This window comes from Podarcis cretensis (assembly GCF_951804945.1).
Source record: "Podarcis cretensis genome assembly, chromosome: 5".
NCBI lineage: Eukaryota > Metazoa > Chordata > Lepidosauria > Squamata > Lacertidae > Podarcis > Podarcis cretensis.
Window position 1 is genome coordinate 6,077,659 of NC_137174.1, and position 144,179 is coordinate 6,221,837.

A 144,179-nucleotide genomic window follows, 5' to 3' on the forward strand; every position below is an offset into this window, starting at 1 on the left:
ATTTTTAATAAAAGCATATAAAAATAAAATAGAAATAAAAATGTGTTGAACCAATATTTGAAATTGTAGGCAACAGTTATGTTCAATGCAATTTCAGAATGTAAAAATACAATGGGTGTGGGTGGGTTGTTCTTTGGGAAAGGGGGGTTATTATAGATTCCCAGGTAGCATTCCTATAAAGGTGTGTTTTCATTTAATCAGCAATGCCATCCATTCTAATACACATGCTAAAATAGCAGGTGTTGAGTTCCTCGGAGAAGCATTAAGCAAGATCAATTTAAAACAGTCCTGATTAATAGACTGCATTGAAGCTTTTCTCATAAAAATAAATAAAAAGCATGTTAGCTGTAGCATATCCCTGCAAAGAAAAGTAAACTTCATTCCACCTGGGTGTGTTAAAAATAGTAATATCCTATGGTATATTTTAATGGAGCAAGAGAAATATACATTGAAATTCTTCCAAGTGAAATTTTGTAGCAATAACAGTAATAATTTCAGGGCACGGAACAAGAAGATTTTGCATTACTCAGGATACAGCCTTGCATTAATCTTTTCAGAATTAAAAACAGCTTTGCTGAATACCCCGCTGCACAATGTTATTTTCAACTGCAGAATGGGAGGTTTGAAACAATTGCATCACTGCAGACAGGACAAATGTGATATGTACACAAACACACACGCACATAATTAGTACTGCAACCAACATTTAAATCAATTACCCTCTTACCCATTGTTCTGGGAAGGGCATTCAAAAGACATAGGAAGAATTGGATTGGGTTAATTCCTGCTGCTCTAAGCAGTTTCTAGCCTCCAGTGTTTGCACTTTTTGAGGTTTGCAGTACAGTTCTTGTCTCAAAAGTGTATAAAAACGTGTATTTCAAGATAAAATGCATACAAAAATGTTTGTAGAAAAAAACTGCATATTTTGTGGGAAAATGCACATAAAAACAATGTGCATATTCATGCCGTTCTTCAAAATTGTAGAGAGATGCAGAAATAGGACCACTAACATCACAGACAATTGCATTTGCTCATTAAAATCTATATTTTCCATCTGTAATCCTTTAAAGAGCCACTTTCATTTATTTCCTGGGGTCAGAGAAGAAGAAGAAGAAGAAGAAGAAGAAGAAGAAGAAGAAGAAGAAGAAGAAGAAGAAGAAGAGGAGGAGGAGGAGGATCCAGTGTCACCTAAAGAAAACTGGCTGGCTGGGTCTCTCCCTCGCTAGCTTTACTAGAAGGCAGGAAATTGCACCTCACTTCTAATTTGCTGTGACATAATCACAAAGTGCCATTTTGTTTATTAACCAGATGTTGACATTTGATTGCAATCTCTGAAAAGGGCTGTAAACTCCAAACAAAGTGATGATTAACAGCTTAGATACAATTTAGAGGCCAGAAATGGCTGCGGTGGAGACAGGTGTAGCCCAAACTCAGGCCCCACCTCAGTCCCCTCGCCCTGCCCAAAAGGGCCGGCCCAAAGCTGCACCAATCTAACAGTGGCAGGTGATCCTTTGAATTCCCAAGTTCTGGTCTCAATTTTAAAAAGTAAAGCCCTTACAAAAGAATTACAAACCGCTTCCAATTATTCTCCCCCTATTTTATCCCTAAGGTAAAGGTAAAGGTACCCCTGCCCGTACGGGCCAGTCTTGACAGACTCTGGGGTTGTGCGCTCATCTCACTCTAGAGGCCGGGGGCCAGCACTGTCCGGAGACACTTCCGGGTCACGTGGCCAGCGTGACATCGCTGCTCTGGCGAGCCAGAGCCGCACACGGAAACGCCGTTTACCTTCCCGCTGGTAAGCGGTCCCTATTTATCTACTTGCACCCGGAGGTGCTTTCGAACTGCTAGGTTGGCAGGCGCTGGGACCGAGCAGCGGGAGCGCACCCCGCCGCAGGGATTCGAACCGCCGACCTTTCGATCGGCAAGCCCTAGGCGCTGAGGCTTTAACCCACAGCGCCACCTGCGTCCCATTTTATCCCTAGGGGTACTTAAGAACTAGTATTTATTGCTACCAATAAGATTGGCCTCGGAAACTTTTGCATCTGAAACCAGCATTTAGTAACAACAGCCCTCCTAATTGATAAGTGACAGTCAAACAAATAAAGACATTAAGAAGGGCAGCGCACAACAGTTGCCTTTGCCTTACCTTTCATGCCAAAGAGAGGTACAAAAGGAACACCTTTATTTGAAATCCTACCCTCACATCACTCCATAATGTATAAAGGTAAAGGTAAAGGGACCCCTGACCATTAGGTCCAGTTGTGACCGACTCTGGGGTTGCGACGCTCATCTCGCTTTATTGGCCGAGGGAGCTGGTGTACAGCTTCCGGGTCGTGTGGCCAGCATAACTAAGCCGCTTCTGGCGAACCAGAGCAGCGCACGGAAATGCCGTTTACCTTCCCGCCGGAGCGGTATCTATTTATCTACTTGCACTTTGACATGCTTTCAAACTGCTAGGTTGGCAGGAGCAGGGACTGAGCAACGGGAGCTCACCCCGTCGCGGGGATTTGAACTGCCGACCTTCTGATCGGCAAGTCCTAGGCTCTGTGGATTAAGCTACAGCGCCACCCGCGTCCCTTTTGTATAGAGCGTCCCATAATGTATAGAGCTACAGAAATTGAACCAAACCTATTAGGATGTGCTCAGCTGTGCATTTTTGGGGTCAATATGCAGGTGGCAGACTTAGCGACCTCAGCTCCTGCAGCCCTGCAACCACAACAATGGTTGTATTGCAGGCATATTCCTATGTCTACTCAGAGGTAAGCCCTATTGTGTTCGGTGGTGATCACTCCAAGCTAAATTGGTTGCCTTAGAGGTAGACAGGGGTGCTAAATATATCAGCACGTGTTTAAAATTTCAGTAAGCGATTTATCTTTTTTATTACATCAGTATTCTTCAAGGAAGGGACGCGGGTGGCTGTGGGTTAAACCACAGAGCCTAGAACTTGCCGATCAGAAGGTTGGCAATTTGAATACCCGCAACAGGGTGAGCTCCCGTTGCTCGGTCCCAGCTCCTGCCAACCTAGCAGCTTGAAAGCATGTCAAGGTGCAAGTAGATAAATAGGTACCACTCTGGCTGGAAGGTAAACGGTGTTTCCATGCACTGCTCTGGTTCGCCAGAAGCAGCTTAGTCATGCTGGCCATATGACCTGGAAAAACCGTCTGCGGACAAACGCCGGCTCCCTCGGCCAGTAAAGCGAGATGAGCACCACAACCCCAGAGTCATTTGTGACTAGACTTAAACTATCAGGGGTCCTTTACCTTTTTTATTCTTCAAGGGGCTCAGGGCTTTATACTATTTTATCCCCAAACTGTCAGATCAGTTATATCTTCTCGCTGTAAAATATACTATAGACAAGGCATCTTAGGATATTTGAGCCTTTTCTCGGCTGTGGAATGGTCTGCTGAACTTTTGGAACAAAATAACGCAACACAGCACCTGCAAGCAGTAAATGGAGAGCAGAAGACAATAAGGGAGAACACATTCAAGCCACAGCATTGATTTGCAGTCACTGAAGTGTGTGCTCAGGATATCATGGCATTGATTCCTCCCACCCCCATTTATGATCTCTCTTGCAGCACTGTGCTATTTTCCACTGAAAAATATATGGAGCAGAAACTGCAAGTTTGGACTAATCCATTTTCAAATTACTGTCCAATTGTGACTGAAGGTCTCACTGAAAAATCAGCTTACCTAACTGTAGCACTCAAAAAGGAAAGAGAAATCAATCTTTATTCACTTTCACTGTGTGCTTTTATTTTAATCTCTTTGTAGTGCCCATTGTAACCTTCCGTGTGGCTGAAGTTCACATGATAAACTTCATAAGCAAAATGAACACTGCTGCAATTTATGTGGTTTGTAGCTGAAAGGTAAAAGGTTTACCTAGAAAGTAGCACTGATACGTGCTGTGTGTAATTCATGATTTTGCATTCTCAGATGGAACCAAAATATGTATCAGAAACACCTTTGCTCCAGCTAAGAGCACCAACCAGGGCCGTCTTTACCTGGGGATGAAAGGGGAGTGGGGCACCTGGGTGCTGAATTCTGGGGGGTGCCAGGTGCCCGCCGCTGGAGCTGCGTAAGCTCTTAACTATCTACCTGTTATGAAATAATAAATAATTTTGATCAAGCTAGAAAAACTATACACACACACACACACACACACACACACACAAAACTAGGTATTACTGAAATGTATATCTACCGTTTCACTAAAGGACTTAGGGCAAATACAAGGCAGAAAGGTTGCCTTGCATCTGAAATTGCTATGCCTGCACAAGATTTCTTTAGCAAGGTGGGCTTGTGATTTGACCACAGCCAGTGTATGAACTTTAGATAGCTCAAAGTTGTAGAATTGCTGATATTTTGCCTAAGGGTTTCAACTGATTATTTACATGATTGCCTGCCTCTTAAACAATTAATTGTTTAATTAAATCTAAATACATCAGCATGCTACAAAAAATTCTATAGCAATGCACTTTTGAAGAAAGTGTGAGTTGCGTTTTCTAAAAATAAAATAAAATAGATAAAGCTAATCATGTATTGTGAGCTTTCTGTTCCCTATTAAATATGAGAATAAAAATACCCTGAGAAAGTGAACAAAGGTGGTATTAAAATCCTGATTAAGATTGGCATCCACAAAATAATCAACAAAACCTATGGCCGATTGACCTATCAGTTAAAGTCCTATTCTTCTTTTCTTTTTAAAATGTATGAATAATAATTTTTAAAGCCATTTGTGGTGGGGGAAGAGCTATTTACTCAGGCTTCCTGCAACCTCCATCTTAAATGCTTGTGCCCTCCTTTTGGCCCTCCTTTACTAAGCAGTACATTACAGTGACCTTCGTAGCAGAATTCTGCAAGATAAGAAGTCTAAGGGGCAAGAGTTTATCCCAGACTTTCCTTCTAATTCACCTGCATCAGATCCAGGTAAGGGTGGGTTAAGAATAGATCCTTGCGCTGCAGTATAATCGTCACTTGAGTGCAAAGTTTTGTATATGTTTCGAAACAAGTGCATGAAACGAAGGCGGAGAATCATGAGAATGTTCAGGAAATAGGATAAAGCGGAGTTTTCTTTTCTTTTCTGTTCCTCGGACAACTTCAGCATTCAATATGGATTCCAAAACATTTGGACCCCTACTGAAATAAATAGCAAGTGTATTAGGAACCAAAAGGCTCTTGTGACCTTGGAACAATTTTTCATTCCCCCAAGTATTATTTTGAGTCATCCAAGTATTTTTAAGTTCTCTTGAGAGTATTGTTTTTTGACATGGGGAAAGAACCCCATGTTTTACCTTCTGATTGAACTGCCTCGTTTTTACAAGCCTAATTGAATTTATTAATTAAGAAAGGTGTCCGTCCTAGAAACCAAATCTGTTTCTTTATCAACATCAAGTAATTCAAAGCTACTTGTTCACTTTGAGAAGAACACGAAACGGTTTGTCGGTGCTATTTACTTCATAACCTTTGGTGTTGTTCCCTAAATTGAGTTTCTACCAACTCTTTGCCCAAATGAAATTCAAAATGAATTTGGGGTTTCCTTTTCATGGGAAATTGGTGGGGCACATTAAAGGAAACGAAAATCCTTAAAGGATTTTGGACATCTCTAGCAAATCACCTGTAAAGGTAAAGGTAAAGGCACCCCTGACCATTAGGTCCAGTCGTGGCCGACTCTGGGGTTGCGGCGCTCATCTCGCTTTATTTTCCGAGGGAGCCAGCGTACAGCTTCTGGGTCATGTGGCCAGCATGACTAAGCCACTTCTGGCGAACCAGAGCAGTGCACGGAAACGCCGTTTACCTTCCCACCGGAGTGGTGCCTATTTATCTACTTGCACTTTGACGTGCTTTCGAACTGCTAGGTTGGCAGGAGCTGGGACCGAGCAACGGGAGCTCACCCCATTGCGGGGATTTGAACTGATGACCTTCTGACCGGCAAGTCCTAGGCTCTGTGGTTTAACCCACAGCACCACCCGTGTGCCCTAATCACCTGATTCATCCTATAAAAAACGTGAATGCTATTCTAGGCTGCACCAACAGAAGTCTAGTGTCCAGATCAAGGAATGTCATAGTACCACTCTATTCTGCCTTGGTCAGACCACTCCTGGAATACTGTGTCTAATTCTGGGCACCACAATTTAAGCAGGGCGTTGACAAGCTTGAAGGTATGCAGAGGAGGGCAACCAAGATGATAAAGCGTCTAGAAATGAAGGCTTACAAGGAATGGTTGAAGGAGGTGGGTTTATTTAGCCTGGGAAAGAGGAAACTGAGAGGAGATATAATAGCCATCTTCAAATATCCCAAGGGTTGTCACATGGAAGAAGGAGCAAACTTGTTTTCTCCTGCTCCAGAGGGTAGGACTTGAAGCAATGGCTTCAGGTGACAAGAAAGGAGATTCTGACTAAACATCAGTCATTCGACAGTGGAACAGTCTCTCTCGGTCAGTTGGGACCTCTCCTTCCTTGGATGCTTTTAAGCAAAGTTTGGATGGCCACTTGTCATGGATGCTTCAGTAGAGACTTCTGCATTGCTGGGGATGGACTACTTGACCCTTGGGTCCCTTCCAACTCTACGATTCTAAGATTCTACAGAAAAAATTCAAGCAAACCTGGGGAGATCCCCTTTGCACAGAACATCTGATAAATGTTTAGAAGAGGCGAAAATAACAATGAATGCAGTTGTTGTAAGAATAGTAAAACTTCTCAGTGTGTTTCTAATCGGAAGATGGATTTCACAAAATCTCCTCATCGGGATAAGAATAAGAAAGCAGCGTTGGTCGTGACACAGTCTCATGGAGATGCTTTCAGCACAGCCTGATGCTTTTTTAGAACATGCGCCACAAAAGCGAGAGAGAGAAAACTGGTTCCCCAGGGGTTGCCAAAGTCCATCCCCCACCAGCTCATCCTTTTCCCTTTTAAATTTATTTTTGGATGAGTATTTGAGATTTTGTTTGTTTTTGTTATATCTATTTTGATTGTATAAGTTGCTTTGGGCCACCTGAGTGCCAAAAATGTGAAGTAATAATACAAGCAAAACCAGAGGAAACACCCTTCATGCAAAAGTCATCTAGCAGGAGCTTGGAGGGGTGGAGTAACAACATCCTCTGGGGGTCACTTTGCTTTTTTAAGGGCTCAGAGTTCAGGAACATACCCTTGGAGGCTACTTTGTGCACTACAGGTGAGTTTAGAATTATACCAGGCTTCCTCAACCTCGGCCCTCCAGGTGTTTTTGGCCTACAACTCCCATGATCCCTAGCTAGCAGGACCAGTGGTCAGAGGCGATGGGAATTGTAGTCTCAAAAGATCTGGAGGGCCAAGATTGAGGAAGCCTGATTTACGCAGTCATTTACTTGAGCAAGCTGTTTTGAGGCCAGTGCAAGCTTATGAAAGATTGTGATCATATGTACAATTATTTCAAGGGAACAGAGAACTCGGTTAACACTTAGCTGAACTGGTATGATTGTCATGTTAATAACCTCATCAGTCTGCAGGGGCAATACTAACTGTTTGCCATTAACTCCCGTGAGTACAATGCGATCATTACATACTAATTTTTCAACATCTGGAAAAGACTTTATAGCACAGCAGCTCCTGATCATTTGGACCTTGATTCACCTTGATTTGTACATAAACAATGCAAACCCCATTGGGGAGTGTTGTTAAGGCTGTATCTTTAAAACAGACATGGGGGCCCAGGCAGAATGGCCAATTCTAGACCTGAAAGGAATAAAACTTCCATTCAAAAAGTAAAGCTGTTTCTTCCTGGGGGATTTCAGAATACAAGATAACAGGCAAGGGTGGCAGAGGTAGTTTATTTATATATTCACACACTGTTCAGAGTCTCTTTACATCTAGTCCCCCTAGCAATAGCCTATGCCAGGGATTTTTCAAGAAGCAAAATTCATTTTTAGGAACATTTATGCTTGTGCATCTATTTATCAGATCCACTTATGCTCCTTTCACAGAAAGGGTGGCATGGCTCTTTTCTGTGGCTGCTTGACTAGAGAACAGCAGCAGGAGTCCTTGGGGCCAAATCCAGCTCTTTGAGCAGTAGCAGCTCTGCACCCACCATCACTGCCAATCGGGAGACCTGAGGAAGAGCTGGCAATCCATTCTGAGGGATGACCCACAATCAAACTTTATCAAACTACCCGTTCCATAAAGCTAGGTTCTCTGTCCCTGATATGAGCATGTTCAAATAGGCTGGTCCCAGTCCAGGGTTCTTGATCCCACACTGTTCTCAAGAGTAGGTTTCCAATGGGATAAGAAGGACACAGCATTTAACCTTATTCTTTATTCCCATGACACCCTGCTACTTGTAAAGCGAGGAACACATGGCTCTTTATTAAAGCCAGTGCCTGCCTCGTTGCACAGGCCAAATGACTTGGCCATACAATAAGATCAGATGTTTCCTTGAGATTTCTGTCTCTGCATGCGACATTCTACAACAGTCTGTTTACCTAACACTCATCACTGTATGATTGTTCTCAGATATATTGCTGTCTGGCATCTGCTTTTTTTATCTTCCAGGTGTATATTTAAGGGTCACGGTGACTACTAATCTGCTGTCCAATTCTCAGGGAAAATGACCACAACCTTCAGTAAATTGGAAAGTACTTTAAGTTAGTGCACAGGAAATTTCCTTCATTAAAATGTGACTCATTTTATTGGAACACAGAGGGCGATTTAGATGGTGCGGTGGGAAACAAATAATAGCAAATCTGTTGTGGTCAAGACATGTAGAAGCAGGTGGTTTATAGGGTTTTTTAAACTATTACACAACTGCATTGAAGAGAACGCCTAGGCCTGGCAGCCAGATGCAACATCCATTGAACAGTATAGTATAACTTTGAGGGCTAGGGCAGGCAAAGGCTATCTTCTTGAGCTTCCTGATCTAAATTGGGTTGGCCACTGTCAGAGACAGAATGCTGGGCTAAACAGGCTTTTGGACTGGTTGACCAGATTAGAGAACTGGGCCAAAACAAACAAGATGAATTTTAACAGGGAGAAATGTAAAGTATTGCACTTGGGCAAAAAAAATGAGAGGCACAAATACAAGATGGGTGACACCTGGCTTGAGAGCAGTACATGCGAAAAGGATCTAGGAGTCTTGGTTGACCACAAACTTGACATGAGCCAACAGTGTGACGCGGCAGCTAAAAAAGCCAATGCAATTCTGGGCTGCAACAATAGGAGTATAGGATCTAGATCAAGGGAAGTAATAGTGCCACTGTATTCTGCTCTGGTCAGACCTCACCTGGAGTACTGTGTCCAGTTCTGGGCACCACAGTTCAAGAAGGACACTGAGAAACTGGAACGTGTCCAGAGGAGGGCAACCAAAATGGTCAAAGGCCTGGAAACGATGTCTTATGAGGAACGGCTAAGGGAGCTGGGCATGTTTAGCCTGGAGAAGAGGAGGTTAAGGGGTGATATGATAGCCATGTTCAAATATATAAAAGGATGTCACATAGAGGAGGGAGAAAGGTTGTTTTCTGCTGCTCCAGAGAAGCGGACACAGAGCAATGGTTCCAAACTACAAGAAAAAAGATTCCACCTAAACATTAGGAAGAACTTCCTGACAGTAAGAGCTGTTCGACAGTGGAATTTGCTGCCAAGGAGTGTGGTGGAGTCTCCTTCTTTGGAGGTCTTTAAGCAGAGGCTTGACAACCATATGTCAGGAGTGCTCTGATGGTGTTTCCTGCTTGGCAGGGGGTTGGACTCGATGGCCCTTGTGGTCTCTTGCAACTCTATGATTCTATGATTCTATGACCATAGGGAGTTCTTACCTTCAGATACTTAGAAAGAAAATTACACAAAGAGCAAGTATTTTGATATCTGAAGCTGCAAGCTTGTGGCAAAAATCATCAGCAACTCTCATTTCCAGTTAACATGAGTACCCAGCATTGGCTACTGAGGTATGACTTGAATAAAATACTGGGGGGGGGGGTAGGTAAGCCCCACCCTTGGCCCCAAGAGTTGGCTCCTGTGGTTCTGCATGTTGGCTCCTGTCCATAAAGTCTTGGCCGCTCAGTGCTGTGAGGGAAAGAGGGTTGACCTTCAGCTGCAAGACTCACTTTCCCCCATAGAAGTTAATGGTGACATAATGGAATACAATGGAAAGCTTTAATTAGAAATGTTGCTGGGTTGGTGGCTAAGCATATTGTACTGCTCCTGGAACCCAAGTGTCTGAGATAATATTGCTTCCATTTAGATCCGTCTGCACCTTGCTCAGCAGCAAGGGAAGCCAGTGGTTGCAGCCCTACGGACATCTCCCAGTGAAATCTATATTTTCAAAAATCAGCACCCAAGTAACCAATGGGAAAGTGCCTTATCTTGCAATAACAGCACACCGGTCACTTTCCCCCCAATCATACAACAAAAGAAATGCTATTGGGTGACAGAGAAAAGGCGGAACTAAACACCTACTTTGCCTGTGTCTTCACCCAAAAGGAAAGTGATGCCCAACCTGGTGATAACAGAATAAATGGTGTAAGGAGAGAGCTGCAGCCCAAGATAGGAAAAGAAGTAGTAAGGGAACACCTAGCTCCTTTTGTTGTTGTTGTTGTTGTTTAGTCGTTTAGTCGTGTCTGACTCTTTGTGACCCCATGGAGCAGGCACTCCTGTCTTCCACTGCCTCCCGCAGTTTGGTCAGACTCATGTTGGTGGCTTCAAGAACACTGTCCAACCATCTCGTCCTCTGTTGTCCCCTTCTCCTTGTGCCCTCCACCTTTTCCAACATCAGGGTCTTTTCCAGGGAGTCTTCTCTTCTCATGAGGTGGCCAAAGTATTGGAGCCTCAGCTTCAGGATCTGTCCTTCCAGTGAGCACTCAGGGCTGATTTCAGGGTGGATAGATTTGATCATCTTGCAGTCCATGGGACTCTCAAGAGTCTCCTCCAGCACCATAATTCAAAAGCATCAGTTCTTCGGCAATCAGCCTCCTTTATTGTCCAGCTAACACTTTCATACATCACTACTGGGAAGCCATAGTTTTAACTATATGGACCTTTGTCGGTAAAGTAATGTCTCTGCTTTTTAAAATGTCGTTTACGTTTGTCATCGCTTTTCTCCCAAGAAGCAGGAGTCTTTTAATTTCATGACTGCTGTCACCATCCAGCTACTTTAAATGAATTAAAATCTCCAGGACCTGATGAGCTGCATCCAAGGTACTAAAGAAGCTTGTGGATGTAATCTCAGAGCCTTTGTCTATCTTTGAGAATTATTGAAGAACAGGTGAGGTCCCTTCAGACTGGAGGCAGGCAAATGTTGTCCCAATCTTCTAAGGGTGCAGGGGAGGGACGAGAGACACAGGTAACTACTGACTGGTGAGCTTGACATTGATACCAGGGAAGGTCCTAGAACAGTCAATGTGGACTTCCGGTCGGCGCCAGCGCTTAATGGCGGTCCTCCCTTCGATCTCCGGAGGAGGACTGCTTCACGAGTTCGGGTCTGACCGCTACGGCGAAGCGGGGACCCCTAAAATCACAGGCGCGGAAGCCTGTGAACAAGGAGACTTGGTGGGCACCATTTGCGCCCCCCTTTACTGTTAAGGAGCCTTTTTAAAGGCTCCGGAGTGGCATCAGGGTGCGTGCGGTGCTGAGAGTCGCTACCCAGCCCGTGGAGTGAAGCCGCGTCGCCATAGGCAGAGAGCGTTGATTCCTTCCTGAAATTTGGACTGAAATTGAATACTTGTAAGTAGGATTGGAAACCTTACTGGGACTATAAAAAATTTCTTGAAATTTGGCCGAAATCGGGGACGGTAAATAAAGGAAGTCTGCCTCCCCCGGATTGCATGATTCTTAAAGCAATGGAATTAGAAAGCTGCAATTGAAGGAAAAGTAACTATGAATTTTTTGAACTGTTTAACTTTGACATTGAACTTTAACTCCCCCCCCCCAGCAAGCAGGAGCAGGGGGGGAAGAAAAGGGAATTTGGCTTAACCTGCATGAGAGAAAATTTAAGGGAAAAATTTCTGCTGTCTCTGACTCTGGGAACAGACTGCCTGGGTGAAGCACTTTGACAGGGGACTGTCAGATAAGACCTGCTGCAAAGCGGAGACTTTATTGGATATAATTTTTGGGACTCTACAGAAACAACATTGTTGCAATTAGAAGATTGAAAGATTGTTGTTAAAAACTTTCTCCCTCTGAGGGCTTTTGGTTTCTTTGTTTCTTCTGCTTATTGGATACACTGAATTGCTCCCTCTAGAGGGTTGAAAGGTAACAGTTGTAACATAGACTGTCAAAAAACAAGTCACTGGATTTTTCCACTTAAGAGCTGTTCCTGTGGGAACGACCTTGGGACATGAGCGGCTCCGCAGAAGAGATAGCAACAAGATCTAAAGCTAAAGCTGCACAAAAGAAAAGGGGCTCAATATCAGGCTTATTGCCAACAGGCGCAGCTGGATAGGAGAAAGGAATAAGTGTATTCATGGATTCAGTGACACAAGCACTACTTAAAATAAATGAATCTTTAGAAAACTTGACAAAGCAGAGCACGGAAAATACCAAACAACTGACAGAACTTACAACAAAATTAGATTTAAATACCAAAAGCATCACATCTAATACAGAAACTATAAATAAATTGGTTCAAGAAAACGCTACAATCCGAAAAATTGCGGAAGAAGCTAAATTTACTGCAGAAATCACACAGGAAAACTTAATACCAGTTTGTAAGAAGCTTGACCAACATGAGGCGGCCTTGTCTTTGTGGGAGATGCAGAGGAAGGAGAGGAATTTAAGACTTAGATTGGTCCCTGAAAGTGAAGGGGACAACCTAGTGGACTTTCTCACAAAAGAACTTTCAGAATTTTGGCAGGTAAACCCAGAGGAAGAAGAATTCAAGATAACAACCGCCTTCAGATTGGGCAGAAGGCAAGGCAGGAAGATTCCAAGGGATTGTCTGATAACTTTGAGATCTAAAGAGGAAAGAGATAAAATACTAAACTTGCATTACCAGAGAACTCTTCAGATTGAAAATGCTTCTGTGCAAATTTACAAGGACATCCCAAAATACATTCTGGAGGTAAGAACCTATTATAAGAATCTGGTCGACCTGCTGAAGAAGAACAACATACCGTATTTTTCGCTCTATAACACGCATCTGACCATAACACGCACATAGTTTTTAGAGAAGGAAAACAAGAAAAAAATATTCTGAACGAAACAATGGGTGCATGATTTTTATGGTTCATGCTGTGGCCACAGACATGTGATCTGATGGTGAGTTTGGGGTAGCCCAGTGCAAAAATCCTGAGGATCCATGTGGATCCGTGCTTTGTAACCATGTTTTAAGTGGGGAGGGAAGGAAAAGCACTCAAGGGACAAGGAGCACGCGTGGAGAAGGAGCTTTTCGGCGAGCTGAGTGGGGAGGAGGGAGGGAAAGAGCACTGTTGCTTTAAAGGTATACTTAAGGTACTTGCCCTGTGCCTGGGTTTTTTTCCATTTAACAGTTTGCAGCCTTTTCCTTCCGCTCCTTGTTTTGAGGCAGAATAGATTTGAGCAAGTGAGGAGGACTTGGATTGCAGGGGATTCACCATTAGCTGTGTAAAAGCGCTCCTCCTTGTAGCCTGAGTGATAAGCAGCCACCAGCAGCAATAGAATGGAGCACAAAAAAGTGGTAGGGGCACTAGGACCCAGACAATGCTCGAATCTATCCTGCCTGAAAACAAGCTGCTCCCTCCCAGCGGATCAGCTGAGATGCGGGGATTTGCAAAGTTTTCCCCTCTCCCTCATCCCCAGCCTTTTTTTTAAAACTTCCTGGTTTTCACTGCGTGGCTCAGAGCTCGAGGTTGGTTTTATTTTGCTGCTGGTTGCTTAAATTTTATCTTTCCTGCTGTCCCTCTGCAGCCTCATTGCTCTGTTTAGAGAGCACACGGACCTTTGCTAGCGTCTGTCCCTCCTCCCATGTAAGCGGCTGCTGCCCGCTTTGCTGCCATGGCTCCTTCCCTCCCTCCTCCCCGGCTCCAGGTCGCTTTAAAGCAAGCAAAGCGAGAGCCTCCTAGAGTGTGTAAGTGGCTCCCGCTTTGCTTGACTGACAGCAGCCATGGCTCCAATCCGTGCATTCGCTCCTTAACACGCACAGGCATTTCCCCTTACTTTCTAGGAGCAAAAAAGTGTGTGTTTTGGAGCGAAAACTACGGTACCTTTTAGGTGGGAATTTCCACAAGGTTTGTCTTTTAACTTCAAAGGAAAGAAAGTTAAAATAAGAACAGTGCAAGATAAAGAACAATTCCTGGACAGAAACGAGGAGGACCTTCTGAAAGGAGCGCTAGAATCGACCTCTGAAACAGATCTTGGAAACCTGACATTTGGACTTAAGTCACCAACGGAAGAAGAACAGCCGCAGGGAGCAGCTGGAGGTAACTAATTAATAATGTCTCTGCAATTTCTAACCTGGAACTGTAATGGACTGAATCTTCCCAGAAAAAGGCGTGAGGTTTTTCACATTTTGAAAAGAGAACAATTGGATTTGATTTGCTTACAAGAAACCCACGTGACAAGGGCACATAGAAGATTGCTTATAAATAAAAGATTAGGACAGGAATTTATTTCATCAGACAAAGTTAAGAAAAGAGGAGTGGTGATCTATGCAAAGGAGAAATTGGCCCCAAAACTGGTTTTTAAAGATGAACATGGAAGAATTTTGGCAATTGAGATACAAATTCAAGGAGAAAAAATTTTGACAGTTGGCATTTATGCACCAAATGAAGGGAAGGCAGAATTTTACAAGAAATTGCATGAGATATTAATGGACTATCTGGATTATAAGGTGATTTTGTTAGGAGATATGAATGGCGTGGTTTCTACTAATATGGACAAAGCACAAAGACAGGTGGTTTCTAAGGACGGGAGACTACCTAAGACTTTCTTTGAAATGACTGAAAATATGGACTTGATTGATATCTGGAGAACAAGAAACCCTCTTGAGAGAGAGGGAACATTCTTCTCAGAGGCACAGATGACATGGACAAGAATAGATCAAATATGGACTACTAGTGGAATGGCTCCAAAGATAAAAAAAGTGGAAATCTGCCCAAAGACATGCTCCGACCACAATGCAGTAAAGATGGAAATGAAATTAACAACAGCTGGTTCCTTCAGATGGAGAATGAATGACACCCTATTCAGAGATGTGGAGATTTACAAAAAGGCCCAAAAAACTTTGAGGGACTATTTTGAGATAAATCTGAGGACAGATGTTGAGAAAAGAGTGATTTGGGACGCAAGCAAGGCTGTGATGCGAGGTTTCCTAATACAACAGAATTCTTTAAAGAGGAAGAAACAAAATGAGAAGAAAGATAAGATTCTGGAAAAAATAAAAGAAGGAGAAAAGAAATTGAGGTCTAAACCAAAGTCTCATGAGATTTTGAGAGAAATTAAGTTTTATCAGATGCAGTACATGGAATTGATGAACCAGGAGATAGAATGGAAAATTAAGCAAATGAGACAGAGGACATTCGAATCAGCGGACAAATGTGGGAAACTTCTAGCATGGCAATTGAAGAAGAGACAGAAATTGAACACAGTCACAAACTTGGAGGTGGATGGAAAGAACATTTTTAAACCAAATGAGATCAGCAACTGTTTTCAGAGCTATTTCAGAAGATTATATGCACAGGGGCCGGAAAACGAAGGAGATATAGAAGATTTTCTTAAGAAATATGGATTACAAAAAATTTCGCAACAAAGTATGTTGGTTTTAAATGAGAAAATAACAGATCAAGAAATAGAGGGTGCTATTCAAAATATGCAACTAGGGAAATCTCCAGGACCAGATGGACTAACCTCCAGATACTATAAAGCATTGAAGGAATGGTTAATAAAGCCGCTTAAGGAGGTTTGTAATGAAATATTAGAGGGGAAAAAGGCACCTGAATCGTGGAAAGAAGCTTTTATTACACTTATACCAAAGACTGAAACTGAAAAAAATCAGATCAAGAACTACCGCCCTATATCATTACTTAATGTGGATTATAAAATATTTGCTGACATTTTAGCAAAAAGACTGAAGAGGGTGTTGGTGGAGGAGATTCACAAGGACCAGGCAGGCTTTCTCCCAGGAAGACATTTATCAGACAATGTAAGGAATATAATTGACATTATGGAACTGTTGACTGTAAATATTAATACAAAGGCAGTTTTAATTTCTGTGGACGCGGAGAAAGCCTTTGATAATATTTCTTGGAACTTCATGAAGAAGAATCTCCATGGGATGGGGTAGGCCAAAGGTTTGAAAATGGTATAGGCGCAATATATTCTGAACAAAAGGCAAAGTTAATTGTAAATAATGTGGTTACTGATTAACTTTCTATAGAAAAAGGGACACGGCAGGGGTGCCCAATATCCCCATTACTTTTTATATCAGTCCTGGAGGTTTTGTTGAATATGATCAGGGGGGACCAGCTGGTAAAAGGAGTACAGGTCGGAGCCAAACATTACAAATTGAAGGCATTTGCAGATGACCTAGTATTGACTTTACAAGAGCCAGACACTAGTACAAAAAGAGTTTTAGAGTTAATTCAAGTTTTTGGTCAGGTGGCAGGATTTAAGTTGAACAAACAAAAAACTAAAGTTTTGGAAAAAAAATTAACAAATGTTGAAAGAGAGAGTTTTCAAAATGAAACTGGGTTAACGGTGGCAAAGAAAGTAAAATATTTGGGGATTAACATGACATCTAAAAATGTGAATTTATTTAAAGACAATTATGACAAATGTTGGACAGAGGTAAAGAAAGTTCTAGAAATATGGTCGAACTTGAAGCTTTCCTTGTTAGGCCGAATCGCAGTGATCAAAATGAATGTATTGCCTAGAATGTTATTTTTGTTTCAGACATTACAAATTGTGGATAAACTAGACTGTTTCAAGAAGTGGCAGAAAGATATATCTAAATTTGTCTGGCAGAATAAAATTTAAGATACTTACTGATGCAAAAGAAAGAGGGGGGTTTGCCCTGCCGGACTTAAGACTGTACTATGAATCGGCAGCTTTCTGCTGGCTGAAAGATTGGCTACTTCTTGAGAATGCAGACATTCTGGACTTGGAAGGATTCGACAATAGGTTTGGTTGGCATGCATATATATGGTATGACAAGGTTAAAGTTCACAAGGGTTTCAAAAACCATATTGTTAGGAAAGCATTATACAATGTTTGGATTCGATATAAGGATTTGTTGGAAAATAAAACTCCTAGGTGGTTATCACCAATGGAGGCTAAGGAGGTGAAGAAACTTAATATGGAATCTAAATGGCCAAAATATTTTGAAATCTTAGAACAAGAAAGTGGCAAATTCAAATTACAGAGTTTTGAGAAAATAAAGTTCAAGGTACGAGACTGGCTCCATTATTACCAAATAATGGAGACTTTTAAACAAGACAGGAAAATTGGCTTCCAGGTGGAGAAATCGAAATTAGAAACAGAATTGTTAGAACCCAATACTAAGAATTTATCAAGAATGTATAATCTGTTGCTGAGGTGGAATACAATAGATGAGACAGTCAAGTCAGCTATGATTAAATGGGCACAGGACATAGGTCATGACATTATGTTTGCTGACTGGGAACAGTTATGGACCACCGGTATTAAATTTACGGCATGTAATGCCCTAAGAGAAAATATTATGAAAATGATTTACAGGTGGTACATGACCCCAGTCAAGCTTGCGAAGATTTATCATCTGCCCAATAATAAATGTTGGAAATGTAATGAGACTGAAGGCACCTTCTTTCACCTTTGGTGGACCTGCCCAAAGATTAAAGCCTTTTGGGAAATGATTTATAATGAAATTAAGAAGGTACTTAAATGTACTTTCCATAAGAAACCAGAGGCATTTCTCTTGGGCATGGTCGGCCAATTGGTGTCAAGGAAGGACAAGACTTTTTTTATGTACGCCACTACAGCAGCAAGGATTCTTCTAGCAAAGTATTGGAAGACACAAGAACTACCCACACTGGAAGAATGGCAGACGAAAGTGATCGACTTTATGGGACTGGCAGAAATGACTGGCAGAATCCGTGACCAAGAGAAAGAGACGGTGGAGGAAGACTGGAAGAAGTATAAAGTATATCTTAAGGACTGTTACAAAATTGAGGAGTGCTAAAATGTCAAGGGGAAGGAAGACGCAGAATTACAGCTGAAATTGTTTGATGATTTAAGGTGAAATTGAGAAAGATAATAAGTTTAAATTTAATTGGCAAAAAAGCAGTTCGAAAGCACCTCCGGGTGCAAGTAGATAAATAGGGACCGCTTACCAGTGGGAAGGTAAACGGCGTTTCCGTGTGCAGCTCTGGCTCGCCAGAGCAGCGATGTCACGCTGGCCACGTGACCCGGAAGTGTCTCCGGACAGCGCTGGCCCCTGGCCTCTTAAGTGAGATAGGCGCACAACCCCAGAGTCTGTCAAGACTGGCCCGTACGGGCAGGGGTACCTTTACCTTTACCTATGGGGAAGTCCGAGAAAGGAGGTTTATGAAAATGAGGTTAAGAAATTATATTTGTATGTTTGTTTGTATTTGTTGACGTTTGCATGTTGTTGTTGACTTGTCTTAAAATTGGAAAACTAATAAAAATTAAAAATAAATAAATAAATAGAACAGTCAATGTGTGAGCATTTAGAAAAGGATGCTGTGATTACTAAGACCCAGCATGGGTTTCTCAAAAATAAGTCGTGCCAGACCAATCTGATTTCTTTTTTTTGATTGAATTACAAACTTGGTGGGTCAGGGAAATGCTGTGTATCTTGATTTCAGTAAGGCTTTTGACAAAGTCCCCCATGATATTCTCACGAGGGAGCTGGCAAAATGTGGGTTGAACAAGGTAACTGTTGGGTGGATTTGTAGCTGGTTGACTGACTGAACCCAAGGAGTACTCATTAGTGGTTCCTCATCATCCTGGAAAAAAGTGGCAAGTGGAGTGCCACAGGGTTCTATCCTGGGCCCGTTGTTGTTCAGCCTCTTTATAAATGACTTGGATGAAGGAATTGAAGGTATGCTCATCAAATCTGCAGATGACACCAAACTGGGAGGGGTAGATAATGCTGCAGAGGTTAGATTCAGAATTCAAAATGGATTGGAGAACTGGGCACAAGCTAACAAAATGTATTTCAATAGGGACAAATGTAAGGTTCTGCACCTAGGCAAGAAGAACCAGATGCACAAATATAGGAAGAGGGACTCCTAACATACTAGGCGTACATGTGAAAAGGATCTAGGGGTCTTGGTGGACCACAAACTTAACATGAGTCCACAGTGTGATGCAGCAGCAAAAAAAGAGGCTATTCTAGGCTGCATCAACAGAAGTATAGTGTCCAGATCAAGGGAAGTAATAGTCCCACTCTGTTCTGCCTTGGTCAGATCACACGTGGAATATAGTACTGTGTCCAATTCTGGGCACCACAATTGAAGAAGGATGTTGACAAGCTGTAACATGTGTAGAGGAGGGCAACCAAGATGATCAAGGGTCTGGAAAGCCTTATTATGAGTGCTTAGAATCATAGAATCATAGAGTTGGAAGAGACCACAAGGGCCATCGAGTCCAACCCCCTGCCAAGCAGGAAACACCATCAGAGCACTCCTGACATATGGTTGTCAAGCCTCTGCTTAAAGACCTCCAAAGAAGGAGACTCCACCACACTCCTTGGCAGCAAATTCCACTGTCGAACAGCTCTTACTGTCAGGAAGTTCTTCCTAATGTTTAGGTGGAATCTTCTTTCTTGTAGTTTGGAACCATTGCTCCGTGTCCGCTTCTCTGGAGCAGCAGAAAACAACCCTTCTCCCTCCTCTATGTGACATCCTTTTATATATTTGAACATGGCTATCATATCACCCCTTAACCTCCTCTTCTCCAGGCTAAACATGCCCAGCTCCCTTAGCCGTTCCTCATAAGGCATCGTTTCCAGGCCTTTGACCATTTTGGTTGCCCTCCTCTGGACACGTTCCAGTTTGTCAGTGTAGGAGCTGGGTATGTTTAGTGTGGAAAAGGAACAACTGAGAAGAGATATGATAGCCATCTTCAAATATCTTAAGGGCTGTCACATGGAGGAGGAAGCATGTTTGTATTCTCCTGCTCTGGAGGGTAGAACTTGAACCAACATCTTCAAGTTGCAAAAAAGGAGTTTCCGACTAAACATTCAGAAAAACTTTCTGACAGTAAGAGCTGTTTGACAGTGAAACAGACTCCCATGAGAGGTGGTGGACTCTCCTTCCTCGGAGGTTTTTAAACAGAGGTTGGGTGGCCATCTGTCATGGATGCTTTAGCTGAGATTCCTGCCTTGCAGGAGGTTGGACTAGATGACCCCTGGGGTCCCCTCCAACTCTAAGATTCTGTGAGTAATGTGTGATTTTATGCTGGATTTTTATGGGTAAAAGACACACAATCAGTAATATCACACGCAAATTCATTAGCGTAGATATTTATAAACTCAGGTTTCAAAGTGGAACATGGGTAGTTGCCATGGAGATAAGTTGTTTCTCTCTGAACCTTCCTAAGTGTCAGGAATCACTTGTCAGTGCCACTTGGCACAGTGAAATTCATATATATATATATATATATATATATATATATATATATATATATTCCCATTCTCCCCCCCCCCCGGTAGGACTCAATGTGGTTAATGGGGGGGGGGAGAGACTAATAAAAGCATAGAAAAAAGGAATCATAAAAATTAAACATTACACACACACACACACACACACACACACACAATGCTTTCAGACACAACGCTCCATTAACCCAAGTCAACAGTGACTTAGAGCAGGGGTGGTCATAAGGTAAATGTGGATCTAATAATAATACCTTTATTGTCAATGTACAACCTGTGTACAATGAAATTAACTGAGCCTCCCTCCCCACTCCAAACACTCAATCTCATTGCACTCTGTGTGCTTGTCGCACAACACACCAAAACCCGAAAGTCAGTTGCACTATATTATTTTCCGTTCAGCAGCCAAACAGCCCACGGATAGAAACTGTTTTTTAGCCTGTTGGTACAACTGATTATACTTCTATATCTCCTGCCCGAGGGTAGAAGATTAAAGAGGTGCTGGCCGGGGTGTGAATCATCCCTGAGAATTTTTCATAGAATCATAGAATAGAATCATAGAATAATAGAGTTGGAAGAGACCACAAGGGCCATCGAGTCCAATTTCCTGCCAAGCAGGAAACACCATCAGAGCACTCCTGACATATGGTTGTCAAGCCTCTGCTTAAAGACCTCCAAAGAAGGAGACTCCACCACACTCCTTGGCAGCAAATTCCACTGTCGAACAGCTCTTACTGTCAGGAAGTTCTTCCTAATGTTTAGGTGGAATCTTCTTTCTTGTAGTTTGGAACCATTGCTCCATGTCCGCTTCTCTGGAGCAGCAGAAAACAACCTTTCTCCCTCCTCTATGTGACATCCTTTTATATATTTGAACATGGCTATCATATCACCCCTAAGGCAAGGATCCCTTGCTCTCCTAAGGCAAGGATCCCTTGCGATGTCATCTAGCGGGTTCAGGGGACAGCCCGTGATATCATGTGTTGTGTTCACCACCCTCTGCAAAGACTTTCTGTCCATGGCTGTCAAGCCAATGTACCACACTGTGATACAATACAAGAGGACACTTTCTATTGTGGACCAGTAGAAGGAGGTCATCAATTGTTGTTTAACATTGTTCTTTCGCATGACGCTGAGAAAATGGAGTCTCTGTTGGGCCTTCCTAACCACCTGAGTTCTATTGTTTTTCCAAGTGAGGTCTTCACTAAGGTAAACTCCCAGGTATTTAAAGGAAGAGACTTTCGACTCTCTCCACACACACCCCCCCCGATATACAACAGGCTAGTTCCCCTCTCTTCCTCCGAAAGTCCAACACCATCTCCTTTGTCTTGCTAATATTTAGGTGCAAGTTATTCTCTAAGCAAGTTATTCTACTAATCTCTGGTGATTTGTGATTGATCAACGAAGATCTCTGAGTCCCATTTTTTAAAGAATTGCAGCAACAGAGAGAGAGAGAGAGAGAGAGAGAGAGAGAGAGAGAGAGAGAGAGAAATATGTGGAAGAACTGTTGAGCTCTTCTCAGTTCTGATATTCAAAACAAATTCCTGAGCTCAGGGTTATTCAGTTCTCAGTGATTGACTTTTGCACCAGGCTCTGGTTGGTAGATCTTCGGGTTCTAGTAAAAAGCAAACACAGACAACTAAAGTCTGTGCAGCCCTGACTTACAGCACTGCAGAATTTTCTGGCCACGCACCTGCACTTTTACAAAACAGACAGAAAATGAACAGGTAAGGGTTCCTCATCACTGCTTTCCTATACAAGGAACGTATTATCTTTATCTGACTTGTTAAATGGGCTGGAGCCCAACCGTAAAGGACACCTCAAACTAAACCACAGAAAAGAAATTTATTATTAATTATACTGATTTAAGGTTATTATTATTAGATTATATTTAAATATTACTGACCTCTGGTATTTAAGATGCCTGTACTATATCTGGTGCAATATATGTTAATTTAAGAAAAGCAATGCAGTACACACAGAGAAAAGGAAGCAATCCTACATTGCAGAGTTCTCTCTCTCTCTCTCTCTCTCTCTCTCTCTCTCTCTCTCTTAATGATCTGTATGAATGAATAAGTGGATGAATGGGTCTTTGAGATTTTGTATATTCATGTCAGTTTGCTTAGGGCAGAAGGCAGCCATGTAGCATTTATAAATAGTATTATCCCCAATTATGAAATTAGACTACTGTCCCTTTGTACGTTGCATAACTGCAATAATAAAGAAATCAAGGCTCAGTATCCCCAGACATCATCTAGAATTTATTAGGATTGACTCAGGAATAGGAAACACATTGCAAAAGACAGGAAAGGATTTTGATCCAATTCCTTTAACCAAACATCTGCTTAAGAAATGGGAGAAGCAGGGAATGACCATTACTCACAACTGGTTACAATGTGTACTGGGAAGCAGTACTGGGGGGGGGGGGAATTAATTATTATTAATGGACTACTGTCAAAGTGAGAGGAAGATAAAATAGGTCTCTGCTTTGTCCTTGGCCCATTCTAGTTCATCATTTTAATTAATAACTCAAATGAAGGCTGGGAGAGACAGCTGCTTAAATTAGCAAATGATACAAAAACTAGGAAGGACTGAAACCGCTTCTGAGGTCAGGCTGGGAACTTTAAGTGATGTTGCTGATTCAAAGAATATTAATTAAATAATAATAATTAATAATTTTCTGGGCATTGGAGAACAAGCTGTTAAGTTACAAACTGAAGTATGGACACCAGAAAAGAGGGGCACTATTCAGAAAAAAAAACAGGGTGGGAAGGGCACAAAATGCACAAAACGACAAATGGACCACCAGGCATCCATATACTGCTGCTGCTGCAAAAATAGACAATTGTGGGTGGACTCACAAAACTATCTTGATTAAATGGATTCCAGCCAAGGAAAGTCTCTGCCACAGTTTGATTGCTAGAAATTTAGGTGCCACAGGATTCCGATATTATCTAGAGTTCACGGTTTCAGCAAATTTTGGTGCTTTTAAGCAGATGTCGTCATTAGTATAGTCGTTGTGGACATGCCCATTCAGCTCATCTTCTGAAGTCTTTTCAGGGCCACTAATTCTTATGAAACCCCTGCACCAAGCTCTACCATCGCCATCGATCCCCGGCATTGAATGTGTTGGCCTAGTGTGGGGCTCCGAGGTGAGCTTGGCTGTCTGGCTGGTGTACCGGCCACCTAGCGCACCAGCAGCCACCCTGTCAGGCCTGCTGGAGGCGGTGGCCGGCTGGGCCTTGGAGTTCCCTAACCTATTGGTATTGGGGGACTTCAACATCCATGCTGATGCCACTCCTTCCTCACAGGCTCTGGACCTGGTGTCTTCCATGGCGACACTAGGGCTCTCCCAGTTTGTTTCGGGCCCCACACATCAAGCAGGCCACACGCTGGATTTGATCTTTGGCGTCGGTATAGATGTGATCATGTTTCCTTCGATGAAGGTGCCATGGTCTGATCACTATGCTCTGAAAGCCAGGATTGACGTTCCACCCCCACCCTGCTTGGGTGGCGAGCCAATTTGGGCTCGCCCGCAGAGGCTGATGGACCCTGATAGATTCCGTCAAGCCTTGCGGGACCTTTCTCCCCCTGGCGACTCATTGACTGAGCTTGTTGAGGCCTGGAATACCCAGCTCCTGGCAGCCATCAATGAGATCGCACCTAAGCGCCCTCTGCGACCCCGCAGAAACCGGGCTCCCTGGTTTACCGAGGAGCTCCGGAAAATGAAGCGGGACCTCAGACGGCTAGAGCGAGTATGGCGGGGTGCCCGTGACGGAGCCTCAAGAACATCTTATAGGGTTTTTATGAAAACCTATGAGATGGCAGTGAAGGCCGCTAAAAAGTCCTACTTCTCAGCCTCCATTGCATCCGCTAGCTCTCGCCCGGCACAATTATTTAGTATAATTCGGTCTTTAACGTCCCTCGAAGGACAGCCAAATTTAAATAACAATTTGACACACAGCTGTGAGGCATTTGCGAGCTTTTTTGCGGAGAAGGTCTTGTTGCTCCGCCATGACCTCCCTGCCAATTTGGATACAATAAAGGAACTGGAGGCCCCTCGACTGTCCTCGGGTTCAGTATTGGACCACTTTGACTGGATATCCCCAGCTGATGTAGACAGATTCCTCCGAGCAGGGAAGCCCACCACCTGTCCTCTCGACCCGTGCCCGTCCTGGCTGATTAGAGCGTGTCCAGAAGAGGTGCGGGCCCCCCTGGGGGATATCATCAATCCGTCCCTTGGCACCGGGACATTCCCAGGGGAACTGAAGGAGGCAGTGGTGCGCCCGCTCTTAAAGAAAACATCATTAGATCCCTTAGATCTATCCAATTACCGCCCGGTTTCGAATCTTCCATTCCTGGGTAAGGTGATTGAGAGAGCGGTTGCTGAACAGCTTGGTAGGTTTCTGGATGAAACATCAGCTCTGGATCCATTCCAGTCCGGCTTCCGCGCTGGTCATGGGACCGAGACGGCTCTGGTCGCCCTAACAGATGATCTCCGCAGGCAGCTGGATCGAGGCGGGTCGGGGCTGCTGATTCTTCTAGACCTGTCAGCAGCCTTCGACATGGTCGATCACGAACTCCTGGACCACCGCCTTGCCGACGTGGGGATCCAGGGCACAGTCCTTCAATGGCTGCGCTCGTTTCTCTCTGGTCGGGGACAGAGGGTGGCGCTTGGGGGGGAATTGTCATCCCGCCACTCCTTGGTGTGTGGTGTGCCTCAGAGTGCAATACTCTCCCCGATGCTTTTTAACATCTTTATGCGCCCCCTCGCCCAGCTTGTCCGGAGTTTTGGGCTGGGCTGCCATCAGTATGCTGATGACACCCAACTCTATTTGTTGATGGATGGCCACCCGGACTCGGCCCCAGACACACTGATCAGATGCTTGGAGGCTGTGGCTGGATGGTTACGTGGGAGCCGGCTGAAGTTAAATCCTTCGAAGACAGAGGTCCTCTGGCTGGGACGGGACGACATGGGACTGAGGGGGCAACTCCCATCTCTTGCGGGGGTGCAATTAGTGCCAGCACCGTCCGTTAAGAGTTTGGGTGTAATCTTCGATACCTCCCTCTCCATGGAGGCGCAGATTGCAGCTACAACAAAGGCGGCATTTTTTCATCTCCGCCAAGCTAAGCAGTTGGCTCCTTACCTCTCTCGCCCTGACCTAGCCACTGTGATCCACGCGACGGTCACCTCCAGACTGGATTATTGTAACTCGCTCTACGTGGGGCTGCCCTTGAGACTGACCCAGAAACTCCAGCGGGTGCAGAATGCCGCAGCGAGACTCCTTACGGGGTCCTCGCTTAGAGATCACATTCATCCGGTGCTATACCAGCTGCACTGGCTCCCGGTGGAGTACAGGATCAGGTTTAAGGTGCTGGTTTTAACCTTCAAAGCCCTATACGGCCTAGGGCCCTCGTACCTACGGGACCGCCTCTCCTGGTATGCCCCACAGAGGAACTTACGATCTTCAAATAAAAACACCTTGAGGGTCCCAGGCCTCAGAGAGGTTAGGCTGGCCTCAACTAGAGCCAGGGCTTTTTCGGCTGCGGCTCCAACCTGGTGGAACGCTCTGTCACAAGAGACAAGGGCCCTGCAGGACTTGACATCTTTCCGCAGGGCCTGCAAGACAGAGCTGTTCCACCTGGCATTTGGTCAGGGCGCAGCCTGACCCCCTCCTCTGGCAATCTTTACAAAGCTTTAGTTTATGATTGCCATCAATTTTGATTTTAATTCATTTTTATAATGTTTTATAATGTCACATTGTTTTAATGTTGCTAGCCGCCCTGAGCCCGGCTTCGGCTGGGGAGGGCGGGATATAAATAAAATTTATTATTATTATTATTATTATTATTATGTATCCACATTATTCCACGTCGTCACTAGAGTGTCAAGTGGCTTCTGTGGCTAGGAGAGGTTACGCCTAGCTGGGGCTGATTTGCCAGCTATGGCCTTGGTTGTCCTCTTGCTTGGACTATTGTAATTCTATGTAGAACAGAATTTCAGGAAGAGCTGGGGCTGAGGGATGTTCAATTCATCTCTAGCCATATAAGAAAGAAACAAGTCATATTTACACAGCTACAAGGTGAAAAAATTACATTGCAATATAGAATTCAGTTGAATGTACAGTACTGTGAAATCTTTCTGGCATTCTGCAATGGGAAAAATATTCTCCCAAGGTAAATAAATATTCCGTATTTCGTCTTGTTACAGGAGAAAATCTACATTAGTTGACAGGGATTCAATACCACAAATCCCCCATTAAGTCTTTCTAATTCTTATATCCCTAAATGCATATCCATTAGTATCTCAGCATCTTTCACCAGTCGTACAAAAAATAAAATAAAATGGAACATCTCACAGAGATGAAGCAAGTTCACATCAGGTCACAAGCCTTACCAAACTAGTTGCAATTCATGTAATGGTTCCCATAAAGAATAAATCATCAACAATCAGGTATAATGACAGAGATTCTCATGGGGGAACGTGGGTAACCAAACTTGTGGGAGGGCTTTGATTAGATTTCCCAATATTGTTAAACAAATCTAAAAAGCAGCTGGAAGGGCAAAGGGATTCGATTCAGGCAGCGGGTGTTTCAACACTTCCTATCAGTTTCCCATTCCCTGGGCAAATCAGGTGTTAAGGAATGTGGGTGTATGTGAAGTAACACGGAAGGTATGCAACTGGAGTGAGGTAACTTGTTTGCATGTAAGTTACAGCTTCCTGCCTCTGGGAGGAAATGAGTTGTGCTTGAGGATCTATCACTTTTAATGAAGTGATAGAGACCCGCTTTTCAAAAGGAAATTGCATTTGCAGTTCATGCCTAAAACTGTCTGCAGAGAGAAAGTCTCGCTTTAGAACAGAGCAGTCAATTAGTAATATTGACAGTCATGGCCGTGCTGTGTGGTGACATTTAATGGCACTGCTCTTTGGCCAAGCTGTTGCAAATCCAGAAGGCCATTCTGCTGGAGTCATTTGCTGCCTATTATGTGGCATGTCGAATTCCCATTGCCAGGATGGGTGAGGTGTGGGGAGTGGGAGGGCCGAGATCTTGCAAGAGCTGTGGGGTGGAGAAGGCATTGAATCTCTGAAATATACTCGGAGTCGAGAGTGGATTTCATGCTCTTTATTCAGCTCATAGTGGTGAGGAGGAATGGAAGTTCCCCCACAATATCTGCTTTATATACATTATTTACACAATGGGCTGCACGTGATTGACTAATTCTGGGATTCTCCTGTAGGCCAATCAGGTTGTGGATTCACTTCCACCTGGAGCTGGACTGGGTGGCTCCTGCAGACCAATCATACTGCTGCATTCTGAATCCAATTTTTCTAGGACCAATCAGGCTGCTGCATTTTGGATCCTATTGTACTCAGTACATAACAATCTCTGTGGGCGATATGAACGGAGAAACATCGTACCACCCCAAAGAATCCCTATCAGCAGGGGCCTGGGCAAAGCTGAAGGGAAACTAATTTCCTTCACAATGGATGTGTCATAGTTTTGTTGTTGTTTAGTCATTTAGTCGTGTCCGACTCTTCGTGACCCCATGAACCAGAGCACGCCAGGCACTCTTGTCTTCCACTGCCTCCTGCAGTTTGGTCAGACTCATGTTTGTGGCTTCGAGAACACCATCCAACCATCTCGTCCTCTGATGTCATAGTTTACTTGCCCCCTGATGTGTTCCCAGAGCCATGGCTGGCCCAACACATTTTTGCTGTCTGAGGGGAAGGACAAGCTGGCCACATTGGCCACTGACTCTTCACTCAACACCAGCAAAGGGAGAGCAGTTTCCTTCACCGGAAGGCAGCAGTCTAGCTATGGGGGCAGAAGGCAAGCCACATGGCATGCACATTGCCCTGCCCTCCAACATCTTATCACCATCCCTAGCACCTGACGGGCCTGCCTCATGCTTCAGCCAGCTCTGAACTATCCACAATACTGGGTGGGAAACATCAATACTGGTATCAGAGGCAAAAAAAGATGTAGAGTGCTTATGGGTGGACAAATGCACACATAAAAAACATGTATCTGTATGTGACTCATGTGCATACTAATGCCCCCAGTAGGTACACAGTCTCACTATTGCACAGCATTTCCATGTATATATATGCACATTTTTATTTTTTTAAAAAAGCTTTAAAAAGCCATGCTATTGTGAACATTATTGCATCACGTCATGATCACATAAATGCTGGAGTTTTTGCAATGTTTAAAATATTGGGATATAAATATGTTAAATTGTATAAACAGATAAAATGATCCATGGAATAAGCGTTGACTCATTTTTCAGGGTAGGTTTGTTGAATTCTGGACACCATGAGTCAAGGATTTTAAAATTACAGGGTATGAATAATGTTTTTAAACCTTAACATGTCAGCTTGGCTTGTAGCAAGGGATGTGGGTAATCTCTAGGGTGGCTCCTCACCAAAGACAAATCTTTGGGAAGAGGAAAATAGATCAGGGATACTGATCTGACCAGGGCCATTACAGTTAGTCATAGCTGGCATGAAGATATGATCAGCATGAGGTTACTCAATATTTCTATTAGATACAGCTCGGATTTGACATTAGTCACGGTTATAAAATAAATTCAGAGCCTCCTTTGGAATTCAGTTATCTGCCAGATCCAATGAACTTAGAAAAACAAGAGCCTGTTATACTGCAGAAACTATGGAACATATGGCTGAAACAGAGGACGAGAAAAGCATGGCTGTGTAGTCTCTATAACAAAGCACCCAGCATTCCCCAACATTTGTTAATTTACTAAATTAAATTTCTTTCCCAGGAAAGCATATATAATTACTGTTTGGTCTGCAATTACAACACCAGTTCATATAGTTTGCAGAGGTGCAATCTGATATCTCTTAATGAAGTCATAATGCATCACTAACACAGGCCACAAGTTAGCTGTTGTGTCTGAGATCACAGGCCGCCAACGTGGGCAGGAAGAGCTTAGGAGAAAGAGATATCTGTTTCATCATGCAAATGGTCGTTTCTGAAGTTGGAGACTTCAGCTGCCTGGGCAAGAAGCTTTTGCATACTTTGCTGCTTTTAAACACACAGTTGCATTCTTTGGTGGTACAATCCCATTTATCTTGTGTCTTTGGCACAGCCTATCTGGCCATCCTGCTAAAGAGAAATGCAAATATTTTGGGGGTGAAGTCGGAAGGGAGGATCTGAATGAATGGCAGCCCAGGCATGGCAGTGCACATACAAGCTTTTGGATTCTAGCATGAACTAACTCTACACCCATGCATGTCTTTAAGTCCCACTGGATTCAACAGGATTTATTACCAGGATTTACAGGATTGCAGATTTAACATTAGTTTCCCTTCTTCAGCTCAGTTTCATATTAATCCCCAGGCCTCCTTATGGATTGGAGAACTTTCATTAAAACTGTATCCCTTCATAGAAAATGACATCACAAAGGTATAGGAATGTAATGCACCATATACCCTAGGGTGTTCTTCACCTGATTTCTGATACTTGTTCCTGGTGAACAACAACATTATTCTATTTTGTCCTCGTTTTGCCTTTAGGGGAGAAGTTCGCTGGTGCTTATTGCCAAATGTGTAAAAGTTTGCAGCTGCTGTTACTCCTCCCAGGATGAGAGAGAGGCCAAGACAATACCTTTTATTTAAGCAGCAGCTGCAATCCTGTGCACACTTCAAACATGCATAGGATGAGACAGCAAACATCTATTAAACATTATTGTTACATGTTTTGCTAACACATCTTGCTTGTGAAGCCACTGTAGGATATTCATGTAGTGCACAACAAACAAACAGATTCTGCAATGTGGGACAGGGATGCTCCTTGATACAAGGAGAGGAGTGTTAAGTAGTAAAGGTAAAGGGACCCCTGACCATTAGATACAGTCGTGGCCAACTCTGGGGTTGCGGCACTCATCTCGCTTTACTGGCCAAGGGAGCCGACATTTGTCTGCAGACAGCTTCCAGGTCATGTGGCCAGCATAACTAAGCCACTTCTGGCAAACCAGAGCAGCACACGGAAACGCTGTTTACCTTCCCGCCGGAGTGGTACCTATTTATCTACTTGCACTTTGACGTGCTTTCAAACTGCTAGGTTGGCAGGAGCAGGGACCGAGCAACGGGAGCTCACCCCGTCGTGGGGATTCGAACCGCCGACCTTCTGATCAGCAAGTCCTAGGCTCTGTGGTTTAACCCACAGAGCCACCCGTGTTAAGTACCTGGCAGGTATTTCCAGCCATGAAATGTTGGAGAACTTGGGTTTTCCTTATTAGCTGGCTTGCACAGGGGTGCCATTTGGCTCCTATGGCTGCACAGGACTACAGAACTGGAAGGCATACCTGTGCAAAGTGTTGCTTGTTGCAGGTGCAGGCACAGCAACTGAAGTGAGAAGAGGTGGGAAAATGAACCATTCTCTCTCCCCCGACTTTTCTGCTTGTCTTACATGTTGGATACTGTTTCCTGCTACTTGCTAAGCACCTTGAACCTAGCCTGGTAGGTGATTGGTAGCCGGTACAATTCTTTCAGCAGTGGCATAACATGATGGTGCTATTCTGCCCCAGTGAGCAGTCAAGATGTCACAATTAGTACCAGCTGCATCTTCCAAATCTGCCTCAAGGGAAACTTGCAGTAATCCACCCTGAAGGTTACCAGTGCATGGATGGCAGTGGACAGCTAGCCTGGTCCAGAAATGGCCACAGCTCTCTTACCAGCCAAAGCTGGTGGAGATGCTCCCATCTGGAATAGATGCCGTGAGCCCTCTGTCTCAACTCAAAAGGCCACTGGGTTTGGCATTTTACATTTTTACGAAGTTTTAAAGATTTTATTTTATACCACCTTGATATTTTTTTATGAGCTGATGGTTTATAAATACTCTTATAAATAAATATTATTTAAAACAAAATAAAAAATTCCTTCCAGTAGCACCTTAAAGTACAACTAAGTTAGTTCTTGGTATGAGCTTTCGTGTGCATGCACACTTCTTCACACATCTGAAGAAGTGTGCATGCACACGAAAGCTCATACCAAGAACTAACTTAGTTGGTCTTTAAGGTGCTACTGGAAGGAATTTTTTATTTTGTTTTGACTATGGCAGACCAACACGGCTACCTATCTGTAACTAAATATTGTTTGACAAGTTCAGTTCATCTAATTTAAGGTTTGGCCATTTATAGCAGCGACATGTGAAGTTCTGTAATTGCTTCATATTTAAGTGTCACAGCAGACATTACCTCAAGGGCAAAAGGGCAGGCGGGGTCTGTGTTCTTCCTGCACTACTCTAGTGAGGTCAGAAACCAAAGATCACACATAATGGGTCTCTTTCATACACCAGTTACTACCCTTCCCAGAGACAGGGGCAGTTTTGACACGGGAAGGAGTTCTATTATGGCTCTTCCCTCGTGATCTTCAACCTGTTGCATTAACAGCAAAGCACAGAAAGGATGGAATGTGATACCACGGGCTTCATGCCACTAAAGGTAACATCATTTCTGAATAGGTGAGGGTAGAACTGGACATTCCTATCTTTACTTTTCCAATTTAGGTTTTGGAGTAGCTGTATGTGGCCGACACATGATGCTTGTGATGGCTTGGGCTCGGACTCGGAACCAGAGGAGACTCAGTCTGCACTGGATCCTTTGACTCAGGCATCATGTGAACTGAGTCTGGGGCCTGATCCTGAAGAGTCCCAGTCTGCACAGGTTCCCCTGCAACAAACATCAGGTGCGCTGAGTCAGGGGCCCAAGCCTGCCCTGGCTCCAGATGTGGATATTACCTCGTTGCCTTCAGCTGGGCCATCACCTACAGCTACTCCACTACCAGTTTAGTCAGGGGAGGCTGAGGCAGCCCCTGGGTCTAGTAACTGACCGACGTCTCCCAAGCTGCAGAGACTAAGGTCTGAGAGAAGGAGAGATCTGAGTACTCACAGGAGGAGTGCTTGCCTTCGGGCGAAACAGGGAGGTTAGTCACTGGGGGATCAGGACCAGCCTCTACCCTGTCAAAGGGCTCTCGGACCCCACCCCAGGTTGCAGGAGCAACATTGCTGTATGCTAGATCCTGCCCGAGATCCTGTACCTGTCCTTGCCTGGTTTCCTGCCTCGTGTCCTGCCTTGGCCCTGTCGGACTGTCTCCCAGCAGAACCTTCGGATTCTGGACCGGTCCTGGACCACATATCATGGGTTACCCCTGGGCCCAGCATAATGCTGTTAACAGAAGGAGTGGCTGAAATGGCTCCCAAGACTATTAGATTCTATACAAATATAACATCTAAGAGAGGAGATGTTAAGCAGTAAAGCTCACCATAGCGTGCCAATACATGATATATACAATATGGTTAAGTTTACTCCCAGTCGTAAAGGACTATTCAATAATTAAACTGCGCTTTCATTGCTCTTTCTTGTGTTAAAGACGTTCCTCTCCTCAGTCTGTGCTGAATGAACTGGCCTCGTGTTTTTACCACTCTCTTTCAGCATTTAATGGCAGAGTTTCCAGGCCTTCTATAATACTGTTGCCTCTAACTTATATTGCAATCTATTTTTCATGAGCTTACAAAATAGATGTGGGCATTTACTTGTAAAGCTGAAGACATTGTGGCATTTATTCCCCCATCAAAGCTATTTGTTTCTGCATTTATCCACTTGGAGATGAGTTTAGAAGGAAAGATTAGTTTGATTTCTGTGAATGAAATAAACATTTTAGCACTCAGGGGCTTTGGGAAAAAGACACAAATCTCTAGAAACTGCACACTGTAGCATATCAGAACTTGATACAAGTTACTCCAATTTCGGTAACGGTCAAGTTCTTAACGTGCACTCATTGGAAAGCACTTATAGGCTTAGATGTAATGCATTTCAGAATATTATTGAAGAAAATGAAGTTAGTTGGGTTTACCCTCTTGTGTGTATGTCCTGGTTTGTAGTGGAGATCTTTTATAAATGAGGACACAAGCTCTTAACTGCTAACTGTGAGGGGGGCAAGGCAAGCCGTGAGCCCATTTGACTTTAGCTGGAAGTTCCTTCTCCCCCAAGAAGCTGATCTCCTTCTTTGTCCTGCTGGCCAAAGGACCCAGAAAGCTGTCTGTGGACAAACGCTGGCTCCCTTGGCCTGAAAGCGAGATGAGTGCCGCAGCCCCATAGTCACCTTTGACTGAATTTAACCATCCAGGGGTCCGTTACTTTTTTTTTACTTGCACATAGTCATCAAAGCGGAAATGCATTGTGCCTCATCTGCAAAGTATAGGGAACATGGCTGCCCTTTCCCATTTACAATTTTGGAAAAATCACAGAGCCCCTTCCAACTTGGCCTTGCCCTTCTTCTCCCTTTTATATGTCGCTCTTTGACAAGGTTATTTCCTGCCTTCCATGCCTCACTTTTTAATAGACTCTTTCTCAAAATTAATAATAATAATAATAATAATAATAATAATAATAATAATAATAATATAGACTCTTTTCTCACAAGCAGGCTTTTACAAATAAACAGGCCTCACTCCCTGTTAGGCCAATGGTTCCCAAGTAGATAAGGACTGCACCCACTCCCCCCATTTTTCAAAAGCCAAGCCATGGACCCCCCAATTCTGAAAGAAGAAGATATCTCTAGGGTAGCTTTTGTTATGTGAATGGGGTCACAGACCCCCCTGGTCCACCAACTAGAAACCACGGCCATAGGCCAGCCCTTGACTTTTGAGTAGGTTGTGTTTGTAGGCCTTGCTCCAGGTCAAGGAAATCATTCCAGGTTGGTCAATGGGAAGGTCAACTGCTCACTTCAGGCTGCCATATTTTGAAGAGCAAGAAAGAGGACACAATTACCAACTTCTACTTTTAACTATGGATCGCTATGACGATTTACATACACATTAAAGGTTAAAAGTCTCCTTTTTATTAGCACTCGCAACACTGAGTGATTCTGTGGAAGCAGTGGAGGGCAGAGATGCAAGAGGCCAATAAAAGAAAATATATTAACCTAAATATGTGCTTGTCAGACATTACCTGTCTTTGTAACTGGTAACACTAACTCTCATCGCAAAATGTTCATTTCAGCAATTAAATGAGGCGCGTTTGTATGAGGAATGTGCCATGTGGAATCTCCATGGATGCCCAACTACAGCAGTTCATTTCTTTCAACCTCTGCAAGAGTGGGACTTGTCTCGTGGAAGGGAACAGGTCGATTTTAGGGGATGGGAAAATATTTTTTAAATTGGGTTAACGATAATAATTTTAAAATTTGGGGTAAGAATTTGCTGAATCTATTTGAAAGAATTGGAATATAAGAGGGGGTGGGGAGGGGGAAGTCCTGGAAAGATGATATTGAAAATAAGGCCTTAAATTTGGATGCTTTTCTTTTTTTGTTATATTTGAAAATCTTTAATAAATATTATTAAAAAAAAAAAAAAGAGTGGGACTTGTCTCTCCCCCCCCCATGGCCCAAAGCAACAGCTGTATATTTAGAAAGTATGGGTCAGATGGCACATTCTCCAAATGACTACATTCTCAGAGCAAAGCATGCAGACCACATGAACTGTGTGATAAAATCTCCGTGGAAGTATTTCTTTGCTGAGAGGAGCAGAATTCCCGGCAAAGGTCTGACATCAACAAAGCATTGCCAAAGTTTCCTGCAAAGGAAGCCACTTATCATCATCATCATCATCAACAACAACAACAAATGGCTAAACCGTGAGTGTCAGAGGCTGGTCTTGTTACCTGATCACCATATTTCAGAACTTCAGTGTTTCTGGAGAACAGCTCACAGTAATATAGCCAACATATGTTTGCGTGTTTGCAGGTTTAGTTTCTGTTCCAAGAACAGATTGCAATCTTATTCAGCCCCATTAGCAGCAGGAAGAGGAAATTGCCCCTGCATGTGGCTATAGATACCTTCCCAGGATTATGACATAAGCAAAAGAAAAAAAAAGAAAAGAAGAAAAAAACAATCAATATTTCCGTAACAATTGAAGAATGTAATATAGGACTGCAGTGCATGTCCATTTTGAATTTGGTGTGTAAGTGTGTGTGAAACCAGCAGAACTTCCACAGCAGGTTGTGATGTGCAACTATTACAAGTTTTCTCAGTCCTGATAAATAGATCTGGCTCAGATACAAAGAATCACCGAAGCTCCTTTTTTCTGCCTGTGTGTGTGTGTACGCATGTGTAGACAGACACATAGAAGAAAACAGCCCTTCTCCTGTTTTGTATGGATGCAGCCCTCCTCCCAAAGGGGTGCAGTCAGGCTACTGCAATGCGCTCTACGTGGGGCTACCTTTGAAGGTGACCCGGAAACTGCAATTAATCCAGAATGTGGCAGATAGACTGGTGACTGGGAGTGGCCGCCAGGACCACATAACACCGGTGCTGAGAGATCTGCATTGGCTCCCTGTACGTTTCTGAGCACAATTCAAAGTGTTGGTGCTGACCTTTACAGCCCTAAACGACCTTGAAGGAATGTCTCCACCCCCATCGTTCAGCCCGGACATTGAGATCCAGCACCAAGGGCCTTCTGGCGGTTCCCTCAATGCGAGAAGTGAGGTTACAGGGAACCAGACAGAGGGCCTTCTCGGTAGTGGCGCCCACCCTGTGGAACACCCTCCCTTCAGATGTCAAGGAAATAAGCAGCTATCCTATCTTTAAAAGACATCTGAAGGCAGCCCTGTTCAGGGAAGTTTTTAATATTTAACGCTGTATTGTTTTTAACACTTGATTGGGAGCCGCCCAGAGTGGCTGGGGAAACTCAGCCAGATGGGCAGGGTATAAATAATAAATTGTTGTTGTTGTTGTTGTTGTTGTTACTATTGGCTAAAAAGGAAATAACTTTCTGAAAAGGATCTAATATTCTTAACTGGAAGACACTTTTTTAAAAAACAATGTGCTGATGCAAAAATGCATGTGCATTACAAAGCCTTATGGCTTTCTAAGGGCTCATCCAACACTTACATGTCTGAGCTTTTTGGCTTTTTTTTTTGCCCTGGACCATTCTCTGCAAAAACCCAAGCCCAAAAAAAAAAAAAAAATGGAGCAAAAGTCAATCTTGGTTTTCTATGGACAGCTGTTTGCTCCAACTGAGCTTTAAAGAGCGGATTTTCACAGGGAAAACTCCGGAGCAAAAAATGGGTACTGGGACACAGAGCTTTAAAGTGCAGATCATGCCTAGGAAGAATGGAGGAAAGGTAAGTGTGGACAAGACCTAAGTCTTTGCCTACCTCAAACCTGTACCATGACTAGAAATCTATAATGTTATTGCATGAAATGGACAGCAAAGCAATGCTTCGCGGCATCTCTGAAATATTCAGTGTGCGTGCGTATTCCCCAAACATCGGTGCACACTTTAAAAAGGTCACTGCACATCTTTGCATCACTGTATTTTTAATAGGCTCTGATCTGTGCCATTGTAATCCTGAAGGAAAACCAGTGGCCCAGTTGACTTCTCTTACATTTTAGCATGTGTGACAAATCGGAATGTGTATGTGTGGTTTATTTTGTGAGGAAGGTTATGAATTGTCAAGTGGCTAATTGGATGCAGCCAACTAATACAAGATGTATTCCATGAGAGACATTTTTAAAAGGAAAGTAAGCTGCCTTATATACATAAATAGATATTTTCAAGACAGGTCTGGTTATGGAAATGGGGAGCACCCTGGAGATTTCACTGATATGCAAAGGGGTTTAGAATGCAACCCCCACTTATATGGGGAGTCGCCTGTATTCAAAACAGTATCATTGCGCTTCAAGACCACCAAGCCACCCCCAGGGGAATAAAGTCACAAGGACACAGAATTTAGGTTAATGTTAATGGGCAAAATTTAGGCCACACCTTTATGGGTTACAGAATGTGAGTGGTATTGGCTTAGGCATTGGCATCAACAGACTATATCTGACTCCTGCCTGCCTTGCAGGAAGTCTGGAAGGGTAAACCACCAGTAGGGGGAGCCCCACTGATGCCAAACAAAGGGGGCTGGCGCTACATGGAGGGAGGTGAAGAGGAAGGACTCCACAGTGGCTATAGCTGCAGATCCGTGGCGCGAGGCTGAAAGAGGAGCTGCCGGAGTCGCGCCGTGGTTTACATTGGCCCTGACCACACCCCCACAGTGCCCTGATTGGCTGCCTGGCAAATGGCATGGCTGGGTCACCCATCAGCGTGATGTGGGACGCTATCCCGCACCACACTGAGACGGGGGTGGGGCCTAGCGTCCGGAGTGAAACCTGGTCCAACTCGGAAGCAGAACCAATTTCTCATGTCACTTCCCCATTGTCAGTATTTTGCAGGAAGCACTCACGTCCTAGCTATTTAGGTTTGCACAACTGAAGTTGATTAAAGTGCTCTGTTGTCCCAATGCAAGAAATCTGCTTTACTTATTATTATTATTTAAAAAGATGTTTTGGAAAGTGACAGGAAAAGACACTGAAATGGGTAGGCATAACAAATGATTCAAGAAAAGATGTATAACCACCACAAAAGCAACGTATGAATTCTGGGTGAATGTTCATTGTTGTATAACCTCCTCACAAACAAATTAGAATGGACAAATGTTCAATAATGTTCAGTGTAAGCTTCCCACAAAAAAACGGTGAATGCTAAAAACAACAACCAGGTTGTCTGGAGGAGCTCCCAGACTGATAGTTGAGAATACGGGTGACCAGAGCTTTTTTCCCCCTGCCAGAATGCAACAGAACACAGCTCAGGCACCTCTCTGGTGGGCGCCATTGATAATGATAGCGCTACAAAAACCACAGCCTCCGAGTGGTCGACAAGACCAAAGGGGCAACACGTGCTGCTGCCGCTGCTGCTGCCACAGCAATGGCCTCATGATGCAGAGGAGCAACAGTTGAGACTTGCCCCTCCAAGGGTGCCTGTCCACCTCCAGTCTGCAAGGACCTCCCCTATTCTCCAAGAATTCTCAAAGATTATAGGCAGAGGCTCGGCTGTGCATGGGTTAATAATAATAATAATAATAATAATAATAATAATAATAATACCCCACGTGGATGGCAACATTTTTTCTACATAAGGACCTAAACTTGGAGGATGAGTTCACCGTTTGTATATATAATATATGATCAGATTTAAAAGAGATAAAGCTAAGAATCAAACTCTGTGATACGGAAGCTTGATTCTCTGCCACTGCTTATGTCAATCTATGGGCGCTTTCCAAGAAATCTGCTTTTCCATTCTCTTCTGTTTCTTATGCATTTGCCCTTTGTTTCCTCCCAAGAACAGAAGTCAGGAATTGCTCTGGGCCTCTCAGGAAGCAACCAGCCAATCTGAAGTTTCCTTTGTAAAGCAGAAATGAAGTTTGCTTGACCTAAATGCAGCTGGTAATTCTGGTAAAGGAAGCCAGAATCACAGCAGATGTTAACTGATTGTTACAGCAGTGATACTCATCCAGGTCTACCTGTTTGGGAGCATAGATCAGTCAGTTGCAAACTATCTGCTGGTTTGGCAGTAGCATCTGTAAGATGTACTCTTTCCACTAAGGATAGTGTCCAAAGCACTTTCTTTAGAACAAACTATAAGAATGTGTTCTTCAGAGAATCAGACCACATACAGACATTTTATTCTAGAATCGATGGAATCTGTGTACTTGGTTCCCCCTGCAACATAGTCCGCACACAATCTAGATTTACTGCAAGTTTTTTGTCCCTGAAGAGTGCATCTTAAGAAACTGGTTTCATTCCAAAATTAAAAGCTCATGGAAAACTGATTCTGCATTACCCCTCTGTATTAGTTTGAAAACAGTTTAAGTGGCCTTGGCAATGCAGGTGTAGAGTCAGCTGCCCAATGACACTGTGGGCACATGAACACAAAGATCATAATCACCACTCCTCCATTCATCTGGGGCATGCACAGGGTGGGAAAGGTGTGGATTACATAATAAGGGCAGGGTTTCCAAACACATAGTAAAGGTAAAGGGACCCCTGACCATTAGGTCCAGTCATGACCGACTCTGGGGTTGCGGCGCTCATCTCGCTTTATTGGCCAAGGGAGCTGGCGTTTGTCCGCAGACAGCTTCCGGGTCATGTAACCAGCATGACTAAGCCGCTTCTGGCGAACCAGAGCAGTGCACAGAAACGCCGTTTACCTTCTCACCAGAGCAGTACCTATTTATCTACTTGCACTTTGATGTGCTTTCGAACTGCTAGGTTGGCAGGAGCAGGGACCAAGCAACAGGCGCTCACCCCGTCGCGGGGATTCGAACTGCCGACCTTCTGATTGGCAATTCCTAGGCTCTGTGGTTTTAACCTACAGCACCACCCGCGTCCCTAACACATATCAAGCAACTAAATCTACCCTTGTGGATGACAGAATCTAGATTGAAAGCAGCATGTTGAGGAGGAGCACAAAAACCACATTTTTGTGCTACAGATCAGCTAGTGTGTACCCAGCCTAACACACACCTTAGGCGTGAGAAAAAGTCCAGCAGAAACTGCCTCAGGGTCTAGAGCTTTGTGTAAAACTGAAACTAGTCCAGACTCTGGTGAACTAGAACAAAATACAAACTGGTTTCCCTCAGCATGAGAACATCCTCTGATGATGACTAATTCCTAGGCTTATGCACTTTAACCATGAAAATTTGGGGGATAAGAGGGAAGTGGGCTTCCATCCCTCAGTTGTCAGAAGTTCAATACAGAATAGTGATGACAAACCTGCAGCTATCCAGGTGTTCTTTGACTTCTCCACCAGCCCCAGTTTGCACAGCTAGTGTGATGGGGAGTTGGACTCAAGCAACAACTGGAACACACAGGTTCCCCTCCATTGGTAGAGAAGCCTGGCAAGAGGGAGGGCATCCCAAAGCATGTTCCCAGAACTCTTTTCCCAGAGTTGTGTGGCGTGGAATGACTAGAGATGAATGCAAGGGTGCTCTCCTGGTTAGGAAGCTTGGTTCCCCTCAGAGCAATTAAGAGGCAGCCAGCATATTCAGAGTTAGCAATTGCATTGTTGCAAGCCTTGGATCTCAGCCATGCGCTACTCCATCCATCTTGCAAAGCCAACGAAGCTCTGCTGTTTATAATGAGGCAGCTGATTCGCTTTCTCACTTCAGGTTGCCAGCAAGGAAAGCTGGACAAAGCGATTCTTCAATCTCCAATTCCGCTGGGGCACACTATTACAAGGGTATGTAAAGGTTAGTACAATAACCCACTGAAAGGCAATTTCCCCCAATTTATTTCTCTTAGGAGAGTTTTGAACTCTACTTTTTCTGATCTCAACTAAGTGGATGACTTTGTTTTAATTACTGCACTGTCAGAAAGGCCTGGCTTTTCTCATTCAGATTTTTAGCTCTCCACAGCAACATTCCTAGGAGTGTGTGGCAGTCGCTATGCTATAATAAGATTAGTTGTTAGCCAAATAAGAGTTGGCTGGTTTAATTTAATTGAGAAAGGCAGTGTATAACAGCTTACCCGCATCACATTTTGTTAGCACACTGGAGGGTAGGGTGACACACGCATATACCACAGCATATAACAAGCCATGTGACATTTAGCTAAACATAATATAAAAGAACAGCAGGAAGTCATAAGCCTAAAATGGCAACCACTGTGCTCTTGTGTTCTTCCCTTTTCACTTGGGCCCAATTATTTTAGTGAGAAGACACACACTATTAACTCAGTGCTGTGGGAGTCTATGGATCTAAGGGGAAGAGCAGTAGACTGGATGTTTCTACCAACCATTGAACTGATGCATCCCAGTGCAAGGCGCAGCCTGGTGCCATTTTGAGAAAAATCCACTAGGCTCCTCCCTATACTGCTGGAAGCTGTCCCTGTGTCAGAATGCATGGGTGGTTTTCACTACTGGCCATCAGAATTAAACTTTTAGCTCCCACTGCCAATCTGGTGACTATATTTGTGAACCTCTTATACTCCCCTCCCCATGGAGAATTCACCTATTGCGTTTGTGGCTGAAGCTTGGCTCCGTGGGAGCAGGGCTGGGGCGGGAGAGTGCTAGAGCTCTGTCTGGTCAAGTTGCATGGAATCAATTTCAATCCGTTACCCCCCGAGGATGTGGACAGGCTGCTTGGACGCGTGAAACCAACCACCTGTCTCCTTGATCCTTGCCCATCCTGGCTAATAAAAGCAAGCCGGGAAGGGCTGGGCGATGGGCTCTGCGGGGTGGTGAATGCTTCCCTCTGTGAGGGAACATTCCCAGATCCGCTGAAAGAGGCGGTCATTAAACCACTTCTTAAAAAACCATCTTTAGACCCGGCCAGTATGGCCAACTATCGCCCAGTCTCAAATCTTCCATTCTTGGGCAAGGTGATTGAGCGCGTGGTTGCTGAACAACTCCAGGCATGCCTGGAGGATGCGGACCATTTGGATCCCTTCCAATCAGGATTCAGGCCTCACCATGGGACTGAAACTGCCTTGGTCGCGCTGGTTGATGATCTCCGGCGAGCTAGGGACAAAGGTGAGAGTTGTTTCCTGGTTCTGCTGGATCTCTCAGCAGCCTTTGATACAATCGACCATAACATCCTTCTGGACCGTCTAGAGGGGCTGGGAGCTGGGGGCACTGTTATACAGTGTTTTCGCTCCTTCCTCCTGGGCCGTGTTCAGAAAGTGGTGGTGGGGGATGAGTGTTCAGACCCCTGGGCCCTCATTTGTGGGGTGCCTCAGGGTTCCGTCCTCTCCCCCATGCTTTTTAACATCTATATGAAGCCGCTGGGAGAGATCATCAGGGGGTTTGGACTGGGTGTCCATCAATATGCAGATGATACCCTGCTCTACCTCTCTTTCAAATCAGAACCAGTGAAGGCGGTGAAGGTCCTGTGTGAGTGCCTGGAGGCGATTGGAGGATGGATGGCGGCTAATGGATTGAAGTTGAATCTTGACAAGACAGAAGTACTGTTTTTGGGGGACAGGGGGCGGGCTGGTGTGGAGGACTCCCTGGTCCTGATTAGGGTAACTGTGCCCCTGAAGGACCAGGTGTGCAGCCTGGGAGTCATTTTGGACTCACAGCTGTCCATGGAGGCGCAGGTCAATTCTGTATCCAGGGCAGCTGTCTACCAACTCCACCTGGTACGCAGGCTGAGACCCTACCTGCCAGCGGACCGTCTCGCCAGAGTGGTGCATGCTCTAGTTATCTCCCACTTTTTTTTTTTGGAAAGCCAGGCAGCGCCCGCGGGTTTCAAACCGCTGGAAGTGATTAGGGGATCTAAGCTAATGCTCTGCTCAATGGAACCGCTGGGCTGAGCTGGCTCTCTAGTTATCCCCCACTTGGACTACTGCAATGCGCTCTACGTGGGGCTACCTTTGAAGGTGACTCGGAAACTACAACTAATCCAGAATGCGGCAGCTAGACTGCTACATTGGCTCCCAGTACGTTTCCGAGCACAATTCGAAGTGCTGGTGTTGACCTTTAAAGCCCTAAACGGCCTCGGCCCAGTATACCTGAAGGAGCGTCTCCACCCCCATCGTTCTGCCCGGACGCTGAGGTCCAGCGCCGAGGGCCTTCTGGCAGTTCCCTCATTATGAGAAGCAAAGCTACAGGGAACCAGGCAGAGGGCCTTCTCGGTAGTGGTGCCCGCCCTGTGGAACGCCCTCCCATCAGATGTCAAAGTGATAAATAACTACCTGACATTCAGAAGACATCTTAAGGCAGCCCTGCTCATGGAAGTTTATAATCTGTGATATTTTACTGTATTTTTGGTTTCTATGGAAGCCGCCCAGAGTGGCTGGGGAAACCCAGCCAGATGGGCGGGGTACAAATAATAAATTATTATTATTATTATTGTACCAGAAACCTTTTGGGTCTCCACCTTGGCTCTTTCCTGCAGGAATTTATTTGCTCTTAGCCAATCCCCTAGAATCCTGCCAAATAGTAGTAAGTAATATTATTAAGAATAATAGTCAGATCATATCACATCAAATGCAGGCATGTAGATTAATGTGTGGTAGAATCTGTGGTGAAACAGTCATTTGTATGAGTTCTCCCTGGAGTCAACAGATGACAATTTCAACATAAAATTCCACCTTGATGTCAGTGGTACAGCTAGGTAATTTTAGACTCTGGACGTAGTGTTCTTACAAGGCACCTGCTTTAGATGGTTGTGTGAATTGACATTTCGCTGTCTCTCCCCCCCCCATTCCATGTTTTATAGCTGCTTCTACATTCCTGATATGCAAGAACAAAATCCAGACCAAATACAGTTTGCCAACTGTGGTAAAAAAGAAATACTCTGAGCACCTGCAGTTTTGCATTTTGAAACTTACTTAAATCATCATGGCTACAGGAATAGAGCAGAGTTTGCTTCTGCTGCGGCAGATACTAAAGGCATTTACTTGGAAATAAGCTCTCATCCACACCTCTACTTGCCCTGTCACTTTTCCCTGGGAAAATCTGCCATTTAGCATTCAATTGGAACAACTAGAACATTTGGGGCCACAGGTGTGCCAAGGTCTGGCCCCGGCTGCACCACTGCCTAACATGTGGTGAGAATCTCCTGTAAGCTAAGTGATGCAGAGGACTAAGCAAAAGCGGAGAGGATTGTTTTTCGGTTCTCTTGTCATTCAACCAAGTGGCAAGGAAAACCACAAGGAGGGTGTTTCTGCCCTTGAAGTAAGGCACTTCATACACTGAAAGTGCATTAAAGGTAAAGAGACCCCTGACCATTAGGTCCAGTCGTGGCCGACTCTGGGGTTGCGGCACTCATCTCACTTTCTTGGCCGAGGGAGCCGGCGTACAGCTTCTGGGTCATGTGGTCAGCATGACTAAGCTGCTTCTGGCGAACCAGAGCAGCGCACAGAAACGCCATTTACCTTCCCGCCAGAGCGGTACCTATTTATCTACTTGCACTTTGATGTGCTTTCGAACTGCTAGGTTGGCAGGAGCAGGGACCGAGCAACGGGAGCTCACCCCATCACGGGGATTCGAACCGCTGACCTTCTGATCGGCGAGTCCTAGGCTCTGTGGTTTAACCCACAGCGCCACCCGTAAGTGCATTAGAATATAACAATACATTTAAAAAAACCTGAATATAACAATACATTAAAAAAACACCTGTTGACAGATATTGTGATGAAAGGGTTCCCCCCCCCATTAATATAAATATTATGCCTAAGGTAAAGATAAAGGTACCCCTGCCCGTACGGGCCAGTCTTGACAGACTCTGGGGTTGTGCGCCCATCTCACTTAAGAGGCCAGGGGCCAGCGCTGTCCGGAGACACTTCCGGGTCACGTGGCCAGCGTGACAAAGCTGCATCTGGCGAGCCAGAGCCGCACACGGAAACGCTGTTTACCTTCCCGCTGGTAAGCAGTCCCTATTTATCTACTTGCACCCGGAGGTGCTTTCGAACTGCTAGGTTGGCAGGCGTTGGGACCGAGCAGCGGGAGCGCACCCCGCCGCAGGGATTCGAACCGCCGACCTTTCGATCAGCAAGTCCTAGGCGCTGAGGCTTTAACCCACAGCGCCACCAAGAAGGATTCAGCTTAGGACAAAGAAAGGTGGAGAATGCTCAGGAAAAAAATATCCCCTATTTATTTATTTTTTAACTGTAGCTGCCCTCTAGCATGAGTAGCCACTAAGCCAGTTTCCCTGGGGGCTGGTACTACATTTCCCATTATTCTAGGCCCAAGAAAGAAGAAGCAGGAAGGAAAAAATGAGGAAAAGGATGAAGTGTGTGGGGTGTGGGGAGAGAGTGACCCTGATCTCCATTCCTCTCAGCCGTTGCCAGAAGAGGAGCAGCTGGTGATGATTTCAGGACCAACATAAGTAAATGTAGTTTTTGAGAACAGAAAGGAGCCAGTTATTTTCCAGTCTTCAGACTGAGCTGCAGAAGAAGTTGGCAGGGCAAGGTAATGCTCACCTCACCTTTATAGCAAAGCCTTACAAGTTGCCGACAGTCCTTTTCCATGTCAGGAAATGACAATGCTCAGCAACCTCTTTATTTATATCAAGGTTAGCGGCATGTTGCTTTTCTCCAGTGGTCACATGACCACAGACATATGTTACCCACATCCATAACATTCCTTACAACATTCTGTCAAATCCTAAGAGCAATAGCATGCTATTAAACATGGGCATAACATCTGTTTGCCATTTATTAACCTTTGAAAAACCATGGAACCTCAATATCAAGTGTGTCCTTATTTATAAATCAATGCTTTGCTTTTTGTGATTAGGCAAATAATGACCAATGGGGTAGAAATAAAAGTGATTTATTCATAAGAAAAGTAAGAGCCATATAAGTAAAATGAAGCCACGGAAAATGCAGTACAGTAGTTCTGTAACATATCCCCTACCCACAAAAGGAATGGGGTGAATTTTGGGGGTGGACACTGAAATGGAGGAACATCACTGCTATTGACTGATTCTCATAGCAGGAACAGTATGTAAAATATTGCAAGTTCTTACATGGCGTACATAAGGAACAGGAGTTGCTTTCATGCATAACTCATGGAGCAAAATCATTATCATGTTTTCACTGTATCACACTGGCTAAGTTTCTGAGGCTGCCATCCTGTATGCTATTCATTTATTTATTGCACTTATATGCTACCCTTTATCACTTTTATGATTCTGTAATGGGCTGCCTAAACACACACACACACGGAAAATAACAAGCATTCAAAATATAAGAAGAATACAATAAAAGCAAGTGTGCAATAAGTAGTGTGCAATGAACGGTGAGATCACCAGTCCCCAACAAAAGCCTGAGAGAACAGAAGCATTTTTAATTGGCATCAACATATTGGTAATGTTGACATCAGTGGTGCCTCAGGAGGGAGGGAGTTCCATATCTAAAGCACCATCCCCAAAAGGGATATCCTGGGTCAACACACACATGGGAGGACCACCAGAAGGGTTTCTGCTGCAGATCTGAATATATCGACAGGCTGGTGTGAGGAGAGATGCTTCTTCACATTCTCGACTTTCTATGTTAAAGTCAACACCCTGAGTTTGGTTCAGTAACATACAGCAGCCAGTGTGAATCCTCCTAGACTGTTGTTATGTGATTCTGTCTCCCTGCCCTGACTCTAGTGGTGGCAAGTTGCACCAGTTGCAGTTACTGGCCCATCTTTAAGGACAGACCCATCAAAAGCTTGTTATGATAAACTGAGAGTTAGTTTCATGGAAAACGATGAGACTTCCTCCTGAATAGATATGCACAGAGCTGTATGGGCAGCAATAGATACCCTTTCACTATATACTGCAGAAACATTTGGCACACGGCAATCACATGGATTGGACATGGATGCAACACTACAATCATGGGCAGAGTAACTTTGGTTAATGTAATCAGTTCACTAAAATGAAATTTTTCCCGTTCTGAAGGACATGGGCTGCTCTGTATGTTGTGATGTAGAAGCTGCTGCAACAAAGGGACTTCCCATTTAAGCATATTATGGGTAGGAAGCCCATAGGAACTTCCAAGACTATAGCTCCTTTCCATTCCAGCATCATGGAACTTGAGCAATGCCAAAGTCATAGATCCTAGCCTGACTACACTGGCTGCCAAGTAGTTTCTGGGCCCAATTCAAAGTGCTGGTGCTGACGAGAGCCAGTGTGGTGTAGTGGTTATGAGCGATAGACTCGTAATCTGGGGAACCGGGTTCGCGTCTCCACTCCTCCACATGCAGCTGCTGGGTGACCTTGGGCTAGTCACACTTCTTTGAAGTCTCTCAGCCCCACTCACCTCACAGAGTGTTTGTTGTGGGGGAGGAAGAGAAAGGAGAATGTTAGCCGCTTTGAGACTCCTTCGGGTAGTGATAAAGCGGGATATCAAATCCAAACTCCTCCCCTTCTTCTTCTTCTTCTTCTTCTTCTTCTTCTTCTTCTTCTTCTTCTTCTTCTTCTATAAAGCCTTCCACTTGTATGGACCTCAATACCTTAAAGACTGCCTCTTCCTGTACAAACCAGCCGAGACCCTGGGCTTGTCATCCAGGGCCCTTCTCTACGTCTCTGCTCCCAGAGAGGTTCGGAAGGAGTGAGAAGGGTTGTCTCTGCAGTGGCTCCCTATCTGTGGAACACTCTTCCCAGAGAGGCTCTTTTAGGCACCAGGTGAAAACATTCCTCCTTGCTCAGGCCTCCAGCCGTTAAGGTGGAGGGAGGGGAACCTGTTACTATGATTATTTAATATTATGCTGTGTATTATTATGCTGTGTATTATGTTTTTATTATTATGCTGCATAAATTATGTGCTTAATATTGTACACCGCCTTGGAATCTTTGGATAAATGTTGGTATAATAATAATAATAATAATAATAATAATAATAATAGATTAACAATGCCTGAAGAATATAGTCTTCATAGATTTCAGCATTATTATTGTTATTATTATTTATTAAATTTGTATACACGCAGGTCTCAGGGTGGTTCACAGCATAACACAGTAAAAAATTCTTCCTAGATTAATGTGCAGATCAGAACTAGGATGGTCGGGTGCAAAAAGCCAAAAACAAAAGTAAAACCCCCAAGTTGTATGAAAGAAGGGATTTCCTCTAGCTGCTCCTGATTCCATTCCCTCTTCTGCACAACTGGTAGATGTGCAGGAGGCAGAAGCCTTGTCTTCTTTCCCATCCGGTCAGCCTAATCAGAATGTAAATATCCACTGGATTTCTTGCCTCCAGAATGCTCTGACATGGTTCTCGGCTAGGAACAAAATACCAATGCATATACTGAAGTCTTTTATTAAAAATAATAATAGCGGATTAATGTCGAAATGTGACAGAATGGATTCATGAGTGGACACAAATGAAGATGGCAAAGTTTGCAAATGGACTGATTCATCCTCGCCTCATGTGGAATGGATTTGTATGTAAGACTGGCAAGGTTTGTTGAATATGTGATTGATTTGGAACAACTACTGGAATTTTCGAATCATCTGGATTATAGAATTCACAGGCCAGAATGTGCAGCTTACTGCTACTGCTGCTAATTATTTATTATATTTATATTCCATCCTTTGTCCCAAAGGAACCCAGGGCACCAAACACACTAGCATGAAAAAAAAATATCAATTGAAAATAAAACAGCAACACACATATTCATATACTCTCACAGCCAATAATGTCAAGGATGCCAGGACCAGAAAGTACCATCCTTCAAAAAGCCCGGGTAAACAAGCGTTTAAAGTGCTCCTGAAAGTTAATAAAGATGAGAACAGACACACCACAATGGGGAGAGCATTCCACACACAGGGAGCCACCACCAAGAAGGCTTTGTCTTGGGTCAACACCAACTGAGCCACATCTAACAGCACCACCAGCAGTAGAATCTTCTGCTACCACTTGTAGTGCCAAGATGGTTGATACTGGGAAAGGCGCTGTTCTAAGTATTTGGCTCCTAAGCCGTCTAGGGCTTTCTATGCTTATAATAACAACTTGAATGGGATCTGTTAGCTCACTGGCAGCCAGTGGAGTGTTTCCAGGACTGATGGCACATGTTCTCATCAGGCTGCCCCACTTATCAATCTTGCTGTCACATTCTGCACCAACAGTCTTCAAGGGCAGTCCTGCATGGAGACCATTACAGTAGTCGCCAGAACATGAGCAACTACAGCCAGGTGTCTAGGGGTGTCTACTAAAGCCACTATCACAAACTAGCAATCCCTAGGTCAACAAATAATTGATCAGTGCACTCAATCAGTGATGTAAGATGAATCAATTAATCCTTTAGACATACCTCTAAGTGTATGTGCCTATATTCACAAACACTGGAGTGACTGACTCTTTTATTTCTGATTTATATTAAATTGCAACCCACACATACAGTTCATGGCTATGGGTAGCATCTTCAGGACTCCTGGAGCTCCGCCGACAATCTGCTGTGATTTGTGAATCGTTAAATGTTTAAATCCAATTCCAAAAACACATCTCCCCTTAAAAGGGATATTGTGATTATGGAAATGCGCCATAAAGGTTCTGTCCATAGCAGGCAGTGTTTATATGATCATCAGGAGTGTGCGCATGTGTTGCATGAGACACATAAATGTGCTTGGAACGTCCAGGTTTTTGTCAGCAAAATGTTATGGAAGGGTCACTTCGAGGTTATAAGGTTGGAGCCAAGACTTGTCCCCCCTCCAGAGGAGATTGGCAGTAAGTCTCCTTGGCTACCCCAGAGCCACTCACTCTACATGCCTCTCTGATCCGTCAACTGAGGAGTTGTCTGGAACTTCTCACTGGGCTGGATTTGGACCTGCTGGAGTTTCCAGCTCCTGACCTTTAAGCTATAATTGGTTTCACTTGTGTGCAAAAAGCTGAAATACCAAGCTGAATATTTTAATTTGAAATTTCAGACGGCTTGGTGCATCAGAAAAATGTTGCATTTTTCCCCGATCAGCTCAGCAAAGTTGAATTCCTGCTTCACCATTAAGATCCCCCTTGCCCCTCAAGGTACTTGTCTGATGGCAAGCCAGAAAGCCTTCTCAGTTTGGATGATAAGAATATCTTGGGTTGAGTGGGGTAACAGCTGTTTCACACGGTTAGGGAGCTAGCACAGGAAGAAGAATAAGTGCAGAGCAATAACATACCTTGCTGAAGTGCAAGGCAAATTTAAACCAGGAAAATTTAATTCTTTGAGCCAATAGGCTGAAATCAGGAAATCTTTAGAAAGGTGTTTTTTTTTGTTTTTAAGCAGGATCTTTATTTTATTTTTTGCTGATATTTCCAAAGGGCAAGAATCCAACCTAGCAGCTGGGTTCCAAATGAAAAGAACTTTTATTCTACTGCCACCCCTACTTTTAAAGTCTTTTTCTGTAATTTTAGGGATTGATGCCTGATGTTCTTTCATCAGCTCTGAAAAACTTTGGAAATAATTCTATAGCCTGTCTCAACTTATCTGTCTCTTCCAAGTCCCCCCACCTTTTTTGGCTAGAAAGACTGGAAATGAATGCTTCAGTCAAAAGTCAATGTTCTGTCTAGCGTAATGACCACTTAGAGCACAAAGGGGAAACTGTCAGTTCATTCATCCTGCATTGTTTCAGCATAAACACCTTCACTAAAACCAGTATTATTTAGCCTCCTGATCTGGAATGCTCTGTCTGAAGGACAGGGTGAGAAATCAGTGGGAATAATGATTTTGAACCACTCCTTCAGATAGTTCATTCCACATGTTAAACAAGCGCAAAACCGTTTTATATAGGCATTGTTATTCCCGCTGGACTGGAAAACAAAATATAATGGAAAAAGTCTTTTTGCAAGCATATTAGCACAAATATGGTCTGAAGCTCAACATCAAAAAAACTAAGATCATGGCCATTGGTCCCATCACCTCCTGAAAAATAGAAGGGGAAGAAATAGAGGCAGTGAGAGATTTTACTTTCTTGGGCTCCATGATCACTGCAGATGGCGATAACAGTCACGAAATTAAAAGACATCTGCGTCTTGGGAGAAAAGCGATGACAAACCTAGACAGTATCTTAAAAAGCAGAGGCATCACCTTGCCAACAAAGGTCCATATAGTTAAAGCTATGGTTTCCCCAGTAGTCATGTATGGAAGTGAGAGCTGGACCATAAAGAAGGCTGATCGCCAAAGAATTGATGCTTTTGAATTATGATGCTGGAGGAGACTCTTGAGAGTCCCATGGACTGCAAGAAGATCAAACCTATCCATTCTGAAGGAAATCAGCCCTGAGTGCTCACTGGAAGGACAGATTGTGAAGCTGAGGCTCCAATACTTTGGCCACCTTATGAGAAGAAAAGACTCCCTGGAAAAGACTCTGATGTTGGGAAAGATGGAGGGCACAAGGAGAAGGGGATGACAGAGGACGAGATGGTTGGTCATTTTTCTTGAAGCTACCAACACGAGTTTGACTAAACTGTGGGAGGCAGTCACAGGAGTGTCTGGTGTGCTCTGGTCCAAGGGGTCACAAAGAGTCGGACATGACTAAATGACTAGACAACAAACAGCAACAACATACTGAATAAACAGTGAGGCAACAGAATCATGCACAGGGACCCTATTTGTGGACCCAGCTTGCATAGGCTCATTGGGCAGAGCATGTAAGCACAAACCCCAACTTCCATAGGCTGCTAAATCTCTCTGTTTCCTCTCCCCACAATTATGCTAACTAATGACTGCACATTATCAGTAGTGGCAAGTGGCCTTTGCTCATTTTGGAATTGGCTCAGAATTTGCATACTTTCTTGACAGGTGTTTGAGAAAACATTGCCTATTTTCTGTGAGTTTTCTCCTAGCTCATAATATTGGCATATGTGTAGCTATGGAGCTGTATACACACACACTATCACATTTCCCTCATGGAATTATAATTTGGGTTGGTACTATATGTCTGGCTTAGATAGGGTTTACTCATGTCTTTTACTCATTTTGAGACTTTATTGCTCTGTTCTTAATTTTGTTTCATGGTTTAAATTTGTTCTGTTTAAAACTATTTTACAGCATAATCCTATGCATGTCTATTCATAAATTAGTTCTGTTGAGCTCCATCAAGTATTTTCAGTACTCTTTGAGGGCTTTGTGGCCAAAAGGTAGTTCAAATAATTAAAAATTACCTTTCTGCTTGTGATATATATTAAGGGATATGTAATGTGAGTAGTTAGGGATATGGGTGGTGCTGTGGTCTAAACCACAGAGCCTAGGGCTTGCTGATCAGAAGGTTGGCGGTTTGAATCCCCATGATGGGGTGAGCTCCTGTTGTTTGGTCCCAGCTCCTGCCAACCTAGCAGTTCGAAAGCATGTCAAAGTGCAAGTAGATAAATAGGTACCACTCCAGCGGGAAGGTAAACGGCATTTCCGTGCCACATGACCCAGAAGCTGTCCGTGGACAAATGCTGGCTCCTTCGGCCTGTAAAGCGAGATGAGCGCCACAAGCCCAGAGACATCCATGACTGGACCTAATGGTCAGGGGTACCTTTACCTTTTAAGGTGAATAGTTAATGTACATAACACCCGGCCATAGTGCACATTCACTAGGCCTCGTGCAGAACATGTACATCATCCATCCAGGAAGAAGAAAGTGTGCTAAATTTGCTGACCATTAGGCATAAACTGCGACACATCTTGGGGAATGTGCATATACTGACTGCATTTTGTACAAATTTTTAAATCCAGCATATTGCCCAGATAATGTATAAAATGCCCTTGAGATATGCAATTTCCCCAAGTCCTGTTGAAGATTTTTTATAGCCTGACAGAGCCCAAGTAGGAAAATTTGTTGGTATGTCTGTTTACATTCTTCAGTTTTGGAAGTACTTAAGAGCATTGTCTTAAAGTTCCTTGCTTCATTTGGAAGTTCTAACTATTGACATGGATATTTTTAAAACATTGCCAAGCGACAATCCACTGTTGATTGTCTATGATAAGCAATTTAAACCAATTAGAGTCTCCTTAAATGATTCCTATTAGAAGACTCATAGTGATCCAAAGAATGAAACAAAATATTCCTGATTTGTTAAGTAGCTCAGTTGGTAGAGCACAAGACTTTTAATCTCAGGGTGGTGGTAATAAATTCAACAAAACAAGGGGTCTAGTTTGGGGGCAGGGGCTGATTTGCTGGATGTTGATCAGACAAGCACAGGGCCTTAGACCTATTCTTGTGTTACTTGTATGTAAGGCATATCCTTACATACTGGAATCCTCCGTTTGTCTGTTTCTGCCCTGTCCCATCCGTGGCCGGTCTGTCTTTGGGCTGGCAGAGAAGGACCATGGAAGCACAGCAGTCTCATGACTCCTCTCTGACTACATTTTGGCATGCTTCCTCTGCAGGGGCATTTCTCTCATGTCTATAGTTTTCAGACCACAAAACAGTCAAGGAGATTAAATTATTCTTTTTTAATCCACCCCAAAACATTAATGGCTTCCCCCTGCGGGAAAACCCTATAGCAATCCTTCTGACAGTTGGCATGATTCATCCTGTCAGAAAGGGGCAGTCATGTCTCCAATTTCATCCAATTCCACCCAAAGCTTATGAAGATTTGCATGCATTTAACTAAGGGTACGGTTTAGGAAAACTTCAGTCGCATAGATCTGGCTGACATAAACAGTGTTTAGGTCACACGCAAACACATATATTGGGGTGGGTGCACCAATGAGAATGCTTCTAAGACTGGAAAATCAATCTGCTCCAAATCCACAGAAACCAATGTGGAAGGCATTAAACTGTGCATGTTGATGAGCTTGGCAAGGGGAAAGGGGGGTCCAATTGGCAAGTGTTGCGCAGAAGTGGTGCCTTAAGAATTCACAAGGTCATTTCTCAAGCCTCTTGTCGGAAATAATTTGAACTGATTTTTAAAAACATACATTTAAATCCTGTAAATGTGTTAGCTCTTATTGCCAATTCCCTGTTTTCATAGGAGGAGTGGTTTGCTTATATGAATTGCGTGGAAGCAGAAAATCGAACAGTTTTGCCCCTAAGACACTTTACTACCATATCCCAGTTTAAATGCAACATCTAGGAAACCACATGTGGGCACTGTCCTTTGTATTGTCTCTGTGTGAAGAAAACTTCACCGAGTCTCAAATTACGTGCAGTTTGTGCACCCAGTTTTGCCTGTTTTTATGACCACCTCATATGTTTTATCATTAAAAAAACACGTTAAAAAACAACAACAACCAATCATTAAATCAGAGAAAATGTCTCACATGGACTTGCATTGTATTTATGCTTATTCCAATAAATGAAACTGGTATTTGTGTGTGTGTAAATCTTCCTTCCTTCCTGCTCTGATATGAACCAGATTTGTTAGTTTAAATATGGAAACGCTATCTCAGATCTAAAAGTCTCTGTTTTGCTTTGATTGGGAACATTCCTTTCTTCAGTGCATTGGCATCTCAGCTGTTATAAGGAAGCTCATTACCATTTTGTGATCTTTATAATAGCTCAAAAGGATATTACAGGTTTTCTTAGTAGGCAACAGCCAGTCATATCCTGAATATAGATTCAAAATTTCTATAATTCAACACATATTAACCATGCCAGCTAATTACATCTCTTTGGGTGAGGATTAGCTAGTGCTTAAAAGTATTTCCCCCCCAATACAGTACATTGTCTTGGCCATACAGTTGCATGAATCTTGCCTTCACATGTGGACTATGAACCATATGCACTCATGCAATTTGAATTCTCTGAAGCAACAAGACCAATAATGCAAAATAGATATAGGATTCATATTAATATCCTGAGTAGCTTATATTTACATATTTCACCAAGGATCAAAGTGGCCAATTGCTCCAACATCTGTGGTGCAAAGCTATCATTTATAGACTGATATGCTGAAATGTGTTTGTCAATGAATTCACCTCTCCTACACGTTTGCTCAGAAATAAGTACGACTGTATTTGGCTTACTTCCAGGTAAGTGTGGGTAGGCTTGCAGGCTTCATATCCTGGCATCTGGATGTACCCAAGTAAGTTATGTTCACAGCAGACTCATTGCAGCCCTGTGTTTCTCAGCGTGCCTCATCACAAGGAAGCGTCCCAGTGGACGATACTTAGAAGGTGGTACTCAACTAAGTTTCACTCAGAATAGACCCAATGAAATTAATAAACATAAAGTTAGGCTTACAGCCGTGTTGGTCTGCCATAGTCAAAACAAAATAAAAAAATTCCTTCCAGTAGCACCTTAAAGACCAACTAAGTTAGTTCTTGGTATGAGCTTTCGTGTGCATGCACACTTCTTCAGAGACAAGCTAGCCAGGTGTATCTGAAGAAGTGTGCATGCACACGAAAGCTCATACCAAGAACTAACTTAGTTGGTCTTTAAGGTGCTACTGGAAGGAATTTTTTTTATAAAGTTAGGCCTTTCTGTAGGTCTGCTCTGAGTAAACCGACCCACCTGCCCCTTCTGCGAGCACACACAAAAATCTCTCAGCACCAGCACTGGAGCAGGCCTGTGCTACTGCAAACCCCCACTCCCCCCATCTCTGCCCATGCAAAAACTCTCCCCCCCTCCCGTCTCTCTAATAGACAGAAGGGAGCCAGAGAGCCACTGCCAGCCAGTGCACTCCATATTGGGCTAGATGACTTGTTGTAAGGTAGCTTCTTGTATTCATACCAGAATCTGCAGCCATGAGTGCTGTGTTCCTTTCTCATTTCCCTGTCCAGGGGCTTCTGTTTGTCATTATATGCTAACCCAAGATAAAGCCAGGGCGCCAGGAAGCCAAAGATGCAGAGTTCTAAGGCAATATGTTTAAGAAATGTTAAAGAATACGTTAAGGAAGTGAGGAAATATGACTAGATAAAGCCGATGGCCTGAAGGTGACTTTTGCTGCAGCTTTTCAGAAGAGCTTTGTGAGGGTGATGTAAGATATCAAGAGGCCGGGAAGAGAGAGAGGGGCTGATGTGTTGGGAGGCAGGAGGGAGCAGATGCTGGAGATGTCATAAAGGAAGAACTGACGGCAGCCGATGACAGCCTGGACCTGAGAGGAGCAAGAAAATAAACAGAAAAGCTGCCTCAATAGGTGGAGGGGAAATAGCATCATGGGCAGAAAGCAGTGGAGGGTGAAAGGAGTGAGGAACACTGCAAGAAAGGAAGTTTTGTGGAATAAATTATCATTATGGAAGAACTACCGCCAAAAACAACCACATTTTCGCCACGTGTGTGAAAAGCAAAACACGGCATGTTTGCCTCACAATGTGTGCGTTTTTCTTCTCTGTTGAAAGGCGGGTCTCTGAAGGTGGAAAAGGCCTAACATTTCCTTGAAAAACTAACTTGTGTTACTGCCAGAATGAAAACTGGAGAGGTAGTAAGTCCAACAAAAATGCATGTGAGAAATATTTATTAAACCCAAGAAACTCAGAAGTCAACAAGACATTTCACTAGAAAAATATGTGGACTTGACCAACCTTTTGCATGGAACAAAATGCTGCACAAATCCAAAATGTTATTAATGAGTCTTGTGAGAAAGCAAAAGCCATCGTTTTCTACTAGGTTTCCAATAAAATTCTAAGATTGCTGAAATAAATCCCTACTATCTTAGACCTATTCCCTGCATTTTCCTGAGTTCCCTAACACTTGTAGTGTTCATTTCACCTAAAATTAGAGAATACATATTCTTGTGTTTGTCTCTAGGCAAAACAAGAGTCCAGTTGTTTTATAGGCTATTTGTTGTTCTGTTTAATAAAACCCAAAGCATAAAATTGTTTATTGTAATTATAGGTTAGAAAATGAATATCCTATTTGTATTTCATGTTCGATGAGCTGAACACTGCACAGTGTGGTTGACTCATCCTACAACAATTGCTTTGCCAAAGACAAAAATATAGCCCAAGGCCTCTTCTCTCTTTCTTCATTCATTTGTTCTTAATTATGTAATGATTGTTGTGTAATTATGATGAGCATGGCCCCAGGCCCCCGACCTCAGTACATGCACCTCATCCAAATCCATTTGTTGAGTGCTTGGAGCATCAAAAAGTGAATAAACGATCATGAGATATGTCTTAGCAAAATATTTTCTCTATTGTAGCTTCTGCGGGTATAAAGTTAATGCAACATGAGCATGCAAGACTCCATTCCTTGCCATGCTACAGTGACCAAGGCAAACAGAAAGCAATGAGCATAGGATTTCCTCTCTGCCATTTGATGCTTCTGCCTTTGTGTGCCCTGTTGTAATACATGAGGCACTGATTAATGACAGGTTTTTAGGATAGTGCAAGCAGAAGCCAACATCAAAACCACAAATGTAGCAGTGGAATAATTATATAATACTTGAGTGGTAGGGACAGTTCATAATCCCAAAGGAATGGGACATACACTTCATAATGAATTTTTTTGATAACGTGGATCATTTAATATTTATAAAACACTAAACACTGGACTGGTAGGCAACTTCCCTTCCCACATGCTTGCAATCTATAGGAAACGATAAACAAAGGCCAAAGGCATGGCATCATGGGATGTAGAAACTCGAATAAAACAAAGATGAAAGAGCTGTCTGGTCTGGGAAAACTTAAGCAAAGAAAGGGAGTCTTTTCAACAAAACTATAAAGAATAGCCAAGTGGAGTGAGATGAATATCAGGGGAACGGAATTCTTGAGTTGAAGATCAAGAAGAGAAAAAGAATAAGCTCAAGAGAAAAGGGCAGAAGGGAGATTTCGTGAGGTGCTATGCTAGGTCTGGCTTTCGGGGGGTTGGGAGCTTGAGAAAGACCCCCTCCATGGCCCTCCTCTCTCTACCACATCACCACCCATTCCCTCCCCTCCAACATTTCTCCGAGGAAAATAGGGACATCCTACAGTACACCAGGAAGCTTCCTCTACACACATAGACATCCCATATACATCTACATTTGCCACCTTGAGCCAATTACAAACTACATTTTCAGATCTTCTGCAGACAAATTCCAGAGAGAGAGAGATGCATAAAAAGTAATCTCTGATTCAGTTAAACTCTTTAGGGCTACAGGGAGAACACTCCTGTCCCCATTTCCACTCCCTCCTCAGACAACAAAAATCCAAAAGGATTTTTTAAAAAAACTTTTGTTTTAAGCTACACACTGTGTGCATATTAGCAACATAAAACATATTGAAGTCATTTTTCTCCACTGAGTTTCAAGTCACATTTTCATGTTGCACACCAGAAAGTGACGGGAATGTCTCCACATGATTCGTATTAATTGTTTGGTCTCTCTACCCCTGCAATGCCCCACCCCCAAAAGAAAATCCATACTCCAATATTCCACCATTTATAGCAGACCCAGAGCAGGTCTACTCAAGTGAAAGTTTCTGTGCAAGCAGAGGAAGCTCCTTTGGTTTTTTTTTTTTTGGTTTTTTTAAAATAATATTTATTCCAGTTTTAAAGATTACAAAAAGAAAACACTAAATTAAGCAAGAAAAAACAAGAGAATACATCACCATGAATACAGACAAGCAAAAAATAAAAAACCCAGAAAAATACAAACAATTAAAAAAAAAACAAATCAAACCTTCCCATAACTTATTTTTCATTTGCTTGTTTCCTTGACTTCCTCACACCTCCCTTTTTTGTATTCTAGTTCAATTAGATATTTCAGCAAATCCTTTCCATCTTTGTTTTTATCCTAATAATTTATCTTAGCATACTGTAATTTTACACTCTCTTCTTTCACCAATTAACAATCCATTTTTACTTAATCCTTTATATCATTTCTGCTAAAACCACATAACTTCATTCCAACATCCTTCTAACATTCCTTAATTTTACAATGTTTCTGTAAATAAACTTTAAATTTCTTCCAATCTTCTTCCACCAACTCTTCTCCTTGGTCTCGGAGAAAGCTCCTTTGTTAAGTGGCTTCCTTAAGTTCTGTGCAGCACAGCAGATGAGCTCTTCAACACGGCTGAGAGGGCACCAAACACTGCACCTTGCAGCAATGCATGACAATTATTCAGACATAATTTTAATTTGGAAGCTTAAACATGGGTTGCTGCTGTTTTTTTTTGGAAGATGGATCTGGAAATGGGAAATATTGTAAAAATGTAATATAATAAAAGTCAACCCAAAATCATGCCTACTTGTGGTTCCCACATGGTAAGAAGAAAAGACATTAGGATCTGCTGCTAGGTTCTAACATATCATAAAGAAGAACTTTCACCAGTAGTTTTCATTGATGTTGCAAGTTCCTCTCTGATATCCCATTATTCATATACTGACATTGCACGGCTTTAATGAGATCCATTGGGAAAAAAATCACACTTTTACTCAAATCAGATGTAGAGGTCAGTGTTGGTTACCAGGCCTTTGGGCATTTTCAGAGAATCATTCTAGGAGGCAAAATAGGAACAGAATGCTGTAAAACCACCACGTCTACTTCATAGTGAGTGCCAACGCCATGTGTGGGCAAGACATTGCAAAGGTCTTTCACTGTCTGCATATTTCTTGCTCAGTGAGCTAAAGAGAACCTTCTCAGATACAGGTGACATTAAAAAAACAACAACAAATTGTGCCTTCAAAGTTGGTGTTTTATAAATCATTCCTAGGCCAGAATATTCAGTAGTCTGTTGTGCATATGAAGACCAGCTGTTTGCCTAGGGAGTTTGGCATTTACAAACCTTACTGGAACTTACTGGAAATTAACTTACAAACCTTACTGGAACTTACTGGAAATTAACCCAGAACTTACTGGGTTAATTTTTGTTCTGAGTGTGCCTCCCATTCTCTGACGTTTGGAAGGAGGGAGGAGCTCTACTTGTTGTTCTCTCTGTGTCTCTGAGAGAGACGGACGGAAGCCATGAATGCTAGCAGTCCAGGAGATTTTGGGAAATGCTGAGCTGTAAATATTTGCTGCAATAAAGAACTGTTGAATTTGGACATACACAATGCTTGGTGTGTTTGTCTGGATCTGAAGCAGACTGCGACAGTTTTGATCCGCTGTGTTTTTACTCTGCAAGGCGAAACCGGAGAAGAAGAAGGTCTGCGCAGCTTGGCTGGGAGCGTGCCGGACCACTGGGGCTAATTGGGGCCATAAAGCAATTAGCTGGCCAGTGCAATTAAGATCTTATCAGATCTTCACAGGTTATGGATGACCTAATTACCGCTAATAAAACTGTTGCTAAGAGTCTGCCGGTGAGCTTTGAAGTTTTGAAGTCAGCTTGGCAATAGCTGGAAGACGCTACCGAAGCGGCAGAGGTCTGCGTTCTGTGTTTTGCCTGCTTCTTAGAGGCAAGAGTTGCTGAGGCAGAGAGCTGGGAAAGCAGCTGTGAAGAATCGGGTGCCGGAGAGCTGACTGGTGAAACGTGAGTACAGCAGCTGGGGCCCCGGGAAAGAGGAGAGAATGGCAGACAGCCAGGTCTTTGAGGACGTTCCGCTTGAGAAGCTCACTTTAAGAAGTTGGGCAACCTGGTCCAGAAGAGTAAGGGGTTGGTTTCTGGTTACTGGGCTTTGGGATGTAAGCCAGAGAGAACCACTTCCCTTGAATCCAGGTCCTGAAGGGACAGACGTTGCAGGCTTTGAGGCTGCGTTGCCTGAAGAAAGCCAGCAGAGAATGCAAAGAGAGCTTGCTATGCTAAAAGCATGCGTACACGCTTCACTTTTGCCCAGTTTGGAGGGCGTAAAGTCAGCAAGGGCTGCCTGGGAGGTGCTGAGAAGTTTGTGTGAAACTTCAGCAGGATGCCAGAGCCCTGGAGGAGTCATGCAGAGCCTGGAAATGGCTGAAGCCCCAGTCCCTGAGGTGCAAGTCGGGGGGGCTGAGAATTCCAAAGGCAAGTTTCAAAAGTTTTCCACTGTGAGTGCTGAAGTGAAACGCAGTTTCAGCGAGGGCAGGGCTGGCACAGAGTGCTCTTCCGGAAGAAGGGGGGCCAGGCCAGCTGAAAGGAGCCCTGGGCAGTATTTTTCCACTGGGGATTGTCGTCAGCCAAAGGCTGGGAAGCTCCAGAGAGCTAGACGCTTCAAGGTCGGCCACCTGGACAAAGTGAAGATAAGGCCTAAAGAGTCGCGTGGGAACGCAGAGGCCAGGCCGGTCTCCAAGGCAACGGAGGAGGCTACTTCTACGGAAGCTGCCAAGGTCCTGAGCAAGGGGGAGTTGGTTGCCAAGACAACCAGACAGAACTGCTGCAAAAGCCCAAAGAGTGGGGGCAGCGGGACGTTTGTTGCCAGTATGGCTTTGTTTGAGGACAGCTCTGAGGGACACACTGATTTTCGCTTTGTAATCGACTCAGCAGCTAACTGCAACCTGATCCCAGAGACCCCTGCAGTCGAGATGTGGAATTGCAAGGCAATTCCGGCTGGGAAAACTGTTCAGTTTGCAAGTGGGGAAAAGAAAAATGTGAATACCATTGCAAATGTATTGTTTTCTGTTTTGCAGGAGCAGATGGAAGTTTGCATTGTGCCAGGAGTGCAACACTGTATTTTATCTGTGCCTTATTTGTTGAAAAAGGGGTTTAAGGTTTGCTTTGAACACGATGTTTGTACAATCTCCAAAGGAGGGAAGCAACTGGTCAGAGTTGCAAAGGGGCAGAATGATCTCTTCATTCTTAAAACGTCTCTGGAGGGTGAGGGGAAGGTTGAGAAAGCACAAGCCCTGCGTGCTACAGTTCCCACTCATGTTTCATGTTGTTGTGTGTGGCATAAGAAGACAGCGCATGCCTGTCTTGAAGAACTACAGGTGCTACCTGAGGTTTCCAAAGGCTGTAGAATTGAAGAATGTGCAAGAGTCCTAGATTGTCAGGCTTGCAGACAGGCAAAGGTAAGAGGGTGCAGTTACCCCAGGGTGGAGAGGGTAACCACAAAACCTTTTGATCTTGTGCACATAGATCTGTTGGGTCCCATGAAGGAACCAAGTTTGGGAGGGGCCAGGTTTCTGCTGACACTGCAGGATGATTTTTCGCAGAACACCTGGACACATGGTCTCAAATCCAAGGAAGATGCAGCACAGCTGATTAGTCGTTGGATTGAGGAGGTGGAACTAATGTTCTCCACCAGAGTCAGGGAAATTGCTAGTGACAGAGGTTCACAGTTTACTGGGTCTGCTTTGCAGAAGTTCTTTCACAAGAAAGGGATAAGTCATACAGTGACTTCTCCTCAACAGAGGGGGGTGGCAGAGCTCAGAAGTGAGGCTCTGGTTAAGGCTGCACAGGTGATGCTGTCAGATTCTGGGTTACCTCCAAAGTTTTGGATGGAGGCAGTTAAATATGTGAGCTTCACCTGGAATAGGTCCTACAATTCAGTGGTAGGAGACACACCGTTTTTCATGCTTCACGGGAGGAAACCGCAGGTACACTTCCTCCGTGAGTTCGGATCAACGGCCTTGCTGCCGGTGCCTGAAGCTTTGCGAGGGCCAGGTGAACCCAAGTTCCAGAAAATGATCTTCTGTGGGTATGAGCCAACGGCTCGTGCATGGAGGTTTGCGTACCCGTCAGGTGATCAGAGTAAGCTGCTGATCAGTAAACACGCTGAGTTCTGTAAGCAGGAGGTAAGGTCAAAGACCCCTGCCAGACGCGATATTCTTTCAGAATGTCTTTCTGATTCAGAGCAGGAAGGTTCTGATGAGGAGGAAGGAGAGCCAGGGGCTGAGTCTGCTGATGACGATCAGCTCACTGACCAAAGTCAGGAGCTGGATGGGGCATCTCCGCAAGTTGTAAAAAGGGAGCCCAAGAGTGAGCCTAGTTCTCCTGTGAGGGTAATTCCAAGGGTTCGAAGACGCGTTAAGTCAGAGGGGGAATCCCAGGATGCAGAGGACACACCTGCTGACCACAGTGAGTCAGAGGAAGTGCCTGAGTTTGTGCCCAGGAGGTCCAGTCGCACAACGAAGGGAATTCCACCTGAGAGGTATCAGGCCACAGGTGCGTGGGTAAGTTTCGCACAGTGCGAATCTGAGAGTTGTGAGGATGTTCCACAGATGCCTGACAGGAACGCCAGGAGAGGGCGCAAGGCATTGGGGAAGGGATTGATCTCACAGAGGTCTACAAAGGTACATCCACAGGTCTTGTCAGGAATGGAGGCAAGAGGGGGTGTTGGGGTTCAGAACTTACTGGGTTAATTTTTGTTCTGAGTGTGCCTCCCATTCTCTGACGTTTGGAAGGAGGGAGGAGCTCTACTTGTTGTTCTCTCTGTGTCTCTGAGAGAGACGGACGGAAGCCATGAATGCTAGCAGTCCAGGAGATTTTGGGAAATGCTGAGCTGTAAATATTTGCTGCAATAAAGAACTGTTGAATTTGGACATACACAATGCTTGGTGTGTTTGTCTGGATCTGAAGCAGACTGCGACAGTTTTGATCCGCTGTGTTTTTACTCTGCAAGGCGAAACCGGAGAAGAAGAAGGTCTGCGCAGCTTGGCTGGGAGCGTGCCGGACCACTGGGGCTAATTGGGGCCATAAAGCAATTAGCTGGCCAGTGCAATTAAGATCTTATCAGATCTTCACACTTTCACTGTCTGCATATTTCTTGCTCAGTGAGCTAAAGAGAACCTTCTCAGATACAGGTGACATTAAAAAAACAACAACAAATTGTGCCTTCAAAGTTGGTGTTTTATAAATCATTCCTAGGCCAGAATATTCAGTAGTCTGTTGTGCATATGAAGACCAGCTGTTTGCCTAGGGAGTTTGGCATTTACAAACCTTTTTATGTGGGAAAAAAAATGCATATTATTTGAAAGAAAACTGGGCAAGTACAATATGTTCTGTAACATTAATCACATGTTGTCATGTCCTGATCAGCCAAGGCTGTCACCTGGGTACGGAAAATAAGGCATTCTGCAAGCTGCAAGATAAGAGAGCACATCCCGTATGAAGAATCACACAGGCTTGAAATGTATCAAATAACCATGAAAGATTCATTAAATAGATTTTGTTGCATCTTGGACACTTTTGTTTTCTGTGATATTATTTGAGCAACATTTTCCATGAATGATCTAAGAGGATTTTCAAAAGCACACTGATATTGGCATGATTTATAAACTAAAAAATGCAAACGAAGAACTAGCCATGAAATGAAGATTGATATCCCACTCTGCCAGCTAAAAATTCCAAACATACAATAGGCTTTTATGATAATGTGCATAAGAAATAGCATGTGATAAAGCATACATGCATAGGTCTAGTTCTCTTTATCCTTCCCCCCGTGAACCGCTGCATATACAGATGGATGGGCCAGTCGACCATCCCTCAGATTAACCTGCTTCAGAGTTTCTGTGAGGATCAGAGAGGAAGGAGGGGCATGCATACCAATTTGTTCTCTAGCTGCGATGCATGGGGTGATTTAATATGTTACACAAATAATAATAATAATTTTTATTTATACCCCGCCCTCCCCAGCCAAGGCCGGGCTCAGGGCGGCTAACAACCAATAATAAAAACAAGTTGAATGAATACAACTTAAAAACAAGATTAAAATACAACATTAAAACATTAAGATGCAGCCTCTTCAAAGGAGGAGAAAGGAAAAAGAAAGGGGGGGGGTGTCAAACTGATTCTAAGCCAAAGGCCAGGCAGAACAACTCTGTCTTATAGGCCCTGCAAAAAGAAATCAGATTCTGCAGGGCCCTGGTCTCATGAGACAGACAGTTCCACCAAGCCTAATCTAACTTCCTTAGGCTAATCTGACTTCCTTAGGGCCCGGGACCTCTAGGGTGTTGCTATTTGTGGACCTTGAGGCTCTCCGTGGGGCATACCAGGAGAGGCGGTCCCGTAGGTACGAGGGTCCTAGCCGTGAAGGGCTTTAAAGGTCAAAAGCAGCACCTTAAATCTGACCCTGTACTCCACCGGGAGCCAGTGCAGCTTGAAAAGCACTGGGTGAATATGCTCCCATGGCAGAGACCCCGTGAGGAGCCTCGCTGCAGCATTCTGCACCCGCTGGGGTTTCTGGGACAGCTTCAAGGGCAGCCCCACGTAGAGTGAATTACAGTAGTCAAGCCTGGAGGTGACTATCGCATGGATCACTGTGGCCAGGTCCGGGTGGGAAAGAATGGGCCAGATTTGTGAAAAACAGAAGTGTAACTTTTCTTTGGCTTTAAAGGAACATATCTAGAACACATGTATTTGTTATCATCTGGGTGGGGTGGGGGTGGTAAAATGAAATTTAATACCAATTTTAGTGTTTATGAAGGCAACCAGTCTGCAAATGGCATGTTCAACATTAGTTCAGAGGGCTTTTGTCTGTTTGTTTGCTTTTGTTCCGTCTTCAAATGCAGCTCCCATGGCCAAACTTGTGTTTGCAATTAATACTGACATCATACATTTAGACCTCTTGTGTCAACTTCTGTTGTGTGCTTTTAATTTTATGGTTATTGCTCACAGTTTCTCAGCAGGTTCTGTCATCATCATTGGTACATGAACTTTGAAACACTGCACAATTCTCTGAATGGAATTAATGCCAAAGAACTATAAAGCAATGACACAGTTGGTTGACATAAATGTCATAAATATTTTCAGTGATTGACTGTATGTCAATGCAGAGCATCTTAGCCAATGTAAGAAAATGATAATTCTCATACATGTTTGGCCCTTGGCTGTATCTTCCAGGTAAAAGGAAAAGATGCTCAAGTCAGGAGAATGAAAAACAGGTTGTCATTACCATCAGCATATATGAAGCAATAACTGCCTGTTCCTAATTCTTAATGGGCTCAAGTTTCTCTTTTAGGTTTAAGAAAATAAAAAACACTTGTGTGTAGAAAACTTGTGATCATTCCAAACAAACTTTGTGGATTTTTTTGATATTATTTTTTTTTAACTGAGCTGAAATTTCCCAGAAGTGATTTTTATGAGAACATTTCTGAGATTTATATTTTTATCACCCGCTGTCCAGGAAAAAAAACCAAAGAAATTTCTCCAAATATTCTTCTGCTTTGTTTTCCTGGCAGTTTCTAAGACTGGGGCATTGTGGAGGATGCAAAATGGTGCCAGGATTCCAACATGGGCAGACTTTCAGATCCTTGGAAACCTGTATGTGCAGAGACTCGGTCCTTCACATCAGAGGTTTCCTGAGGTAACCTCAGGAAGGTAAAGGTAAAGGAACCCCTGACCATTTGGTCCAGTCGTGGACAACTCTGGGGTTGCGGCGCTCATCTTGCTTTATTGGCCGAGGGAGCCGGCGTACAGCTTCCGGGTCATGTGGCCAGCATGACTAAGCCGCTTCTGGCGAACCAAAGCAGCGCACGGAAATGCCGTTTACCTTCCCGCTGGAGCGGTACCTATTTATCTACTTGCACTTGACATGCTTTCAAACTGCTAGGTTGGCAGGAGCAGGGACCGAGCGACGGGAGCTCACCCTGTCACGGGGATGCGAACCGCTGACCTTCTGATCGACAAGCCATGGCCTTACTTTCTGCTCACATCTTCTCCTTAACCATGAGTAGAACACCAGAATATGGCTTTAGCCTCTACTTCAACATGTACGGAAGCCACAACATACACATACGTATGTACACACAAATACACACAAAAATATGGATATGAAAAATATTTCTGTAGCTGGTCTGAAGCTAGGGTTAAATACTGCTGTCCAGCTTTTGATAGAAGAAAGGCACATAAAGCAAATTATAATGATTTCAGTTTGGCTGCTGCTAATGCAAGTTTTTAAAATCCATGTATTGCTCCCTGCTCCGAGAGGTCTGCTGTGGATATTGTTTAGGTGCCAGTTTTGGCTTGCAATATCCTGTGCACTTTTTCCTGAGGGCCCTGTTGGAAATAGTAGGGCTTACTTGTGAAACCATGTTTTTGGGGTTGCACTGTTAAGTCAGACAAAATGTGTACAAAGTCTTTCTCTATTGTAGAATCCAACCTCTGAAACTTGCTTCCAATTAAGAGACGTGAGAACTCTTCTTGTTCGCATTGAAAATGCCTGGTATAATTTCTGAAGCCATCAGAATTGCCCAACCTTTGATAACCATTCTACTCAGACCAATGGAAATAACTGTGTATTTACTGCTAGATGCACTTCATAGAAAAGATTCCTATTTTGGCAAAAACCAAGTAGTTTTTAAAGAAAACTACAGCAAAACATTTCACATGCCTTCATCAAGTTTATGTAAAAGAAGTGATTTTACACCACTTTAATATATATAGAGAGATGTTTGTCTCTCAGTGATTCACATTTAAAGGTGAATCTAAAAAGTTTGAGCTTTTCAAAACAATAGAAGAACTTGAAACACTGCCATCCTCTGAAATCCTCAGCTATCTGAATTTTGTGATGCTGTTCTCCAGCCAACCAGTGTATACAAAAATGCATATATTAGTGAAAATATAATACAAAATTGCTTTCAAAAGTATGTACATTTGTCAAAACTACCTACCGAAATTAGTTTATTAGGAGAAATTCACATTAATATGCTGATTGATTCTCATTAGAATTTTTTTGCGCGTCGAGGTCCCCAAGACACGCCCCCCCAAAGAATAACACAATTGACACTTAATTTTTGTTTAAGGTTTTTGGCATAATTTTGGCCACAACTTTATTCAAATTACAGCAATGTGAATGGTTGCTTAGGCATTGGTAGCACTAACTGACCCCGCACGGGGACAGCTCTGACATTCGCACCCCCCGCGAAGTCAGGAAGGGTAAGTCACCTGGGGAGAGAGATGGGACTGGGAACCATGCCTCACCTCTCCCCAGAATGCTCCAGGGGCTTGCGTGGCCATAGCCCCTTGCCAGGGGGTTTCAGACAAAAGCATGGGGAGCCCCTGGGTTCCTTTAACGGAAAACCCTTGAAGCAGCAGCAGCAGCAGCATTTTGGAGGGGCAGGCACAGCCGAATCCATACCCCTCCACCAACCAATTCCAAGACCAATGCCTAACTGCAAACCTTACAAGTTGTGACGATTTGCTACGCAGTAGGCAAAAAACCAAGTGGCACACACTAATCAGCCAAATGGACAAAATTCCTACTGGGCCCCTGCCCCAAAGCAGACGACCCCATGACAGGCATAGCAAGGTCAGGCAAACAGCCTAAAATTAGGGAAGGGAGGGCGGGTGATCCGAATCACGCAGCGAAAAGAGGAAGTTCGTCGCTGCGTGAATTGTATTTGCGTGTTGAGATCCACAGTGCCACCCCCCAAAATAATACACACTTCACACATCAATTTTGTTTAAGGTTTTTGGCATAGTTTTTGGCCACAACTTTTTATTCAAAATACAAAAATTGTGAGTGGTTGCTTAGGCATTGGTTATGACTATCTGTCCTGGCCCTCAAGGACAGAGCTGGTCCTTCCGGACTCCACCGGAAGCCAGCGTGGGAAACAAGTATTGGATGAGAAGTGAGGCTGGGAAACAGACCCTCGCTTCACACCCTCATGTTCCGGTGGGGCTTGCATGGCCCAAGTCCGGCTCCACGGACAAGGACGAAAGAATGGCAAGCCCCTGGATTCCTTTAACGGAATTCCCTTTCCGCATCATTTGGAGGGATAGGCACTTACCCCTCCAAGCACCAATTAACCAATGCCTAACCGCCAACCTTACAAGTTGTGACGATTTGCTACGCAGTAGGCAAAAACCAAATGGCACCAGCCAATCTGCCAAATGGCCAAATTCCTACCGGGCCCCCGCTCCAAGGCGAACGACCCCATGACAGGCATAGCAAGGTCAAGCAATCAACTTAAATAAAAACCCCCCTATTAAAGGGAGGGAGGGCGGGTGATCCGATGCAAAAACGGCCAAGAAGGACGTCCCCACGTCCGGCACATCTATTTATAGCTTCTGACTCCTCCTCCAAATTGGTAACAATCAAATTCCCCCAGCAACCCAATTAACCCTTAAAGCCAGGGTTGCTGACAATTTGCCTAGTCATGGGAGGGCGGCCTGTTCTCCAACCGCAACACGTGCTCTCTGCTAGGGAGAACACGCTTTGCGTGTTGAGATCCACAGTGCCACCCCCCAAAATAATACACACTTCACACATCAATTTTGTTTAAGGTTTTTGGCATAGTTTTTGGCCACAACTTTTTATTCAAAATACAAAAATTGTGAGTGGTTGCTTAGGCATTGGTTATGACTATCTGTCCTGGCCCTCAAGGACAGAGCTGGTCCTTCCGGACTCCACCGGAAGCCAGCGTGGGAAACAAGTATTGGATGAGAAGTGAGGCTGGGAAACAGACCCTCGCTTCACACCCTCATGTTCCGGTGGGGCTTGCACGGCCCAAGTCCGGCTCCACGGACAAGGACGAAAGAATGGCAAGCCCCTGGATTCCTTTAACGGAATTCCCTTTCCGCATCATTTGGAGGGATAGGCACTTACCCCTCCAAGCACCAATTAACCAATGCCTAACCGCCATGGAGCCTCCAGCTCACCGCCAAACCACTCACAAACCCAACCAAGACCTCAGCTTGGCCACCACCGCACCTATCCAAGCCTCATTCCCTGAAGCAGAAAGGTGCACACCATCATCTCGGAAAAAGGATGGCATCTTAAAAAGAATCGCAGGGTGAGAGATCCCCTCACCACCCAGCTCACCAATCCGAACGGCCACAGCCGAATTGATGCGTTTCCTGGCCCTTTCAATGGCCACTGGGCAACGACTGCCCCTCCACACGCATCGTTGCAAAAGCTGAGACCAAAATATTTTTGCCGTAGGCACCATTGCCCGCAATGTGTCCAAGTCCATCAAAATTGCAGCACGCAGGGAAAAACAGCTCCTATCCACCAGGTCATTCTCTCCCAACTGTATTACAATGGCTGATGGCGGCCCCTCACGGAGCAATTGGCTCCGGATCCGTGGCAGGAGCTCTGACCACAGCATTCCACGTCTGGACAGCCAGGACAACCGCACATGGGGAGGAAGGCCAAGACCTGGACCGACACCAGCCTGCCGTGCTGCGACACCAGCCCAATGGACGATGCTGTGCCCCACCATCCACACGTGGACAGGCGTCGGACCTGGTATAACAGAAACAGACAGAATACATCATGTTAGCGAACATAGCCCCTGAACGCATTTGATTTCCAATGGCCCAATTCCTTTATCCTGGCAACTGACAAACCCCAATGGGCTGCCGTCGTGGCAGCCCCGATCCGAAATGAATGGGGGGCAAAGTCTCCGGCTGTGCCGCCACAAGCCCGAATCACTTTTCGCATCACCCTTGCAAATTGTTGCCTTGACAGTGGCAACCCATCCTCGTGCCGGAGCAGAGGCCCATCCCCTTGGGTGCGCACAGCCAGGTATTTCCTAACGTCTTTTACAGGGCAAGGGCCCGCCTCTCCCGTGGCAGGAAGACGAATGAGCGCACCCTTACCCATCTGATCCGTCTTAGAATGCCTAACTGTGATCCTCAATTCGGTAGGGGATAACTGCATGTCTTGGAGGAAGAGGCCCCATGAGCGACCATCCCTGTGATCCTCCACCACAATTTCACCCACTCTTAACGCACCAAAAAAGGCTAAGGAAAAGGCAGCCGAGAATAGGCATGCCTCATACCCCGACCAACACACCACCCGCAGCTTTTTACGCATATTGCTCAGCATGTCAAATGAGATGGGGCGCCTAGATACCGGCCGGGGAGGACACAACCTACCCCAGCCTTCAAGGGCCTTGCGGACAATAAACTTCGCGCAAGGATCCTTATCATAAAATGTTTTGCTGAAAAATGCAATGGCAGCTGCTTGCATCCTAATTGTCTTCGCTGCCCGCCCCAATTGAAACAAATGTGCTAGATACTCTAAAACCTGCGAAGAAGTGGGTGGGGCCCCCTGTATTTCCTGGCAGACTGACGCAAAAATATCATAAAATCATCCCAAACTTTTGTATAAGATCGCAGGGTAGAAGGGGAAACCGATGCCGCTACTCCCTGCAAAACTAATTGTTGCCAAGGTTCCAGAGATGATCCGGGAAATATTCCGGAAGTATCCGTGCCTCTGGAACCAGGAGTCTGAATTGCTCCATCTGAAAACGGGACAGAGCATCAGCAATTTCGTTAGACACCCCAGGAATAAAAGGAGCAGAAAAAACTATATTACAACGCAAACAATGCAGCACAAAAACTCGCAAGAGGGCCGACACCCGAGGGGAGCGTGACGACAGCTTGGCTAGGACCGTCACCACTGCCTGGTTGTCAGTCCAGAAGCAGACACGTCGGTTCCTGAACTCCTCGACCCACAAATGCACTGCCACTGCAATGGGAAAAAACTCGAGAAAAGTTAGGTCCCGCGTAATCTCTCCTCCCCTCCATTCATATGGCCAATGCTTCGCACACCAGCGGCCCTTCCAATAAAGACCAAAGCCCAAGGAACCAGCAGCATCAGACTGCACCTGAAAGTCATTGTGCAAATTTAACGTGTCTTGCCATAATGAAACCCCATTGAATTCCTCCAGGAATTCCAACCACATGGACAAATCCGCCCTCACCTCACTGGAAAGGCGCACCCGATGATGAGGCGCCTTCAAACCTGCTGTAAGGCGAGCCAGGCGAGAACAGAAAGGGCGCCCAGGAGCCACCACTTTACAAGCGAAATTAAGATGTCCTAAAAGCGACTGGAGTTGTCTAAGAGACACCTTCCGCAAAGGTACCACTTCCTCTATAATCTTTTTTAAGGCAACCAGCTTGTCACTCGGCAAACTAGATGTTTGTGCCACCGTATCTAAAAGAATACCCAGGTAAGTAAGCTGGGTCGAAGGACCCTCAGTCTTGTCTGCGGCAAGGGGAACCCCAAGTTCCTGTGTCATGTCGGCAAACGCACTCAATAGCAATAGGCAGTCACCTGTGTCAGCAGAAGAGGCCAATAAAAAATCATCCAAATAATGAGTGACTCCGCCCTTTCCTGTCTTAGACTTAAGGGCCCATTCTAAAAATGTGCTAAAAGATTCAAAAGCAGCACATGCGATTGAACATCCCATGGGCATAGCTTTATCAAAGTAATAGTTGCCCTCAAACTGAAAACCCAGCAGCCAAAAATCCTCCGGATGAATTGGCAAAAGGCGAAAAGCCGATTCAATATCGCATTTTGCCAATAAAGCGGCTTGTCCAAATTTCCGAATCATCTTGATCGCCTGATCAAGAGAAGCATACTTTACGGAGCATAGCTCCGAAGGAATCACATCATTAACTGACGTACCCTTGGGGTGTGACAAATTATGAATTAGACGAAATTCACCAGGGGCCTTTTTTGGCACGATACCCAATGGGGATACGTGCAAATTATGAAACGGAGGGTCACTAAAAGGACCAGCCATGCGTCGCATGGCCACTTCCTTTTCAATCTTTTTGCGGGCAACCTGAGGTAGCTCGCGAACTGATTTCTGGTTAGCAGGATTACGTGCCACGGGAGACGTGGCTACTGGAATCCGAAAACCAAACGAAAAACCATTACTCAAATAACATGCAGCCTCCCTATTGGGGTAAAATCTCAACCAATTTTGCAGTACCTGCCGGCGAACCGGTGTAAAAGCCAATGAAGTCAACACATTATTTTCCTGTTCCCGGGGTCGAGGCGGGGGGGGTTTGCCTTGGGGGTCTGCTGAGAACCCCCTTTTCCCCCGCGAAAGGGCCGCCGACCAGCATAACAAGAGGAAGCGGGGTGCAAGCCATTACACCTTTCACACATGTGAGCAAATTTGCACCCCTGGCGTTGACATGAACCCTTATTAAATTCCCAGCATAACAGGCGACGGTTGGTTTTAAAGGCCCCTGATCTCATCTTCTGTTGTTCCGGCACCTTTTTATCAATGGATGGGGCCACATAAGTGGTCCATACGTCAAGATCTTTACTGAAAATCCCTAAGCGGGTTCAAGGTATCCTGCCATGGCGAACTACTATTGCATACATTCAGGAATTGCTACCATCGCCTGATATCTGCCTTCACCACAATTGGTAGGCATACACAAAGGTAAGGGGACCTCAGGCCGCAGGCAACCTGGCCTAGTGGGAAGATTAATTAAGTGACCCAGCAAGATCGGATCTGATGAAGCATCACTTGCTACAGAGGAAGTATTACAAAATAACTTCCTTTAAGGCAGACAGGTTCTCCATAGGCGAGTGGTTTGTTTTAGCAACGATATCCACTGGATCCCTAAATAAAATGGGAATATGGGCAAAAGGTATTGAGCTATTGCTTGCCAGCTTCCAGCTTCCAGCGCTTGGGCAGGGGGCATCTTGTGCTGCCATCATGATATGTAAATTTACAGGGCCGACGCTGGCCAGAACCCCTAAAGAAGTCCTGACAAAGCTGCCGCCAAGCCAGCTTCCTTTTCCGACACACACTCCGTGCAATGCAATGCAAAAAAAAAAAAAAAAAAAAAAAAACACGCTCTGTGCAATGCAACTATGCACTCTGTGCAACGCACACACAAACCCTCTGTGCAATGCAACTACATACTCCGTTTAATGCAACTACACACTCCGTGCAATGCAACTACACACTCCCTGCAATGCAAAAAACACGCTCTGTGCAATGCACACACAAACCCTCCATGCAATGCAACTACATACTCCGTTCAATGCTACTACACACTCCGTGCAATGCAACTACACTCCCTGCAATGCAAAAACACGCTCTGTGCAATGCACACACAAACCCTCCATGCAATGCAACTACATACTCCGTTCAATGCAACTACACACTCCGTGCCATGCAACTACACACTCCCTGCAATGCAAAAAACACGCTCTGTGCAATGCAAATACACCCTCCGTGCAATGCACACACAAACCCTCCGTGCAATGCAACTACGCACTCCGTTCAATGGAACTACACTCCATGCAATGCAACTACACACTCTGTGCACTGCACACACCCTCCGTTCAATGCAACTACACACTCCGTGCAATGCACACACACTCCTTGCAATGCAAAAACAGACTCTGTGCAATGCAACTACACCCTCCATGCGATGCACACACATTCCGTGCAATGCAACTACACACTCCGTGCAATGCAACACACTCCGTGCAATGTAACAATACACTCCATGCAATGCAAACACACCCTCCGTGCAATGCAACTGCAAATCTCACACGCAATGCAATGCAATTGCAGCCCGTACAGCGCCGTGCCCTGCAATGCACAGAGCAAACTACAATGCGGGCACGCAAAGGTACTTTCTCCCACTTGCATATTGCAAATGTGGCGCCCATTACATCCCTCGCAGTGAGGTAACCACCAAAAGGACCTAAGTGTCCAGGTAGAGCAATGGGGGAGCATGCAGCTGTCCCATACAGGGACCAATCCTGCAACCTAGGCATTACCGGCACTATGCACTGACCCAGTGAAACCAATGCTTATAGACCACATGGGGACACTATTCAGGCCGGAAACGCTTCCAGGCCATCAAATTCTAGGGCAAAGCCCTAGGATCACCTGCTAGGCCAGGCGTAAATTCCAGTGAAATAGGAGAGTTGAGGTAGCCCACAGCTTGTCCAGGTACCCCTGCTTGCCCTTTTAGAGGGAAGCACCCCTTCAAGAAAACCCAAAGTTCTTTTATCACAAATGGGCAGAACTACCCAGTATCAGAATAGCCTAAAAGGAGCAGTTAGTTTTGTTTTGTTATAACAATGGCTAAGAGGGGGATATGAACCCTGTCTCCCAGGTCTTACACTTTAGCCAGTAAGCCACAATGGCTCATCTCTAAAATGGCATTCGCCACTATCAGGGCAAAACAAACTTAAAGAAAATAAACTTGTTCAGAAATGGCATAGTTCAAGAGCATATACAGAGTGCTCATAGTCTTTGGAGGCACAGAGAGCCTCTGGGGCCCTTTGTCTGCCTCAGATATACATTAGGAGCAACTGGGCCTGCAAGCAGATACATTCCTATAGCGAGAATGAGTCACGTGGCAGAGACTTAACAAGTAACTGCTACCTGTAGCAGACTTAGGCTTGGAAGTTAATGTGCAGGCCGAATAGGCCTCCCTGCCTCTGCTCTTGAGAATCTTAGTCTCATAGCAATATTAAAGGAAGCCAAATTAGTGCTCCCACCCAAGGCTAGCTTAAAATTTGGCCAACAGCGCTGCACACACTCAAATTAAAGCCAACCTTCGGGGATACTATAAACGAAAGTGATTCCAGCTAGGCTGGGAACAGCCCTGACTAGCCCCACAATTAAACAGACAAAATGGGGAAAACCTTTTGCGAAAGAAAGCCCCTAACGGGGGCTCTTTCCCTATTGGGAAAGGCAAGGCACGGCTATAGGGAGAATCTTCTCACAGGGCAGGGTAAGGGGTGGGGTGGGAAATCGAACAGGAAAAAGGGGGGGAATTAAATTATTTAAGGGACTAGAGAGGATTAAAAAGAAAGGGGAAATGAAGAAATAAAGAAATGTAACCAGACAATGAGAAGATTGTCCAAGTGCTCCATGTGATCCGATGCAAAAACGGCCAAGAAGGACGTCCCCACGTCCGGCACATCTATTTATAGCTTCTGACTCCTCCTCCAAATTGGTAACAATCAAATTCCCCCAGCAACCCAATTAACCCTTAAAGCCAGGGTTGCTGACAATTTGCCTAGTCATGGGAGGGCGGCCTGTTCTCCAACCGCAACACGTGCTCTCTGCTAGGGAGAACACGCTTTAACAAATAGGGCTGTCAATCAACAAATGGCAACATCTAGATTTCCCCAGTAACAGCTCGCCCCTGCTTAAAGGATGGCCAAACCATTTGCCTAGCAACAGTGAGGTGTCTCGTCAGCCCCGCCCGCAACCCGTGCTCTCCATGAGGGAGAACACACTTTCTTAAGTGCTGCCGTTTTCAGCATAAAGATGAAGGATTAAATTTAAGGTTGGAAAAATGAGAAAGCGAGAGAACCAAAATTGGCAAGTCCTTGCATTCCTGATCTCTGCATTGAATTTATCTGCAAAGAATAATCTGTGTGGCTCATCTTGTACAAGTGAACCATAAAGTGTTTCAGTTAGGACTGTGCTGCGAGTTAGGCGGAGACTGGTTTTTTGCTTCAGTGAAAGACACAAGTGAGCATACAGGCAACGAGGAAAAAGGATTAACTGTGTTCTCGATTAAATAAACATATTCCATTTGGGTCGCAAATGGACTTCAAAGCTTTGGCTTTTATTATTCTGTTGTGCTGTAGACCAAAGGACAAAGCGTAAAAAATGAATTGAGGAAAAATGGCATCTAGAAAATGAGCTATTAAAAGCCATACACTCGATTTGGCATTATGTTCCTGGCTAGTTTGGTTCAAAAGCTTACTGTAAACAGGGACATTAGCTAAAGAATCTGCTTCTTAACCCAAAATCACGCCACGTGCTCTGAACTCATTCTGAACTGATTGGCTCCAGCTCCTTTGATTTTCATAAAAGAGCAAACTATTGAAAACTTCTAGCAGAATTTACAAATATATTTCAGTCATCAATACTGAGCTTAGAAACAAAAATATTAATGATTAAAAAATCTGTACCTTTTAAATAGATGGCTTCTTATTGTTAATATATATTATATATATATATGTTTAGTGGCACCCGCCCTGTGGAACACCCTCCCACCAGATGTCAAAGAGAAGAACAACTACCAGACTTTTAGAAGACATCTGAAGGCAGCCCTGTTTAGGGAAGCTTTTAATGTTTAACAGACCACTGTATTTTAATATTTTGATGGAAGCCGCCCAGAGTGGCTGGGGAAACCCAGCCAAGTGGGTGGGATATAAATAAATAAATTATTATTATTATTATTATTATTATTATTATTATTATTAAAAACAATTGTATTGAATAGTAGCTTTGCAGTAACAGATAGTGCTTACAGTGGCACAACTGCAGTCTTCAGATGTTAATGTTCCAGATGATTTCCTTACCCTCAGGGACGTATTTTCATAGTAGGAGTGCAAAGGTGAGCAACAAAAACTGGGCTTTCCACTAGCACCATGATATACAGGATTCCGTACTTGGGGATTTTCAGACTGTGTTGTGGGTTAGCTTAGTATACCTTGGAAGGTTACTAGAGATTTCTCCAAATGAAGATCAGTAATCTCAGACATGCTGCTGTCAAAATTACATTTACAAAATTACATCTTCCCTTTGCAATGAATCATGGAATCATAGAATTGTAGATAGAACCAGGGGTTCTCTAGTCCAACTCCTTGCAATGCAAGAATCTCAACTAAATCATACATGATCAGAGTAACTCAAATACAACTAAAACATTTTATTACTTGTATGTCACCCTGGGCTGCCCCAGCCGCTCTGGGTAGTTTCCAATAAAATGTAAAAACTATCAGACTCAACTATCAGACTTATCCGTCTCCCCAAGGTGCAGCTGGACTGCTGCTTTTGCTCCCCAGAAATGCTGCTTTCATTCATTAGTTAATTAGTGTGCAATGCTCCACATTAGAGTAACTCAATGAGGGTTACCTTTATCAATTTTAAATTAACATATTTTTAAAAATATCTACATATAATTCCTTTGTGAAGGAAGTGTCATTACAAGGAGCCAACCAACCGGCAGCATATGCAGACTGCTTCTGCTTCAAATTTGCAGAACTATTTCCCCTCAAAAGCTTACTGCTGGCCAGGAATCACAAGCTTTGGATTTACAGAGTAATTGTGGCCACGATCCAGAAAGTCACTTTATAAACTTCCAAGCAGATACCACATAAAGCTGTTTTTTCATCCCTCCTTGTCTCAATCAACATGGGATGCTTTTTAAAAGAATTGTGATACAGTAAGAGATAATGCTGTAGCTGAACTGAAACCTGTCCTTCAAGATCTCAAAGGTTTTCTTGCCTGCTAAATAGGTTTCTTCACCTGGCTTGAGAGCAGTACATGTGAAAAGGATCTAGGAGTCTTGGTTGACCACAAACTTGACATGAGCCAACAGTGTGACGTGGCAGCTAAAAAAGCCAATGCAATTCTAGGCTGCATCAATAGGAGTATAGCATCTAGATCAAGGGAAGTAATAGTGCCACTGTATTCTGCTCTGGTCAGACCTCACCTGGAGTACTGTGTCCAGTTCTGGGCACCACAGTTCAAGAAGGACACTGACAAACTGGAACGTGTCCAGAGGAGGGCAACCAAAATGGTCAAAGGCCTGGAAACGATGCCTTAAGAGGAACGGCTAAGGGAGCTGGGCATGTTTAGCCTGGAGAAGAGGAGGTTAAGGGGTGATATGATAGCCATGTTCAAATATATAAAAAGATGTCACATAGAGGAGGGAGAAAGGTTGTTTTCTGCTGCTCCAGAGAAGCGGACACGGAGCAATGGATCCAAACTACAAGAAAGAAGATTCCACCTAAGCATTAGGAAGAACTTCCTGACAGTAAGAGCTGTTCGACAGTGGAATTTGCTGCCAAGGAGTGTGGTGGAGTCTCCTTCTTTGGAGGTCTTTAAGCAGAGGCTTGACAACCATATGTCAGGAGTGCTCTGATGGTGTTTCCTGCTTGGCAGGGGGTTGGACTCGATGGCCCTTGTGGTCTCTTCCAACTCTATGATTCTATGATTCTATGATTCCTCTTCGTCCTTTGGGTGCTATAGAATTTCTTTTAGAATTCCATATAATTTCAGTGGGTTCTGGGTTGAGTTTATGTTATGGCTGTGAGATGGCCGTGGGTGATGTCTTTTCTTATTCTTTTTATGAAACATTTATCATGCACCTTGCTGCATTCCCAGCTGCCTAGACTTCCAGATCTGACAAAGTCTCCTAAGAGCAGTTAATTTATTGTGTCTTTGTCTGAACCACAGAAAGCCATGGAGGCTGAGATTCCTATGAGCATTGTTGCTATTATTATTATTATTATTATTATTATTATTATTATTCCCGTGGATCTCAGGGTGGTTCACAACATAAAAGTACAATTTAAAGAAACACAAATAATAATAATAATAATAATAATAATAATAATAATTTAAATAAAATTTTATTTGTACCTCGCCCTTCCCGGTTCAAAAAACCAGGCTCAGGGCAGCTAACAACAAATTTAAAACACTTAATTGGTGCAACAAAAAACAGCATAAAATACAGTATAAAACATGAATAACAATAAATTCAGAATTCAAAAATCAGTTTGGGGGGGGGGGAATCCACCCAATAGACATTAGATGATCACCAGGGCAAGCTGACTAAATTAGTCCTATTTGGGCCAGCGAGGAGACCAGGGGAGAATTACCAATAGCTGTGGGATCCCAGAACAAAAACAACACATTTAAAAGGGCATCAGATGCCAGTCAGCGAAAGGCCTGGTTGAAGAGGAACATCTTCACCTGGCACCCAAAGGTGTATAATAAAGGCACCAGCTGAACCTCCCTGGGGAATTTACAAAGACTTGTATTCCTCAGGCATCTTTAATCTGTTTTTGTGGTGGTGGTGGCGGTTAATAATTTATTTGATTTATATACTACTCTTTATCCAAAGATCCCTGGGCGGTGTACAACATTAAGAACAAAATTTATTCAGCATAATGATAAAAACATAATATACAGCATAATCATACACAGCATAAAATTAAATAATCATAACAGTCCTCCCCCCCACCCCACATTTAACAGGCTGTATATTATTTAATTGGGACGCAGGTGGCGCTGTGGGTTAAAGCCTCAGCGCCTAGGGCTTGCCGATCGAAAGGTCGGCGGTTCGAATCCCTGCGGCGGGGTGCGCTCCCGCTGCTCGGTCCCAGCGCCTGCCAACCTAGCAGTTCGAAAGCACCTCCGGGTGCAAGTAGATAAATAGGGACCGCTTACCAGCAGGAAGGTAAACGGTGTTTCCGTGTGCGGCTCTGGCTCTGGCTCTGGCTCTGGCCAGAGCAGCGATGTCACGCTGGCCACGTGACCCGGAAGTGTCTCCGGACAGCGCTGGCCCCTGGCCTCTTAAGTGAGATGGGCGCACAACCCCAGAGTCTGTCAAGACTGGCCCGTACGGGCAGGGGTACCTTTACCTTTACCTTTATATTATTTAATGGCTGAAGGCCTGGATAAAGAGGAATATTTTCATTCATAAAGATATGTAACGAAGATGCCAGGTAAATCTCCCTGAGGAGAGCATCCCAGAAATGAGGAGCCACCACAGAGAAGGCCCATTCTGGTGTTGCCACCCTATGGACCTCTCGCGGAGGAGGCACACAAAGAAGGGCCTCAGATGATGATCTCAGGGTGCAGGTAGGTTCATATGGAGAAAGGCAGTCCTTGAGGCATTGTGGTCCTGAGCTGCGGTCTAAACCACTGAATCTCTTGGGCTTGCCTATCAGAAGGTCGGCAGTTCAAATCCCCATGACAGGGTGGGCTCCAATTGCTTAGTCCCAGCTCCTGCCAACCTAGCAGTTTGAAAGCATGCCCCCAAAGTGCAAGTAGATAAATAGGTACCACTCTGGAGGGAAGGTAAACGGTGTTTCCGTGCACTGCTCTGGTTTGCCAGAAGTGGCTTCATCATGCTGGCCACATGACCTGGAAAAACTCTCTGCAGACAAACGCCGGCTCCCTTGGCCTGTAAAGTGAGATGAGTGCTGCAACCCCAGAGTCGTCTGCGACTGGTCTTAACTGCTAGGGGTCTTTTACTTTTTTTTTTTTTAGTTTAAAACCAACACTTTGAATTAGGCCCAGAAACTAATTGGTAGCCCATGCAGTGAGGGCAGGATCAGTGTGATATGTTCAAACTGTCTTGCCCCGGTGAGCAACCTGGCCACTGAATTCTGCATTAGCTGAAGTTTTCGAACCATCTTCAGAAGCAGCCCTACGTATAACGCATTGCAGTAATCTAACCATGAGGTTACCAGACCATAGACAACAGAAGTTAGCCTGTCCCTGTCCAGCTAAGGGCAAAGCTGAGCTACCAGCAGAAGCTGATGGAAGGCACTCTGCACCACTGAGGCCCATGAGCAAAGGATCCAGGAGCTGTGTGCCTGTGGTGTAGTGGTTAAGAGCAGTGGACTCGTAATCTGGTGAACTGGGTTCGCTTCCCTGCTCCTCCACATGCAGCTGCTGGGTGACCTTGGGCTAGTCACACTTCTCTGAAGTCTCTCAGCCCCACTCACCTCACAGAGTGTTTGTTGTGGGGGAAGAAGGGAAAGGAGAATGTTAGCCGCTTTGAGACTCCTTCGGGTAGCGATAAAGCAGGATATCAAATCCAAACTCTTATTCTTCTTCTCCTTCAGAGGAAGCATAACCGCAACAAGAGCAGGCAGCCTCCCAGCCACCAGGAGGTTAAAGCGAAGTTCTTCCTTTTACCCCCCTTTTTAATAGAAAAAACTTTCTGCATTGATTTATTTAAAAGTAAACAACAACAACAACAACAACAAAACAGCTGTCAGGAGGCTTTCCCCAGTCCTACCTGACAACATCCAGGGATTGAATCTGGTACTAGGGGTGGCCTATTCCATTTTGCCACCTGAGACAAAGCAGGAATCGCTACATCTTGGCCCCACTTCTGCTGCTGCTGCACCCGGGTTCTCGCCAAACTTGACAGGAGGTGGGGTGCTCCTCCTCCAAGCATTGCTTCTCACTTGGTGTCTCTGCATGGGGGAGGGAAGGCAAGCGGCAAGGCCAGGTGCCGCAATAGCTCCCTCTAGGCAGAAGAAGCGATGGGGCAGGCAGATGGAGCACTGCCTCTTGTACTTCTGCCACCTGACTTGGGCACTTCACCCTGCATCATGGGTGGGCCGGCTCTGACTGGTACTTTCTACATGCAAAGCAGATGCTGTAACTGTTAAGTTGTGGGTGAACATATCAGACGACACAGTGATTCTTCAAACAGCTCTTCTTTATTCAGATGCCAGAACAGAACTAAACTGAAGGGTTCAGTCAGCCTGCTTATATAGAGCTCCAGTACCTTGTTACTGTAACAACTTTCTAAAACTATCCAATCACTGAATGTCACTTTCGATCCTTCATTTGCATAACTATCTACAGTATCCCCCTGCTGGCCCAGGGTGAGAACTTCAGTACATAACAATAACCACTAACTTTGGTCCCATCCTAATATGTGTATTCTTGGAAGCAAATTCCACTTCTCAATTCAACTCACTCCCAAGTAATAATTGGGTTGCTTGTTTATTAAAGCCCAGTACTATTTTCTAAAAAAAATGTTTAGGGGTACTCTCATTTTCCTACTCATAATGAAATAGGTAAAGGTAAAGGGACCCCTGACCATTAGCTCCAGTCGTGACAGACTCTGGGGTTGCGACGCTCATCTCGCTTTATTGGCCAAGGGAGCCGGCGTACAGCTTCCAGGCCATGTGGCCAGCATGACTAAGCCCCTTCTGGCGAACCAGAGCAGCGCACGGAAATGCTGTTTACCTTCCCACTGGAGTGGTACCTATTTATCTACTTGCACTTTGATGTGCTTTTGAACTGCTAGGTTGGCAGGAGCAGGGACTGAGCAACGGGAGCTCACCCCGCCACGGGGATTCGAACCGCCGACCTTCTGATCGGCAAGTCCTAGGCTCAGTGGTTTAACCCACAGCGCCACCCGCGTCCCCATATTAAAATACTACCCCTCAATGAGGCCAAACTCAGTTTCACAAAAGGTTTAGGGGTATGCGTACCCCTGCGTCCCCCCAGAAAAAAGGCACTGTTGAAGCCTATGTTCTCAAGCACTTTGTTGTGAAAGGCTTCTATATCTTAGCTTTGGAAACAGGGAAAATTATTCAAAATTATTCAAATTGAAGCAATCAATCAGCTAAAAGGCAGAATATTAATAAACTAAAGTGACTTAACTGCTTGAGTTTCTGCATCTCATCTCCCTGCCTTTTATAGTGTGATCCTTTTTCCTTGACTGATTTGATTCCCAGGCCCTGTGTGTTTACATATCTTCTGTACTCACTTGTTCTGCTTGCCTTGCCAAACTATGCTGGGCTTCATACAGTCCTGACAATATTAATAAAAATGACAGTAATAAATATTTATCAGGCAAAGCAAAAAGCAGTAAAACAACAACGCATCTCAAAACCAAATCTCTTATAAAAGTCTCTTTTAAATTGCCGTAATCCTTACAGAGCTTCCCCTCCTGTTTTTTTGGCCGCTGGCAGGGGAAAGAGCATTTTGAAAAATAACACACACACCCCAAAAAAAGAGAAAGGCGCAGTATTTTCATCTTCTGCTTCATATCAAAGACTAAAAAATAGGAAAAAGTAAGACCAGCACAACTATGACACCCAACAAAAGGCAAGAGGTGAAGGGGGGGGCACTGGATTTTGGTGTTACACAGGGTGCCACTGAAATTTGAGACAGCAAGTTCCACCACTGTCTTCAGTCTACCTACCTACCTGCCAATTTCTAGTCAGCTGGTGAGGTTGATGATGAGATGAGGCACTCTCAGTATATGGACACAGCAAACACCTTTGCAACAGTGGGCTGGAGCTGCCACAAGCCTTGGCTTGAACTATGGTTTGTTAATTATGTTTAACATCAACCATGGCTTAGTGTTATATATGAACCAGGCCATTAAGTCTTGCTTTTAGCAGATGCTTGTTTGCAGCATTTTCTTTTGAGATTGGGATTGGCAGGGTACTACAAAGAAACTTTAAGGGTCCCTGCTTCTATTTGTGGCACATCATACGGATCCCATTGTGCCTCTGACAAGCCAACCCCCCCCCCCCCGCTTGATGCATCCCACTTTGGTTTGGGAGTCATCTGAATTCAATGCATACCCCTACTCACAACACAAGGGGCAGGAGATTCTCTCTAAGGATACTAAATTCTAAGGAAGGTTGGAAGCTTGTAGCTCATAGATAAGGGGACGCGCGTGGGGCTGTGGTCTAAACCACAGAGCCTAGGGCTTGCCGATCACAAGGTCAGTGGTTCAAATCCCCACGATGGGGTGAGCTCCCGTTGCTCGGTCCCAGCTCCTGCCAACCTAGCAGTTCGAAAGCATGTCAAAGTGCAAGTAGATAAATAGGTACCGCTTTGGAAGGAAGGTAAATGGTGTTTCTGTGCGCTGCTCTGGTTCGCCAGAAGCGGCTTAGTCATGCTGGCCACATGACCCGGAAGCTGTCTGCGGACAAACGTCAGCTCCCTCAGCCAGTAAAGCGAGATGAGCGCCGCAACACCGGAGTCATTCGCAACTTGACCTGTCAGGGGTCACGTTAGATAAGCATTAACTGGATTCTTGTGAGTTAAAAATAAAGAGAATCACAATGCACTCTGCAAACTTCAGTATCAAATATATTTCACTATGCTATTTTTAACAGCTTATATGCTGCTCTCATACATATGTGAGTGCATGTGTGCTGGGGGGCGGAGGTAAAATTCTATGTTGGAAATGGAAGGCGAAAGCAGAAAGTTCTGGTGCTAGAAGGACAAGGAAAATCTTCCTTGGGAAAAGAAAAAACCAGCTAAGAGGAACTTCCGAAGGGGGGTGGGACTCAGAGAAGGGCCTCTGATGATAATTGTAAAAGCTGGGCAGATTTTTGTGGGAGAATCCATCACAAGCTCAGTGTCCTAGACTGAAAATATGAATTGGCGCAGAGCCACTATCCTTTAATCCAACTCTGAAAATAACAATAATAATAACAACAAATAACAACAAATAATAATAACAATAATACTTTATTATAATAACAGTTGTAATGCATGTGCAGGAAGAGAATAAATTATCCATTTTTGTAAGCCACTCTGCATTTTATAAACATACACACACACACACACACACACACACACACACACACACACACATATATATATATATATATATATATATATATATATATATATAAAACAAGCACCCTAACCTCCATTATCTAAATCCTACCCATCTCATAAACCTTCTCCTAATATTTGCTCACCACCTGATACATATGCAAAGCTGAACCCTAACCATTTATTCTGCTAAATTTTTATTAAGCCATCTTCAGTAAAGGATATGTACACAGCCCCCCACCCCACCCTGGCCATGTCACTTTGTGCGGCAAAGTAAACAATCATTGGGAGGCCGGCAATTATGCTTAAAAGGAGAGCAACGTTTCTAGATGAGACCAAAAGGCCATCAGATGTATACATGTGTATAAATATTACAAACACACAGCAGCTGCCAAGATTTGTATATTTCTCTACCTCAGCTGGCTTGTCGGAATATTTTCTCCAAGTGACACTTGATGCAACCCACAGTCGCTCGGCTTGTTTCAAATGGTGAACTGTGGGGGGACTGATGTGGCGAGCGTTGCTCTAATCAAAGAAAACAAGGACAGACATTGAATCCGATCGTGCAGTCTGGCTATTTTATAGCTGTCCGGGCTCTGAAGGAAAGTGATCTTTTCACAAACAGAACTCAGACATTTCTGTCTGCATTTGTTTGATCTTAACCAACAATCCAAATGTATCTGGGCTGAAAGAAAGCACACATCTGCCACAACAGGCATGTATACAATCAGTTTAATGACACCATTACACGTTGCTTGCCAGGGCTCGCTCATTTGAGCCTTGTGCGTGTATATATTTATATATGTAGCTGGGAGAGGGAAATAGATTTGCCACCTGTGCACAATGGAAGCAGCCCGTTTTAATAATTCCAATACCATGCTGCACAATGGATTGTTTTCCTAAGGTTGATTACAGGCATGCAATTACATTAGCTTTGGGAACAGCATCTTTTTTTGTGTGCATTTCAGCAAAAAACTTCTTGGGGGGAAAGCTTGTGGCTAGACTTAGAATTAATACAAATAGATATGAAAAACGCTTTCAAAACAAGCACCTTTTAAAGCTCAGCCACTCTGGGAAAGTTTGCAAGTTGACAGGTGGGCTTAAGGGCTTGGATGGGATTTCTGGATTTAAAAGCCCTTCAAAAATGGATACTTGCTAGGATAAGCTTCTGAGGACGCTTTAATGTTGGCGTTTGCAAGTGTCTGATCAGGTTTCGGCTGAAGTCACACTGCGCCAAATCTCTCAAAGATGTACAAAACTGACCTTACATAACAGATGCATCTGAAAAGACTGTACATACAAGAGCATTATTGCAGCTAGGATAAAAGCCTACAGAGGGGCCTTGAAGATACTTTAATGTTAATCTTTGTAGAGTGTCCACTGAAATCCATGGAAAATCTTCCAGAGATACACACATTCTCATTTAAGTGCAGGCACAAACTAACAGATCTCTTACATGTATTTGTTTAATTTGAAAAGATTTCTGAACAGCTCACAAATTCAATATAAAAGGAAAGGATAAACCCAATAAAATCTATAGGCAGGGAATTCCATAGCTGAGGTACCATAACGGAGAAGTTTCCAGATATTACAGCCAACTGAACTTCAGATGGTGAAGGGAGACACAGAAGAGTCTCCTCAGATTCTCTCATTGCACATGTGGTGAGTGGGGCAGACAGAGATGAGAGAAAACATTTCTTAATGTAGAACTTTAATGTTCATGAACAGCACTTGAATCAAGCTGACACAGAGCGAGGGTCAATCTTTGGGCATATGGAAGGCTAATTTATCTTGTCAGATCACTGCTCTATCTAGCTCAGCATCATCAACAGTGTCTGGAATTGGCTCTCTGGTGTTTCAGATGGGGTCCATGGCTTGGCTTTTGAAAAACAGAAGGTCCACAGAAATATACTCGGAGACGAGTGTGAATTTCATGCTCTTTATTCAGCTCATAGTAGCAATGAACGAATCTTTCCCAAAACATCTAGCTATATATCCATTATTTACACATGATTGGCTAATTCCGGGCTGCTCCTGTAGGCCAATCAGGTTGTGGATTCACCTCCTCCAGAAGCCTGATTGGCTGCTCCTGCAGGCCAATCAGGTTGCTGATTCACTTCATCCAGGAGCCTGATTGGCTGCTCCTGAAGGCCAACCAGGTCGCTGATTCACTTCCACCTGGAGCTGGATTGGGTGGCTCCTGAGGACCAATCAGACTGCTGCATTCTGGATCTTATTGTTCTAGGATTCAGCTCAGTACATAACACCCACAGTACTTAGTTAACTGGGAACCACTTCGCTGGAGTGTGACAAGGAATGAATTATGGAAGCAGGTCTTGGGGATCAAGGAAAAGGAGGAGCTGGTGCACAACATGAAGCTGGAAAAAGGCAGTACTTGCCTCCACTGTTGGAATCCAGGAGCAGGACTAGATCCAGGAGAATGTTCAAGTAGACACACCCCAAGGAGAGGACACCCTTGCCTGTCAAGGAATTCGTCTGTTCACCATGGGGTTGCTTCAGAAACTTCAACTGATCCAACAGGAAGTAGTTGGAATTTAGGTTGCAGGGACCACAAAACGCTGGTTCATGATAGTGCTCTAGGTCAAGGGTAGGAGTGGTCTGAGCCCTAGGTGTATATCCTGCTTGCAGGTCAATGAATGCAATGGACTAAAACTAGTCTAGGAGGTTTACAAGATGCAACTCAAGCAGCAACAGAAGGGGGTAATGTTTGATCCCAAAAACTCACCTGGGGGAAGACTCATTTTAGTCTGTGCATGAAAGCAAGATCTGAGGTCCTTCCTTAGTTCACATCTTGGGAAAGGGGAGCAGAAACAAGATGTGAACTGCACAGTGGCCAACAGTTAACTGGAGCAAGGCAATATGCTTTCCATTGACTTCCATTGACTTTCCATTGCTTTCCATTTGATAGCTTAAATATTTCCATTCCCCAGACAGGCAAAAAATTAAAATCAAATCAAATTGCATTCAGTTTTCCTGAGAGAGAGTGAAAGATGGAAAGACTGAATGGAGACCTACATGCAACTGATAAGAGCTCCGAGGCTTCTTCCATTCATCCAGATACAAATATGGTACAATAGAAAAGAAGGCTTAGTGCAGTGTTTCTCAAACTTGGGTCCCCAGCTATTGTTGGACCACAATTGCCATCACCCCTGACCACTGGTCCTGCTAGCTAGGGATGATAGCCACAAACGCACTTTGGTTTCTGAGGCTGAATCCTGTATATGGTGGTGATCAGCTCATAACTGGCAGGGAGCAAGTGTCCATATTCTTTTCAAGTGGTTTTCACAGGGGCACTGTATGCTTGATGATGAAGCACATTGGCTCTCAGGGTTCCCAGAAGTCTTGCATCACCAATGTACCTAGTTTTTACACCTATAGATTAGTAAGATCCCTCATCCAGCAGATATCCATGGCCATTATTCAAAAGTGTTTTCACCAAAATCATCAATTCCAGCGAGTTGTCCATCACCAAATAACTGTGGTCCATGCTCCCACATCCAGTGCCACCCAGCCAGTATTGTTTGCCCACCAACTTATTTTTACTTTGTGCTACCTGGAGTTTGACTGGGATGCGGGTGGCGCTGTGGGTTAAACCACAGAGCCTAGGACTTGCCAATCAGAAGGCCGGTGGTTCAAATCCCCGCAATCGGGTGAGCTCCGGTTGCTCGGTCCCAGCTCCCGCCAACCTAGCAGTTCAAAAGCACGTCAAAGTGCAAAGAGATAAATAGGTACCGCTCTGGTGGGAAGGTAAATGGTGTTTCCGTGCGCTGCTCTGGTTCGCCAGAAGTGGCTTAGTCATGCTGGCCACATGACCCGGAAGCTGTACGCCGGCTCCCTCGGCCAATAAAGTGAGATGAGCGCCGCAACCCCAGAGTCGGCCACTAATGGACCTAATGGTCAGGGGTCCCTTTACCCTTTACCTTTACCTGGAGTTTATCTTTGTGATTTTCCTCTACAAATGGCAAACGTTTCAATAATTTGTGTGGAGGGTTATGGCTGTATCAGGAACTGCTTAAGGAACTATTCTTGACACCACCTGAGTTATACAAATGTCACCATGAAGGCGTTTTTGCTTTGAAGAGACTGCAATGGAAAACACAACCTTCACAATCTGGCTATGTGGAAGTATGCAGTCTGATAGTCCTCTCACACATTGCACATTTGTAGTGGCTAATAAGAACTTTGGGAAAGAATCTATGGTTGTTCTGGCTAAACATTACACAGATGTACTCATTATATCAATTGGTGCCATCTGAGTATGAAATGTATCATGATGTTTCAGGAACATGAACATGTGTGTCTGGAGGAGTCTAGCCAAGACCACTAGAACATCGTAAATCTCTTCCTCTCTATATATTACTCTATAAGTCTCTTAACACATTTTGGCATTGCAGGAGGGAAGGGGAACAGACACGACGTTTCTAATTTAAATGAAAAAAGCAAAGATTTCTGACCTTACTGGCCACAGTCCAGAGAAGGTTGTCATGCTTAAGTCCCACTGCAATCAATGGCACAAGCTAGTTTCAATCCACTTAGGTCCCATTAACAGTGATATGGATATTGGCTATACAGTGGTACTTCTAGTTGCAGACACAATCCATTCTGGGGTGTCGTTCGCACCCCAAAAAGTCCGCAACTAGAGCAGCGCTTCTGCACATGCGCATGCACATGCGCATGCAGTGAAACCCAGAAGTATACACTCCGGGTTTGCCCCGTTCACAAGCCAAAAAGACGCAACATGAACCTAACGCAACACGAGGTATGACTGTACTGGCTGGAGCTGATGGAAGAAAAGACTTTGACAACACCTTGATGCCAGGTGGCCATGAGTGCCCCTTCCTTGTTGTAGAACATTGAGAGGGATCCAGGCTTAGCCATGCTTAAATCAATATGGTTTAAGTTAGTCATGACTAAAGTAAGTCTCCCTCATTTCAGTGGGCCTGCACTAAGAATGGTTAATACTGAACTCAACCTATCGTCACTAGCAGATGTAATAATAAGGCATGATCTGCCAATTCATTCCTTCTCCGTGGTGATGTAGTTAAGAATCCAATGCCACAACCACAGCCTTGCCTGCAGAGTATCCCAAAGTACTTTAGGATGAACAGCACTCACTAATATGGAAACACATTCCATATGAATACCTTGAATTGCCGAACAATTTAGGTTTTGGAACAGTTTGCAATTGGGTTTACTGAAGAGGTGATTCTCACTTAACATTTCGGTACTTAGGGGAAGACACTCAGTTACCAACCATGAACAGATCTCTCCCCAAGACTGAATATTGCTTCTATCTATCTATCTATCTATCTATCTATCATCTATCATCTATCTATATCTATCTATCTATATCTATCTATCTATCTATCTATCTATCTATCTATCTATCTATCTATCTATCATCTATCTATCTCTATCTATCTATCTATCTATCTATCTATCTATCTATCTATCTATCATCTATCATCTATCTATATCTATCTATCTATATCTATCTATCTATCTATCTATCTATCTATCTATCTATCTATCATCTATCTATCTCTATCTATCTATCTATCTATCTATCTATCTATCTATCTATCTATCATCTATCTATCTATCTATCTATCATCTTCCCACCCTTCCTCCCAAAGGACCCCAGGACAGCAAACATCAAACTGATAACTATTAAAAATAAAATAAGAATGTATGTAATTTAAAAAAAAAACAATTAAAAACCTCTAAAAGCATTAAAAAGCATTGCAAGCCTGTAAAAAGGTGTAAAGCACCTTAGAGCTTCATATAAAGAGCTTCAGATACATTACAGTGGTACCTCTGGTTGCGAACAGGATCCGTTCCGGAGCCCCGTTTGCAACCAGACCAGAACGCAACCCATGTCTGCGTAGGTCACGATTCGCCATGTGATGTCATTTTGAGTGTCTGTGCATGCGCGAGTGGCGAAACCCGGAATTAACCCTTTCTGGTATTTCTGGGTTGCCGCAGGACACAACCTGAAAAGATTTAACCTGAAGTGTCTTTAACCCGAGGTATGACTATACTGAAGTAATTCTCACAACTGCAAGGTAAGGTCAGCCGCATTGTTGAGGAAACTAGGAAACTAAGACTGTGGATTGTTATCCTGCCTGTTACCATGAAGGCTGAGGTGATGTACAGCTTAGCCCCTCCCTTGCTATTTGCACTAGTCTGCCACATCCCTTTTGTGAATATTGCCAATGAAGAGTGGGGACCCCAAAGAATTTCTGATGGGGTGGGGAAAAGAGGGGTTAGATAGAGCCGTGGAGTTTTCCCTCTTCCCTGCCTTCGTTGAATCCCCTCACCCAGCCCAGACATTGGGCTTGGCTGAAGGGCTACTGCAATAGGCTACTGGCTTCCCCTGTCCCACCTAATCTGCCAGCCTTGAGCAAAATCTTTGTACGTTGCCATTCTCTGAAGCCTGTGCTATACCTTGGGGACCTTAGGATGGTGTGCACACATAACTCTTCACCTGTAGCAACATTTCCGCTCTTAATTAGCAAGAGAGGTTGTTATGGGGTCGAGGGCGGTGGTGGGGCATTACAATGCATAGAAGCACTCACTGACGCTGAAGAATTTCCCCAGCTCCATGACCCACCTCTGCATATTCAGTTGGAAGGTTGCAAATAGGTCGCATATAATTGTGATTCAATCTCAAAATGGTATTGGTTTTTCTGTATTACAAAATCCAGGATTGTTTTTACCTGGTGCAAATCATTCCCAACCAACTGGCTCCCATATATGGCCTATCTACCAACACTGTTCAGGAATTTATTCATAGAGAGGTGTTCACCCATGTACTTCTACACTTGTTTACATTCTGTTGCAGCCAATGGAATGTGGAACATTTGGAATTAGTTCAATGCACCTTAAATAGGTTCTAAAGTCAGCACTTTGCTAAAGCAAGATCTGACCTTCTCCTTTGTCTTTTTTAAAAGCAATCAATAAACTACTTTCAGTATCTCTGCATCTTCTTTGATATCTCACCTAGGGGCTGTTAACTCAAATAGATTTTTATACCAAGCTGTGTTCCATTGCCTTTATAGGGTCCTTTAATGTGCCCTTCACCCAGTAGGCTCAGTCAGCTGAGCCACAGCTCATGCTGTGTCATTGGCTCCCTCTAGGCAACCCTTTCCTTTATTAGGCTGCTTAGAGATTCATTAAGAAGCTGGAGAACCCATCATAAAACACATAACACTCCAATTTGTAGAAAGATTTATGGGTCACCAATAGAAATGGTATAATTCCCTCCTTGCACTGCCAGCAGCTTTTACCAGTGGAAGAACAACCACCACCACAAAAATGCCCATTTAGGTCCTGATGACTGGTTGCATTTGCAATTTAAAAGGAGCTCGGATAAGATGTTTGGAAAAATCTGTGGCAAACCTTCCCTTGTAACAAAAGTGAAATGGCAACCTGCTTGGCAACAACAGGGGAAGAGGGCGACTGCCTTGAGAACCTCCTCCTGGGCTCCCTGGGGGCATCTATCTGGCCACTGTGGAAATAGCATGCTGCAGGGAACATTGGAACATTGCAATGGCTTGAACCAGGGAGGCTCCTGAGCCTTCTCCTCATTATTCATTACTGATTGTATCCTGCTCTTCTGTCTGCAGGAGCCCAGGGTGGCTAACAGCAAAAATAAAAATACATAATTAAAAACAACATCAGCAGTAAAAGGCAGTGCAGCAGCCAGGGGTACTTGGTCTAAACAGACAAATGTGTTTTCTCATCTAAACGACTGGGATGTTTTTTCTGGGCTCAATTAAAAGAAATGGTTTAAACCCTATACAGCCTAGGACCCTCGTACCTACGGGACCGCCTCTCCTGCTATGTCCCACAGAGGACCTTACGGTCTTCAAATAAAACATCTTGGAGATCCTGGGCCACAGAGAGGTTAGGCTGTCCTCAACCAGAGCCAGGGCTTTTTTGGCCGTGGCCCCGATCTGGCGGAACGTTCTGTCACAAGAGACTAGGGCCCTGTGGGACTTGACATCTTTCCACAGGGCCTGCAAGACAGAGCTGTTCCACCAGGCCTTTGGCCAAGGCACAGCCTGACCCCCTCCTTTGGTAATCATCACAGAACTCTAGCCCAATGGTTGCCATTAATTTGATTCTGAATTGATTTTAGAATGCATTTCAATTAATTGATTGTGATTTTATGTAAACTGTGTTACTTTTATTGTTGTTAGCCGCTCTGAGCCTGGCTTCGGCTGGGGAGGGCGGGATATAAATAAATTATTATTATTATTATTATTATTAAACCTGTAAAGTCCTTTACAACTCAGGTTCTCAAAATGTTTCAGAGTGCCTTTCTCAATATGAAGCTACCTGGACCCTTTGGTCTTCACCTGAGGCCCTTTGACAGAGATCCCTGTGTAACTGCCCTATGGGCCATACGCACTGGGAGGACCATGAGCAGGACTTCCTCTGCTGAAGGAACTGGGGAATGCACCCATTCAAGTAATTTGGTCCTCAGCCATTTGAGGCTTTGTACCCTGACATAAACACAATGAACTGGGCCTGGTCACTTACAGGCAGCTAGCGCAATGTTTCAAGGATGGATAACGCATGATTCCATCTTGCATTCTGCACCACCTGGTAACTCCACGTAGAGTTCGTGCAAATAGTCCAATTGGAAAGTTATTAGCATTAATTACTACAGATGGTTCAAAAACAAGTGTAGTTGACCATAAATATACCTCATCCCTGAGGCCACCTCAGGTACAAGTGATAGCTTGGATTCAAGGCCAAAGTTATAATAATAAATTATAATAATTTATTATTTATACCCCGCCCATCTGGCTGGGTTTCTCTGAACTTTTCTTTGAACTACTGGACTACCAACTTTAAGCTGCAAAGTCCATTTTAGCTCACAAGCAAACATACACCCACAAAATGGATATACCCACAATTTTTTCAGCCTGCCACTCATAAATATTGATAAAGATCCACCCATGGGATTGCCAGGCCTGCCATATGCAATTTAAAAGGAGCTCTGTCCTCTTTATGTTATCCAACAAGCCCGAAATGGAACCAGTAAGGTCTAAGGGAGGGTAGCAGGAGAGTCAGAAGAACCAGGGCAGCAGTCCCTCTCTTAGGCAGCTGTAAGATAAGCCCTTGTGAATTGCACATGGGAACAAATGCACAGCCACGTAGTACCAAAGTCCCCCTTAGATCCGATTCCTGTGATGAGTCTGGCTGCAGCATTCTGAACCATTTATAAATGGTCTCCAAAGAGCAGGTTGCCACAATGAAGAGGAAAGTGTGCATGGGATTGCAGTTGCAAAGCTGGACCCCATATATGTTCATGAAGTACCTATGAAACGAGTACTCAGTGGGAGATATTTCCCAGTAAAACCGCAATCCTTATGCCACTTATGTGAGAGAGTCATTCTGAACTCAGCCAGGGTTGCTTAAGTCAAGGTACATAAAGTAGGGCTGCTTATGAGTTTAGGACTGCAGATATAGCGCAATCTCTAAGCATGCTTACTCAACATTAAGTTTTATTGAGTTCACACATGCTTCCTCTCAACAAGACTGCAACTTCTTTGGATTAATTCGCCTGCAAACCAGACACAGCCACCCTATGAAACCTCGCAGTCTAAAGTTTCCTCCTATGCTCCCCCATACCTAGTTTAGCGCATCCCTTCAAATGCAGAATAATATTTTTCCATACTTCTCATATTCCACAAAATCTGCACTGTTTTACCTTGAATAATTTTCTTCTCCCTTCTAAGTGATCATAATGGCCTTCCCACTCAACCCTCACCCCCTTTAAACCGTGCCTGGCATATGTTGAAAGGCATCTTCTAAGATTTCATTTGCGATAGGCCAAAAATGCATGTCTCACTAAAACTACAAAGGGAGTTAATGGTTTTAAAAGCACAGTGATGAAAAGCGCGGCAGGCAGGAGGCTGCACTAACTACATGTATGGACCACAGACGAATGCTAAAAGGTCAAAACTTCTTTTCTGCCCCCAAACAGACAGGATCAGTCGAGGTCGCATTGGCTTCAGCCAATTCCATTCCTTGCAGTTCACTCTAAGCTGGGGCCCCTAATTACAACACAACTGGATCTTGGAGGGCTAAGTCGAGAGCTCTGTGTTGTTCCTTGGCTAGCGCTTAACTAAAAAGGCAGGAATCTGATACTATGCCACAGTTTCCAAACAATGTAGCTGAAACCACCTGGGGTGGGTGGGGGGGAGAGAGGAAGAGCCACATTTTTACATTCTGAGACAATTTATTCAGAACAATGCCTGTCACTTAGAAATCCCCCTAAAGCTCCTTACATGTACTCTGAAAGGGCATTTGAAGGGAGATTTTGCTCGCAGGTGGTTTAAAGAAGCAGCAAATAAAATGAGAGGGCCGTTGCCACTCAGCCACAAAGCTCCACATCTTTGCCCTTCTTCCCCTTTGTGAGCTGCTTGCTTGAGCTTCTCCGTCTGAGTGAAAAGGTTTCCCAGCAAAAACGCAAGTCTGGGATTTTTTTAAAGAGGCAAGAAAACCAATGCATATTGATTTAAAGCACAGTAAGGCTGCAATCCTACACACACACTTAGGAAGAGGGATGGAGGAGAAATTCAACCCAGTATGCCTCTAACGTCAAATCCATCAAATCTGCACTTTCTGAAACAAGATATGAACCAAAACACAGCCATCATTTAAAATTTGCATTCATCTGAACTTTGTGGTGCATTTCTTCAGCCAAACAATATTTACAAATATACAGAAATGCAGGAAAGCATGCATAAAGATGAAGATATTAGTGAAAATGACATGCAAAAATGCATTATATGAGGGAAAACTGCTTATAACTTTTTATTAAAACAAAATGTCATGCTAAAATGATGGTGAATTTTCATGAGGATCTTATTTACTTATTTATTTATGCAAATTTCTGCAACATGCGGAGAACTCAATTTAAGACTGGACAAATGAAAAACTGGGGGAACCTGCCATCCCTACTTGAGAGTAAACCCCACTGAACCTCGTGGGCTCCACCTCAACCATATTCCAGTGCTGGAAGAGGTTATAACTGGGGTGGGGATGGGGGACACCGATTTGGAGTATGGACTATAGGAAGGTCTGCCTATCATGGGAAGATAGATTTACATTTAATACCCCTTCCCTGCCTGCTCCTTTTGTTCTTATGCCTAGACTATGGATGCTTAAGGGACACAGGTGGTGCTGTGGTCTAAACCACAGAGCCTAGGGCTTGCCGATCAGAAGGTCGCCGGTTCATAGAATCATAGAATCATAGAGTTGGAAGAGACCACAAGGGCCATCGAGTCCATCCCCCTGCCAAGCAGGAAACACCATCAGAGCACTCCTGACATATGGTTGTCAAGCCTCTGCTTAAAGACCTCCAAAGAAGGAGACTCCACCACACTCCTTGGCAGCAAATTCCATTGTCAAACAGCTCTTACTGTCAGGAAGTTCTTCCTAATGTTTAGGTGGAATCTTCTTTCTTGTAGTTTGGATCCATTGCTCCGTGTCCGCTTCTCTGGAGCAGCAGAAAACAACCTTTCTCCCTCCTCTATGTGACATCCTTTTATATATTTGAACATGGCTATCATATCACCCCTTAACCTCCTCTTCTCCAGGCTAAACATGCCCAGCTCCCTTAGCCGTTCCTCATAAGTCATCGTTTCCGGGCCTTTGACCATTTTGGTTGCCCTCCTCTGGACACGTTCCAGTTTGTCAGTGTCCTTCTTGAACTGTGGTGCCCAGAACTGGACACAGTACTCCAGGTGAGGTCTGACCAGAGCAGAATACAGTGGCACTATTATTTCCCTTGATCTAGATGCTATACTCCTATTGATGCAGCCCAGAATTGCATTGGCTTTTTTAGCTGCCGCATCACACTATTGGCTCAGGTTCAAATCCCCGCAACAGGGTAAGCTCCCGTTGTTCAGTCCCAGCTCCTGCCAACCTAGCAGTTCGAAAGTATGTCAAGTACAAGAAGATAAATAGGTACCGCTCCAGCGGGAAGGTAAACGGCGTTTCCGTGTGCTGCTCTGGTTCGCCACAAGCAGCTTAGTCATGCTGGTCACATGACCCAGAAGCTGTCTGTGGACAAACACGGCTCCCTCAACCTGTAGAGTGAAATGAGCACCGCAACCCCAGAGTCTTCTGTGACTGGACCTAATTGTCAGGGGTACCTTTACCTCTTTACCTATGGATGCTTAAAGAATTTGACCTTTGCCATTTGTGACATGAACTGACCAGATCTGCCCTTACTGTGTAGCTCTCCCTTAACTTCTGCAGTTTTGAAAGCTTTTGCCTATTGAGATATCACCAAATTCAGTTCCTGAGGTTTGTGGCAGCAGTCTTTATTGATGTTTGGAGGTCAGGTGCCATCTTAAATCAAGATGGCAGACCATGACTTTGGATTGACTTGAATTGATTTTTGGTGTGATGAGCCCATACTTACAAGTTTCACTATCCATTCAAAAATCACAATATGTTTCTAAAAACACCTGGGTGGTACTGGGCACTCCCCACTAGTAGTGTGTAGATCAGCTAACTTCATACATGTTAAGGCTCTGAAAAATAAGGCCTAGAGGGACTGGGTAATAATGGAATATTCGTATTTATGTTCATGTATTTGGATGATGAAAAATGAGATTCCAAAGGCAGGGAGACTTAATTCCCAGCAAACACATATGGGATTGTGCAGCATATGTGATAAAAAAAGAATGGAAAGCTCACTTTTCAACATTCAAACACTGAAATGTAAATGCGAACACACTGTTATTATCCCAGTCCTTTCAATGTATTATAAATAATATTCTCTGTCACAGTTTTGGTTTTACTTTACAAAGCGAATGTTATTCGCCAATTTTCTGCAATGCCTTTACTTACTCGTTGTGCTAGAAACACACTGTTTCCCTCTCCATCTACATAAGGAAATCATATTAGAAAAATGCAAGATTAAATATTTTCAGACTCCAGCAGGTATGCCATTCAGTCTGTATCAAGTAAGGAAATGAAACTTCTTCCCCATCTTCGATTAAACAAAACTCTTATTACCTGAATGATATAATCATACATCGTCATCCAAAAGCCACTGGCTTGGATCCAAATAATCATGCAATGGATTCTGCATGTCAAAGAGATCTTTGAGTATAATATTTCCAAACATCAGTATGTCAATACTTAAGCTGCTTTGCAAACCACTTTTGAAAGTAGGGCAGATTCAAAAGCAATTGTTGATACATCTGCTATTTAAATGGTGAGTCATGCCCAAATTATGCCTGATTGTGTTGAATTACAGATGGACCCTGAGATCTTTCTTTACGTCTACATTATTTTATCTACTTTCAACATTGTTGCAAATGTTTTTGCAAGCCCCCTAAATTTGTCTCAAATTTGATTTTACTTAGGTGTTGTTTTGATTGTGACAGATTTCTGAGATCATTGGGGGGGGGGAGGATGACATATTCCCACATTATAAATAAAAAGGGGGAAGTTATATGATCAAAATGCTAATTTAACAACGTAATTGCTACATATGCTAATGCAGAAGTTGTTTATATGTAGATACTAGCTATGTAAGGTAAAGGTAAAGGGACCCCTGACCATTAGGTCCAGTTGCGGACGACTCTGGGGTTGCGGCACTCATCACGCTTTACTGGCCGAGGGAGCCGGCATACAGCTTTCGGGTCATGTGGCCAGCATGACTAAGCCACTTCTGGCGAACCAGAGCAGTTCACGGAAACATCATTTACCTTCCTGCTGGAGCCGTACATATTTATCTACTTGCACTTTGACGTTCCTTCGAACTGCTAGGTTGGCAGGAGCTGAGACCGAGCAATGGGAGCTCAACTCGTTGCGGGGATACGAATCACCAACCTTCTGATCAGCAAACCCTAGGCTCTGTGGTTTAACCCACAGCACCATCTGCGTCCCTTACTAGCTATGTTGCTGCGGTCTAAACCATTGAGCCTCTTGGGCTTGCTGATCGGAAGGTCAGCGGTTCGAATCCCTGTGACAGGGTGAGCTCCTGTTGCTCAGTCCCAGCTCCTGCCAACCTAGCAGTTCGAAAGCACGTCAAAGTGCAAGTAGATAAATAGGTACCACTCCGGTGGGAAGGTAAACAGTGTTTCCATGCACTGCTCTGGTGTGCCAGAAGCGGCTTAGTCATGCTGGCCACATGACCCAGAAAAACTCTGTGCGGACAAATGTCGGCTCCCTCAGCCAGTAAAGTGAGATGAGCGCCTTTGCCTTTACCCTTTTACTAGCTAGTTACTATTGTTTATTCATACTTGGGGTCCAGGAGGTATTGTTGAAGGAAAAAGTTCATTAGTGTGAGATCAGGGATATGTGCGATCACACAGTAATCCATCTTGGGAGACTTCCCTCTCAGCCTCATTGATGTGGTCCAAAGGAAAACAGACCAAGATGTTTGTTGTGGTAACGCTCCGCTTTGTGAAGGCAAACCTTGCAGCAGACATGCAACATTATGTCAAGGAGCGTTGCACCTGCTTTCCCTGAACGTTTGCCTTCTTGGCTAGAAAACAGGGTTTTCCCCCTGACCTTTTGTCCTCTCATCATTTGTTTGTTCGACATATCACTTGGCTGAAGCATGACCGGGGACGCAGACGTGATCAAGTATTGGGGGAACATCTGAAGGAAACACCTGCTAACACATGTATTTGCTAATGCTGGAAATGTGCTTAGATGGAAATACGTTAAGTTCAGGGTGGTTTCACTGCTGTTTCCAATTGTTGACTTCTGCTAATAAAAGGAGCCTCGGCAGAGCTAGTCGGCAGCTTGCTTGGAGAACGCTTGCCAGCGTGCTTCTGTACAGCTCACCTGCATCCAACCTCCTGTCGTCTCTGCTATTCCTACAGTTTGGCACCAGATTGGTGGCAGGAGTTGCCAGAAGGAGGAATACACCTGAACTTTCTAGGGATTCCACTCTTGATTTGTGTAAGATTTACTCTTTAGCCTTTTCTTCTCCTGAAGATGTTCTGCAGGGCAGTGGGTACATATTTTTCCTTGGGGTTTACTGCAGATAAGTTTGTTGCATACAAATATTCCAGTGCTACAAACAGCAATATTTACATTACATTCACCATCATCATTTTTTATTTGTATGCCGCCTTTCCACAGTTAAAAACAATGCTCAAGGCGGCTTACAACATGGCAAGATTTACATAATTGCAAAAGTCATAAACAATAAATAAACCACATAAAAAATATACAACCAAATGGAAAACAATTTCCACATAAATCAAAATCTAAAACTAAGAATGCAGCATTAATATCACAGTTTAAAATGACATAGGTAAAAAATAACAGCAATTTAAACAAAAAAATAAAAACAAAACAAAACGGAGCCCTCTCTGCCCAGCACTGGCACGGCAGAGCCCATCAGGCCCTGCCCTAGGCCAGGTGGTGAGTGACAGGACTGGGGCCCTCATTAAGCTGGAGTGATTGTGAATTATATCTCCCAGTGTGACACTGGGATTGCAGTTGAATATTCAAAAAGGATCCAAAGGGAAGCTAGGCAACCATCTCTGTGTCTGACCGCTGGTGGCTTGCCGAAACCAGATCAGGTCCACTATTGTAACAGGGAAGCCTGGAACCTATGATCCTCGCAGATGCAGTCAGAAGCCTATCCAGTTAAACACTGGAAACACTGGAAATGGCCAAATGGAGCAATCGATTCCTTGTCCCTTTGTCCATAAATGCAAGACATGGCATTCTTTGCATGGTACCAAGAAAAGGCCAAGTGGGAATTGACTATATAAACTTCCTTCACTATATTTTTTAACAAAGGGTTTTCTCCTCCATCCTGTTTACAAATAATGGTTAGTCACTGTACATTCTTCAAACCCAATGACAACAGAAGTAAATAATTGAGCCCCTCCGAAGCGAGACTTTCCTTTTGCCGCAGATCCTGTAAACACACTGCTCCACTCTGCCTTAATAAAAGGTCTTTTCATTGCGGGCTTTAGATGGCTTTTTATTATTGAAGAAGAAACAAATATGCCAAAGGAGAGCTGGCTCCAGATGTTGAAGGTAGAAGAGAGTCCAATGCAAGCTGTTGTGGGCACAGTGGATTATTCTTGTCACAGTGTCTGGGGCCCCTTTCGGGTTTTTACAGATAGCTAACTGAGGCCAAGAGATAGTAAAACGATTGAGGAGCCCACAGGCATTCAAAGCAGGTATAGAGGAACATGGTGAGTGTACAGTTGTGTTATCTCCTGATAACCACAGTTTCAAAGCCTTAACATGTGTTCCTCCACTTTTAAACTGCGATCAAATGTGAATTTCATTCCAGCATTAACATCACAAACAATCAATTCTGTATGGGAAAAAGCATGCTAATCTTTCAGGAGGAGAGAATCCTTCCAGGATTGTTATTTTCTCTCTTAAACCAAATAAAAAAGCTAAGAAGAAGACTAGCGTGGTGAGGCTTACACCAAACTGTTTCGTCAATCGAGAAGCCAGTTAGGAACCTTAGTTGCAGTGCATAAATAATATACCATTATATTTGCTTTTCATGTGGCAACTTCACATCTTGAAATAGTTCCTCTGGAAGCTCTTTAACCTCCAGTAGCCAAAGCGGGATTGCATGTAAATTCAGATCATTTCCCTGTCTTGAAGATTAATGTATTGCCAGATATTCATATTTTCTCTTTTCTAATTAAAAACTGGAAGATAAACTTTCTTTAAGTGGGATGCTGCATCATAATTAAACTACTCTGGATAAATTAAATATAGATGTGAAGGATGGTGGCTTTTGCGGAGGGAGGGGGGGCTGTAAATAAGAGGAAAGAAATGTGGCAATAGAATAAAAGGCAGTTATGAGCCAGTACAAAAGAAACACATTTTTTATGTGAGGGAAAACCTATATTCCAGTTTGACAGAGAAATAAATCATGTATTCCTGAGTGAGTGTTTGGATACAGAATATTATGTGCAATAACTCAGTTGTGTGTGTACTGCATATCTGTTGATAAGCAAGCATGAGCCAACTGCATCTTAAAATTAAATGACTCTGATGTGGAGCTGAAAAGCTATTTATTTATTTATATTGTAACAAAATGAATTGGTCCTTCCAAATACCCTCTGCAAATGCTGAGGTTGAATATTCAAACTTGAGATGGATAATTCGTATTTCATTTTGGATAGTAAAAAAACAAACTAAAAACCTTCCAAAGCTGCAAATTGGGGGCAGGGAACCGGGGTTGGGGTTGGGGAGCAGCTGCAGGCAGGTGGCAAATTGGGTGGAGCTTCAAAAAAGGTAAGGAAGGGAGTCTGTGAATGTGTTCGCTCCTCTGTTCTTGTTGCCATCCGACTGTCTCGAGAGACAATTGAGTGCACTTCTGGGAGTGAATTCAAACCATGGGAGAATCACAGCACCTGCTGTGGCTGAAGAGACCAGTAATTTGTAACTGCTGCCTCCTGTATTGTTTTGCTGCATTAGCAACACCAAAGTGACCTCTCCTGGGCAGCGTGTATGGAGGTCTTGGGTTGCCCAGATGGCAGCCTAGTTGATGTAGTCCAAAGAAAAGCGAAGCAATACATTTGGCACCAGCTTGGCTTTACACACTGAAAATTATAATGAGTGAAAAATTGGGGAAGCCATAACTATTTTTCGTCTGCAAGCACAACTTTTTCTAGTGGGATCCAAGACCAGTTCACAGAGCAAAGCTATTGACAGAGGCTTCTCTATCTAACTAAAACCGTCTTGAAGCCAAAGAATAAAACATTAAACGTTACAACATAATTGTAGTACTTGATTCTCTGTGTTTCATGGAAACGTCTATAAAAGTTTTTTTAGTGCTCTACGATTTCTCATCTATGCTGTTTGTTGACCTATAAAGCATTAAGTAACAGAAGAATTGTCAGGATTTAGTGAAGATGCTAAAAATAAGACTGGCTTGCGATTTATACATGTCAGGGATGGGTGACTTAAAATAGCTCAGGAAAAAAAATATCTAAAGAATGCTGGAATTAGTTAAACTGCTTCCTTTGAGTGCATTGTCTTGCTTCTCCCTTTTAGGCAATGCACAGTAGCAAGACATCTCTCCTGGACTTGATGAATGCAGAGTTCATTTGACAGTGACCGAGGGCGCCGTTTTTCTTTTCCCTTTTGTAGCGTGTCTGAGCTGAGAACAGCAGGTCACTCGTCACCCTCTGTGGCCATTTGCACCAGGAAACAAGGGCCATGATTTGGGAAGTAAATCTTTACAAACCATCACCCACTTCCCCTTCTCCTGTTTGTGTAAGCTCTGGAACATGGAGAACCACTATATCATGTTAACATGGCCACACAGCTGGAACGGCAAGACTGCTGGCTGTAAGCTGGGAATTACTCATACCACTTCAAAAGTGTGGGGACTGCAGACAGGGTTTTGTTTTCCAGCTAAGCACAGTGAAATAGCTTGATCTCAAGAATGAAACAGCTCACACAGGCATAACAGTGAACACCTGCTGCTACCAAAAATGCTGTATTGTGGGGAGCTATTGAAACCTGGGAGAACTGCTGTTCACAAAAGTATGTTTACTTTTAAGCTACCCAGGCTTCCCTGTGTTTATCTACACACACACACACACACACACACTTGTACCCCATTCATGTTCCAATGAGTCCAGCATTGCAGACACAGGTCCATTCCAACAGGAAGGGATATAGCTCAGCAGCAGAGTACAATATTTCAACCCCCAGATTCTACAGGTCAAGCTAGAAAAGACTCCTCTCTCAAACCCTGGAGAGCTGTTGCCAGTCAGCATTGACAATATTGAACTCGACTGACCAAGGATGTGAATCATAGAATTGTAGAGCTGGAAGGAACCCTGAGGGTCATCTAGTCCAACCTCCTGTAATGCAGGAAATCTAAAGCATCCATGACAGATGGCCGTAAAGGTAAAGGGACCCCTGACCATTAGGTCCAGTCGTGACCGACTCTGGGGTTGCGGCGCTCATCTCGCTTTATTGGCTTTATTGGTTCCGGGTCACGTGGCCAGCATGACTAAGCTGCTTCTGGCAAACCAGAGCAGCACACGGAAACACTGTTTACCTTCCCACCGGATCGGTACCTATTTATCTACTTGCACTTTGACGTGCTTTTGAACTGCTAGGTTGGCAGGAGCAGGGACCGAGCAAAGGGAGCCCACCCCGTTGCAGGGATTCGAACCGCTGACCTTCTGATCGGCAAGTCCTAGGCTTCTGTGGTTTAACCCACAGCACCACTCGCGTCCCGATGGCCATCAAACGTCTGCTTAAAAACCTCAAAGGAAGGATAGTCCACAACCCGCCGTGGGAGACCGTTCCAATGTCAAACAGCTCTTACTGTCAGAAAGTTATTCCTGATGTTTAGTCAGAATCACCTTTCTTCTAACTTGAAGCCATTGGTTCAGATCCTAGGCTCCGGAGCAGGGGAAAACAAGCTTGCTCCATCTTCCATGTGACAGAGCTTGAGATGTTTGAAGATGGCTATCATATCTCCTCTAAGTCTCCTCTTTTTTACAGGAACCATTAATGAGTATTCTTTGGGTTCGGCCAGCCTGCCAGGTACAAATCCACCTAACAGTTACCTTGTTCAAACCAGCTTCCTACAAGAATATCTTGGGGGACTTTGTCTCAGTCTTTGTCTCCTCTTTTTTCCTCTTTCTCCTCTTTTCCAGGCTAAACATACCCAGTTTCTTCAAGCCCTCCTTGTAAAGCTTTGTTTCCAAACCCTAAATCATCTTGGTTGCTCTCCTCTGCACACGTCCCACCTTGTCAACATCCTTCTTAAATTGTGGTGCCCAGAATTGGACCCAGGACTCCAGGTGTGGTCTAACCAAGGCAGAACACAGCAGGACTATTACTTCCCTTGATCTGGACACTATACTTCTGTTGATTAGCCGTTTTTGCTTCTGCATCACACTGTGGACTCTTGTTAAGTTTGTGGTCCACCAAGACCCCTAGATCCTTTTCACATGTACTGCTAGTACGGCAGGAGTACCTCTTCCTATATTTGTGCATCTGATTCTTCCTGCCTAAGTGCAAAACCTTACACCTGTCCCTATTGAAATTCATTTTGTTGGTTTGAGCCCAGCTCTCCAATCTGTTAAGGTCATTTTGAATTCTGATTCTGTCTTCTGCAGCATTAGCTACCCCTCCCAGTTTGGTGCCATCTGCAAATTTGATGAGTATCTCCCCCAATCCTTCATCAAAGTCATTTATAAAGACCCTGAACAACAATGGGCCCGGGACAGAACCCTGCAGCACTCCACTTATCACTTTTTTTCTGTGATGAATATCAATCTGGGATCACACATTTGTTTAAGGCTTTTCCATGTACTGATGTAATGATCCATCAGTGAGAAAGCTGTACATCAAACAACAGCCTCACACAGTATTCTGTGTATCTTCAGCTGCTACAGAACGTCTCTGTCCAAATAAGTTCATCTGCAACAGACAGCTGCTGCTTCCTTCTGGCTTCTTTCCAACATGTCCCAATATGTTTGGATCCAGAAACCACAGAGAAGGCTTGAAGACAGGCCTTTTTATCACATGATGGTCACCCAGCTAGGAAGTAGGGTAGCATTTGAACAGTTAAGGAATCAAGTACGTAGCTTGGCCCCGACAGTTTCTCAATCCAAATGTTACCAAAGCATCACAAAAGGAAGGCAAGGGAAAGATGGTCCAGTGGCACTGCACTCTTCCTTTTGATCAACTACAATAGCTTGGTCTCTGTCCTGTTCATAGTTATCCATGATGCCTATGCTAATTCTTCCCAACATTGGACTCCTCAAGCTGAACATGGTCCACTTGCAGTGAACTGTGCCCAACCAGATGCTTGATAAACTTTATAGGGCAGGCAGCAGAATTGCAGCTGGTCAACCAGACCCTTCTATCACTTTTATTATTTCTGAAGTTTCAGAGTGGTGTCAAAACAGCAACAGTATATGTGCAATTGGCAAAATGAAGGACCACATTGTTCTTTAAAGCAGCAGGTCTTTTGTAACAGGAACATGGAAAATGTAATATAAAAGTAAACAAATCATAACACAAAGGCCCAAAATAGATATGTGAATAAAAATTTGAGTGGAGGCTCACATGGTCTCCTGTTTCTTTATTCCTTTCAGATGTGTTTTGCCTTAAAAAAAAAAGAATTCTCACCATGATGTTATTTTTTCAGTAGTGCAACCCAGTTATCTGACACGGGCATCATTTTGGTTCTCATTAGTCTAAGCAAAAACAGAGAGTGAATCTGCTTCATCGTTGTTTTCCCAGAGAAAGTCCTTTGTTATTTAATTAGCTGACTAGCTAATATTTAAAAAGCATTTCCTTATGCATAAATGTTTTTACACAGAGACATGATAAACAGAAACAAATTTATAAATGCAAATTTATAAATGCAAATTATAAATTCCAACTAGCATTTTTTGATGTGCAAAGATAGTACTTTGGAGATACATGCAGACTGTAACCAAAACTGCTTTCAATTTTTCAAATTGCATTTGCACTTTTGGGGGGGGGAGGGGAGCCACTTACCCCTTGTTTTGTTTTTTCTTTAGTGTCCTTTCTCATAACTTAAACTGTCCAAAATAATACAATGAATTTGGTCCGCTTAAAAGCCTGGATGCCCTAAATCACCACACTTAAAGCACTATCAATTCCGGCCAACCCATTAACAACTATTTGCACACCTGAAGGTTGGAAAGCATCCACTCAAAGGTATATGCAAGAACATTATCTTTCAGTATTCATTCCCACCCAAATTAATTCCTAGTCATCCATCTGAGCTTTACTTTTCTTTGTCATGCAGGGGAGAAACCCTCTGGATATGTTTTGAACTATAACATTTTGGTCCCAACCCTGAAGATTCCCTGCTAGGGTACAGGCTGGACTGCTCCAGACTCACGGAGTTAAGTCTTGGGTGTTCTCTCAATGGTCCCATTTTGTGAGTTCTGGAGGATGACTGCTTCCTGGGACACTCATGCTACTTTTATCAGTTAGCTTGGCCCCCTTCCTTCCTTCCACACTTCCTGACCTTCCTTTCTTTTTTGGAGGGTTTAAATTTGGTTTAGCCAGGATCCTTTGGGAATGCAGCGCCTCATGACAGCCAATTCCATCTAGACTCAACCCTGCCTCCTTTTACCAGACCTCGGAGAGGCATTATTAGTGCTTCTCTTTTTCCCCAATGCAGCTTCCCCCCTTCCTGTTTCTAAGTTTATCTATGCTGTTGCTCAAAGTCTGTACTTATTTCTCTCCTTATATAAAACAGGTATAAATAGACTTTGCCTGTTTGCTAGTTATCTATCACTACCTCTTTCTTTGCATCTTTCTAACTCACCTTGCTCCAGCTGCAACCAATCTGCTGGTCCATCTTTAATTTTCATTCTGAAACTACCTGCATATGAATCATATTTCTATTTTTGCAACACAATTGTACATTCTCTTATGCTAAGCTCTGGTCTGCTGTCTGAGGACTCTTCTCTCCAGCATTTGGTGGTGCACCATGACTCCGAACCAAATAACTTAGTACATGTGTCAATTATGTATTATACACATGTGTAAATATAATTGCGCATAAATATAGAGAACTATAGGTAAAGGTAAAGGTACCCCTGCCCGTACGGGCCAGTCTTGACAGACTCTGGGGTTGTGCGCCCATCTCACTTAAGAGGCCAGCGCTGTCCGGAGACACTTCCAGGTCACGTGGCCAGCATGACATCGCTGCTCTGGCGAGCCAGAGCCGCACACGGAAACGCCGTTTACCTTCCCGCTGGTAAGCGGTCCCTATTTATCTACTTGCACCTGGAGGTGCTTTCGAACTGCTAGGTTGGCAGGCGCTGGGACCAAGCAGCGGGAGCGCACCCTGCCACAGGGATTCGAACCGCCGACCTTTCAATCGGCAAGTCCTAGGCGCTGAGGCTTTAACCCACAACGCCACCTGCATCCCATATAGAGAACTATACACACTTATAAATATCTGTTCTTGTTCAATGAGCAACCAAGGACACATAGCAACAACAGGGGATACAGTAGATATCCCCCACACTCTAAAACCAAACCAAACTCTGTGGGTGTATGAATGTCTCCTATTTTAAAATGGGGCGGGGGGAAATTCCTTTGTTATCAGAAGCTTGGAGTTCAGCATCCCAACACAGTTGCAGAGAAAAAAAACTTAAGAACCTTTGTCATCAAACAAGAACTAATCACTCATCTTGCTCCAGCAAGATGGAGCCATCGCCACCAACATAGCAACCCATCAACAAGCCTTTCAGAAATTCATAATGGTGTCATCACAGGTTGACTCTGTGCTACCTTTCAGCGGTGGGCTGAAATGAACACACGGAACTGTGAAGAGCCCTTTTGTATTTGCCCGCTGAGTAGAACTAATGAGCTGCAAAGGCCACAAAGCGGTCAGGCTTCTGTTCAACAACCAACCCAAGAGTATGTTCATTCTTCCCACTGACCAATATAAATGGGCAAAGAGAAAGTAAGGTTCTCTGCCTATCTGATTCCAAGAGCACTCAGCCCAAACCAACAGCAATGTAAAGTGGTCTGCCTGAAGGTATAACAGATTTTGGATAACACTGGAAGCAAATATAATGATCTAGCTTATTGTCTCGTGGTTTGCTAAGCAGAGGGGAGGGTGGCTGCCTCCATGCCCTGTTTGTGATCTTCTCAGAGACAAATGTCTGGCCAATGCTGGAAGTAGAATGATAGATGAGGAGTGTTTTATTTGAACCATCAGGGATCTTTTTATATCTTTTTATATGGAGCTACTTATTTGCAAAGAACAGGGAAAAGAAAATTGCGTATGGTTTTCTTGGGTAGTTAGTCATTGCCATTCCTCCAGACTCCAGAGAGTGGAGTAACACAAGCAAAGCAAAGCACTCAAACACATCCACACACCAAAAATCCCATACAACCAGCAGACACTGGTTGGTAGGAACTTTCCACTTGGTTATTGCAATCCACGTAGCAAGCAAGTGTGCAACGTGCAGAAGCTGCTTCAAGCTGCCTTGTGGTGATCAAATTCAGAGATGTTTTGAAGTGTGGGACTGATAAGGGCTGCAGATGACACAAGCAGCCATAGCTCAGTAATAGAGTGTGTGCGTTCCATACGGGAAGTCCCAGGGTCAACACATTAGCATCTCCAGGAGGTGCTCAGGGGGGTACTGTCAGAGAGAGTGTGTGCTACTTTAGAGTAGATGGACCAAGAGCAGAACTCCATAGAAGGCAGCATCCTATGTTTATGTATTTGAATGTTGCTCCATGAAGAAAAGCGGGGATAAGGATCCTGAGAACAAGGCTGAGCTCTTCTCTTAGATACACCTATTTCCACATACAAAATTGGGGGTGGGGAACAGTGGACATCACAGGACCAACCATTAGGAGTGGTAAGGCCTCCACACCAGGGTGCTGTTTGGGGGTATCATGAAAGGGCAGCAAGTTGTTATTGGCCAGTCTTGTGTACTGTGCATCTTGAAGTTTGGGTGCATGTGTCTACTCTTTGTTCAAAATGTCTTACAGTGGCCTTTCATTAGCACATACAGTTTCTAACCTGAATCATGAAATGATATGAACCATAAATAAAAATAGATAGAAAAAACAGTGACAATGACTGGTGGGGATTTCAAATATATTTGTGGATTGATTTTTTTGGTACCCCATTGTCTCTCTTATGTGCTAAAATTTGCGCCTGTGTTTTCTAGGTATGAATACACTGCTCAGAATATCTCACAAACCTACAAAAAGTACTTTTAGACTGATTATTTGTAATTTATCCAGATGTAAAATTTGACTTATTCCAGATTATCGTTTCCCCTAATTTTCCAATATGTATATGAATATAAAAGACTAAGTGCATGCAGATACAGTCCCAGTTTAAAGTCCCAGTTTATATTAAAAACAGCCTCCAGATCTATTAATCACCTCACTTGAAACAATGATACTGTGTACTGTTGAAACCACGACAGCATATACAAGAACGAAAAGGGAAACTGTGTTTCATTTGCTTGCTGTGCAAGGAATAGAAGGAAGTTATTGGAAGGGTAACCTAAAGACATATTTTCACAAATTGGATTATGATCTGTTTCAAAACAGCAAGCTCATAAAGTCCTGCCAACCCCAGTACATGATACCATTTATAAAATTCATCAGGATGGAGGGCTAATTAATTCCCAATGTTTACGATGGCTGCAGGATGCTCCACTGCTTCCATCATTCTAATCTCTCAGTCTCTCCTCTTGACTCAAATCCACTGAACTCTCAGCCACAGGAACAATAGCTGGATCAATGCGGATTTCAAGAAGATTCCCCTGCCTCAGCAATACTACTATTCTAACCAAGCCAGAGTGCTTGCTCGGTAAGGAATTCATCTGATACTGTTGACCAGGCTGAACTTTTCTGAATTCCACAGGTATTTATTTCTCTAAGCCTTTTTCTTCTGCTTGCGTAACTCCCAATGACAAAGTGCTAGGGCTGATCCCTGTTTCCCTCCATAAAAAATAATAATGCTTAAAGGCCTTCATGTTGATCTCTCCAAACAGTAGAAGATAGAGGGAAAGTAGCAGCTGATAAGCAGTAAACTAGGATTGGAATCAACCACTAGGGATCTCTGCTGTTTTTGTAGTGGGGGGGGGGCTCCTCTGGATTTGTCACATATTTGGTGCCATGAAGAACAGCATTCCTGACATCAAGATGGCATAAAGATAGGGGAGAAGAGACAGCAAGGCTGTCAAGTCAGAAACATGCCTCCAAGGAAAGTAAGAACGAGAGAGCCAACCACGTAATTCAGTTTTACTGGTTGACCAGTGGTATAAAAGGGAAAAGGAAACCATCTGCCACTTTCCCTAGCACTGTCCTAGAAATACACCCCACCCAATCTATCCACATTCTGACTGTGTGCCCCTGCAGTGTTTTCCCCAAATAATAACTCTGAAGTTCCTGAAGCTCTGTATCCTTGTTACTATAGGGCAGGCTTCCTCAACCTCGGCCCTCCAGATGTTTTTGGCCTACAACTCCCATGATCCCTAGGTAGCAGGACCAGTGGTCAGGGATGATGGTAACTGTAGTCTCAAAACATCTGGAGGGCCGAGGAAGCCTGCTATAGGAAAAGTTCTCATTAGAAGTACATATAATGAATAAAACCTGGAGGAAATGGGCAAATACTTAATTCCATTAGCATATGATGCTGTTTTCCAACTTAAATGGGCAATGCCAAACTTTTCCTAAGTTAACACTCGCCTTCATTTTACGCGGCCATCTAGTTTCTTTGCTCCCTTAATCAATTTCTAATAGGCTCTAAGTTTGAGGTCAGCATGTTTTCTTATATATAAGGTTGAGTGATGTAATATTACTTCCTATCGCTCTAGAGACCTTTGCTCCTGTTAGTGTGGCTCTAGCATTCGACTCTAACCCTGTATAATCTTGAAGGAATGTTTTTCGTCATAGACCTTTCACCTTGACGTGATTTCATCCAGATACAATTTCCACCAGCTTTACTGGTTTCGATAGAATAAAGGACGGGACCATCTGAATAAAATAAAATGTCACCATTAAATTGGGTTTTTGTAGCTTAAGGTATAATGTAATGATATTTTTTTCTTCCTCCAACAGCTGCTTTCAGTTGGATTTGAAGTTTGGAAAACCCCAGTGTGTCTGATCCAAAGTAATAAAACACAGGTTGCCTCACTTCCTCCTTCTGTGTCGTATACAATAAGCAAGACCCAGACACTTTACATGGCAACTGATGGCTATTAAGAATTTTTACTGTTTGTTAACATTGATCACTGTGCTCGGCAATGGATAAATGAAGCACAGATGAGAATAAACCTTTTTTTAAAAGCCACAGCTCCAGTCCTGCAAACAAAAAACACAAGGCTAAGAACGCAAGGCAAACTGAAATGAGCATTTTCCGGGGTGAGCTACTCTGTAGCTAGTTGATGGGGAAACTGAGTTTGGGTTCTGATTCTGCTTCAACCTACTGTGTTGGTTCATGAGCATCAAGGGCAGAAGCAGTTTCCTGGGTGGGGCTGAGGTGCTACACTAGCTGACCTGCAGATGGCTCCCTGTGGGTGGAGGGAAGGCTGCTGGGTGGAAACGCACCCTGTCCCAGCCTAAAAATGGCCCAGAATGTGTCCTAGATGCAAAATGTACTGTAGTGACTCAGCAGTCCATTCTCATTAGTATTCATTGTTGGCCGGAAGGTTCCAGGCTGAGCCCTCCTTATATAGCTGCATGCAGCTGTGAGAGTCAGTCAGTTAGTCAGTCTTTCTTTTTCAACCCATGCAGTTTACTGGCATCTCTCTGTAAGTGTTTTTTGAAGCTATTCACCCTGCCAGGGATCTGGCTGAGGACTTGTGACCACTATGTTTATTGAAATGATTCAGTAAAGCTATTTGCTGATGGAGCGAGCTGTTCGTGCAATTCATTTGTTGCCAACACTCTTCTGAGTTACTTTGCTGAACTCTTTACATGCCCTGGGGTCTGAGAAATGAGGCATGCATGCCAGGAAAGTCCTGGGGGCGTCAGGACACTAATCCTGACACTCCCGACCCGGTGACGCACTTCTGACAAGGAATGGGGAGAAGGAATTAAGTGGGCGATAGACAGTTGCTGAGGTGCCCAAGCAGGAGTGGACTAAGTCAATGTGGGGGAGATAGGTAAAGTATTGAAAGGACAGCTAGCTAGAGGACTTGTTGGCAAAGCCCATGACGCAGGGGAAAGCATCTGCTTCAGGCCGTGGAAGTGCAAGAGGTGATGTTCCACCCATCCGCCCCAGTGGAAACAGAGAGGGAGGCGTTCTGGCACGCGGTGTTGCCACTGGTCTTCCCTGTCCGGGCGGGGGGTGGGGTGGAGGAGGCAAGCAAGCAGCAACACTTTGAGGAGCGCTGAGCTCCTTCCATGTGCAGCAAAAGCTGGAGCATCCCTGTGCACTAGTTGTGGGCTGGCTCCCCTCGCACAGGGCGGGGGGGGGGGGACTGATCGGTAACACTTTGAGGTGTTCCCTGCCTCCCACTGAATTTGTTGATATGCGATTCATTGCAGGGGCAGGGGGTGGCAATTAACATTTCACCTCAAGTGATGGGCTGTCCCGGCTTGAAGGGTAAACATCTGCCATTCCCTCCATGGCTTCCTCTGTCCAACTGCATATATCAAAATGATAGCTCAATGAACACCACAGAAATGGTACGGTGCTTTTCAAAGTCACATTGTCCAGCAGTGGCAAACTGTTCGTAATTACCGTACAATATTTGCATGCTATGGAGGCCAAATCAAAGGATGGTCCTCACAGAGTGATCCAGTTTGGGGAAATAGCTTATAGTGGCCCAAGTTGAAAATCATGGTTGATTCATTAACAGCTTTGGGCAATTTAGGCATATTTAAAGCAACGTCTTTAAAAATGAGAAATATTTAACTTTAGTTTAAGGGGAAATAAAAATCAGATGAGAATAAAAACATTAGGTAATGAGCATGAAATTCATGCTGCTTGGATACTAAAGTCATTCCAGAGCCTTTATTCCCCCTTTTCAAGAAATGCACACTATGGGCAATGCCAAAGGGTAACTGGAATGGAATTTATGCTAATGTACTTGACACTGGACTCCCATCTATGTGCATTTATAATCCACAATTATCATGACAGATAAAGGAGGAGAAGGGAAGGGAGCAAGGTCATGGTAACCACTTCTGAAATCTCCTACTAATAATATACTAATGTGGCTTTCTAGTGGTTGGTTGGAGGAGAATGCTATTTCCTCATTTTGTGGGCCTTTGCTTGTCACACGAAATAAATCACTTTTTTGTGTACGATCGATCGTTCTGCCTGTTTGTTGAATATAGGGCTATATAAATGTTTCTCACATGTTCCGAACAGGGAAGAGATTACAGGAAAGAACTTTTGACTTGGTATCTATCTATTGCTTCTTCCATCCCTGAGGAGATTTCTCGATTTCAGACTAGCGGGGGGGGGGGGGGGAGACACACAGGACCCTATGTACAAAGGGATCGCTTCATTAGTCATCTCCAGGGAAGAAGATATTGGAAACTGCCTATCAGGGCATAAAATATTACATGGGAGTATAAGATAGACCATGAAAAATACCATATCCAATTGAAATGACAGAGGGAATTTCTTGAGGTTCTGTATAAATACAGAGATGAAATTAACACCCTGCTTCGAAGATACTCTCAATGGGACTCAGTTTTGTATCTCATTTGAAAGATGAAACTTCCTCAAGCAAAAATACCTTCTTTTTCTTTATTATATTACTATTAGTTACTGTGTCAGAGAAGATTGCATCTTATTACGGCTACTACATTATCTCTGCAGCAGCCATTCTCTGAAGACCAGCTGTAATACATTCCCAATTTTTCCTTTCTGTTTCAAATTGCAGGATCAAAACAGCTTCCTGCGAATCCAATGCACATTACAGATGGCCATGCAGCAAAATGGTCCCCGTGCAATTCTGCCATTCATACAGGCCAATCTTAGGTTTATTTCACAATAAAGAGTTTTAAGAATCCATTGGGAGGCCATGAGAAAAGGCAAAGCAAATGGGAGTGATGTTTCTGACGTGTGTGTGTGTGTGTGTGTGTGTGTGTGTGTGCTGGTGATGCTGCAGCCCTCACTGTAAGCCTGGCATGCTATCCCATAAGGCCCTCCTACATGATTTGAGCATCTACTCTTCAATCACTTTATGTTAAGTAACCAGCTGCACTGAAACCATAATCTAGTGTACATAGCAAATACGAAAAGAGACCTCCGCCGCTCTGCGCCCACCCCATACAAACAGCGGAAAATACATGCCCCGCTGTAAGTTTGTTTTCTAAGCTGGCTCATAGAAGAACAGTTGAATAACATTAAAGTTATGTGGTTGGAAAATGACTTGGTGTTGGTAATGAAGAGTGTGAATCCGTAAGGGAGGAAAAGGTGAGAATGCAATGAACATTCACACTTTAATGCAAAACAACCCATGGCCTGCTCCCCACAGAGGTGTAGCTAGGCTCCATTGGGCCCTTGGCAAGGAGCTGCATTGGTGCCTCCAAAGCTGGGAGAGACCATAGACCAATGGCTTTTTGTCACCTTTCGCACTCTGCCAGTGACTTCCTCCACAGTCATTGGGGTCAGATCTGCCCTTCTCCACCTCCCTTCTTCTTCTTCCTCCTCTGTCGGTCCATCTGCCTGCCTCCCTGCCTCCCTCAGCTCACTGCTCTCCCTTCCTTCTTTTTCCTCCTCCTGCAACTCTCGCCCACTATCTCCATCTTTCTTTCCTCCGAGCCCTGCTAGGTGCTCTGCTCACACCAACAGCTGACTGGGGAGGGAGCCCTGCAGGGCTGCTGAAACGCCTCACTCCAGTGACTGGATTTCTTTGCTGAGGCATCCAGAGGAGGCTGCGGCAGCAGCCTGAAGCAGCGGAGGAACAGTCCGGGAAGCACATGGGCTAGCTCCGAGCTAGAGTGGAGATGCATGATTTTTGTTTCCCCCTCCCCAGGCCTATGCCTTTCGTGGGGATCAGCCTAGCCAACCCGTCGGTACTCCTTGGCTTCCCATATTGAATATTCAAGATGCTTATCTGCTGAAAAAATTATGCAATGCAAACCTCAATTTCTGCTGCACATTGCATGCTTATCACCTGCAATTGACAGGTTTCCCATTGTATTTCTCAGATATTTAGAGAGGCCACCAAAGTCATTTTGACAGTTCACAATGCTCACTTTCAATGCAAAAAAGAAAAGGAAAAAGTATTACAGTTCTGAGTTCTACTCTTGCTCAGAGTTTGGCCCAGGTCAAAGAGGGGATTTAGAAGTGGGAGCAGATGCCATGGTCTTTCTGATGATGTCACCAGATTGTCCGTATTTTGATTTGATCCATGATTGGATTCAAAATAAGCTTAGTTATTTCCTGAATGAAGGAGGAAAACTGCTCAGTTTACCAAGTCTAATTATGACTCAGTGGAATCAGATGTCTGCAAAATCTCTGTAAGCCATGTAATGCAGATCTGAATTAGAGCACAGCAAGAATGCCCCCTTCCCATTCTCTGTATTGTTTGTGGGTGATGAAATCTGTAGAAGTGGGAGAAGTTCATCAACTATTCTTCAGAGGGGGTGAAATTCTCCCAGCAGTTTGAGTGAGAGCATCTTTCTCTGTGTGTCTTTCTGACTTTTTTTGCTCACTTAATGTTGAATGAAACATTATTGTTTGTTGACGAAGGAAGCAATGGGCTGAGAGGGGATTGGTAGGAGTAAAGCCCAATACCATTGCTGCCTGGAGCAACAAGCTGTTGCATCCACAGCTACACTCAGAAGCCCTCACCCTGTGGATGGATGGAGAATTTGGGAGGACCATTTAACTGAATATAATCCAGGGGTCCTGGAAGTCTCCTACAGTTTTTGAAAAAGCCACCAAAAATGGTCAATTCTCAGAGGATTTCATGTAATATTTTTCTCTGAGAAATTTTGGCTCTACCCTAATCTGAATTACTGTTGTGCATCACTGTGGCAGTTGGACTGAGGTATGGATGTGGGTCCAGTTCCTTTTTTGTTTTGTGATCCAACAATGATATTCTCAAATTTGTTTAAGAGTTTATCTGTAACAGTGAATGTGTCATCTTTCCACTATAAACTAAAAACCATGGGTATTTATTGCATTCTTCAGTTCTCATTGTAAGAAAAGCAAGTCCACAGTATTTTTTCCAAAACCCAAAGCACTAAACTGAGAAGGGTGTTGATGTTACTGCCTGCTGATGTGGACGTTATTTATAGCAGGTGTGAAATAAAAGATCATAGCACTCCTACAATGAAGCATCTCTTGCAGGATTGCTACAATGACTTCTGTCCTGCTTCTCTGCACAGATTCTTCCCTCCCCTTTCACTCACCCCAGAGAACAATGAAGCATTAACGTATCTGACTGGCTTTCCAGATTAAATGACTCAATAAAAACCTCTTCCAACTGACGCTTTGTCTCAAGTGTCTCCGTTATATGATGCAATGCCATTACATGGATTAGCAACAATTCTGACTCATCATCTTTGTACCTGCCATAATAGATGGGAATACAAACCTTTAATGGCTACCTGGGGATTCAGCAAAGGAACACTCTGTGAAATTTTCCATAAGTGGGTTCTTAACATGCCATTAGCCACTGCCGGCGCATGGGTTTAAGTGTGGCTTAAGTGATACCATGGCAGGAACCAGGAGAGGAAGCCAAAGATTAGGACTAAAATGGCTCAAAATGCCTCCAAAGTCACACAGGAAGTCTGCTACAAAGCAAGTCATTGAACCTGGATTACTTAAGTCACAAAAAAGTCCAGCATCACCTTTCCCCAGACTAGAACCATCTGATTTGCTCCTCATTTTCCTTTACTGCCTTTTGGCCAAAATACCCCAATCCTAAATGTAACTAGGCACCATTTTTATTCATTTTTTTATTTTTGGGACTTGACATTTTAATATTTTGATCTAAAATTGATTTGAACCCAGAGATCTCTTCCCACTTTGTCAGGTAGTGAGAGGTTTCACAGGCAATGCTATCTGGGTTTAGCTATCAGATAAGAGTTTACTGAAGACATAAGGTGTCTTTGTAATATTCACTTTCTTTCCAAACGTACAAGCAGAGCACAAGTGGAAACAAAACAGACAGTCCCCCAGAAAGTGACCTGGGCAGCCCTCTAGGCTGAAAACCCAGGTTCAGCTAACCCCAGCTAGAACCTTTGGGTTGCTCTCTCTGCTTCCCAGAAGTTTGCTACCTGAGTCGAAATGCATGATGGTGCTCTCCATGCTCAGAAAGTGACCAGCCCTGCAGTTGAATCTTATGCTAATACTGATGGTAGGACAACATCTTCCACCATGCCTGGGGGCAGCAGGCTAGCTCAGGGGACACAGGGCGGCTCACGTGGCCCACAGCTCACTCTCTGAGGCAGCTGACTCACCCTGCCTAAGAACAGGGCTGGCCCTGCTCCCTCCCAGTCAGTTTTTTTAACACAGAAATCCACCACCTCCTTCCTTCACTTAGGACATACAGTGTCACTGTCCGTGAAGAAAGCATCCTCTGACCATGAGCTCCTATTGATGGGACGTCAAATAACTGCCCTGATGCTTAGCAAATACAGTGGTACCTCAGGTTACAGACTCCGCTAACCCAGAAATAGTACCTTGGGTTAAGAACTTTGCTTCAGGATGAGAACAGAAATTGTGCAGCGGCGGCATGGTGGCAGCGGGAGGCCCCATTAGCTAAAGTGGTAACTCAGGTTAAGAACAGTTTCAGGTTAAGAACGAATTAAGTTCTTAACCTGAGGTACCACTGTAGCAATTTGAAACAAAGGAGTGGGCAAGCAAAAAGTGTATTCATCTAGATGTTATTAGTCCTTTCTTCTGGGAAATCTAAAATCAGTTTTAACAAATAGCAGCCATATATTTCTGCTAAAGAAAAAGTCTTCCTGTTCTTGCTGGTAGCTTATTCAGATATTGCTAACAGAATAAAGGAAGACAAAATGGAATCTATCTACAAATCCTACGGACTGGTCCTTAATATGGGAAGACAGCAGGGGATGACTCCCCAGTCGCACCCATCAAAAGAACTTGGGAAGGGGTGACATGGCCTTGACTTAACAGAGAAGTCCTTGTGCAGTGGACTAGTCGGGGCTCATCCAGACTCATCCCATGTGTAGTAAGCACAGGTCTGAGAGATTTTGTCCTTGCCCTGTCAGTTTCCCCATGAAAACACAACTGTTAGAGATAAATTGGAGCCAATGTCAACCCAGAGAAAATCCAATTGATGTTTGCTCCAATTCAGTAGTAATGATCGGGTTTCCCTGGGAGAAAGCAGCAGGGCAAGGGAAAGTCTGGATGAGATCCTAGTGGAATCCAGCACAGGGGTTATTAAAATTTCTATGCATACCCTATGCTTTTGATGAATAATCATATTTCATCTGAAACACCTGAGTGCTAAGAGAACAACCTTAGTCTATAAGATTTTTGAGGTCCTAGGAAAATGCAGAGAAACAGCCTAAGGCCCTAACCAGATTATAGCTTTTTTTATTGTAATAATGTTAGTCTCAATCAGGGCTTTTTTCAATTGGAACTCATTTCTAGCACCTCTCAAGTGGGGACCATTGCCATTCTAAGAGAACTAGAGAGGTGTTCTTGGTGAGTTCCAGCACCTCTCTTTCTAGAAAAACAGCACTGGTCTCAAACAAACACTTAAACTGAGGCCTGCCAGAATCTTGCTCCACATTCCAGTATGCCAGAGTGGTTAGGAAAACACAAAGGGGCCCCAATTTTCCCCTATTAGCATGTTGATCAGTGGTGTAGGATATGGTGAAAAACTGTATCTTGGATCTTGATACCACAATCTCTTCTCTGTTTCTCAGTGAACACCTGATGCTCCATGTTTTATTCTACAGCTTTGATGATGGATGCTAGACATAAAAATGAGTGATCTTGTGACAATGTACACATAGCCAACTTTGTGAAGTACGGCAAACGTCATGTGCTCCTTTCTCTGCATGAAACATGGATGAGCACATAGAGACTATCGCTGACACTAGCGTTCCACTTACACACCAGTGTTGTACTTTATGGGCAGAGAAAAGAGATGAAGATTACCTCCCTAAGGCTGTAACTGCACTGACACAAAACATGTATAGGATTGTGCTGTAAACCATTCACCAACTTTATTTCTGCTTTTTAATACAATATTAAGACCCGTTTTTAGATCTTCCTGTCTCCAATTACAATGGTTTGAACACCAGTGCCTAGGAGGAGCTTACTCAGCCAGCAAAGCACATTATGTGGCACAGCCAATTTGGCATATGAATTGTACAGTGCTGAAATAAGTTGTTCAAATTATTGTTTTTTATCCAGTTTTTTACAGGTCTGGTTTGGATTTTGTCGTAATTTTCAGCATGTGTTAACAGCATGCTTTTCTTCCAATGATCAGAACAGCAACTCTATATTTCGTCTATAGTTGTTGATCCCTGAAAATTATGTAGACTTTTTTTTCTTTGTTGATTTTCTACTCACAGTAACTTCCAACAATATCAAAGAGGTTTACAAGAGTCAAGTGATTTATCCCAAACAACTTGTGAAGCAACTTTATTAATGAAATCATTAATATTTACTTACTGATTTAGTGAATCCCTAAGGGGTCTAACATCGTCATTAAGAACCCACATTAAAATTACTGAAACAATTGCTGAGAACAAAAGAGGAAGACCACAGCAACAAAATTCAAGGAAAATCAAAATGAACATTAATAAATCAGCAGGCCTCATGAACAGAAATGGGAACCAAAATATGCTTTACACTTTGGAGAGGACAAATGGCAAAGTCAGCTTCCATCTTCAGTTTCCCCCTTCCAAAACTTTCCTCAGAAGTGGTTCCAGGTGCTCACTGTAAGATTAGGTAACTTTTAATAATTAGTACCTGAATTTGCTTCCCTTCTTTTTTACTTTTGTATCATCTCTGATTGATGGTAACACTTAGAACAGGGACTGGTTTGCTTTTTAAAACTTTGTCCACCAGTAAACTACGGTACTTAGAAAATGTTAGAAACAACAAGAAGAAGCAGGACTAAGATGTGAAGATATGCTCCAGAGATCCAGACCGTGGGGAGCCCCAAGAAATTAATAAATACAGTTTGGACTATAATTTCATCTTTTTATTTTAGTTTTTTTATTTTAATTGGATATTATGATTGGATATTTAATTGGATGTTTTTTATTGGAAAATCAATAAAAATGATTTAAAAGAAGAAGAAGAAAATGTTAGATGTTGGATATAACAACAGCCAGGAACAGCACCCAGTAAGCCTCCAATGTCCTCCGAAACAATACCACCATGCCCTGCCCTGCATTTTGCCACAATAAAGGTGGCAAGCCTAATAGGGAGCATTAAAGGAGATTTCTTCAGGACCTGCTCCCCCAAGTTTGTTTGCTGTGCCTAAACAGCAGTTTTGATATTTTCTTGATAGGGAAGTTTGGCTCGCAGTTCAGAGCCAGTGAGGTCAGGTCATCTGCCATGAAGGTATTATGGTGTGTGGGGTTCAACTGTATAGGCTAGGGGGAGTCCATCTGATGGACATCAGCAAAGACCTCTTCCTCCTGACCTGCAGAGGAGCTTCAAGAGCACCTCTTGGGGTGGGGAAATGGGGCTCCATAGAGATTTGATACCTTTCAGTGGCAGTTTAGGTGTGGGAAAACAAACAGTTTGGTTCAGCCTCGTGATACCCTTTAGGTGGGGACGCAGGTGGCGCTGTGGGTTAAAGCCTCAGCGCCTAGGACTTGCCGATCGAAAGGTCGGCGGTTCGAATCCCTGCGGCGGGGCGCGCTCCCGCTGCTCGGTCCCAGCGCCTGCCAACCTAGCAGTTCGAAAGCACCTCCGGGTGCAAGTAGATAAATAGGGACCGCTTACCAGCGGGAAGGTAAACGGCGTTTCCGTGTGCGGCTCTGGCTCTGGCTCTGGCTCTGGCCAGAGCAGCGATGTCACGCTGGCCACGTGACCCGGAAGTGTCTCCGGACAGCGCTGGCCCCTGGCCTCTTGAGTGAGATGGGCGCACAACCCCAGAGTCTGTCAAGACTGGCCCGTACGGGCAGGGGTACCTTTACCTTTACCTTTACCCTTTAGGTAGTGATGTTAAATTCTTGAGAATAATCTTTTGGAGAATTTTCTCCAGAATAATCTCGATTAATGAGGTGCGTATATTTAAAGATTAATGAGGTGTGTACATTTACGACACAAAACTGACAGTTTGTGGAGGATATTCTCTGGAGAATATTTTCACCTCACATCACTACCTTCAGGCACCTTTCAGGTGATGGGTTGGCCCAGAGGCTCATTTCTCAGACTCTGTGGTTCAGAGGGTGAACTAAGGGCTGCCTTTGAGACCAAACTCCCTCCTCTACCTAGGGTTCTGCAATCCTGGGGGCAGGGCTGTCTTAAGCATATGCGGTGCCGGGGTGCAAAGATCCGCCTGGTGCCTCCCCGGTTGCCCAGTCCCAGGTGTGCAGGAAGGCGGAGCCAGCCGGTCGCCTCAGAGTCTCGCTGGCTCGGTCACCCCCAAACTCACGGCACAGAGCCGCCCGCAGCAGAAGAGCCCACCATGGCACTCTGACCAACGGGCGGGCTATTCCCCAGACTCAACTCTCAGGCCCCGAACTCTCAGCCTGGCGCTCCTGAGAGCCTGGCGCCCAGGTGCCCCACACCCCTAGCACCTATGGGTAAGACAGCCCTGCCTGGGGAGGGGGTGACAAGGTCATGTCTCCCTTCTCACCTCCAGGCTGTGGCCCAGGAATCAGGGCAGGTGAGGGAGCTGTGCCCTAATTCCTTAGAGAAGAGTATGTCACCCAATGGCTATAGTCACCCAGTTAAGTTAGTTTCCACCCTGTAGTCACCGCTCAGCTGCTGAGTTTAATGCAAGAGTAAACCCTAAAGAAATCCAGAGTGGAGTCCCTAAGACGGTCGGATGGTATCTTGTACAGCTCCTTCTAGCAACTCCTGCAGCCAAGCTAGTGCCCAACGTCTTGCTCTGCTTTCCTTCGGACCACATCAGCAAAGCAGGGTCACTTTGATGCTGCTAACATAGGCATTTGACTTCACAGATGGCAACAACAGCAAGTCTGAGGGCACTGTTGTTGTTGTTGTTGTTGCTGCTGCTGCTGCTGCTGTTGCTGTTGCTGTTGTTTTTTAAAAAATAACAGGTTGTGGCTGCTGGAAGCAACTAAAGCCCAGCAACTATCACATGCATTGAGAAACGGGTGGGTTCCTTGGAGTCTGAGAGTGACAAGCCATGGTGGCATTCAGTTCTTCTGAAGAATTTTGTGGAGGAGGCAGCCATCTTTTTTCCATACAAAGTCCCAGGAACATTAAAAGAGAAGGCTGGATTCAGGCCAGCACCTCCAGTTACAATAAACACACACCCTTGCGTACAAAAATCGGAACGCCTTTGTAAGTGTCTTTCAAAATTTCTCAGATGTTTTCCTCAAGCAGAACAACCTCTCAGTTCACACTGAAATTTTGCTTCAAGCAAAATCTGGAGGCTACTATGAAAACAAAACATTGAAGCATTGCATCAAGGATTTCTCTTTTTAAAATAAAAAAATAAAATGCCAAACCAAAACTTAAAACAAATGTCGTGCAGCTAGTTTCTTAAACCAGTTTGTTTAGGCCAAAATACTTTCAAAACAGAACTATAGCCAAGTATGAGGCATATCCTGTTAACTGCTAACACCTTGTCAGTCAAAGCCAACTTGAAACTCCTACGTGTGTTAAACAGGAACCATTTCACAGCAGTGCTCTATGGCTAGGACTTTATGTAACTTCAGGGGATAAAAAGAAGAGTAATGACTCTGAAAATATAAGGAAAAGACAAAGCTAGCTTTGAACTTCATGATTCGTGTTGGAGTAGAACTAGCCCTGATGGAAGAAGTCTGATATTCCAATCCAAACAGAGATACTATGGAAAAGTCTGCAATCAAACAAAATGTTCAAGTAAATAAGCTGCCCAGTCCATGCCTCCCTGGGGTACAATGGGGATAGCAAATGAGATTGCTCAAAAAAGATTCAGCCAATTTATTTGTTCTAATATTATGAGCTAATGGCCAACGTTTCTTCATCCTACTTATGCTAGCATGCAATCTTTTTGTTAAGTTGTGGGTGAACATATCAGACAGCACAGTGATTCTTCAAACAGCTCTTGTTTATTCACAGGCCAGGACAGAACTGAACTGAAGGGCTCAGCCAGCCTGATTATATAGAGCTCCAGTACAACGTTACTGTAACAACTTTCTGTAACTATCCAATCACTGAATGTCACTTTCAATCCCTTATTTGCATAACTATCTACAGTATCCCCCTGCTGGCCCAGGGTGAGAACTTCAGTACATAACACTTTTAGCCCTGGGGAGGGCATCCTGTTTATTAGAGAACCTCCTGTCATGTTAAAAGTAGTGGTGGACCTGGGGGGTGTCAAATTGCATTGGCGCCCTGTGCGATGCCAAAGTTCGGCACCCTCTGCCTCTTGCCTTCTATTCTACATCATAGTTGTGGCATCCACTGTGGCACCCCAATGCTACCAAACCAGGCAAACTCCCCTATATCCGCCTCTGTTAGAAGGGGCAATCCAGTGACGTATTTCCCATCCTTGCTAGGGCATGGTTCACTGTAACAAGACTCCTCCTGTCGATGAACACCCATAAGGTGAGAAGCAGCTCCTTGTCAATTTGGCAACAAAGATTACTCAGGAGCACCCCGAGTAAGGCACCTGCTCCTTCAGGGACACTGCAACCCCACAAAGAAAAGAGAAATTGCTAAATTTCACAGGATTCAGATTCAGCTTATTAGCCCTCATCCAGTCCACAATTGGTTCGGAACATGCATGGCTACATCTGATACAGATTTAACAGAGAAACAGAACTGGGTTTCAGCCATATAATGATGACCAATGGAAACTCAATCTCTGCTCAGTACTAGGGGTGTTGAATAGCATCAGATACAAGAAGAAAGCCCTCAAGATTCAATCACTCAAAAGCCATAGTCTGGAAGAGTAGTCTTCAAGCACCACCAGGTAGAAGCAGAACCACTGCTGTAATTTATAAACTAAGAGTGCAAAGTCAGGATCCTTTCACCATTAAGACCAACTATGTGTCATGTCTCAAATGATCTTGTGCATAAGAGCACAAGAACCCCCTTATTGGATCAGGCCAGAGTCCATCTTTTCCAGCATTTTGGAAAGTATCCCAGCAAATAGTAGCTGTTTGCTATTTGCTGGGATTAGGATAGCCATTGGAAACCAATTCACTGTTGATCATGCTCTGACTTCTGCAACACAATCTGCTTTTAGCCCCATAAAATGCTGGGTTGGTGGGGAAGAGAGAACACATTAGGTAACAACAATGGCAGTTTTTTGAAATTTCTCAGCCCCAATTTCCTAGCCTTTTTGTCCTGGTTTCACTTAATTAATAGCAAATTAAGTTCACCTAATTACGACCCCCATTTCATTACAGTACTTACACCATGACAGAATAAAAAATGGCCTTTAATAAAAAATAAAAGACAAATGAGTCCCTATTTGGAGCACTGGGGCTGCATTTTAATTCCTTAGCACCTGAAAGTACTTAACCAAGGAAAGCAAAATTAACTGGTAGAATCAATGCCTTGGTTTTTCAATAAACCAGAGTTAACTTGAGGCTTTTTAATTAAATGCTAAGAAGCAGTTTATTACACTCGCTGGAGCTGGTTCTTTGTAACGTTTAAAGTGCAGATCCTTTCAAGCAGTTGAAACATTTTTCTATCCTTTTCCCGACAGCACAGAGGTGTTGGCTTGTTTATATTTAGCTCTCGACAGTTGTTAACGAATTACTTTTGCTCAAATGAAATATGCTGTTATAACCCAGAAAATGTACAATGTATGCATAGATATTGCATACAGTACATAATAAAACTGTTCATGCTACAGTAATTATGGCTGCGTCAACGCTTTCGTTACAAACTCCATTTAAGGCTGGGCCATAAAATCTTATCCTGGATCCTGGCCACCATATATATATATGAAAGCAAATAGACACATAAAGTATTTTATAAGTTTTAGGGACTTGTTTTGCAGCTGGAGAATTTTAAAAAACCAATTTTGATATATGAACGGAATTTGACAAGCAGCCATGGGCATACTGAAAACAGGTCAACATTTAAAACATCTGAGATTCACATTTCAAGAAACCATGCCTGTAACAATGAACCTGTCTTCACCGAGGAAACAAGCAACATTTTAAGCCTGTGTTATAGATCTGAAAGCTTCTGAAAACATTGGTGAATGTGACCAAGGGGTTGTGACAGTCTGCTTCAGTCTTTCCAAAGACACTGTGTTGAAAGCCAGAGTTCTTTCAGGGATGTGGCTTGCAGGGGAAGAGGTGTGTGAACAATGCTGCAGAATGATGACCTAGGAAGGGAAACTTGTTATTGCTATTGGACATTTGGTAGCATTGGTGAAAGTGGGTGGGCCAGGGCTGCATTTTGTAGCTGCTGTGCCTACATAGTATCTGGCAGCACTTAAGGAAGACCATTGATAACCCTTTTTGGAAGCGACTCTTGTTGTTCCCCAAGCACAGTATCTGAGATGCGCAACTCTGTGAAGCCACAACCCCAAGCTCTGCTTCTGTCACTGCTAATAACATTCAGTCAAGGCACATCTCCTTTCTCAGCTGCCACTTTGGGAGTTGGTGGCCGAGTAGTGTCTTCATACGCAGTGGCGTAGCGTGGGGGGTGCAGGGGGGGCCGGCCGCACCGGGCGCAACATCTGGGGGTTAGGGAAATCCACGGGTTAGGGGGCGCAAATCCACGGGTTAGGGGGCGCAAATCCATGGGTTAGGGGGCGCAAATTACTTGCCTTGCCCCGGGTGCTGACAACCCACGCTACGCCACTGTTCATACGCCTGCCCACACACAAGCCATTGGCTTGTTCTCCCATGGAACTGAATGATCAGCCCTTGGTCAGCTGCCAGATATAGCTAGAGGGGTACATTTGGTTCACCAGGTCAAAAGATCCAAGCACTGCCCCCCCCCTCCATACAGTATGAATCACTCCTAGTTTTATGCACTCAACTTCTGCCTGTCATAATATTCATCAGAGTCTGAGATTTAATAAGGAGTTATGTTGTGGTTTCATAAAGATTGTCTACAAAACCCTTACACTGACTTTGAAGTCTAACGAAGAAACAAAAATGACACAGTTGAACAAATGCTAAGGTGGGATCCTATCTAAAGCTATCACAACCATATTCAAAGCACTGAGACCTCTTGGATCTTTGCCTCTGAACCATTTTTCTGGGTTGTATCCAAACTGTGTACTAGGCAAAACAAAGTGGACATCTGGACGTGTACACAACACAGCCTACTTAGGCAATCAAAAGTAGTAATATCACTTCCATACGATGTGCTCATTCTCCAGATGCTTGTGTCCATTTGCATTCCCTCCAAAATCAAACAACTCAGAAAGCCCTCCAGTAGAAATCCCATTGCGAAACGGTGCATGTTTCTTTCATTTGTTCAGAAGTAAATTTGATGGTAACACTAATATTATAATACAGTGTTCAAGTATGACGCACGTCTAGTGATATGCACCATGTGAATGTACTTTGCTGATATCTGAAAGACTGTTTCAAATTTATTGAGCTGGAAATTTAACATGCATGTATTTGACCTCAACCTCGGACTGCATCCAGGATTGTTGGCCAATTTGTTCAATTTTACAAGTTTTATTATGCAACACCGACACAGGACAGAGCTCTCAACTTAAGGAAGGAGGGGGGAGGAATAAAAACACAAAGTATGATCCAGTGAGCCAAGGGAAGAAGGGGGTCCCCCTCGCAACATATATTTAAAATTCTGGCATATATTGTGCTTGAGCTTATGGTTTATACTGTTGAAATTTCCATGAATCTGATTCAAGGAAAAGGTGTTCCTTATAAAAGAGCACGTTCTGCTATTCATGTTCTTCTTGCTACTATACAGCTTACATTTAACAGAATCAACAGGCTTGGCTATGGACAGAAGAAGTGATTCTCCCTCCGCAGATAGCTTCCCCATCTACGCCACATCTACAATCACTGCAGTGATCCAAAGCTCACAGACTACCTATGGACCCCTTAATTATTGCAAGAATAAAAATAAAACCCTTTCTTATAGCCTGCAAGAGACACTGATTATGAATTTCTTAGCAACTGCAAAATTATTTGTGTTGAAGAACTAAAAAGTCAATTATTTTTCATTGGATCTATATGGTACATTATGGAATATGGAACACAAACTCAAGCTTGGGGAGTGAGCGATCCTTCCCTAATCCTAGTCCCAGATTAAATGACATTATAACAGCAGGTGAGGGTCCAATGTGATCCCTTCCACATAACAGAATTCTGGCCGGTTTGGAACAGTGCCCAAACTGAGTGAATCAAGTTTCGATAGATGGACTTAATAGAGGAGCAACCTATGTGATTCTTGTCCACATAGCGGACAAGGCTGGAAGACTATTGATTAAAAACATGTTTGTTGTGTACTTTTTAAATCATTGTTTCTCTGTGTTTTTTAATCCATTGTAAGCAATCTTAAAAAGCAGAGACATCACCTTGCCAACAAAGGTCCGTATAGTTAAAGAGCTGGACCATAAAGAAGGCTGATCTCCGAAGAATTGATGCTTTTGAATTCTGGTGCTGGAGGAGACTCTTGAGAGTCCCATGGACTGCAAGAAGATCAAACCTCTCCATTCCTGGGAAAATCAGCCCTGAGTGCTCACTGGAAGGACAGATCCTGAAACTGAGGCGCCAATACTTTGGCCACCTCATGAGAAGAGAAGACTCCCTGGAAAAGACCCTGATGTTGGGAAAGATGGAGGGCACAAGGAGAAGGGGACAACAGAGGACAAGATGGTTGGACAGTGTTCTCGAAGCTACCAGCATGAGTTTGACCAAACTGCGGGAGGCAGTGGAAGACAGGAGTGCCTGGCGTTCTCTGGTCCATGGGGTCACGATAAGTTGGACACGACTAAACAACTAAACAACAACAACAAGCAACCTGAGAGCTGCTCACAGTTGGCCACCGTGCGGAGACTAAACTGGAGCAGAGCAGGGCTCTACCTGCTGCCCCTGTACCTGTGGCTACAAAAGAGAGAGGACCCCTAAGCAGAGGGTACCATTAATGGTCACACACAGTGGGCAGGGCCAGCTGTGCAGCTCCATTCTCAGTCTCTGCCTGTAGCCTTCACATGGATGGAGCCTATCTTCCAAAGAAGGCCCTGGAGTTTTAATAATGTGACAAGGGACAATATATTATTTATTTAAATGTTTTTTGAAAGCTGCTTGTGATTTATTTACAACATCTGTTAAGTAACTGCACTCTCTCAATGCAATTATATTTTCCTTGTTGAGGGTTTGTTTTTAATAAAACCAATTATTAGCCCTGCATCTGGGAAGACTCGAACAGACTTTGTACCTTAAAAGAAGCAGAGCCCTCCATCTTAATCTGTGGTTATGGGTCTACAGTGCAACAGAATGGGAAAAAGTAGACTGACGGAGTGGTAGAGTGCATTGCATCACTACAGGTCGATACTGGGGAATATTAGTTTCAAAACCTTCCCCATGTTTATTTTATTTCTTTAAAAAATCAATTCCATACTGCTACCAACAATACCACGTGCAAAATACATGAGGAGAGAGGTCTAAGTCTGAATCTGATCTGCACTTCTTCTGACACAGGAGTAGATAAGAAACGGCCACCTTTCCTGCATTCTCATGTGGCACATGCCATTCTTTCATCCCATCCCCGTTTCTTACTGTTCTGTTTATAGGCCTCACACCCCTTTGAAACTTGATTTCCTCTGTCTAATTTCTTCTGAGCATATATCCTTAAAAGCCAGGGCATCTGAAGCGAAAGCTTTGAAGCAAGGATTCAGAATGACTGTGCACTTTGGTCAGGTTCAGTTCAGTTCATGTTTAGGGGGGAAAAGACATCTGAATGTTTGGCTGTCTATCCCAGGAGCCTCCTTTGCTTATCCCAGTGTTATCAGGAAATTGTGCAGGAAACACACACACACACACACACACACACACACACACACGACAGAGACAGAGACAGAGACAGAGACAGACAGACAGACAGAGAGAGAGAGAGAGAGACTTTTCAGTAGCATCTAGTCACTCCGTTATTCCAAAGCCAATAACAAAAGATCCCAGCCAGAGGCAATAAAAGTAAACCATTCTGTAAGTACAATTATTGGCCAGGGGTCAGTAAATGTTTTCAGCAGGGGGCTGGTCCACTGTCCCTAAGACCTTGTGTGTGTGTGGGGGGGGTGGACTATATTTTGGAGAGAAAAAATGAACAAATTCCTATGCCCTACAAAGAACCTAGAAATGCATTTTAAATAAAAGCACACATTCTACTCATGTAAAAACATGCTGATTCCCAGACTGTCCGTGGGCTGGATTTAGAAGGCGATTGGGCCGGATCCGGCCCCCCGGCCTTAGTTTGCCTATCCATGATTATTGGCTAACCAAAGATAGGTCAATTTTGATTCCAGCACAAACTCCATTAGTATATGCCGAATCAGTGGGGAAAGGAAGCTTCCATGTGGTACAAACAAGATAGCTATTTATTATTAAAGGCTTATCTGCATGAGGGGGTTTATGGGTCATGGATGTACCCTAGGGATTTATGAATATCCCTTGATACCCACCTAGCAAATGCAGAAAGTCAAGGCTGTGCATTTGTGGCTCAGTCCAAACTGCATGGAGCATGGATGGATATACAAATCCTCCACAGCACATTGTGCATGGCTCTCTGGGCCATGTTTCATGGATTTCCTGTTAAGCAAAAAACCCAGGACATTGGTTCCCTCACCAAATCACCAGAGAGGGGGAAATAAGCATTGTCCACCACCTGATACTTGACCACACAGTTGGCTCTGGAATCCTGCTTATAATTCAACCTCTTCACAGAGGGGAGGCAGAACATAGTTATGATGGCACTGATGGCAATCAAAAGGCAATAGGAAAGTAGTGGATACCGGGTAAGTATTGCATCCTTTCAGCCTTAAAGGCCCCTGAAGGTGGCTGACAACAGCTGCTGACCCACAAGAACAATATACAACAATGAATTAACACACAAAAGCATAAGCACACACTACAAAACAGAGCTGGACCAAAGAAGTGCAAAAAGCAGGCTTAAGATCTGCCTAACTAAAACCTGCCCCAAAGAAGGCCATGTTCCTGGGCATACGTATGGACTTCTGCCACCTGTACCTTGCTCAGTGGGAAAAGGAACTCAGTGGCATAGACTATCATCCAGACAAATGTGTTAAGGTGCACAAGTGGTTTGAAGCTGAGCTGGAGGGCTGCAGGGCTGTGCATTCTGGTATATACGTCACCCAGGAATAACAGCACAACCACCCCTGTATAATTATTAGCAGCACTGGGTACAGGTTTGTATCTTCACATTGGAGACGCACTTCTATGGCTGTGGGGCACCACCTTTTATGTGACGGCTGCTTGTTTTGTTGAAAGTAAACCTATGTGTTCTTTTTTTTTTTAACTTCCTTTCTGTTTAGTCCTCCGCCCTCTTGCTCAAAACAACAATGATCAAAGATGCAGATACATGTGATACTTCGTAAGTGTTGCTGCAGTGAAAAGCACTCCTGTGAAATTAGTATGGCTCCTTGCTGGGGTGTAATGCATTGACTTCTATTGAGTACCAGCAGATGGAAATGCACATGCTCCTTAGAAGAGAGCTTATTCACCACATTTCCCACACTGTATTCCATCCTTTTCAAATCACAGTGCAATTAAATCTTTTCCGTATCAGCAGCAAGGATCAATGATCATTCTTCACACACAAAGGAGCCAATATCACCCAAAGGCCACAATTTGCGGAATGCACCGTATAATACGGTTTTATCCGAGATCAAAGGAAAAAATTCTGACAAAAAAGATGAGCAGTTAAAATTATTACTATTCAGATTCCCTTCTTCCACATCTGCTGAAAGTCATGCAAAGCTACTGCACCAATGGGTAAACATTTCCAACCTCATATTTTTGATGCAAGCACAATTTTTGAATATAGGAGCATAGATGCTGGCACATCACCTGATGTGAGCTGGTGCAGCATGTCTTCAGAATATTTTGAAGCACACAAAGCTCAAAGTTAAGATATGCATCTACATTTCAAGGAAAATGTGCAAAAGGTTATATGCAAAACCTATCCACTTTGCTTTTTGCTAGCTTTCTCCACAACCAGCTATTGAGATGGTAGGCATGCTTATTGGTCACAAAACCATGCAAGCCCAGCCACTGCTGTCCTCTTCAGGATGAATGGGATACCAGCAACAACCCCCCCCCCCTTTTACCAAAATAAACTTGAACTAGAAAGGTCAAAGAATATGTGGGGGGCACAGCTAAAATCTTACACTCAAGTTCAAACACAGTTTAACAGTAATTCCACAATTGTAAATGCAAAGTAAATGCAATTTAAAAGCAGCTTTAAACCAAGCATGGAAGACCAAAGAGTCAAAGTTGAGATTCGATACATCTGGTTTCAATACGCAGCGTTTTGCTTCTTGAATAAGTGACTTTTAAAAAAAAACTGTTGCATTTAAACATTCAGAATCAGCATACTCCCCAAAATACCTTTCATCCTGAATTTTTAAGATATCCCAATTATGTTTGTAGGGAGAGGTGGCTTGTTAGAAACAAGCACTGCTTGATCTAAGTTTATCTTTTAAATGTTAAACTTCCCAACAAGTCAAAACAGCCTTGCTTCCAGCCACCCTTTCAGGAGTTTCATTTAATAATAAGTTTAAAAGCCTATTATATTGAAATGCTTGCTTCATTAATCCTGGATAGTCATAAAATTGACAGACTAGAGGCATAATTGGCTGCAGAAACTCGTTACAATCGCTGCCACTTTTTGGTTGGTGAAACTCCTTCGGATGAGAAGCTTGGTCTGAGCACTTTCAACTGCAGCGACGGTGCCAAGCCACTGTGAACATGAAACAGTGAGACACCCACGAGGGACCTGTGGCGCAACCTTGATTCCACTTCATCACGGCAACGGTCTTCAGAGGCTTCCCTCCAAAAGCAAACACCTTTAATTAATTCCCCAGTAAAAAGAAAAAGAAGCAGAATAAGCAGCAGCAAATTTTCTACTTACTATATGTGCTGGGTTTGGGTGCTAAGCAGAAAAGGCAGTTCTCTGTAGTTCTCACCTAGATCCAGGCTGTGTTCTAAATTAGCTGTTCATATCAACCGGAGAAGGCTAAGTCACTTTAAAAAATGCTGCAGAGGGAGAGAGAAACCCATGGCACTGGCTCCTAGACAACCATTCTGGACACAATGCTGAACTTCAGTTTGAGAAGAGGATAATGTATTATCTCCCCTCCCTCGTGATAGTCTACCATTTCATCTACACCTGGGTGGATCTATAGAGTCTCATCTTTATTAGAATGTATGGACTCTGTTGGTTTTAAATGGGGGGGGGGGATGAGAGAGAAAGAAAGCCTGAGAGAGAGAAAGGCTTGCTGTTGTCACACTTGTTTCCCATTAAAGAGCTGTGCAATAGATTGTGTAACTGTGTACGAAGGTAGTCTGGCTGGCAGATGTGTGCGGCCCCAGTGGAGCAGGCTAGGTTCAAAGCAGATGGCTTAGAGCAGGGCACACAAACGGCAAAAAAGCTGATGTGATTAAAACAGTGGGGCTGAATCAAAGTCCTCAAGAACAGCCGTTACCCAACTGAACCAGGATGGGGGGGAGGGAATAAAAAGCAATAAAAGACATGGGATTGGATGGCCATGCTGATCACCTCAGGCAGTCCTTGAATCTTCAGTGTGGAAACTATTGACAATAAACCTTTCTGCGCCTCACGCATCTGTGTGTGTGCTTTAAATCTAAAATCCCCCTGCTGGAATATTCTTAAGAACCATTGGCTGAAACAAGGATCAGATGCTAGCTTACAAAATAAGGTATCTTTTGGAAGTACAATTAGATAGCTACCTCTAAGAGTTTCCTGCTGCTTGAATCTGGCTCATTTTGCAAAGAAGAAGAAGCTGCGGGAGTAGCGCTGGAGCTGTCACTAGCCAGTTGTTTTGAGAATGACCAGCGTAGGTGGCCAGAGAAAGCAATCGGGGGCCGGGAAGAATGGCAGATGAAGGTGATGAACTATATGGAACTGGTGAAAATGACTGGCAGAATCCGAGACCAGGGAGAAGAGTCGGTGGAGGAAGATTGGAGGAAATTTAAAGACTATTTACAGAAACATTGTAAAATTAATATTTGTTAGAAGGATGTTGGAATAATATTATATGATTTTAGCAGGAATGATATAAAGGATTTGGGAATAACTGACTGTTAATTGGTGAAAGGAGGAAAAGTAAAGTTACATTATATTAAGACAATTTACAGGACAAAAAATTTAAAAGAGGGAAAGGATTTGCTGAAATGGATAATTGACCTAGAATACAAAAAAGGGAGGTGTGAGGAGGTCAAGGAAATAAGCTAATGAAAGATTAGTAATGAGGAGATGTGATGTATTTTTTTTCCTGGGTTTTGTTTTGTTTTTGTTTAATGGGTCTTATTTCTCTGTTGTTTTTTTTATATTGTGATGTGTTGTTTTGGTTTTGTTTAATGTGGCATTTTTACTTTTTCTTTCTGTAATTTTTAAAACTTTAATAAATATTATTTTTAAAAAAGAGAGAGAAAGCAATGGGGGGAATTCCTTAGATGCTGATGCACTACATATGGGGGGGGGCAATCACCTTCCTCAGAAGAGCCCTTTGCATCTTCATTCCGCATGTGGCATGTACCAGCCCCATTATCAGCATGGCTTCTGGTAGCACCTCTAAATCTGAAGGTGAAGGCTATAGGCAAAGAGCTGCACTGTATGTTCCAGGACTTCCTGATGAATGTGCAGAAGCTGAGGACAAAGCCAGGAGTCATTTGACATTTGGGGAAGGACTGCTTTTCATGAAATATGTGGAGTCCCTTCCAAAGAGTGCTGAGATTAATCTCTGATGTCACTCACCAGATGTGCAGCATGCTATGATGTATTCTTCGCTGCTTCTTGAAGGAGAGTAGTAAAAGTAAAGGTAAAGGGCCCCTGGATGGTTAAGTCCAGTCAAAGGCGACTATGGGGTGCAGCATTCATCTCGCTTCAGCCGAGGGTGCTGGCGTTTGTCCACAGACAGCTTGCTGGGTCATGTGGCCAGCAGGACTAGACCACTTCTGGCACAACAGAACATCATGACGGAAGCCAGAGTGCATGGAAACACTGTTTACCTTCCCACCACAGCAGAACCTATTTATCCACTTGCACTTTGACGTGCTTTCAAATTGCTAGGTTGGCAGGAGCAGGGACATTGCCAAAGGAGCTCACCCCATCACACAGATTCGAACTGCAAACCTTCTGATCGGCAGGCCCAAGAGACTCAGTGGTTTAGACCTCAGCGCCACCCACTGTGAGTGCACAACCTTGGCTAAGAAAAATGGTATAAAAACCATTTGATAAACTAAGGCAATTTTGCTTATTATATGCATTTTTACAAATTGATTTTCCCCAACAAAATGCATTTTGTATGTAACTTACACTTATATATATACATTTTTTATGCACCCATTACCCTGCTATATGCATTGCATGGCAAGGTGTCGCCCCTAATATTTGGACCTCCCAATACCAAGAATAAGAGGCAGACAACTATCATTTGGGTGAAATCAGGCCACAACTTTATTGACTACAGATGTCAGAGGTTTGGCATAGGCTTTGCGTAGTCCCCACCCCTTTTCCACATGCCTGCTGGAAGAACTTAGGTTTTCGGGTCAACCATCAAGGGGTAACTCCCCCACTGGATTGCACCTGGGGAGTGCTGTGGCCCCTTGCCCCTGTCTGGGCATCCCATTTCGGGGTGAGCTCCCGTTGCTCAGTCCCTGCTCCTGCCAACCTAGCAGTTCGAAAGCACATCAAAGTGCAAGTAGATAAATAGGTACCACTCCGGCGGGAAGGTAAATGGCGTTTCCATGCACTGCTCTGGTTCGCCAGAAGTGGCTTAGTCATGCTGGCCACGTGACCCAGAAGCTGTACGCTGGCTCCCTCGGCCAAAACAAGATGAGCGCCGCAACCCCAGAGTCGGTCATGACTGGACCTAATGGTCAGGGGTCACTTTACTTTACTTTTTACCTTTAAATGAGAAGGGGGGGCACATTCTCCCCAACTTCATCCCTATTCTGAGCTCATGGGGTCTCACTGCACATTTTAGAACTCTGATCCTTTTAGCAACCTGCTCCTTAAATTGTTTTTTTGTGTGTGTCCCTCAACTGAAAATTATTTTACCAGTCTGTACTCCCTACCACTTTATGGATTACAGCAGTGGTTTTCAAACAGTGTGCCGTGGCACCCTGGGGTGCCTTGAATGATGGTCAGGGGTGTCGTGGACAACACTGGCCTCTGTACCTCTTTCCTTCCCTCCCTCCTCTAATGCTTTCTCATGTCTCTGTCTCCAAAAGGCTTGGACAGCTGTTTGTTGCAGCAGCCCTGGCTACAAGCTCAGCAGGCAAATGGTGTCTGGCTAGGGGATGCTGGTTGCCAGGAGCTGAGTTGGCCTCAGAGTAAGCAAGGAGCCCAACCAGCTACCCCACCAACCCTGGCTGTTGGGAATTGACAGACAAGTCCCAGGCCCCTGTGGGGCAGTGTGAGGAGACACCTCTCTTTGGAGCAGGGGAGGGGCAGCTCAGAGACCAGAGGCAGCAGCAGTAGCTGCCCGGAGGACTCCCAAGGAGAGGGGAAGGGAGAGGAGGCTGAGGGAACACAAAGGAGGGTGTTCAAAAAGAGTGAGAGGCTGCCAGCTCTGCAGTCAAGGGGTGACCTAAATGGGCTCCTGAGCCCTACAGGGGTGCCACAGATAGAATGTACTTGGTCAAGTGAGCCGTGGGCCCCAAAAGGTTGAAAACCTCTGGATTACAGCAAGCTACAAGAACGTCTTTGCACACTGAAAAACGTTGTATGAACAGTATTATGTTCCAAATAGTTCCACTGCGGCACAAGACGAAGCCACTGGGCACAGTGTGACAAGATAGTTTCCCAGACTTTATAGAATTATTTAACACATACCCCACTTTCTCCACAGAGCTCCAGGCAGCGTAGAAGGTTCTCCCCACTTTCAATTTGATCCTCACAACCATCTGTGATGTAGGTTGAGTTAGAGTAAGAGATTATCCCAATATCACCCAGTAAACTTCATGATTGTTGGTGGGTTTGAAGCTGGGACTCTCCCATTCTAGAGCAACGCTACACCACACTGGCTCAGTGCACCATGGTAGCTCTTACTCTTATTCACTATAGAATATACAACTAAGCCAAAATGTCTCAGCAAATAATTTTCTGGTGATTTTGGGGTCCCATTTTCAACCAGCCATATGCAATTCTCCAGTGCTTTATTGATTCATAAAAGAATAGAAGTGTTCCCCCCCCCTCCTCAACATGGGGGGAAAGTCCCCATACCTTCAGTTATTTTTCAACACCTTTCTCGCATTCCTTCCACTACTTCTCTCTAATTTATGAGGCAGGTGACCAGAACAAGCCCTTCATGGCAGGTGAGGGCATGCCGCCACATTACCATGCAATATTATATTTTCAGTCTTGTTTTCCAGATTGAGCAAGGTCAAGCTGAGAATTTATTGGGTTTTGGAGAAGAAAAATGCCCTTTGTCTTTGTGCTGCCCCAGGGAAAGCTGACACTCCCACCTGGTCTTTGCCCTGCTTTAAATCTGCAGTTCTGTGCACACATATTTGGAAACAAGTTTAATCAAGATTGTGTGGACTTCCAGGCAAAAATAAATCTACTTTATATTGGAGAGCTGGCGTGTTAAATCAGATTCTTGCTTCCTCAATTTTGTGTCCATTCACTTGCTGCCCTTTCCCATATTATCTGCCTGTCTTCCCCCATTTATGCTTGTTGTGTTCAGGGATCCCATTCTTCACTTCACGGTGGGCTAAATTAGAAGTAATGTCAAATGGGTGAAAGCAGTTAGACAACAATGACAATATATTTAAGGGGTGTGTGGGATTCAGCATGAGAGAAGGCGAGAAGTCTTTCTTCCACCATGGTCCTACCAGCAAGATGAGCAGACTTTTACTACAGTTGGTAAAGGCAAAAGGAAAGGAAGCTGTAGTCTCTGAGTCTACTACAACCATGCATAAACTCTCCAGGTATTGGGTCCCAAATTGATTCTCAGCTTGCTGTTGATCCTCAGTCTATGCATGCACACATATGGGGCAACTCCACATGCAGAGGGAGAGGGTAGGTGAGTTTTAGGGGAAACCACTCAATGAACACCTCAGGAAGTTTTGAAATTGTAGGTCAGACCTTGTCGGGAAGGGAGAAATAATTGGCTCTGGGGTTCTGAGCCTCTTCTCCAGCCCAGTTCCTTCAAATAGGAAGTGGGAGTTCAGCCATCTTGACCTCCCCCCGATAGAAGGTTGTTATCACTGGTAGAAAAGCCTCCTCCTCTGCCCTCTCCCACCCCTACTCCAAAATGTGGGCCATCCACTCTGCGAACATACTTGCACACAGATGAGCACTGGGGTATGTGAGTGCCTTTTGTAACAACCTGCTTAACAACCACTGTTGCCAGATTAAATGACTAATTCATTAGAGAATTTGCTAGTGAAAACTAATGTGTTTTACAGCAGAATTGGAAGCAGAACAGAAGAGCTGTGCAGGATGAGAAAACATTTTCATTAGCTTTTACTACTGTCTCTTCATAGAGGCACCTTAGGGAATTACATCATGGATAAAAAATTCCAGAGCAACCTTATGCAAGGCTTCCTCACTGGAATTGTCAAAGTTTAGTGGAGGTTTTTTTCAAACAGAATAGAACAGTTGTAGTGACTTTACAACATGTGAGTGCTTTTAATTCTTCCAATTACCATTTTTAAACGTGAGGTTACATTTTCCATTATTCAAATGAGAGACAGTCTTGGGATCCTAAAACCTGACCTGCAGATGGTTGAATATCGCCTTGTACTTTATCAATCCAGAATTTATGTTTTAACTGTATTGAAAGTGCAAAATTTTAGCATCTCAGATGCCTTGCAATGAGGATGGTTGCTACACGAAACAACACCTAGAGTCTTGTTACCAAAGGAGGAGCAAGCAGGTGACCATGGATGTCTACAAGCCATATATTGCAGATACACAATATCACAAAATTCAAATATCACAAAATTCAACAATGGAGTAACAACAACAACAAGTTATTATTTATATGCCAACCATCCAACTGGGCTCCCCCAGCCACTCTGGGTGTCTTCTAACAAATTATAAAACCACAGTAAAGTATCACAGTAAGGCATTTTGACTACGCAAAAGCCTTTTACTGTGTCGACCACAGCAAACTATGGCAAGTTCTTAAAGAAATGGGAGTGCCTGACCACCTCATCTGTCTCCTGAGAAATCTCTATGTGGGAAAAGAAGCTACAGTTAGAACTGGATATAGAACAACTGATTGGTTCAAAATTGGGAAAGGAGTACGACAAGGCTGTATATTGTCTCCCTGTTATTTAACTTATATGCAGAATTCATCATGTGAAAGGCTGGGCTAGATGAATCCCAAGCTGGAATTAAGATTGCCAGAAGAAATATCAACAACCTCAGATGTGCCGATGACACAATCTTGATGGCAGAAAGCGAGGAAGAATTAAATAATCTTTTAGTGAGGGTGAAAGACGAGAGCGCAAAATGTGGTCTGAAGCTCAGCATCAAAAAAACTAAGATCATGGCCACTGGACCCATCACCTCCTGGCAAATATAAGGGGAAGAAATGGAGGCAGTGAGAGATTTTACTTTCTTGAGCTCCATGATCACTGCAGATGGTGACAGCTGTCAGAAATCAAAAGACGCCTGCTTCTTGGGGAAAAAGCAATGACAAACCTAGACAACATCTTAAAAAGCTCACCTTGCCGACAAAGGTCCGTATAGTTAAAGCTATGGTTTTCCCAGTAGTGATGTATGGAAGTGAGAGCGGGACCATAAAGAAGGCTGATTGCTGGAGAATCGATGCTTTGGATTATGGTGCTGGAGGAGACTCTTGAGAGTCCCATGGACTGCAAGAAGATCAAACCTATCCATTCTGAAGGAAATCAACCCTGAGTGCTCATGGGAAGGACAGATCCTGAAGCTGAGGCTCCAGTACTTTGGCCACCTCATGAGAAGAGAAGACTCCCTGGAGAAGACCCTGATGTTGGCACAAGGAGAAGGGGACAACAGACGATGAGATGGTTGGGCAGTGTTCTCGAAGCTACCAACATGAGTTGGACCAAACTGCGGGAGGCAGTGGAGTGCCTGGTGTGCTCTGGTCCATGGGGTCACAAAGAGTCGGACACAACTAAATGACTAAACAACAAACAACAACAAGGTATCAAACATTTAAAACCTTCCTATACAGGGCTGCCTTCAGATGTCTTCTAAAAGTCAAACAGTTGTTTATTTCCTTAACATCTGATGGGAGGATGTTCCACAGGGAGGGCACCACTACTGAGAAGGCATTCTATGTACTAGCGAAATGTGGTACTCAGAGCAGAGCCACAGACACAACTAGAGCCATGATGACTCACAGAAGCCAGGGCTTGGGGTGGGTGACTTGATTATTATTTATTTTCCTTCCATTGCAACTTCAGAGCTGGTGTAGTTTTAACGGTGTTGTTTGTTTGTTTATTTGTTTGTTTGTTTGTTTGTTGAGGAGGCTCTTGAAAAATAAGCAGGCACAGTATTCTGTGAATCCGCAGTCTCACTTGATATGCCCCATTCCCAGCTGCACAGCTGTTGGAGCACAGCTGCAGAATAGCAACGGTGGCAGATCTTTACAGCACCACAGTGCGGTGACCTAAGAAGATCTCTCTGTCAGTGGAAAGGTCCACCGTGTCTTATAACTTCCAATGCACTCTTCAACTGAGCATGGGATTGCTCGCTAAATTAATTTCTCCTTGAAGTGCTTTCTTAAAGAGAGAGTCAAAAACCATGTTCAGCTCTGCTATATACTGCTATGGACCAGAGTGTTTCTTTGTGTTCACTCATATATAGCTGTGGAAGTTTATCAGCGGCATTAAAAATGATAATGATAATGATGATGATAATTTATTTATACCCCTCCCATCTGGCTGGGTTTCCCCAACCACTCTGGGTGGCTTGCTCCAAGATACTATAGGTCCAATTGTGGTTCAAAGACCGTGATTTCAAAGACCGTAGGGGTTACTGGCAGTTTGGCATACTTAAAAGACATGTAAGACATGCCAAATAAATACTTTGAATGTTAGTGGTTGAGAACAAAAAGGCAGCAGGCCACTGCAACTGAGGGACTCAGCATTTCTCTGAGGATTTCAGTTTACCCCTAAATAGGTAAAGGTAAAGGGACCCCTGACCATTAGGTCCAGTCGTGACCGACTCTGGGGTTGCAGTGCTCATCTCACTTTATTGGCCAAGGGAGCCGGCGTACAGCTTCCGGGTCATGTGGCCAGCATGACTAAGCTGCTTCTAGCGAACCAGAGCAGCGCACGGAAACGCCGTTTACCTTCCCGCCGGAGCGGTACCTATTTATCTACTTGCACTTTGACGTGCTTTTGAACTGCTAGGTTGGCAGGAGCAGGGACCGAGCTCCTGTTGCGGGGATTTGAACCGCTGACCTTCTGATTGGCAAGTCCTAGGCTCTGTGGTTTAACCCACAGCGCCACCCGTGTCCCCTTGCCCCTAAATAGCCTGTAACAAATAAATGTGGCAAACATACACTTGGGAGCATATAATCATATGAGTAGACCTATGAGGAGCCCAGGATTGGCTGCAGCTCCTAGATTAAGCATAGCGTAGAATTGTAGAATTGTAGAGATGAAAGGGACACAGAGTGGCTACAGCATGGGTAGGCTGTGTGGTGGTCCATCTTTTTTAGAAATATTTATCATAATACTAGTATCATCTGGATTGTATACACCATGGGTAGGCAACCTAAGGCCCGGGGGCCAGATCCAGCCCAATCGCCTTCTAAATCCGGCCCGCGGATGGTCTGCGAATCAGCGTTTTTTTACATGAGTAGAATGCGTCCATTTATTTAAAATGCATCTCTTTGTGGGGCCTGCCTGGTGTTATTACACGAGTAGAATGCGTGCTTTTATTTAAAATGCATCTCTGGGTTATTTGTGGGGCATAGGAATACGTTCATTTCCCCCCCAAAAAATATAGTCCAGCCCCCCACCAGGTCTGAGGGACAGTGGACCAGTCCCCTGCTGAAAAGGTTTGCTGACCCCCTGGGCTAAAGAAACCCAGCCAGAAGGGTGGGGGTATAAATAATAAAATTATTATTATTATTTTTAAAAATTATCTAGTCCAACCTCCTGCAATGCCGTAATCTCAACTAAAGCATCCATGACAGATGGCCACCCAACCTCTGCTTAAAAACCTCCAAGGAAGGAGAGTCCACCATCTCCCAAGAGAGACTGTTCCACCGGGCAATGTGTAGTATCGACCTGTGATTAGAAGTGTGCAAATTGTAGCAGTTCTCCAAATTTCACAAGATTTGAGCAACTTGGCTCTTTCTAAAACTATATAGTTTACATTATGAGATTATGATCTGCATTGCCTCCTTATTCTAACTCCTGACAGTGATGTATCTTTGACAGAACGTTTGAGGTCTATGGATTCCAGCTTTAGAAAGATGTCTGGCTTTATAGTTCATACATACCTGATTTTTATTCTGTCATGCTCTAGACATTTTTAAATAACTGTCTGAACTTGTACGAGCATCAGCAACCACACCAGAGAACATTGATTATGGCCATTTGGCAGTCTTCACTCAAGAGCCTGGAGCAAGATGGGAAAACTAAAGCAAATGTTGAATCCCTTTCAAACAGGAAGTTACAAAGGGCCCAGGAGCTGTTTCTCATTGTCCACATTCTCAGGCTACAGTAATTCCCCATTTCACAGTGGCATATTACATGTGTCATTCCATTTATGTCATGGAACCTTACAAGGCAAACTTAACTTATTTAGTAGGTCCAGATTTAGCTGGGAACATAATTTAAAAGCACAGGAAGTTCTTTAATACAAACATCCACCTCTCTAGCCATCCATATTTATGTCACCTGTTATTACTTGGGTCTCTGAACAGCTGCCTGCATCTGACTCACTTTCTACTTGGTTGTCCTTGGAAAGTACTACAAGTGACCTGCTTAGAAGCCAGTGTTTTTTCTCCCCTTAATTATCACAAATCCCTCGGATGCGGGTAATCATTTTCATCTTAGCTGAGCCTGTGCCATGGAAATAAACAGGGAACCAATTACTTGCACAGAAACCACCATTCCATACCTTTTCCAGCATCCATGAAACTAACAGGTATTCTCCCGTGAAAGCTAAGCATGGTCCACTCTTCTGCTGAAATCAGTGTGACTTAAGGCCTAGTTTTCCACGTACATGAATCATCTCTTGATGTCCTGTACACTGGACAATGGAAGAGTTGAGCTGATTCCGCTGAGAAGAATTTTGGTGATACAATTCTCTCTGTGGTGTTATAGTGGCAACAGCCCAGCCACATGCATGCATGAAGTGAACATGCATGTGTGAAACAGCCATAAACTGGCTGCATTATAGACATATTTTAGGAGAAGATATTTAAAAAGCCTACCCTCTGCCTGAACCTACTTAATGTGTTAGCAATATATTTTTGTGAAAGTTGCTGCTCAACACTGTCCATGTAGCCTATACTGAATCTGCCTAGAAGTTTGCCTGTTTTTTTTTTTTAATAATATTTATTGAACATTTTCAAATATAACAGAAAAATGAAAAAAAAAGAAAAAAGAAAGAAGTTTTATATCCTTATTTTCATTAACATCCTTCCAGGACTTCCCCTCCCCACCCCCTCTTGTATTCCAATTCCTTCAAATAAATTCAACAAGTTCTTACCCCAAATTTTAAACTTATTACAATTAACCCAATGTTAAAAATGTTTTTCCCTCCCCTAAAAATCGACCTCGCTCCCTTCCACGAGTTCCCCTTTTAAATATGCAGAACAAATTAAATAAAAAGAAAATAGAAAAAAAATAAAGTATAATTTATCACCCTTTGGATTCCAAATTTCCCTCCCCCCTTTTCCGATTGCGTTCCCCAATGTCCATCAATGCCTGTTGTCGTCCTGGAGATCCCACATCTAGGCCGAGATCCTTGCCAAGTCCACTTTGCCGTCTTTTTAATAGTCTTTGCCGTCTTTTAGATCATCTTTAATTTCGAACGTCCAATCTTGGAAAGACTTTATCTCAAAAAGGACCATTTCTTCCATCCAGATCTCTATATTTAAGAGTAAAAACTCCAATTTTATTTCTTTAGACCTTTCAAATCTGGTTGTCCCAAATGTACCCACTTCCAGCTTTATCCAATTCTTGTTGTTCATATTATTCTTATTATTCTCTCTCCTCACTTTTCTCCAATTTCTTTTCCTGCTCTCCTGCAAAAATGTTCCAATTCCAAAAGCTTCTAAATCCCCTACAGAGGCTTTGTTATTCAGGAACAAAACTTTACGTCAAGTCCCTTCCATTCTTCAATAGATAAGTCTATTGTCTCCTTTAGTGTAGAGACGTCTGTAGACAAAATAGTGTTCCATTTCTGCAGTTTCCCAGGAGATAAAAAGTCCAATTCAAATTCCATACCAGCAATGCTTGTAATGTCCCACAGCCCCTCTAGAGGGATTATAATAACTCAGTTTCCTTCCAGATCACACCCAACAGTCAAAATAGCTTGTTATTCCTTGTTTTAAACAATTTATATCTAATTTGTAACAAATGTAACCGGCAAAGTCCTCGTAACAAAGTTCTCTCTTTTTTTTATTCTTCAGCTTTGACAGCTCCTTTGACAGCTGTCAAAGCCTCTGTTTCTCCTCTCCCGGCACTCTCCCGGTCTGCTCCCGGTTCCCGGGGGGGGGGGGTTGCATTTTAGCTCAGGTTCTACTTTTCTCCTCCAGCCCAGTCTTATAATTTTCCATCGTGAAATTAATAACTTTATCAAACTTAGGTAGCACTCGATCTTAGTTGTTAAATCCTTTGCTTTAACTCCTCTACGACAGGGGGGAGGCTGACTTCCTTTTTGCACCTCCCCCACTCGCTCTGAATTTAAAATTTAAAATCTTTTCCCTTTTTAAGTCCAGTTTCCAATTACTCACGGGTTGTTCTTTTAATCCAAATTTTCAATAGAAGAAGTCAGCGCTCTCCGCCAAATGGCATGCGGCTTCGCTCGGCAGGGGAAGCGGACGACTCATAGCACCACACACCCCCCCGGCACCCACTCCGTAGCCTTTAAAAAGGCTCCTTCGTGAGTCGGGGGGGC